This window comes from Gallinula chloropus (genome assembly GCF_964237585.1).
Source record: "Gallinula chloropus genome assembly, contig: HAP1_SCAFFOLD_78, whole genome shotgun sequence".
Lineage (NCBI taxonomy): Eukaryota > Metazoa > Chordata > Aves > Gruiformes > Rallidae > Gallinula > Gallinula chloropus.
In genome coordinates this window covers 17,877-162,055 of record NW_028168139.1, presented here as the reverse complement: position 1 = coordinate 162,055, position 144,179 = coordinate 17,877, and the positions used below count along the sequence as shown (strand labels likewise).

The 144,179-nt window shown below is 41.3% G+C and overlaps 2 protein-coding genes and 1 long non-coding RNA gene across 3 annotated transcripts; all 3 read right to left on the bottom strand.

The window, feature by feature from the left end:
- Window positions 1-80,117: 80,117 nt before the first annotated feature.
- On the bottom strand, window positions 80,118-130,788 carry LOC311204775 (DNA mismatch repair protein Msh3-like; the record flags this gene model as incomplete). The annotated part of the gene is made up of 13 exons (XM_084281135.1): window positions 80,118-80,226; window positions 83,281-83,455; window positions 85,610-85,739; window positions 85,943-86,129; window positions 105,224-105,381; window positions 108,689-108,803; window positions 112,305-112,412; window positions 114,079-114,195; window positions 115,447-115,511; window positions 118,833-119,001; window positions 121,035-121,222; window positions 127,092-127,267; window positions 130,707-130,788. The coding sequence occupies 13 exons, from the start codon at window positions 130,786-130,788 to the stop codon at window positions 80,118-80,120; spliced, it is 1,779 nt and encodes a 592-aa protein (XP_084137261.1).
- An 89-nt stretch (window positions 130,789-130,877) lies between these two features.
- On the bottom strand, window positions 130,878-132,085 carry LOC311204774 (ephrin-A4-like; the record flags this gene model as incomplete). Its single annotated transcript, XM_084281134.1, has 4 exons — window positions 130,878-130,966; window positions 131,051-131,110; window positions 131,303-131,371; window positions 131,755-132,085. 4 exons carry the CDS (start codon window positions 132,083-132,085, stop codon window positions 130,878-130,880), a joined length of 549 nt encoding a protein of 182 aa, XP_084137260.1.
- Window positions 132,086-135,398: 3,313 nt separating this feature from the next.
- LOC311204782 lies at window positions 135,399-136,936 on the bottom strand. Its single transcript, XR_014618114.1, has 4 exons — window positions 136,890-136,936; window positions 136,617-136,688; window positions 136,354-136,475; window positions 135,399-135,492 (listed from the first exon to the last, which is right to left on the bottom strand). It is a non-coding gene; the product is annotated as an uncharacterized lncRNA (long non-coding RNA).
- Between the last annotated feature and the right edge of the window lie 7,243 nt (window positions 136,937-144,179).

The following is a 144,179-nucleotide window of genomic DNA, read 5'->3' as shown; positions in this document are numbered from 1 at the left end:
CAAATACATTATTTGAGGTCAAAAGTAAGAAAGCCATTTTATGTATTAACAACTGTGAGAAGAAACTAAATAACATAATAAGTATCCTTTGGAAGTTAGGTAGGTGAGTGGGCTATTAATTGGTGCTCCTGTTTTTTCCCTAGGCTACTCTGCCAGCCAGCAACAGCACAACACCGCAAAAATCATAAAGCCAGTGTTCTCATGCCCACTCAGTATTATAACCTAGAAGCTGGCCCTAATAGTGACCTTCCTGGACTAACAGCAGAACTGGTGGAGATGAAGCACATCCTGCCAGAACTGTATTCCATACACAGGCTGCACAAATCAAAGGTGACCGGACACCTTGTTTCTCTATTTGACTTTTAAATACCCTGGATACCTTACATTGTGTCTTCAGGCACTCTCAAAAACAGCGAGATCTAAACAGCTTGTATGGAAGACTGATTAAAACCCAAGGACAAGGCAGAGGGAGTTCAGTACCTGCCCTTTGGGTATACAGCGTATTCTTAAAGGACAGTACCACCCTGTCCTGAGCTGGAGCCTGTCTGTCAGGAAGGCACAGATGAGAGACTGGCACTTACTAAGGGACAGAGCCACCAGCATGATGTATTTTCTCACTGTCCTGGGCCACGGTGCAAACAGTGTGGGTGCAGCCCCAAGTGAGGCTGGACACAGCCAGCAGAGACCTGACACCCACTTCAAGACCGATGCCTTCCTCTAGACCTGCATTACAGCACCCTCTCTCCACAGCAGCAGCTGCTCAAGAACCAAGCTGCACCTAGCACAGCCCTTCCCAAGGACTGCCTCACCCCATCAATGCACCCCCACATCCTTCCAAGACAACATGCAGCCACAGAAGGAATTTCCCTGTGCCTGGCTGGGGCAGTACAGGATGATGTGGTCAGGTATGGGAAAAGACTGGACCGTGCTGGCGAGTGCCAGAAGAGTTTGGTGATTACCAAAGGAAAAGCAAAGAACACATGCAAGCCAACTGAGAACCCCAGATGTATTTTCTCAGCTTTCCTACCTACTAGGCTACAGAACCTGGCTTCTTAAACTAGCGGCGTTACAGCAGATAGGTAGACAGACACATGTACCATCAAGATACAACATTTTAGAGTCACTACCAAGCTCAGCCAAGGACATGTGACAGTCATTCATTATTATGTAACCTTGCATATGATCACCACAGTCAAACAGCACTCTGCTTTCCCTGCGCCTCCCAAAGTTTTACCATTACTCCAGTCATTTCTGTTTACAGACTTTTTCCAATAAGTAGTTCATCTTTCTTCCACTTCATTGGTATGATTTCTGATTTACAAGTACATTTTGAGCCCTATCAATTACTATTTTCCATCCATTCAATATGCACAAGGCTGACTGTACATTTGCTTATTTTCCTAGCTAAAATACCAGATGGCAGCAACTCATCAAACACTCTAAATACTTCCACTGTATTAATAACACTGCAGTTACCAACCAAAAGTGTTATCTCATTAAAAGAGATAAAGTGAGTTTAAGAAAATCTATTGTCTATAAATGCACATCAACTGGCATCAATTATCTTATAACTTCTTTTAATTTTGTAATGAGTCTTGCATCAGGCTTCTCGTTATCCTGCCTAGATTAATATTGGTCTGACAAGCCTATAATTATCCTGGTCATTGAATTTACCTATACTAAATACAGCACAGTATTATCTTATTTGCAGTCCTCTGGAACCTACCTAATATTCTGAGATTATTTGAAAATGAAAATTCTATTCATTTCTTCCCACTATGTATTTGTCTGGGAAGTATTCATGTCTCAACTTGTAAGGATTGTTTTTTTTAACAGATACATATAAAACCCAATATACACCTTAATTATTTCTATTACAGAGATACTGCCATCCCATTTTAAGAGTTGCTACCTTCTTTTTCTCTTTTTTATTTGCTTTATTCTCACATAAATGTATAAGTAATTTCTTCGGTCACTTCTTTTCAATAAAGATCACATGCAATTTTCTATCTATTTTTACCCTAAATTAGCAAAACACTTGTGCTGATGCACCATTTCAATCACACAGTGCAAGAAATTAAGGTCATTAACTTTTCATTTGAAGAATTGCAAGTGGATTTAATGGTGTAAAAAAAAAAAATCAGTTCTTCACTTATAAACTTACTTCCTTAAAAATAAGCAGACATAACGGGGCTTTGATGTACCAAGAAGTCACAACCTTAAGTTGCTAAAGTTTCCCCTGCCATCTGCACAAAACCATAGCAAGAAAAAAACAAACCCTGAAACATTTTCTTTCAAATTCTCATAAGCTTGTTTTTCGCATTTCTTTTCACAAAGAGGTAAAGGTAATTAGCCAGATTAGACTAAGAACTGTTTTAATTTTTTTGTTGAAATTTTGATTAAAAAAACTGTGACCATGTATCCTAATTGCTTCGAGTGCAGGTGTTAACAAATGATCTTATTCTATTCTTAAGAAGATAAAAAAAAGAGAAGGCTTAAGAAACACTCAGGCATTACACTACCAGATTTCAAATAGGTATCAACTATGATTTTGGTCTAGTTTAATTTAGACCTTCCTAACTGAGCTTCTCAGGACAGTAACCTAAATACATCAGCAAGCACTTATTAAAAGGGACCTTTCTGACTTTACAGTCAAAGTTACAAATAATGAAATGAATTGGCTTTGTAAGAAAAGAACAGAAAAAAAAGGTTTTGGAGCTTTTCCAAATCAAAACAGTTAACTTTGCTGTCAAATACAACGAAGTCATGAACTTGAAACCAAAGGCTAGTATATATTTGACTACATGGTTTCCCATTTACCTAGTATAGACAATTCCATGCATCGCAGCTTTAGCCCGAGATCTCCGTTTCATGGCATTTTGTCTCACTTTCACTACTTTCTATTTAATATGACCGAGTTCAGTTAGATAAGCAGCAGTTCACAATTCTTCTGTATTTGCTTTATCTTTATAGGTTTGCTTCGAGACAGACTGTTGTCTAGCAATAACTGTTCTCAATATCCCCAAAGCCCAGGCTTTCCCCTGCAAAACACTGTTTAGAAAATATTTTTCGGCACTCTGAAAGAATTAGAGGTTCTCATTTAAGTTTTATGACACAGAGGCCAGAAGCAGCATTAAAAATTTTAGGTCTAGAAGGGACATCCAAATGCCATCACAAATTCTAATCATATGCTGCTGGGACACCTAGTCTTGTAAGCATAAGTGTCTTTTGGCAAGGAGAAAATCCTTTGGGTACACATCACAACCTTGTTCTCACATCTGGCATTTTCCAACTGGAGGGTCACTTTTCAGCTCCTGTGACTTCCTTGCTTACCTTTACCTAAGTGCTGTGAAAAATGTGGATACACCCTTGCCTCCTGATTGCACAAGAGAATGCAGAGAACACAAACATAGCCATACACAAAGATCAATCAGAGGCTACATCCAAATTTTTAATCAGCCTGGGAAAATTTTATTATAAAGTACACACCAGCTGGAACTTAAGAGTTGCCTCCGTGTCTTTGCGCAGGGAAGCACTTGCTTGAGTGCTTAACACCAGCCTCATCTCGAAACAGTTATTTCAGTATCTCCATAACCTCTACAGACTTCAAAGCAGCAAACCCCACCACAGACGCACCCCATTCCCCAGTCATCTGAAAAAACATTTTCATGTCAGCACATGGGCTAATACTTTCAATAAGATAAGTTACATGCACATACCCAAGCAATCAGCAGAACCTGCATCCTTAGGACCTCCTGGCTTAGGTCTGGGTTTTGGCTGGTTCATTTCTCATCTGTGTCAGCACTGGAGGACCAGGAGCAACATCCAAGAGGAGTACCACTCTTATCAGTGATTATCATCAAGGACCAGCAATTTTCTGTTACTGTTTTTAAGTTACTTCTGGATTTCCTCCCCTTGCACAGTGTTTTTCACTGCTAGAGAGCATCACCAATGTACCAGTATTTATTTTTTTTTCAAGTTATTTTAACTGAAATAGGCTTTTATTCTAAGTTCTTTTTTTCATTAGTCTTTAACTCATTTGGACAACATGGAAAGGATCAGTTGTGCCATATGAATTGAAGCTACCACTAACCATCATATTTTCCTTCAGTAACCTGAATTTTCCTTCTCAACAGAATTACAAGGTTGGAAGAGACCTTTGAAGATCATCATGTCCAACCATTCCCATCCTATGCTAAACCATATCCCTAAGGACCTCATCAACCCTTTTTTTGAACACATCCAGGGAAGGTGACTCAACCCCCTCCCTGGGCAGCCTGTGCCAGGCCCTGACAACTCTTTCAGTAAAAATTTTTTTTCTAATATCCAATCTAAACCTGCCCTGGCACAGCTTCATGCCATTTCCCCTTGTTCTATCTTCTGTCACCTGGCTGAAGAGACCATCACCCACCGCTCTACAACCTCCCTTCAAGTAGTTGTAAGTGGTGATAAGGTCTCCCCTCAACCTCCTCTTCTCCAGGCTAAACATCCCCTCCTGGATTTTAACTTAATATTTGCATGAAAAACTTCTACCAGTTTTCTCCTGATCAGTATTAAAATGACCACAGTATATTTTTTTTGTCAAGTAAGGCCAGACTTAAGCATGGATTTTGCCTATTTCTGTAATGCTTCTACAACAGTAACTACTTCAAGTACTCCCTGCAACACAACAAAAAAACCCCAACCCTAAATGAAGTGTTAACAACACTTTTTTTTCTCCTACACCTCTGTCTGCTGTGTTTTTCTCAAATCCTCAGGTCCTAACCTACGTGATTACGTAAGTTCAAGCAGACCTATTTTAGTTTGCCTTTTTTGAAATACATTTACAGTTCTGTGATTGCTGAAAAAAAAATTTTCAAAACTCAGTTCAAATATTCCCACTCATCTATACACATACAGTGTTTCAAATCATCTGTTAAATCACCTGAAAAACATTGGGGTTTTTTACCTGAAAAATTAATTTCATGACTGGGGAACCTCAAGTGGAAGAACGACACAGGTTTTGCCAGCTGTAATTCCTTAAGCACAGCAGACAGCCTCAAAGTTTGACTTCGTCTAGTCAAGGAGAATAGATACGCACAGAGTGGCTCAGTGTTGAAGAGGAGCATCTTGTAAACACTGAACTTAAATATTTTGGGTTTGCATGCCGGAAACTGGATGTTTGCCAGTTACACATGCTGCAGACTAGAAGTTATTATACAGCTACAGGCACATGACATATCTCTGCACACAGCACTGTGAAAGTTAGAAAGGATTTCACCTTTCCCCACCCAGTGCTTATGGTTTCTGAGAATAAATAAATACATAAAAAGTATTTTCTCCAGGAATCATACTATAATAAAATAACCAAATGCAAGAAAAAAAATCAAATTTTTGAAAATTTTGAACTCAAATTTATAAATGTATTTGTGTATTCAAATTTTATAAATCTTGTTTTGTATGTACTATGACTCCATTTCACAGAATATAATACAAAAACTGATTTTTTCTTTCTTGTGGTTGATCTAAGATTCATTGCGGCTAATTCTGTTACACATTCTAGTGATTAAAACTGGAGTCACAAGCTGCTTCTTCACTTTCATTAATGCCAAAGTACCTCAGGGTTTTATTCAGTACCAAGAATAGAAGATTTGCCAGGAACTTAATAGTCAAAAACATTTTCCAGGGTAGTCCAGGGACTTCATATCAAGAACACTCCATGAGGTGGACTCTGCCTGCTCCTCATTCAGGTCTAGTAGCAATTATAAAGCCATAACATTAGAATGGCCTTTTTATTTCCTCCTAATATTCATAATATTTAAGATACTGGGAAAAAAAAAAAGGAATGTAAATTCATGAAAGAAAACAAAATGCTTGTTTGATTTTCTTGTATCGCCTTTTCAGGTATACAAGCAAATCCTTCAGCGAGCATCCCTAAAAATACTAACTAAAGCTTCAAAAAAAAAAAAAAATACAGTTCCCCTGAACAGAATTTTGAAGGAAGAGGAAAGGTTAAGTTTCTTAAAGTCCACTTAGCTTATGTTTAGCTCACAGCACGGCAAGCATTCTACCTTAAAAACAAGCATGCAAGGAGAGAAGTAAAACAGCATGACCAAATGTGCATATTTTGTTGCCTGAATAATGATGAGGAGCTTTGTTATCGTGGGTTTCCCAGTCACCAGTCGGAAACCAGTTAATTCAGTTACAAACTTAATTTTATTAATTTGGCAGGCGGCAATTAAGCAAACAGCACTGGGCGGCCAGAGCGTCTCAGCTCTACCAACGGCACGCACCGTCCCTCTCCGAATTCAGGTTTTTATAGTCCTTTAGTTCCGGGTCCCGATTGTTTCACTGAGGCTTCTTCTGCACATGCGCCAGTTGTTGTTAGGGGGTCGTCTTCTACCTTCTAGTGGTCGATGGGATGAACTTGCTCCTCTTCCTCACTTGTCCCTTAGTTGACCCCTCTCCCATATTTGGTCATCTTTAACAGCAAGCTCATTCATTGGCTACTTAATTTCTATGGTTTCCACTTCTAAGTTACCTATAACTCAGTTCTATGCTTTGTTAGCAACTAACAATATACGTTACACAATCATTCTTACAAAATCAGAACGTTACGACCTGTTTCAAGGTACATGTGGTTTACTGAACAAAGGCTCATCTATCACAATCCCCCCTTTTTCTTTTTATCACCATTTTGTTCAGTAAACCATTGTAATTCTTGGTGGCTTAGTATAAGAGTTTAGTCAACCGGGGGAAGAGTAAAACCGTGATTCATACCAGCCTTGTTGAGATTCTCTTTCTCGTCATCTCTTTTCCAACCCTTCCCTAAGTTTAGCCACAGTATCTCTAACAATGCCGGTATGATCTGCATAAATACACCATTCTTCTCCTAAGGCTACACAAAATCCCCCTTGTTTTAAAAATAGGAGATCTAAACCTCTCCTGTTCTGTAACACCACCTCAGATCATGATCTTAGGGATTTTTCCGTTAACATTAACTTTAAGGACCTTTGAATCCTCCCACCTAACAAGGGTCCTTGACATGGTCTAATTAATTGCTCCCAGATACATACAATAATTAAAATAATCAGCCAGGATGGGTAGTGGTATTCTGATTTCCTACAAGGTTTTTCTTGATCCCATTTATTGCCCTCTAGCCCCCCTTTTTCTTTTCCTAGGTGCGTGTGTTCCTGAGGCAGTGTTAAGCCGGGATTTGCACTAGGGCAGCTCCTCTGAGGCTTGCGCATTACTCTGATCTCGGGGTTCCGTCCTCCACAGTTTTTACACCTCTGCCTCGCCCGTCGGCTCGGTTGCTTCGAGTCACGGGGTGTTCCATCTTCCCGGCAGCAGGGGTATTCTTCAGGAGGCTCTGAGATTTTTCTCTTAGCGCACCTTTGTTTGAATTTCTCCCAGTTATTCGTTTTACTCTGGGGAGCTGCACCATACTCCACTTAGGTCTCTCCGGCAACACACCTGGACAAGAGTTATTGAAAGAGGAACAGGCTCATTTGCGTGGAAACAATAATATTCTGGTAACCTATATATATTCCACCACTGTGGTGACCATTTTTCAATTTCCCCTTAAGCTATTTTATACTCAAATATTTCTTGTGTCAATTTCAATTTTTGTGTGTAATTATTCCCATAAATTCCCCTAGGAGGGGTTCCTTCATAACAATGAGACCACCACCGTCCTTGGCAGATTTTACAAATAAAACACACAAAAGGATAACAATTACAACGTTTGACTCCACACTTAACTGTAAAGTTTTTACACACTCAGAGTTACAAGTTTCTCCTTCATCACTTATCTGTATAAGAACATTGGTGTTCAAGATCTCTTTAGGGTCATTCTGAGACTTCCAGGAGAATTGGTGACATTCCAGGATGGCTCTTGCAATGTTGAATCCGAAATAGGTCCCTTCACTCGACTGGCATGTGTCCATCCACACTCAGCAGTCCTAATGGCTGTATCTGTTGTAAGACAAGAAAAGGTCCCTCCCTTCTGAGGTGTTAAAGAAGTTTCTTTCCAAGTCTTTATCAGGACTTTGTCACCGGGTTGGATCTTGTGTATCTCCATATCCAAGGGCGGGGGGCGTTGTGCCAATATTCCTTTTCTTATGAACTCCTTTCTTCTTGCCATTAGCTGTGTTATATAAGTTTCTACTAGGGAATCCTCCAATTACGGATGATTCCCCGGGTTACTCATGTCATATGACATCCCATATAACATTTCAAAAGGAGAAACACCCACATCAGTTCTCGGCTGTGTTTAGATATTTAATAGAGCCAATGGTAAACACCTAATCCAGGACATCCCTGTTTCCAATTTTAATTTTGTTAATTGTTTTTTAATTTCTCCATTCATTCTTTCAACTCTGCCAGAACTTTGTGGGTGCCATGGTGTGTGGTGTTGTCACTCAATTCCAAATCTACAGTTTCAACAATCCCACATCGGGGAGTAATTTTTTTTTTTTTTTTTTTTCTAATAATATTTTAACCTCCACCCAGGCCGTGGTTCGTGTTGTCGAATCGGTAAAATCAATTTGTGTATTAGAAAAGGGTCTATGGGCCAGGATTCTTCCTCCTGCTTTTTCCATGTGCATCTTGTGCTTCCCTCCAGCCAGTGCAAGCAGCTTCCATGCTTGCTTGGTGAACCAGCCAGGGGAAGCAGCTGAGCTGCCTGCTAAGTCAGCACACCACCACGCAGCTGTAACTCTGTGATCTCCCTGGCCGAGTCCACCCCGCAGATACACTGGCACCAGCAAGATGCCAGCACAGGGGAGGGGCACAGTGCCTGGGAGTAGGAAAACTCTTGTTGTAGGCAGCAGTACTGTTAAAAATACTAGTTAAAACATTTTGTGAAACTACAGGATTCAGCTGCTTTATTTTTCTTAGATATTGTCTATTGACCCTTTGACACGTTATACATCCCCTTAAAATTTGCTTAGCCAGATCATATAAACCAATGCACATATACTTAATTACAAATTGGTCAATTAAGGCTTGAGTGCCCCAGTGTGTACCGCTGTGTATTCTTTGTAAAATTTTGAGGGCCATTGTTTTAGGAAAAACCTCTCGGCTGTCAGGTAATTCTCAGGTTCCTGAACTATTCTTTTGTATTCCCATCTTTATTAGTTTTTCTTACTCCTCTGGTATGAATTTCGGTACCTGTGGATTTAGTTCTTTCTGCCTCTTATCCGATATATCTGTGTCCCTAGTCTCCAGAATTAGTAAAGCAGCTCTTTTAGCTTCTTGGTCAGCTAAATTATTTGCTCTTATTTGCGGGGTTAACGCTTTCTGGTGTCCCCTCAAGCGTACCACTGCAATTTTCTTAAGGCCCCTTATGGCTTGTAAGCTCTTGATGGATTAGTCTTTTCCTTGTAAATTTGTTAACCCTCTCTATTCCCAAACCTTCTATATGTATAAGCTATTCCAAAAGCATATTTTGAGTCTGTGAATAAGGTTCAAGATATAAAAGTTGGGCCGGATTCTGCAGAGAGGTAGTTTCTAGAGACAACTTTGGAGAAGCAATTAATATCCATTTGTCCACTTTTTTTGTTGTAATATTCTCCTGATTACTTTCAACTCTCCTCCAAAGGTAATTTTGAGAGCTTCCTCCACCAATAGTACCGTGTCTGCTATTATTTGCAGACAAGTGGGCCATCCCCTACTAATCGGGTCTAATAGTTTGATAGGCTATAGGTTTTTGCTTCCTGCCCACTCCTGAGCCAATACCCCGTATGCGACACCTCCCTCTGTATTAACAAATAAGAAAAAGGGTCTCCGCAAGTCGGGTAAACTGAGCATGGGGGCATTTGTCAATTCCCTCTTAAGTGTTTCCAATTTTTCTCCATCCTCTGGAGTCCACTTTAGCAACCCATCGTGAGCTAATTTAGCATATATAAATTTTGCTTTTCCACTAAAATTCTCAACCCATTGTCTACAATACCCAAAAAGTCCCAATAATTGTTACACTTGTCATTTATTTCTGGGCAGAGGCATAGAGAGTATTCCATTAACCCTTTCACGATCCAATTTCTTAGTTCCTTTACTGAGTCTGTGTCCTAGGTACTTTACTACTTCTTCTACAGACTGTAATTTTTGTTTAAACACCTTTAAACCCTGTAAACCTAAAAAGTTTGAAAGTTTAATACTCTCCCGTCTAATTGTTTCCTCATCTTCTCCGGCCAACAACAAGTCATCCACATACTGGACGAGGGTTACTCCTTGGCCCGGCTCATATTCCCATAAAAGTTGTTAGCCTTTTAATTTCTGGTTTCAATCCCTTCCTACCCTCCTCAGGTAGTGGGCATTGTTTAATTTGTACCGGGACCTCAGGGTCCTTAATCACAATCACAAAAGGTTTAATATTTAATCTTCCCGTGGTCTCTGGGGTATACCATACCTCAGGGTTAATTTGCTTTTCGTCTTCGACTTTAAGGGAGCGTAATTTAACTCGTAATTGTTTTTTTATTTATTTCTAAAGAAATTCCTAGTTTAACCATTAAGTCTCATCTCAGTAAATTATAGTCAGCTTCAGACACCAGCAACAATGATTCTAAGCCAATTTTGGAGTTGCTTTCAAATAATATTTCCTTGACCACGGGTACCGCAAAGGGTTCCCCTTTTGCGCCAATTACCTGTACTGTCTCCGAGGAAATTTTACATCCCCGGGGGTAAACTTTGGATGGTGGATCTTTCCGTCCCTGAGTCCACGAGGAACTCAATTTCTTACTGATGGGGACATACTTTCAGTTTTACCAGGGGCTCTGTCTTACTCCTTATCCCCAGCAAATAAAGTTCTTGACACCCCTAGTCTTCTTTAAACATTTTATCATCCCCCCATTACCACTTCTCGTAAGGGGTTCTCTTTCACTTAAAGTGTATAAATTTGCCCTTGTTTCAGAAATTATCCAACGGGCTGCATATTCACTTTCTTCTAAACTAAAGGGTTCCTTTTCATTTACACACAAATTTAGAGCTTGACATACCCAATCCTCAAAGGAACCAAACCTGGGCCAGCAAACAGATTCACCCCTTATGGGTTGTCCTGCCCAGACTTCCATACATTAATGTATCATCTTTACTCTTACCCCGCCTAGAAGGGTGAGCATCCCAGTACTTAATCATCAGTCCCAAAGGACTACTCGGGAGTACTGGGGAAAGATTCACAGGATCTCCCCCACCCATGGTGACAGTGGGCCTGCTTTTCCTCTGTCCCATCATCCGGGGTCTGTAATCTTACCCACCTCTCGGGGTTCATACCTCTCCCACCCCGGGAATCCTGGCCCCAACCGAACGGTAAACTGGCCTGTACTCACGCGTCCTGCGTCTTCGTCCGGGGCTTCGTGCACAAAGATTAAGGGGCTTTTCTTTGGTTATTGCCGAGAATTTCGGTTCGTGGGTGGAGAGCCGAGCGGATACTCTGGCAGGGCCGCTGATACAGCGGGGCGCCTCCCTGCTCAGAGGCTCGCGTCCGGTTGTTCTCCATCCGAGTCACGGCACCAAATTGTTATCGTGGGTTTCCCAGTCACCAGTCGGAAACCAGTTAATTCAGTTACAAACTTAATTTTATTAATTTAGCAGGCGGCAATTAAGCAAACAGCGCTGGGCGGCCAGAGCGTCTCAGCTCTACCTACGGCACGCACCGTCCCTCTCCGAATTCAGGTTTTTATAGTCCTTTAGTTCCGGGTCCCGATCGTTTCACTGAGGCTTCTTCTGCACATGCGCCAGTTGTTGTTAGGGGGTCGTCTTCTACCTTCTAGTGGTCGATGGGATGAACTTGCTCCTCTTCCTCACTTGTCCCTTAGTTGACCCCTCTCCCATATTTGGTCATCTTTAACAGCAAGCTCATTCATTGGCCACTTAATTTCTATGGTTTCCACTTCTAAGTTACCTATAACTCAGTTCTATGCTTCGTTAGCAACTAACAATATACGTTACACAATCATTCTTACAAAAATCAGAACGTTACAACCTGTTTCAAGGTACATGTGGTTTACTGAACAAAGGCTCATCTATCACAATGGACATATGTTTAAGTATGCATATATTATTGAATGATAATTGGTAAATAATCCTTATTAATGAGCATGTCAGGCTTCAGTCAGTGTTCAGCCATAGATGAGTCATTTTTCCCCATCTCTCCTTAAAACTCATTGATTGGTCTTTACTTTTAAGGTCTATGCTAGCTAATTAGGGAATTTCAGTAATCTATTTTTAATATGTACCATCTTCTGTTCTTTTTAGTGCAGCCTTAAGATAGACTTTTATCTTTACTGCTGTGCACAGATCATCTGAAAATATAAGTTCTCTACTACATGACAACTCATAATGAGCCTTAATGAAGCTTGGGAACAGCTGTTAAAAACTCCAGTTGAATAGGTTTGCCCAAGCAGCAGTAGCTTAGGATGCTTCTCTTATAGCACTGTTGAGTCATCTGTTCACCATACATATAATGAGAAAAATAAAAAATTAAATACTAAAGCAGCTTAATCCTTTTTCCTTAGATATTTTATTTTAATCAGAGTTTTAATAAGTGCATTATGAACCATCATCTCTTAAGCCTTTCACCTTTTTAATTATATTCCTGCTCCGAACATCGACAAAAGCAAATGTTATTATGCAAATTTTGCTCCAAATTTGTGTCCTTACCAAGAGCATAAGAAACAGAGTTCAAACTCCATTTTTAATTATACTACAGATAAATGAGCTCCAAATTGTTAGAAATTACAAAAAGCTCTCACGATTTTACATGTTACCTAATCTACAAGTCAGAAGATTATATATTTGGGGTAGGATAAAGGATTTTAAGAACTATGAAGGTTAAACATGATTGAAACAATTTCCATTACTTTATATTGTTTGTCTTCTCTTACTGAACCTTCATCACTTTGACAGTAAGTATACAACATACGGGACTTTCAATTTTTTTGTACTCATTCCTGATTACATGGATGTTTAGGTGCCCTCCAGCCCTCCAATTTATTTATTTTTTTAAACATAATTTACTCATCATTCAGTGTTCTGATTGAAGCAGAAGGGAGCAGTTCACTTTCATGTATCAACTGCAAAGAACTGTTTCATGAAACATCAGATTTTTTTTCCTCCAGTATCCTTGTTATCTGTTTTTTTTCCAGTAACACCTAAAGGCCTAATTCCCACTCTACTAGGAATGGTACAGCTGCAGAAAAGAGATAGTATAGCTCAAAGGCACATCGCTGAAGTCTAGAGCCAAGGGATGAATAAGAACTCAGATGACAGGAGATAGGAGGAGATAGATGATTACATTGAACCTGATAAGCAGAATCCACAGAACACCTGATAAACTCCTTCTTCTTCCTTCAATCAATGTTTCCCAATAAAAGTTTCAAAAAGTCAACACTGCCTGCCATTGCCAACATTTTAAATTATTTACATCAACCCAATAAAGCCAAAAACTACCCATAGGCAGTGGGCTTCAGATCTTTAGTTAATTTAATGGTTTAGTTGTTCTGTAGGGAAATGCCAAGAAATAAAAGATTCTTGATGGATCTGTATATGCTGAACAACAGGAAGTCTGCTGATGCCCTGGTCCAGCGAGTTTCACTGTTGACTGCAGTGGCACAAGAATTCATCATCTTCTTCACTGATTCCAAACTCTAGTATGATTTGACTGCCTTGTGCAGAGACTTGAAACTGTTCACTTGTGGAAGAACTGTTATTTGCTGAGTCTTTTCAGGGATCCAGTCTCATGGTTTGAAACGCTAGTGACACTGGCGGTTTATTTTTACGATTGTTTGCTTTGGTGGATACTACACAATTACCACAACTCCACTGACAAATAACAAATACGTAGCTGGAAAACAATGGATTTGCACAGCTTAGACCTGAAGTTGGCAGCTTATACACTGGCTTCCTTTCTAAATTGTGATCATCCTAACAACAGTGCTATTCAAAGCTCACTGCAAGCAAATAAAAATATTGCACTGTAACTCCCAAAAAGAAAAATGAAGACTGAGGCAATGATTCCTAGTTAAGAAGGACCTTATCTGAAGTAATTGCACTGCAAATAGTGTAAAGCATCCTAGTTAGAATCTGATGCAAGACAGTTGGAGATTTGCAAGTTTCTGTAACATAGCGTTACACACCAGAGTCTTCTGCATAAAGCAGTAATCAAAAGCTGCTTGAACACCTTCATTTTCAGAAGGGAAGGGTAAAAACAGAATAAGGTTGGGGATTTTGAGGCAGACACTTTCTCTCAAGTAGCCCTCATAGGTCACATTATCTGCATTTGGTCTGCGAATTCACTCCCAAGAGTCACATAATAAAGGGATAATGGTGGTAATGTTGTATAATGCAAAAGTTCTAAGTAAAACTAGCAAACCTTATTAGTAGCAATGGAAACCATACATGTGAAAAACAGCACAGTGACAGTGAAATTTTAGAGCAGCAAATAGAAGGGAAACAGTTCCAAAGTCATTCACAAATAGGCCTTTACATGCATGTGAAATGCCTATAAAAAGTACCCTGCACAACATGCAGAAAAGTCTTTACACACTACAACAGAACAGGAGTATAAATCAGCCTCTCAAAGATGGATTTAAAAGTTCAGAAGTTATTTCATGAGAAATAAAAAAGAAAAAACTAAACACTTGGGGAAATCCACCTAATATCTCTAGTCTCAAAGCACAGTGGCTTTATCAGGTCTATCAGGCCATTAATCTAAGATGACACTTCGTGCCTTCAAGCATTATTCCCAAACAAGATATTTAGTCTTTCGAAAGAAAATTCACATTTTTGCATCTTAAGAAAAAAAAACGCAGCAGGAGCCTACTGGCTCACAACCTATTTTACACTACTGCTCTTTTGTTTCTTGTCTTATATAGGAAAGAGTCTGGATATCCTGATATATGCACATCAGTTATTGCAGAAGGAGAGAAGGGAGGAAGTTTGGAAGAGAGGAAGAGAGCAAAGAAGGAATTTTTCTGTCACATTCGATACAGGATTAGCTGGAGGATAGTGGAGGGACCATCTTACAATACTTCAAGCCCAACTCTGTACACAAGACTGCACAAATTCTATTTTGGCAGACTCCCGGACAAACAGACGATTCAGCAGAGTCATTGCTCCTGGCTCAACAGGAAAAATCTTCTTAAGCAAGATGTTAAGCAAATCGCCTTCTCCCCTTTCTCTGAAAGGTTACTTATTTCAGAAGAGGGATTTTTTTTATATAGGATTATGTAAATAGCCTTCCAGAGCCAGTCTTCACATACACAGAGTATCACAGTTACAATGGAGGACAGGGTTTCTCCCACTCTTTTATCCAGGAATTCATCAATGAGTATTAATCGTGCATGTAAGCAGTTACTCCAGGGAAAATAGGAATACATTTCAGAAAAATATCTCATTTTTCTAGTCCTTAATAGGCAAGCCAGTGACAATAACTGCCTAAATCATACCTTAGATTTAAAAAAAAAAGAGAGAGAAACAATAGAAGTATAAATTAAAGCAGAGAGGAAAATTCATCACTTAAGTGGCAATTCTTTAGTACATCACCTGATCTAAGCCATAAGCAGCTTCACAGCTTGTGCCAGATTATGTTGGGCAAGAGTTACCTGTATTTGAAAATGCAATGATCACTGCCAAATGAAAATAGGCTGAAAGTATCAAGCGTTATGTCCTATGGAACCTGCTTTGGCAGGGCGGATGGACCCGATGATCTCTTGAGGTCCCTTCCAACCCCTACGATTCCATGATCTGATCTGGCACCAGGAAGTCTCCTCCATCCTCTGAAATATCACAGTCTCGCTTGAAAAAACTGTACACCTTGAGCTACTGCACTGAGGCATAATAAAAAAAATTTTTTTCATTATATATTTCAGTTTACTTTGAGGACAGAGGAAAGCAGTGTCAAGGCAAATACTGAGTCTACTCGGATTCCTGTTTCTTTGGCCTAAACTGTACCTAATGAAATCTAACTTTAGCACAGATATTCCATTACTTTGAGAAAAACATAGTTATTGCACTGGTAGGAATCATATAAAAGCAGAAATTGCTTGAATCTTAAGGAAGGTATAAAAGATTAAAAATAGAAATAAAAGACTCTTTAATAATAATAATTTCAAAATGTACTGGTAAGGCCATGAATTCAAGCCTTGATTAAGCTCTGTAATTATATATTAGGTAAAGACCAAAGCATCAAAACTAAACAGTACCAGTTTGTACAACACAGTGTGCTTTAATGAATCCCTGGAGCTACTGTTTCAAATATTAGCAGTGTTTAATTTTTATTTTTTTTTTTTTTTAGTATAACCACTCAAATGGTACTGTATTTCTAGGTAGGCTTTACAAAAATGTGCTAATCTTTGCTGAGCATATCCAATTCATTCCAGCACTCCACTGATGTTATATAAAAGACATAATATATTCAAGTAACATTAAAATTGGTGCAGAAAATGACTAGCAGCTTCTTCGTTCCCATTCAGGCTTTTTTCACTTCTACATGTATTTAAGACTTACATATTTTTACTTCTTTGCTGCTCCATCCCATTTCTCTCTGAAATTAAACCAAAAAATCCTGCTTTTTCAAAACCACCATCTTCATTTCATAAATTCCCCCATTACTATATATTTCCTAAATAATATTTTTCTAAGTGAAAATATTCATAAATAAATATTAACAGATAACAAAATTATGGCATTATTTCAACCAATTTTTTGGCGTTCTTGCTTTGTTTCCCCCTGATTTATTGACAGTTTCAGCTGGCTGCATAACAGGATACAGCAGGAGATCAGTGCATGTATTGACATTCTCCACAATGCCTACTTATAAACAAATTCATAAAGCTTATCTTGTTAAGTCAGATGAAGAAAACTTGATAAGCACACCTAGTATTGCTCACATCTAAACACTGGTTTCTACAATTATTTAATTTCTTCATGAGTCCTAGCATAATGGAGAGAGCTACAGCATCAAAATATGGAGGCCACAACCCCAACACCAGCCGCAGAGGGAAGCAGAGTACCACCAGACACACTAAACAGTGAAAAGCTAGGAGGATTGCCTTTATTCTGAGCTGGCATGCTTTTGTGCACCTGCAATCTAGTGCAAAAGGAGCAGCCAGCAAACCAAGCATTACTTCCAGACTGTGGCAGAAAGGTCTCCATAGTGACGACAACTACCAGAAACCCATGCCTAACAAGATACCCCTAGTTGATATCATGGTTAACTTTTCAGAGAGGGACCGCAAAAGTCTGAAAACACATTACTTCCACTTTTTCTACCAGTGCTTTCATTGGTGTTAGACAAGCCTACATCACAGCCCCACTATAAAACACACATCCTGACCAGCATTCTGAAGTAACGCTGAAAGGGTGAGCTCCTAGCGTGTTGTCAGCAAAATCAAGCACACTACTCTTCTCACATATGCAAGAACAATTAAAGTAAATGTATCTGAAACAGATGTGTGTGCATAAATATCTGGAAGCACTGCTGTTATCACCCACTACTTACCCAGAGATTGCCAGAACACATGTGCTAATTGTCCATGAAAATCAGAATATTTTGCCAGATCTGAATTTTCAGTTGATAGTCATATTGGCAAGAAAAGCATATTTTCAAGACCTCCTAACTATTCTTCCTAGTGGGAGATAAATAGTACTATGTGTTTTCACAGCCCATATTTTACATATGTTCATCACTCACAGACAGTGCAAGTATTTGATGCACATGCAGTACAAAGACAGGTAAAACAGTTAAAAACTTTTCAAATTTCTTTAATATCTCTGCTACCTATTTAGTGAGCCATTTCAGCATGCCTATAAACACTGTAGAATTCGCTTTGTGGCATAAATGCTTTTCAAACAAGGATAGTGTTACAGCAAACATTGCTGTTACTTATACTTCTACAAAAGTTATTCTATATCCTGTAGTCAGTGAAATCCTAGCACAAAGTGCTATAAGCCATGTAAATCTGCAAAATAGGTAGTTATAAAATAAGTCATTAATAGGGAAAATTTTCCAAATTTTTTTACTATTTATTTAGAAGAGGTACAGAAGAATATGCTTTCTAGTATAAATTATTCTTCAAAACTTAAACATCCTTTAATTTTGTGTCAATTACCTATTTTGTGTCCTGGCGAGGTTTTCTGTATTTGTTTGGGGTTTTTTTCCTTTCTTCTCTCAACAAGTCAACAGTGACTTGATTTGTTCAATAACATCTAACCAGGCATTAATGTGGAAAAATGCCTAATACTCATGTTTCATGCTGCAAAAAGTACCACACTTTCCTCTTCTGATGACTTTTCTTAGTTTTAAATAGTTTTATTTAGTTTTTAGTTTAAATAGTTTTAAATACAGTGGAAAAAAAAATCTTATCTTACTCAGTATGAACTATCTGAGTGATGCTACATGCGAATAAACAAGCCAAGGCTACCTTATCAACATACATCTAAAGATGCAAGTAAATACAAATAGCTAAGACTTCCAAATAAAAACACATTTGCAACATGTCTTCAGAGCAAGATATAGTTATGTCCCTAAAGAAACTGATATTCACTGTGTTTTTTTAATCTTCCCACATCCCAGAGTGGGGATACATTCATTCACCTTGAAGAGTCACTGACCAATGTTTTGTAGGTCTCACACACACTTAAAAATAATTGGATTATTTGTAGACATTAATGTCTTCAGCTACTTCTGACAGCTCTGTATGAGTACTGATATAAATTCAGAATGAAAGAAAAGCGGTCTCATATCAAAAGATCTTTAAGGATCAAGACTTTGGGGAAGGAAACAGAATTTACCAAAGAAGGAATCTTGTCTTCAGTTATCTATTAGAAGGATATGAAGAAGATGGCATCAGACTTTTCTCAGAGGTATGCAGTGAAAGCAAGAGACAATTGGAAAAGCTGCAACAAGAAAAACTCTGATAAAATATTACGAAAAGAACGCCCAGTAGAAGAGCAATGAAAAACTGGAGCAAGTTGCCAAGAGAGGCCATGGAGAGCTTTACAGACATTGAAAGCCAAGAACCAGACCCTGAGAAACCTCATCTCAATTGAGGTTTGAGGTGTATTTGCTCCTCTGTGTGTGCATTAGAGCTGAGGTTCCTTTAAATACAAGATACCAAGATTCAACTTTAATACAAGATTTCTGCATGTAGGTAAAACCATATACAGATTCACTATCCCTTCTTTCCCGACCTTCTCTTAGTTTTTCAGCAAGTATTGGCAAATATGCAAAGAATTTACCCCTTTGTAATGTGCCTACTGTTAAATCTGCTGTAGGATGGCACAATTTCAGGATTAGAAAAAATAAAACTGAAAAAAGGTGATTAAAAGTCTTATTACTCTACCTACATTTGAACAAAAATAGAAATAAAAATACTTCAGAGAAAAAAGGAATTGTTTTCCAGTGTGAAATGAAGCTTCTTCCCCTTTCCCCTAAATTAGCATCAGTGAGACTTGTTTTTAAACACATACAGCATACTTCTGTAAGCTCTGGGGTCCTACACAGTAAAGTAAATATTTGGTTGCAGTGAGTGCTCTGCCTTCAGTTTTACATTTTGAAGGGGAGGGGTTTGAACCCACTGTCCTGTGATTGCCAGCCAGTGAAATTTAACTCGAATAAATCTGTTGAAAATTAAAAGATACCTATATTTTTGTTATATTCATGGTGAAAGCCTGAAAAGTAGAATAGAGTCTGGAGTGTTCAAAGGATTCCTCTACAGGTGGGAGGATTTTAACCTTTGGATGTGCTTTTATTACTCCTAAGACTTGAGTGCACTCTATGTAAGCACCCTTGTCTTCAGATCATTGCAGTACCATTTAACATCAATACATCATTAATGTTTCTTTACTTTTTGGTTTTGTTCACATAAGACAAGGACCATTAGCCACAGACAGAACGTGTGTCAATAGAGGCATTAACACATGAAAGTCAGCACAATACTTGCACAGTGACTAGCAAGTGTTTTTCCTTACCTATCACCTCAGTAGTATACTAAAACTTTCAAGATATCATTATTTATTTCTGGATGGAATTTTAACCAATATCAAAACAATTAAAACACAAATAATTAAAATCTCATTATCAAACACTGTCTACCTACGGTATGATTTTGGTGGTCCTGATGAAAAGAATGGCAATGCTTTATACGATGGTTTTCTGAGGAACATGTTATTTAAAGCAACCAAGACAATCATATTGTCAATTACTGTAAAGCAATAGATAATTATTTAATCATACTGGGAATTAGCACCAAAGATATAATACAGTAACTGCATGAGCACATAATCCTTCTCGTCTTATATAATGATACCACTTACTTTTAACTTAAAACTATTTACCTGAAACTGATAGCAGCCACATATGAGTCAAAGGGTTTTAACACCATGCTCTCCATCACCTTGACAAGGAACAGTATAACACAGGCCATGGGCTTTTGCTTTCCAAACACATCCCTCCATATCTTTTCCCACAAAGGGCACGATTTAATTTTAGGGATGGTATCAAAGGCTGAGACAGCTCCTGAAACTGAAGGCATATTGATAAAACGCAATCTGAATGCTGTTGGGATGCCCAGGATTTCCTCAAATAAAACAGCTGGGCTTTAAACCTCTAACACATTGAGCAAATTTTCCCTAGGAGAAGAAAACAAAAAAAAGTCTTGGCAACTGAACCTGGCACTATGTCATTCATTAACTGTGTTACAGCGGTTACATGCCCCAAAACCCTAATGATGCCCTCAATGCAAATAATGCAGGTTTGCCTTAAAATAATGAGCCAACTTAAATCTGGGTGCACTTCCAGGGAATCAATTAGAGCTAAGCCAATGCTAAATATGACCCACTGTACACCACTGACTTAAAATGGGCTATTTTATGTGCAATAGCTGCTGATTTTATGCTGACACTTTGCCAAGCAACCAACTTGGCAAAAATTGAAGTGGTCTTTAATCACAGTTTCAGTTAAATTACATTCTTCAGCAAAACATGCTCATGACAAACAATAAACTGACAGACACTAGCCTCTCAAATTCAAGGTACAGCTACTCAAACAGAGCTGTTGCCAAATAAACAAACTCATTTGAATTAAAAAAAAAATATGGCCCAATAATGAACCTTTTCCTTTCCTGGAGGCATGCTGCCAAGTGCAGATATAAGACACAAAATTATGTACCTTTTCGAGAATAGGTCTTTTGTTTCAAACATAAACATCAGTAATTTCAATTTAACAGAACACATCTTTATAACTAAGTAACATAAAATTGTATCATGATGACAAACATACAAGTAAAACATATTAAAAAGTTATGGAAAAAAAGCAGATATTTTGGGGCTGTGTCACTAAAGGGTACTAAAAAGCACTTGCTTAATTATACCAGCAGAGATCAATAGGATTGCACACTTCCTTAAAGCTAAGCATCTAATGAGCTTCTTTGTGATTCCAGGTGTGGGTAGGCACATTGCAAAGTTCTTTTATATGATATAAACAGAAATAAAATTTAAGTCACACTACTCAGAATGGATATGCTAAGAACAGGAAATCAAATATTTTCACTTCTCCAATTTCTAAAAACTTTACAAATGAGAACTTTTCACTTGAATTTCACCTGTTAACATACCTGATAAAAGTATCTGCTCAAAGCAATCCTATTCAAGGCACAGAGAATCCTATCTTCCAGCAGCAACACAGAATTATTATTTTTTTTTTAAGAGAAAGTTCTGGCTTGCATCTGGACACTTCACTTTGTCAGCTTTCATTTCTCAGGCTACAGTTGCAGACATCCTTCTCTTCCTCAAATGCTTGAGGCTTTATGGGGTAAAGTATCCAAAATAAGAGGTACTGAAAAATGCCTTAAATTCTGGTAGCAGTAATGGGACTAAGGCAAGGCATTCCTTACTGTACTGCTGTGAAAGCGTGCTTTGGTAAGGTGCTACATGTTGTTATTAGAGCTCTCTTAATAAATATCATCAGTAGAGATACAGAAGCAATAAGTTACTCAATTTAAAATTCTATTTCAGGTCATATATTTTATTTGTTGTTACTGGCTTTTATCTGTAAGACTGACAGACAAAATAGTCATTTATGTGATTTAGACACCTAGCCATCTCATTTTTGCACTGTGTGCTCCAAGAAAAGGCTAAGAATTACATTCAATGTTGACAATTTATATTCAGCAGAGCCACTGTGTGACATCTCAATGTGTTGAGATATATCATACAGTTACCACTGTAGGCCACTTCAAAATTATCCTACTTTCCTTCATAACGCCATGTGGGGAGGGAGACATGCTGGCTTCTTTTTAAGTTCTTGAACCTTCTCATTCTAAAGCCCTCTGCTGAGTAAAAATATCTGACAGTCTGCAGATTTCATTGTCATCTACTTTCAACACATCAATTTCCCCAGAGACACAAGTGGATTGATTTTTAAAGTTGGGTTTTTTTGTTGGTTTTTTTTTTAAGCTACCTTATACTTCAATGGAGATGCTAAAGTAGCAGCAAAACCAGACACTTTCAAGCTACTATCACATGTAAAACTGTCTACAGGGTTCCATTTCCTTTATGCTTACTAAATAAGCTTCTCTCTTTTCCAAGAGTCTTAAAACACTAAAAAGACCTTTATTCTGAAAGTGCTATAGTAAGTAACCAACCAGAAACCAATGGATGACCTTAGGAAAACAGACTCATTACCCAGATTTGTAGTAGACTAGATGATTTTTTCCTAATATGACTGGCTGTGAATAGTCCTCAAATATTTCCTCAAAATTTCCCTCCCTGAGCATTCACTCAGAAATTAAGGGTCATCTTTCTCATTCTACCCTGGTAAGCTTATATTGTCTTAGCATACCCAGAATTACAGTAAGCACCCAACATACGGTTTCTGAAGTGAAAAAAATCTTGTAGAAAAGCTAAGTTTACTGAAATAACATACATCAACATATTACACCAATATATTAGCCTATTTCTCTCAAATAAACGCTGTGAAGTTTCATGAGCCAATCCAAAAGAACAGTCAGCAAAACTTTAAGGGGAAGCAAGTAGCTGAAAAGATCTATTTGATTTTAGCTTCCTTTCACTATCAAATTAATAAATGATTTCAGTTCAGGAAATATAAAGAAAAGGTAAATTGCATTTTAATAAATACATCTCTCCATGTATATTCTGAGTAAAATATCTTACCAAAAAATCTTTGACAGATCATGACATTGCCAGACCAGCACATTTTTCATTTGCATGACTTCGTTTGTGATCCTATCACCAGAAATGCATAAAAGATCACATGTAATTTTTGACAGCACCTTCCACAGCAAGACTTGTTAACCCATCTCTAGATTACAATTTTGCTAATAGGAGTTTTGAAAACACTATTTTGCAGTATTACACTTCCTTAAATGAAAGAAAGAGCTGATAGAAAGCAACACATGTATAACAACCATAGCCTAAGTACACAAAGGCTGTCTGATTTCTAATATTCCTGTAGGAATACAGCCAGGCACAAACAACCTCAATATGACTTGAGTGAAGTCTTCAAGAGCAGTCAGACTCCCCCCAAAAATATCATTTTAGGCAGCAGCTGCACATACTATCAACAACTACTTTCACACAACACAGTAAACCAAGGCCAAGCATAATTTTTTGCTTTGTTATTAACTGATTACTCCAGGGGACATATGAACGGGATCATTCCTCTATGAAAACTGGAGAGAAAAGTATGTAAATAACCAAAAGTAAAGGTAAGTGATCAACTTCCTGGTATTGAAAAGCAACCAGGCTGCCTAACAAATATTTAAAATCTGTTTTTTACATTGCAGGAAGAAAACACATTGTTAGTGTCATTTTACAATTGTTAGTTTTTACAAGATCAGTATGTACAGTTCAATTTACTATCATCATAACTGTTTATCTTTTCAGTCACAGAAGACTGATAGGTATTATTGAATCAAATATGCAATTTATAATTTAGCAGAAATCTATGGCAATACAAGTCCAGGACAATAGACTGTAGTGCCAAGAATTCGCTAACATCAACACTTCCTCAGTTACAGTTTGCATGATCTGGAAATCACAAAGTCTTAAAGACTCTTTTAACTAATGATCATCATGTTGGATATCCAGAAAATCGCTATGGCATGTGTAGAAATGAGATTCATAAGAATCTTTACCCTCTTGGCAAAGAAACTAATTTAGTGATTATACTGCATGGTTAAAAACAACTCAACAAACACACACAAAAGCATAGTTAAGACGTCAACAAAATAGATTGATCCAAGTAATCATCATCCATATTCAGAATAGCATCAAAGACTTTTTCCTGAAGATAAAAGAAAGTTCCATGAATTCATTTTCAGCCTGCCATACTTATTAATTTCAGCATATTGCACCATGAATTATTCTTTTATAATCTCTACTAAAACAGACTTGAGAAAGCCTTCTGAAAGCGACAGATCTTTTCTCCTACATCTCCGAGCTCTATTGAAGGTATTTTTAAAAACATTGCAGTACTAGTTAAGCTGTTTTATACCTACACCATAAAGCTTCACTAAGTAACTTTTTTCATTTGCGTTCACATTTCAAGTATTTCCCAGTCTTGGCTCAAAGACCTCATCTCCACTCAAAACATCATTAACTCTTAGAATCAGAGTCTGAAACTAGTCTTCCATAACATCATAAATGAACAGATATTTTCAAGTAGTTACACACAGACATCTCAGTTCAAAGGATCGGTTCATTCAAGTACAAAGCATGTTAAAGTTCTTCATTTATTTATCTATACAATAGCCTCAGTAAGCATCATGACTACCTCCTGATTTCACTTAAAGTCTTCACAGGTAACTGCACACATTAACCACATAGCAAGCTCAATGGAACACAGCACTGTGAGAGCGTATAGAGACAAACACTAGGAAGTTGAAGTCTAGTAAGTTCCAAGACTAACTTCTTAATTTTTACACAAGTTTACTTTACACATACTATCAAAGACACTAGATTCTCATTCAGCAAGGAATTTCTACCATACTAATATTGTTCTACTATAGAAAACCTTATAGCCATCACCACTAAAGTCTCCTTAGAGAAAGGAGGAAAAATAAAACCCAAAGGAGAAAAGGGCTAAAGTTGGTATGGGAAGCAGAACGGACTATTAGCATTTTACTAGAATAACCATTAGTACTTAATGCTTCAAAAAGTTTAAGTAATTACCTGTTGCATTACAGAGACTAAAAGGCTCTAAACTTTTTTTTAAAAAGGGTTTAGCATTTTTTCCTACTGAATCAAGTCCTACATAATGAAATCCAAAAACACTGGTTATTTTAAAGTAAGCACTGCACTCAACAATTCAAACAGAAGAGGCTAACATTTTCCAGTTACAAGATTTCTTAGAAAGCTGCTCATTTTTAAGGGAAAAAAAGTATTATGAGGATGTCTCCACTAGCAATACTCAGCTGCTCATCACAGTGTTAATTTGCCAAAGACTGAAAAAACAAGTTGCTCACTGCACCACTTCTTAGGCAAGACTGAGAAATCTCTATCTCTAGATCAACAGTAATAAGCAGAACCACCACAAATGTTTGTTGTACCATAGGCAGTTGCCCAACTCCACACCCAGAGAAAACATACCTTCACAATCAGATGGTCTGGAGATCAAGACCTGTCACAGTTTTTCCACTGTGAAAACTAAAAGAGCTCTGCTGAACAGGACGCCCTTCCACATCTACAAAACCAAACAAGCCTCCTTCCCCCAGAGACAAAAGCAAAACCTCCAGGCACAGAGGAAGAAAGGAAAAAAGGAAAGTAACTTCCAAGCCTTTCTTCCTCATATACAGTCACAAATGGTGCATGGCAGCCTCTCTTTGTCAGGAGCACTCAGTTTCACCTGAAGGCGATCCCACCAGAGCACTAAACTGATAATTGCTGGGTGAAACAAGTTATTTGCTTGAAATTAAGATGTAGACTATTACTTTCTAAGTTTAGCACATAGAACATGTTCTACCAAAGTCAGGTACTTGAAATCTTAGACTGAGTTTAGCTAATAAGATAATGTTCAAAGACCGGAAAAGAAAGGTAGTTTTCTGATTAATAAAATTGCCCTAGTTTCAGCTGGAATAGAGTTCATTTTCTGTCTAGCAGCTGGCATAGTGCTGTGGTTTGGATTTAGGGTGAAAATAATGCAGATAACATACTGATGTTTTTAGTTGTTGCCAAGCAGTCAAGAACTTTCCAGATTTTCAGACTGCTCTACCAGTGAGAAGTCTGGGGAAGCACAAGAAACGGAGAGGGGGATACAGCCAGGACAGCTGACCCAAGCTGGCCAAAGGGATATTCCATACATGGAGTCATGCTCCATATGTAACTGGGGAGGCTGGCCAGGAGGCAGAGCAGATCAGGACCTCATCATAGAATTATAGAATAGTTAGGTCTGGAAAGGACCTTAAGGATCATCAAGTTCCAACCGCCCTGTCACAAGCAGGGTCACCTCTCACTGGACCAGCTGCTCAAGGCCCTATCCAACATGGCCTTGAACACCTCCAGAGAAGGGGTATCCACCACCTCCCTGGGCAACCTGTTCCAGTGCCTCACCACCCTTGTAATGAAGAATTTCTTCCTAATGTCTGACTTCAATCTACCCCCTTCCAATTTAAAACCATTCCCCCATGTGCTATCACTACATGCCCTTCTAAAAAAAGTCCCTCCCCAGCTTTCTTGTAGGCCCCCTTCAGCCACTGGAAGGCTGCTATACCTTGATGAGCACTGGCTTCATTTGCTGAGAAACCGTGCTGTTCATCACTTGTTTTGTACATTATTAGAATGATTATATCTTCCTTTTCTGACCTATTAAATTGTCTTTATCTCAAACCATAAGTTTTCCTTTTTTTTTTTTTTACCTTTTCATTCCCCCTCCCCTTATTTCTTCCCCACTCCACTGGGCAGGGGGGAAGGTGGTGAGCAAATAGCTGTGTGGCTATTTTAGCTGCTAGCCAGGTTGAACCACAAGAAAAATAAAAACACCTTTAACTACATAACACAAGTTTTAAGGAAGCTCTTTCTGTTACTTATTTCTCTCTGTATCAGCCAAGCATATGTCAACTGGACAGTATTTAATGTTACTGAGCTATGTTGTTACCTGCTGTAGTCAATAGCTTTTCTTTCAATAACAGCCTTTTCATTCCACACAAAGTACACAAGCTCAGTCCCTCAATCTTCTTTTATCATTATTCAATTAGACCTAAATGAAAAATGCATACAATAGCCTCCAATATCTTCCAATTTTCATATTTGTGATGTTCTTGCCTTTTCAGGAGTTACAGTACCCAAGCATGTACCCCCCTTTTCCTGCTGACATTTTCATTAAATTTTATGTCTTGTCTCCTGAATAAACAAGTCTCTAAGCATGCCTGGCATTCATTTTGGCAGACAATGTAATCAATGAAGTATTATAGCATTGCTAACCAGTATACCCCAGAAGCCAGTATACTCCAAGGAAAAAAAAAGTTCACCCACAACTGACATGATTTCATCTGAAAGAAGCTACTTGGGACATTTTGTAAGATTTTAAACTTGAAACTTGTCTATTTGGTACATTCACTACAATGATGGCTATCGACAATATAGCAGCGTACCCAGCTAGCTTGTAAGTTGTTAAAATACATATGTCAACTAAGTCCTAACATTAATATTACCGTAATTTTAACTGTACAACACTAACACTGGGTTAAAAATTTATGGCAATAGCCTTTGCCTTTTCCCCCTTCTTAGGGCAAGCAACTCTGCACATTTCAGAGTCAAAGGCCCCACAGAAAAGCTGAATAAACCTTTTGAACAGACATACCCAGGGACTGTCATTTTTAACAACGTCCTTATGGGTTTCTACAGCTCAGCCAACACAAATAGGGGAACCTGAGATGGATGAGCCCCCGCTCCCCTAAGGAAACACTATCTCAGGAGTATAAGGGCAGCTCTTGTCTGTTTTGTAAGTATACAATACCCGGAGAACTGATAAACTCTGAACAGATTATTTAGTTGCACCCGACAGTGAAAACATTAGTACAGACCCTTTCTCTAGAGTAAGTGGACATTTGGGAACCCATTTTGCTGTTATCCTTAGCAACTTCTCCAAATTAAGCCATTAAAACAATCTGCGCTGGAAACAGTGAGTTGACATGGAAGAGTTCAAAGAAAGCTACCTTCTTTCTTGCAAGTCCCTAGAACCCTATTAAACAGGGCTCAATGGATTTAATCCATTACATATTGCTCAGGACTTCTTTCGCAGAGGTGAAGCCTGAAAATTGAGGCACTTACACCTAGTTTTACAAAGAGCTCCCTGCAGAGAGACTTCTGCAGTCACCCTGGAGCCCTTATAGAAGAAAACTCTAATTAAGGGCCTAAAAACATGGCTAGGTATCTAACCTGAGATATCTGCTTCAAAAAAAAAACCATTCCCCCTAAGAGCTTGGTTTGGAAACCTGCTCATAAATTTGCTTTAAAGCTGTCCTAAAAAATACCACTTAGCATCTTTTACAGTGAGAAAGAGGTCACTAAAAAGGATTGTTATTAATCTTTCTCTTCCATGAGATGCTGCCAACATCACTAATGCTATTCATTTGCTCACAAATTTCATACTCATTACAGAATTTTAGATTTTTATTCTTCAGTACAGCTAGGAAAGAGATTACTCTGCTCAAGATCAGTGTAATTACAAAGAACCTGGCACGTTTGGTATCCTTTTCTTTCCAGTTAAATCAGTCAATAGCCTCAAGTTGGACAATCGTTATTTGGCAGTGTAATATCAGCAAAATCCACCCTTGCGCAGGTCTGGTAGAGCTCCTACAACTGGGTACTTACCAGATTGCTGACTTTGGGCATTCCAAAAACCAGCTTAATTTCTGTATGCTCTAGTGCCAGTTCTTTCCTTGGTTTGCCCAGTACTACTCTTGTGCACAAGCCATCTCTGCCTGCCATCTGTTTGTGTAAATGAGATTTTGCAGCACAACTCCCCAGCGCTGCATGTTCAGACCTGATCTTCCAGACTCATCAACAAGGACATCCTCTTCTGGTGCTGTGCTTTGGGTTATCAATTAATCATTTCAAAGACATATGACAGCTGAATCAAACAGTACACAAACCTTGTAAAGGTTTCAAACAGACAAAAAAAAAATACTCTGCTACTGTGCTTTAAATAGTACAAGCAAGCAAAGCAATGAAACACTTCCACACATCTTATTTAGTATATGTTGGTAACTAACATGAAAAATCACATCCAGAAGGCAATTGGTTACCTAACTTCAAGGAAAATCAAGAAACTGTGATTTTTGATAAGGCAAACTTATAATAGGGCATCTATTTTTTGTTTCAAATTGGCCTTAAGTCACTTATAAAAACAGGATTTAGGTACATCATTATCACTGGATTCTACATGTAGTTCAGCCTGTAAGAGAAGTTAAGTCAAACCTTCGAAGGCATTTTAGGCATCTCCTTTCTATTCAGTCAGTGAGAGTAAGGAGCCTATGTTGTTCAGTGCATGAGAGCCTCAGCACATTTCAGACACATGGGTTTTTAGAAGTTATTAAATAGAGATTGGCCATTTTAGAATCTTAGGCAGAGTGCATTAGAATAAATTAGATGAGAGACTTCATGCAATGGGAAACGTCTCAATTTGTTTCATGGCAGTGCAGACCCATCATTGGGTGTTATAAAAAGAAGCAAGACTGTGAAGCATCTCATTAAATATCCTACACTATGTGTTTTTCCTGGAGCTTTCTCAGGTCAAGACACTATTGTATGGACAGTCTGAATGGGTAAAGCATTCCTGTTAGACTAATATCCAAGAAAACTGTTTTAAAAGGTGAGTTTTTAAGACCTTTGCCATTTTAGAAAAGTTGAAAGTCACAGGATTATCTACACTTTAGAAATTGTTTCAGTAATGCTTAAGGTTACTGAAAATGAGAATTTGGAAGGTATAAGAATTACGAAGCATTCTACAGAATACATGAGGATGAAAATTGTTGCAACATAGGGTAGCATTTTCATCGGGAAGCTGTGTTTGATGGACTCAAGTCTGAAATATTTAAATCATATGAGATATCCTACTTTCATATTATTTCATGGCATCAGACCTAATCACTTCCCTTAACTTGATGAGTCCTATAGAATTACTGTCAAGCTATATTTGGCTGAGAGATCTGTTTATATGAGGCTGATTCGTAGTTTTGCTGCTAAGTAAAAAGATAAATCCATCTGCTGTCTTTCATCTCACCTTTTTATGAAAGCCTGAAAGATGAAGCCTGTAGCATTTTTTTTTTTTTAATCTTTCTTTAGCTGCTCCATTTTCAAGTATCAAACGAGGGTATTTCAGCACAGCCCACTGAAGTTTCTCTCCACTGAGGTTATAAAACATCATTAATTCTTAGATCTAAAAACCTACACATGCAAGATGGTCACATATTCAAATGCTCATCTGACTCCTGCTACAAACAAAGGTTGTGGTGTGAGAAGCATCATGAGCAGGCTCTTACTGTACAGAGTGAGTTTAACTTCACTCCAAAGAGGACAAGTTCTTGGTGCAACTCAAGACCAGGCACACTGACACTGCTCAGAAGCAGCATAGCCACTCAACTCTACTAACCTATCAGTTGCTCCACCTTACAAGAGTCCTGGTAGCATTTACAAATCATCGTCATTGCTCACGGATGCTCCATCTTCCTATGCCTATCACCTTGTGCCCCCTGTTCAGACAAAGTTAACTAGAAATTCCACATTTGCTGTTCATTAAGAAGATACTAGCATTGACAGAGTGACAGGGGTTTTTGTCAAATTTGGGGCTACGTCACAGGATAAAATTTACAGTAACAGCTGGCAATAGGCTGCAGTTTAGAGTTCACATTTTATTCAGAGAAGTGCAGAAGGTTTGGGCATGAAGCAAGAAATTCACAGCAATCCTGAATAGTATCATTAAATACTAGATTCTGGAGTAAAAAATAAAACACATCTTGCATGATAAAGTGAAAGATTGCACCAGTGACTCATGAGTCATCACCTGTTGACATTTAATTTAACAGAACAGTGAGAACAAGAATGCTTATAGTGCTGGAAGCTGATACCAAAGAAACAGTGAATTTGAAAATTTATTCAAATAGTCAAACAAAAAAAATTATGGTGACTTCAGTGCAAAGTGACACAGTGTACTGCTATGATGGTATCCAATATTGTATATTAGAAGAATGGACCTACAGAGCTACACCACTAATTCACAACTTTGTGACCCTAGATACATGTTCTCTCTCTTATCTCCAGAAGAAAAAGAGGTAAAAGTCATTGTGCTGCCCAAAAATGCCTTGGACAGACAACATTCCAAGGTGGTTTTGACAGAACAGCTGACTTAAATCCGCTTGACTTCTGGAGGCAGTTTTAAGACATAGTACTGTTGCAGTAAAAAGACTAGTGCTTTGTGACAGCAACAAGACTGATCTCCTGTGACATACGAAACCTGAAGTCCCAGTGACCCTAGAAGGCACTTAAAATGAAATGACATGAGCTCGCTTCAGCCTACTTAAAACATACACATAACACTACACAATATACATCTTGGCTTTTTTTTTTTTGCTGTTTGTTAACATTAGCTTGGAAGGGAGGTGTAGAAAACATACCATGAAAAACCATGCTTTTTGTGACACTAAAGACTATTTTATAAATTGCACAACTTGGACAATGAATGAAACATACCTTTGTCAAGCATTTCATCTCAAGGAGATTCATTAAAATTGCAGAGGAGACTCAAAAGTCACAATTTATTCTCTCCCCTGAATGGGACAAGGGTTGATGCAGCAGTTCCTTCACTGATTAGTTCTCATGCATTTCTTTTTCTGTTTATCACTCATAAAATACTCAGCAAGAACACAGTGCCACCTGAGGAGAGGGGAACTGGGCTGGTTCTCATGGTTCTCCTTACTATAAAATTCAAGAAGCAGCAATTTTTCAACAGAAGGGAGGGGATACAGAGGGAATCTTTTGTGATGATCTTAAAATACTACAAAAGAATCTTTTAGAGGATCATGCATTCACAGACCATTCCTAAGATGTTCCTATAGCCTAGCTTCAAGCTTTGGACACGGGGCGTACACCACTTGGGAGCGGAACAGGAGACAAGACATATGTCCTTCAAGTAATTCTAAATGCAGCAACCAGACTGTTGACACAGAAGGATCCTAAGATATCATTTCAGTGTTCTTGTTGGTAGGCTGACTTGCAAACAAATAAAAGCTTCTATTGAAAATCTAAATGTTGAGCTTCATCATTATCAAGGACTCATAGCCTTGACTATTTTTAAGGCTTCTATCATGAGCAGTTTCCTCAGAGATAGATTTAATTTGTAAGAACTATGGGCCTGTCAGTGGACAAGTTATCATCACTAGTCTAGATGCTGCTGGTCCCTCACCTTAGGAAGTTGTTTTTTTTTTTCTCAAGCACAAAAAGAGGGTCAAAAACCTTTCAGATTTCAGAAAAGAAAGAAGTCATTCCTTCCACTCTTGTTAGAACATTCACAGAGCACAATTTTTAGACAAAAAAATAAATGTCTGTGTTGTTCTTCAGGATGTTAACACAGCCACATTATAACCAGATGGATGACTGATGCACTTAGGATAAAAAAAAGGTAACCAGAAAACTGTATTGGCTCTCTTTTTTGACCTCTACTATACTGAGCAGGGTCTCAACTGGATACAGCACCTCCAAAGATACGTGCTCCCATTACCCTCTGTTCTGCATTTCCAGTAGCAGCTAAAATAATCAGTTCTTGGCAAGGGTCACTGAAGTACAAGTTATAGCACTCAAAGACCATGGTGAATAGATCAAAGACTGAAATGACATCATCTGTGAATCCAGAACTGTACCACAACACACATATTTGCCCATGGGCTGCAAGAACTCTCTTTCTCATCTCATATTTCAATTGAAACTCATATTTCAATTGCTTTCCTAAAACAAAACAGGGCATCTTACACATTTTTTTTTTCTCACTCAGTTACTAGCTTAAAAGATTACGCTTTGCATGTGATGACCCCATTTGATCTTTCGCTTGTCTTTGTGCCATGCATCACACATAACCTAAATTAGGAACTATGTTTACTTGTGTTCATTCCTTGGTTTGCCAAGTGACAGGTTTATTGGCCATGTTAGTGATGTCACAGATTTTCTCTGTATTTCAGTCATCTGGAGTGACATTTGGAAAGGGCATTTTCTACCTAAAATCAATAGCTTCTCTAGCTGCTGTAATATTTCTTTTTGCTTAGAAATATTACTCAGAATATAAAAACCAATTGATTGTAGGCAGAAAATATACTTGCCAATTACTGATGGAGAGGGAAAGAAATAGAGTGCCCTCTATCTTAAGTAGTTTCAGCTGGTGACACACCATTGCTAATCAACACATATGTTTCAGAGGCACCAGAGCCTTCTCAAGCCAACACCCCTTTTTCCTTCTCCTAAATTCAAACCCAAACTGTGGCTTACACCATTGAAAAGGCCAGGCTGGATGGGGCTTTGGGCAGCCTAGTTCAGCAGAGGGTGCCCCTGCCTATGGTAGGGGAGTTGGGACTAGATGATCTTTAAGGTCCCTTTCTAGCCCAAATCATTCAATGATTCTATCAAAACATGGACCCAGATTTCTAATCCTGGATTTTTCAGAGACCTACTTGCACAATATCTGAATCAGAATATGTTGTTGTATTAAGGTGGTGAAAACACAAGTTAACATTGTGTGCTGGTTTTGGCTGGAACAGTTAATTTTCTATTTGTCCTTCCTTCTTCGGTTTGAAGTTAAAGTAAATAATATGTTGTGTACTGCACTTAAGAAGTTGTGATTATCTAAGAATGTGATACTAGTTACTATAAAGAATATCAGCATAGCTTTAGTTTGGTGCACTGCCAGAAAAATGTCTAGTTCTAAAGTCCAGTCTGACAGCCACAGCTTTTGAAGTGGAAGAAACACATATATCACATATATACTTTCTCATTTCATGCTTTATGTTATACACAATTGCACCCTGCAAATTGCTTCCAATACCACAACTCCTCCCTTTCGGTCCTCTTACCTCCAAACCTGCTGCAACCATTTCAGCACTGATTTCTTTTCTCCACTGTAATAGGTTTCAAGGAAGTCTCATAAATTTATGTAGTACCTCCGGTCATACAGTGCTCATTCTCATGTTCCCCAGCCATGCAGGGTGTGCATCAGACGATAACAGTAAAGCTAGAAGAAGAAAGGCCCAAAAAGGAGTTACATGGCTTCAACAAGCTTGATGTAATCAAAAGCCTAACAGCCAGATTCCTGAAGATGTTGGCATGAGCAACAGTTTTCTCAATGAAATTACATCTTCTCGCTTGTTTGTATACATACAAAAAAAGAAATCTTTGATAAGACTTATTTTGAGGTTCATACTTTAACATGTACCTCAGTGAGGTAGAAGTACAAATTCCAGTGACATTGGATTAGAGCAACTAACTCAAACTCTCTGAAATAACAGATGAGCACTTCTTGGTACAAAGATAGTATTGATGGTTGTTTTCCATGCAGTTTTCAGATCTTAAGACAAGCATGCTTTTCTGGGCAGGTGAGGGCATGTGATCCTGTTTTAGAGGGAATTCTGGATTCATCATTCAGAAACACTGCTTTTAATATATTTCTTCAAGACATGAAATCCAGAAACTAGTACAAAACTTAATTAAAAGGATCAATCTTTTGTTTCTTACATGTGTCTTATAAACCCTTTTGTTAGAAGGAAGCCCTTACTTTCGTAAGTGTCCCAACAGCATTTGTTTGTCAGAAATTATATCGTTCTATACTCAGTTTAGTTAATTAGAGATATATAGGTAATACTTTTGATAAATCTGAGTCATCCTCAATATATGTTGACACCTTGAACTTATTTCCAAGTCTCTTCTATGTGGGTTGTTTCCTTCTGAATTTCTGTATACTGATGTTTTATGTACATCTAGACATTTACTCAAATTGTGTGTCAAAAAGTGCTTTAGTGTGTTTTTAGTACCAGCAGAAATATTCTGAAAAAATATTTTAAACAGGAACTATTTTAAACCAGAGATAAAAGATGGCATGATTTGTTAAAGGAAAAAAATCCCTAAAACCAGAAAATGCTTTGGCCAGCTGCTTCTCGCAACTACTTCCCTCTTCCTTGCCCTGACATTACAGAGTTCTTAAAGCAGGTAGCACTTCCAGTTAGCACATTTAGTAGGTTATATAGATTTTAAAGGGATGGTTTGGAACATTCTAAATTCCAAGCCAGCATTACATAAAATTGGATGTTATACACTGGGCAATACTGAACTCCATTTGACATGCTACTTCAGCAAAGAATACACGTACAAATATGTCATCAAACAATATGTTAACACTGAGCCTATAGCTTTGTACTTCCACAGCATTTTCTTCTATCAGGAAAAGTTTTTCACCTTCCAGATGGGTTTCTAAGGTGATAAAGATACAAGGGCAAACAAACCCCCCCAAAACACAAAAAAGCCAACACAGTTGTGGTTGAACCATAAAGTTTTAGTTTCAAAGCTAAGTATATAAATTTAAGTGTTACTGGGACCATCAGAAAAAACTAATAGGCCTTTAAATAACACCTCTCCAGGACATGTTTTTGTTTCAGGATGACTTTTAGTATGATTAAACATGAAATATTGAGACTTGCCTTCCCTGGGAAACTTAATGGTGTTCATTCTGGCTATTAACAAATAAGTTAAATGATGTAATGTAGCTCACATCCAACTGACCAATGAAGATAGTGATGACTTGTGTTCAAAATTTACCATTCACTCAGGCATAAAAAAAATTATACAAGAGCACATTTAAGTAGGATGAAAGGAAATTATCCACTCTCCATATTAACTGATTTCTTGTAACTGTATTCAATTCTAAATATATCTAAATATTCAAATATGTCCTATTACATACTAGACTTCAACCATTTAAAATATTGTGCATAATAGGAGAAAAACTCTAGTAAGAACACTCAAATAGCTTAATTTGGACGAGTGGAAAAAAGAAAGAGAACATTGTCATAAAAAGGCTCAATCAGTCACTTTATGCTTCATCAACTTCTAGGTAGGTCTCCTTTACTAACATGGCAACCCACCAAAACTTGGTTTGCCCCAAATTAATTTTACATCCATTTGGTCTGTTGCCCAGCAAAGAACTTAATAAACCTTATCAAACTGAAGGATTAAATGGATTGCTATCTTAGGCACCCCCTGTATCTCCATCTCTTTTTCTTAGCCATCCCACTTATCGGCTCTGTAGTGCATAACCACTGTCCAACAAGGTAAGTGCAGTGATCAGTAGCTTTGCACTTGAGCCAGTTGGAATCTATCATACTATCACAGTTGAAGAGAAACAGGCATTCCTGCTTAGCCCACTATAAAAGATTTGTTGTTGCTTCTATTCTGATATGCTTTTGTTCTTCTAACTCCTAGCAAGACCCAGAAGTGTAAACAGAAAAATCAATTGTTACACAATTTTTTTTTCCTCTCGGTTACATGGAAACAGGAACTATCAGTAATCCTTGAATGATTCTTTCTTCCAAAATTACACCTTTATTTTAGCGAATCAAATGCTTTGAGAATTTGGGGTATTCACATAAACCTATCTGATTTTGCATAAAGCTCAGACTCTTCAAAAGGTGGGGATCATGCTCAGGAACAGCACTTGTGCTGCTAGCTAGGACTAACTTCGGACACACCACTTATTCAAAAGAATTTTCCATGCTGTCATTGCCCTAAAGATTCTTTTCACGGTTTCAGTAACAGTGGCATCTGCAGAGGGGAGCTCCAGCCACTTGAAACTCATTAAAACATACTTGAGATTGACAATGAGTTGAAAACATCTGTCAGACTTGGCCAAGATTTCAATCAAGTGTGATGTTGCTGTGTTACTCTGCTACATTGACTTAATAAATGACTTGGCTGCTGCCAGTGCAAGGAAAGTTGGGTTCTAATTACTAGCCTGATTTTTTTTTCTGTATCTTTCACGTAAAGATTCATACTCTACGTGACATGCACTAAAATTATCTTGCTGAATCCAGAAGCTGAGGTAAAGTAACACAGTCATACTTTTTACATGCTGTATCAGCTAGTTATAACATGACATACATATCAAGAGTCTCCAGTAGTGACATGCTTCTCCCAAACAGCCCAAGAGTAAACAAGTGAGTACAGGATGCTTTCAACCTCTGGGGTTTTTTTAGCCTCAAGTAATCCCAAACAACCCTGAGCAAAAATCTTCTAAGAACTTAGCGTATTTTTTTTAAATAATGTCCAGAAAAACCTCTGAAAAATAACTTGTGTAACTGAAGCTAAAAACAAGTACTCTTAACTCAAGTTATGCCAAAGTAAAATATAAAAACATTGTATTACTATTTCAAATGGAATGGGAAAGAAGTAGCACACAGAAAATTCTTACCTCCAGAAAGACAATGTTTTCTTTCAGATTTAAATGAAGAGAATTCCAGTCTGGGAATTAATGAGCTTCATTTTTTCTCTTTACTCTTTTAGTGTCCATTTCATCCACAGGTGTTACAAGGATTTCTTGAGCTCTCCTTTCTTGGGAACAGTCCCCATAAGCAGGATACTTGAAAAAAAATGAACAGTTTTACATCAAAGTAAGACCCTCAACAATATCAACACCTAAGAATCTAGAAAGATGTGATTTAGATGATATATAACTGTTATAAGTAATGAGTATGCTATACACTAAATCTGTAGGTACAGGAAGACCATATCAATGGAATGCTGATATTGCTAGCAAACTGCATCACATTCATTTTACCATTCTGATACATACAAAGTATTCTCGTAGCTATTTCACTAAAATGATTATTTTATGAAAATTCTCTTCCAATCAGAAAATTTTATTAATTTGGGCAGATTTCAGCTTTTTTGTTTTAATGTAAAAAAAAAAAAGATCAATTGTAAAAAGTAGTCAGACTTAGTAACTCCTCTGGGAAGTTCTCCTTTCACTATGTCCATTGCAAAGATTCAGCTGAACCCACGAGAACACAAGAAGCACAATGAGAAGAGCTTTTAAATATCCTGCCCAAGCTGCATGCAGATACAAAGGAGTTTTAATTCAAGGTTGCATATGTTGGCTAGAGAGAATGAAAAGTCAACGCACAGAACTTGTTCTGTAAGAGTCAATCTGTCTTTCTCTCTTGGAAGCACTGACGTGTTCAGATTGTGTGTACACCAAAACTGTCTCTGCAAAGAGTGCCCTGTCACATGCATGGTTCTTCTGTGAGAGGCAGGCAGACACTCTGCTGGCAGCTGCACTCTTATTTTTAAAAATAAAATTCTTTGTTAGGAACGGCATTTGCTGACTGCATATTTTTTTTCACTTCATAGGAGCACCTCCATTTACAGTAAGGTACTACAACATAAAATGACATAATACACTCACATATTCTTTACATGTGTATTGAACAGTTGAAATACACAGTATTATTGCAACTAATTTTCTTTTTCTTAATAACCACAATACAGGTGTTTACAACATGATACCCTGACAAAGCAAGTTGTTCTGCTCTAGAAATTTGTCCTGCTTTTTCTTTGTGATCTAAAGCTAGATGAAAAACTGCAGTTTCTTGGGTGGAGGGAAGGGGAGGATCAAGGGCCAAGTTCAGATGGTAGTAATAAGGTATGTTTAACCTAAGTGCTACTCATACTTCAGAGACTCTTACTCTGTGAGCAAACTAACAAATCAGAGGATTAGACACAGAGTAAGGTGAAAATTAGTTCAGGTAAAGATAACAAAAAAACCCTAATCTTTATAAAACTGCAACAAGGTTCTTTGAGGTTTTTTAGTCCCTAGGATTTAATAATAATATCCATTGACAGTTTAGTCATTGAAATCCTTGGTGGTATACCAGGCACTTTAACACTCATCCAGAGAATATGTCTGTTTCTGCCAATTCATAAATGCAAATTTATTTTAGACAAGGCATGAATAACCCACTCATTCATTTTCAAGTGCAATCAGATGAGAACACTTGTGTTAAGCAACTAGGCATATGTTATTATTTGTTACAGATCTCCTATAGCTACATTAATATCTATCCCTTCTTCGAAGAGGAACAGACAAGATGATTAAACAGGCGATGTAAATCTCAAGAGTACAGTCAGGAAACATATCTTCATTGCAAGAAATTCTCTAGAAGATCCTGTAAACTTGTATCATCTCATGGTCTCTAACAAGATGTTACTGATGATCACTTCTCAAAAACTGCCACTTGAAAAATACAGGTTAGGTTGCAAAGTCTCTCTCAAATATAGGAAAACCAAGTGGCTGAAACAGAACTGAAAGTCATTCATGCATCTCCAGCCTAGGGGAGACTAAATTGCTTAATATAGTTTCCCAATGAAATAGTATACTTGGCTCTGTTTTCTTAAGAACACCACATCAGTGCCTGCAAATGTATTTGCTCTATACTCTTGTGGACATCATACTGCAGATTATAGCTCTGCTGTAAACCTGTAGCCTCTCAAATTAAATGTGCTATACATTACTAGCTACCATATACCACGTGTCTTTAGCATCACTTTGAATAAAGTTAACATCAATATTTTTAATTGTGCATTATTTTTATCAAATATATAAAGCAAGAAAATTAGTCTATCATTTGTTTAGCAGCAACCTATCATGTACTAAAGCATAGAGTTGTAATAAAAATAAGTACATCTTCACAGGCAGCTGAAGAAAAATGTCACAAATTTTGTCTCTATTCAAAGCCAACTTCAGAAAAGCCAACTCAGTTCTGGTTTGGCCATATCAAAAGGACAATGTCCTTGAGCTAAAGCACCACCCTTTTTTTCAAATTCACATTATCTTCCTTATCATCTTGTATCATGCCTTGACTTTTATTGACAAAATGTTCAGCTCCTAGAAACTACACCATTTTTTATCACCTAGCAGTGATTACTCTGAAAAGAATGAAGTGATCCCAGCAAGTATGAAAGAAATCCAATCCTGTCCTTTAGAAATTAAAAGAAAAACCCAAAACCATCACACCCCAAACAAAACAGCACGATGTACAATTTTTATAAAGAAAAATATACAGGAACCTTGACCTCGAAAAAATGCAGAAAACACCCATTGTTTAGCAAAATAACTTATATTTTAATAAAGCTGAGTAATACACATTGCTGTATCACCTGAAAGAATGAGGTAAGATTCCCAAATTATGTCTATACAGGATGAAGCTCTCCTAAATACATCCAGACCTCCTAGTCTAAGGAGTATCAATTTTTAAATAAAGTTTATAGAGCATCTTGTGTCTGCTCTGGTATGAGTTTTACTCATCAAAAAGAAAACATCACAACCTATTTCAAAGTCATCCTTTGTACATGTTTTAATCTTAAAAGAAAAGCTTTTGCTTTTGGATATTGGAGACTTTCTGCACAGCCCCTTTGTGCTTCAACACCTCTTACTGCTGCTGTGTAAACTAGTACCTTTAGCCTCATGCAGAAGGAAATTTAGCATCCTACAGCATCCCTAGGAACGAAAGGAACATCACGGTATGAGCCAGTGAATCACTTTCAAGGCAAACACAAGCCCATTTTTCATGTCTTTGTATTGTGTTGAAGTTTTTCAATGTCAAGTCAACCCTCCCTAATGACAACACATCTTCAATTAGAGATGCAAAAGGAGTTTGTATGCAATTGAAATCCTGAAAACCAGTAATCTTCTCATGAAAACCACAAACAATTGTTTCCTTTCTCATGCACCAGTACTCCTGATTTACCATCATTTTTATGTTACATTAATTGATCCTTAATTTCCAAGACAGGGTAAAAGACTGAGCATTATTGGCAGGGTTTAATGATTTGCTATTTAGTCCACACACAGAGTCAAAGCTTACACTGCCAGCAGTTCAAACTACATGACCAAATAATACTTATCTCTGCTAAATTCTTAATTTCTCTCATGGATTCCCACTCCACCCTCCTCAAGAAAACTTGCTCCTTTCTCATCTTTCCCATAAAAACTACATAGAACTGGCTTATGAGCATCTGAAGCTTGCAAACTTATGGTGAACAAATGTGTTACCATGCAGCAATTACTGGAGATATATATTTAACTCCAGCAGAATACCAGAAGAGGCAGTGCACTTTGATTTAAATATATAAGGTTGTGCTCACATGAAGCCATCTCTTCAGTTGGTTATTTCACTACATCTCTTTTGCCTTCACAGAAGTTGTTCTGATTTATATCCCAAGCCTCCTCAGCACCATGCCACCAACAGTGGCCAGGTTGCATGTAAAGTTTAACAGCAGTGTAAGGACATTCATTGCTCACACCAACGGACTGGTGAATCACAAGTTTACTGTGATCAAGAACATGGACCTTGTCTTTTAGGTTACAGAGACAGTGCTTAGACACACACACAAAACTGAAAATGAATAAGGAAGTGTCACAATTCAAAAAAAGCTGACACCTGCCAATGTGCTTTTAAAAAGAAACATTCTATTTAGCAAAAATGGTAGAATACTCATCTGTTCTGATGAGTACTCATTCAAAATCAGGACTCTATTCATTAAAACATCTCTTGGCTTTTTTTTTTTTGTGGTAGAAAAATCAGAACTTCTGTTCCATTTTAAAATATAATTATTTTTAAACACTCCAAAAAGGTGGCATATTTAAATAATTTGCCATATCTTTGGTTTATATTCTCAGAATATTTTATGATTTTTCAGTGGTTTACTTTTTTTTAAGGACTCGGGGGGGTTTTAATTAACATAATTTCTCTCTCCTCCCCTATATCTGCAGGACTTCATCAGTCACTGAGCTTCCAGAAGCCCTGGAAGAATCCAAAGTCTGAGAAGATATTGAAAGTACTTTGTGGTTTGCAGTGTATGCCATGACTGACTGGCAGTGAAGAAAGCACATAAGGAACCATCTTCTATGACGGTATTACTGTACTCAACCCACCAGCTGGCCACAAAGTCTTGTGTGCCTGTTTCACATGCTCCTAGATGCTAAGTTGAATTTAATATGAAATCTGTAAGTAGCTTGCAATTTCAATTTGAGTGTTTACTTTTAGATTTTTTTTAATTCAAAACTGCAAATTTCTGGGAAACATTTTCATTTAGATGAAAGCGCAATTTGCAGAAGAAAACTGCCATAGTGAGCATTTTTGGATGTCTGCTTTAGAGAAAAAAAACACCGAAAAATTTCTTTATCATTTAAAAACAATCTTTCTTCTAGACTGAAATGCCAACTTACTTCAGAAGAAGCAAATTTCTTCATGGGAGGTCCTTCCAAAAGGAAACTTTTCAGACCATGACATATCCCCTCAACACCCTGCACTGCTCAGTGAGAAAGTAAAGGTGTAAAGATGAACTAGGAGCCAGTGAGCATCCACCAGAGCTCAAAGCCCCACCTGCCTCAAGATAACTGCAGGATTGGGACCATGAATTCCTCAAAAGAACCTGAAGCCAATATAACTGTTAAAAGCATATGATCCAAACCAAGAAAATCTTGGAAGGCTAAAGCCCACTTGGAAGTTGAGCTGGAAAGAGACATAAAGGATAACAAAAAGGGGTTTTTTAGATATGTGAATAGTAAGAGGATGACCAGGGATAATGTAGGGCCCCTGCTGAACGAGGCGGATGTCCTGGTAATGGGGGATGATGAGAAGGCGGAGATACTGAATGCCTTTTTCACTTTCGTCTTCACTTCAAAGGCCCCCCGGGACCCACAGACACTGGATGAAAGAAGTAATGTTTGGGAAATGAAGAGCTTCCCTCTGGTTGAGGTGGGGGTGTTCCAGGAGCATCTCAAAGGGATTAATGTACACAAATCCATGGGCCCTGATGGGTTTCATCCACGTGTGCTGAGGGAGCTGGCGGAAGTGATTGCTGAGCCGCTCTCTATCATCTTCAACAGGTCTTGGAGAACAGAAGTGCCTGAAGACTGGAGGAGACCCAATGTCACTCCGGTCTTTAAAAAGGGCAAGAAGGAGGATCCCAGCAACTATAGGCCAGTCAGCCTCACCTCTGCCCCAGAAAGGTTATGAAACAGCTTGTTTTGGATGCCATCTCCAAGCAATTGGATGAGAAGGAGGTCATGAGGAGTAGGCAGCATGGATTAACCAAGGGGAAATCGTGCTCAACCAATCTCATAGCCTTCTATGATGTCATCACCAGCTGGGTAGACGGAGGGAGAGCAGTGGATGTCATCTACCTTGACTTCAGCAAGGCTTTTGATACTGTCTCCCATGACATTCTGATAGCAAAGCTGAGAGAGCATGGGATAGATGAGTGGACAGTGAGGTGGGCTGAGAATTGGCTGTCGGACCGAGCCCAGAGGGTGGTGATCAGTGGAGCAAAGTCTGACTGGAGACCTGTGACTAGCAGTGTTCCCCAGGGATCGGTGTTGGGTCCAGTCCTGTTTAATATCTTCATTGACGACCTTGATGAGGGAATAGCATCCACCCTCAGCAAGTATGCCGATGATACGAAGCTGGGAGGAGTGGCTGACACGCAGGAACACTGCACTGCCATCCAGTGAGACCTGGACAGGCTGGAGAGCTGGGCAGGGAGAAACCAGATGAGGTTCAATAAAAGCAAGTGTAAAGTCTTGCATCTGGGAAGGAACAACCGTTCGTTTCGGTACAGACTGGGGGATGACCTACTGCAGAAGAGCTCTATGGAGAAGGACCTGGGGGTCCTGGTGGATGTCAGGTTAGCCATGAGCCAGCAGTGTGCCCTGGTGACTAAGAGAGCCAATGGGATCCTGGGGTGTATCAGGAGGAGTGTGGCCAGCAGGTCAAAGGAGGTGATCCTCCCCCTCTACTCTGCCCTGGTCAGGCCCCTGAACAGGACAGGTATCTCCTTGAGAGAGTCCAAAGAAGGGCTACAAAGATGATTAAGGGCCTGGAACATCTCCCCTATGAGGAGAGGCTGAATAAGCTGGGGCTGTTCAGTCTTGAGAAGACTAAGGGGGCATCTAATTAATGTTTATAAATATCTTAGGCATGGAATGCAGGGTGAATTAGGCAGCCCCTTTTCAGTGGTCTGTGGAGATAGGACAAGGGGCAATGGCTGCAAGTTGGAGCACAGGAAGTTCCACACCAACATGCGGAAGAACTTTTCCCCAGTGAGGGTGAGGGAGCCCTGGGACAGGCTGCCCAGGGAGGTGGTGGAGTCTCCATCTCTGGAGATATTCAAGACCCGCCTGGACGCCTATCTGAGTGATATGTCCTAGGGAGCTGCTTTGGCAGGGGGGTTGGACCCAATGATCTCTCGAGGTCCCTTCCAACCCCTACAATTCTGTGATTCTGTGATCTCTCCACAGCTAGCCTGCAACCCATTTAGCTACATGGTCATCAAAATGCTAGAGAAAAAACCTTGTTGCCAATATAGTCAGGGTTCTCTTAATTTCATGCACTGTGACTCCAACAATTTCTTCATTTCGCATTTTATTTTTCTAAAATTGGCTTCATTTAAAGGCAAGGAAACCACATTTCATGCTCTTCAGTTTCATTAAAGATATACAAAAGCCCTTACCAATAGACGACTAGTCTAATTAAACCATTGTAGCAGAAGAAAATATTGAAATGATGAATCTGAAAGGATTTTGACATGCTTATTCTCTTGCACATCATTCCTTATGGTATATTGAAAAAGAGCTCCTCCCTTTCAAAAAAAAAAAGGTTTAGAATCATGTGATGAAACATGTAACACTCAACAAATGGACTACCTCACAAATTCTCTGAAGTGTGTCAGGAAAGAAGGTCACCCATCGATCACTTCTTCAGCAGCGTGAAAACATAATGTTACACCCTCAGAAAATCAACCTGCATCTGCTTGAAGAGAAAGTTATGGTTAAATCTCCTGCTTAAAACTCAGTCCATAGGAAATGGTATAAATACCATATGAATGAGACAAGATAAATTCAGCATTATTCAATACGTGCTGCTTAATCGGCACTTGAATTAAAGCACTGCTGAAATTAAGCAAAAAAACCCCAAACCTGAGTATGATTCCTTTCCTCGGGAGCTGCAAAACAAGAAATTTCTTGAATCCTATCTTTGCAGAGGAACAAAAAGAAGGCTAATGACTGTTCTGAGTCTGACGCTGGGAACACAACAAGGCAGGGGTTTATTTCACTTTTGAAGCATATGAAACTAGGGCTATGCTAAAAAGTTGGCTCAGAGTGAACTCAATTTTGTGATTAATTGCTCCAAATTCCAACAATATTTTAGGGATCTCATGGTTACAGGACAAATACATATATGAAGAGTTCACTTCCACATGGGTTAGCTACCATTGCTGTGGCTGGTTTGGACCAAAGCAGCAGTTTATATTTATTCAAATCCTATTTCATAGTGGATAAGGACCTTTAGCAGCCCATTAGCATTCAAATCCAGTGCAGATAATCACAGTCTGTTGGCTGTTGGATCAGATGAGGCTGACAAAGTACTTCAGTTAAATTCCCCACTGGTGAAGATCTCTATCACAGCTTTTTCTCTTCTGCTTTTCAGGTTGATCTGCAAAACAGCTTAAAACCAAAAATGTAATAAATTTTTAAAAAGGAGATGCTCCTTTGTTACTTGTAGATCTGTCCAACAAAGTGAGACTACTATAAGCTGTCTATCAGGGAAACTCCTCCACCAAGAGACCTTCAACCTTCAGTTCATTACACTCTCTACCTCCTCCCTCAAAGCCGTAGTGCTTCAGGCTCCTATAGCTACAGCTTCCTGAAGAATCAGCCTTCAAGGGCCTTCTTACATGAAAAAAATAAAGACTGGGAATGCATATGAATATTCCCAGCCCTGACAAAGCCTGTGCAGCCCATAAGGTATCACGCTTACGTGTGGTTTCTGACACCCTAAGATTTCCTTCCAGCTCCAAGACAACAGAAAAACAGCATTGAGACAGGCCATTAGGCTTCCTTACCCTCATGCCATGTTTTGTTTTCATTCCAGAAAGAAACACCTTTACAGACCTTTTAAGTTATCTTCTTAGCTACACAAAAGATGAGCAAAATTTGATATTAATTCTGTATCTTTTTTTTAATTCCTATTGACCTTGTCACTTGAGGTTAATGTCTAATAAAAAACCCCAGAAAACAATTTCGGATAATCCAAACCTCATTTATGAGAGGCAAGAGGCACAAGAGACCAGATTCCCAGGAAGGCAGAAAAACAAAATGGTGTTACTTTCATAGCCTGAAATAAAGTGAGAAACCTAATCTTCTACTCAGAAGATGGATTAGCAAATCTTGTCGATCTCACAAATATGTATCTAGTAAATTAAGAGTCATGAAATATTTTGTTATTTTAAATTAACTTTCGTTACTACTCTCCATACAATCCACTGGAAATACTGAAATACTAGAAAAATCCAGTAAACATACATTTCATATCTCTGGCCTTACTATCAACAGCAATCAAAGCAGTGAAGACTGCAAATGCATTACTGACTGCTCTTGGGAGACTTGAATCTTTTCTCATAAATCACTTCTCTCCAGCTACCTGATCATTTGGATTTCAGAATAAAATGCATATTTTCAGAAAGGTTCTGCCTGACCTAAGTGGCTCACAAGTAAAACCATGAGAAGGCTTAAGCAGCAACTGCCACATGATGTCCTGGGTTTTATACATCTATTCAGGTGGATTGCCTGAAATGAACCATGACATCAGCTCATGAAGAAAGATTTTTAAGAAATTTACTCTTGCAGAGGGCTAACTATTTTTTCTGCCCCCAACCTCCCCTACCTACTTGTAAGTTCTAGATTAAGATGTATTCATAATATATTTTAAGAAAATATTTGTTAAATCCACACATTAAAACCAAATAAATTAAAAGCTCGCAGTATATGTATTTCTCACTTGCTTTCTCCATGTAAAACAATGGATTGCATACTATATACGCTGGGGGGAGAGTGGGTTCCCTAAAACATAACACACTGGGAAGCTGTGGTCTAACATACCTTGCCAATTTTGCCTGAAGCTGTTTCCATCAACAACAAAGAAAAGGAGCTATCATTGATTTCAACGGATGCTGGCTCAGATGCAAAGACAGGGACTGGTTTTGATCACCCAGGGTTTTTTTTATTGTTGCTCATCTCTGCATTTCCTGATTTTGCTGAAATAAAGAACAGCTGTTCTCACAAGCTTACCAATTCAAAGCTGTGAAGACAAAAGCTGCATCCAAATTTCCTTTTTCTTTAATAGCATAGTACAGATCTTATTTTTCTCTCCATCGAATAAGATAAGTCCAAAAAAAGGGAGAGAGGGGGGCCAGTCTTATGATTCTGCTAGTTTGGGGAAAATTAATCTCCCTGCATATGTGTCTCCAGACACACTGACAGAATTTCTTGCTCCCCAGAAGAACAGATACTGTGGTGAGATAGTTCATACCCCGAGGACCATTCCCCAAAATTGCTCTAGAGTAATCACAGCGACAAGCCTGAGACAACTTCAGCAGAGCTGGCATTTTTTCTGGATGAAAAGATACACGTGTATTCTTCGCCACACATGACCCTTGCACTGTGTTACAATACACATACAGGTCAGTTCGCAGGCACAGTACAACTGATGTGAATATCCTCTGTGGACATGTTCCGGTTTTCTGGATATTCAGCACTCCAAACAAATATCCCAGACCCTTTTTTTTCCTGCCTCAACAAAATCATTGGCAAAATAAGTGGATACAACTAGAAAAACATGAACAACAGAGTAAGGTGTAAGCTAAGCATGACCCCTCACCACTACGTAGGTTAGCATGTGCTATAAAACCTGTCCAGAAAGTTGGTCAAGTCTTTTGCTACGGCAACCACATCACTGGGACAGCCCTACATGCTACATTGCCCTGGAAACATACAGTAGCTACCCCAGTATTCGAACAGCTTGAATCAGACAAGGGCAAACACTGCACACACACACAGCTGCCATTTTTTCAAGTGAAACGCATCACTTTTGACTGTGCAACTGAAGAGTGTGCAGTGTATCTGCAGCCTCTGTACTCTCCAGTTAGCATGTCATCATACTATAGCCACTGCCATGACAAAAGTTACCGCATATCCTTAAAGTGGGATATAGTCTGCAGCTGAGGAACAGGAACTCCACATTTGATCCTTGCTCCCTTTGTAAACTGGAGAAAAGAAATTAGGCATTGTGCCTCAGTGCCTGTTGCTCAAGGGTTGGGATGCTGTGCTTTTCAAACCAAAAGGACAAAGATTGCCAGCTGCATGTAGGTAGGGGCAGACAATTAGCGCACTACACATGCACAATCGTGGCTAGAAAGAGGTTTGTCTTTCTGACACAGCAGCAAACAAGGAAGCATGACTTCCAGGTCCAGCACTTTTTTCTTCCCTTTCCTGCTGCCAGACAGTGAAATGAGGCAAGGATGACAGCCATCAGATAAGTTGCTACTTACCTGCAAGTCAAGTGCCACACACAACTAGTTGGCAGCACAATTTCCCACACACATTAAGGGCCCATTCATAATCCCAAATAATAATTTACCTCACAAGAGTTTGCTCATTATGTGCTTTGCCTGGCCCTTGTGCTCTTGTAAAACCTTCTTTGAGTAGGTAGGCATGAAATAATCTCCTGCTGTCTGTAGCACTGGCCTTTTTTTCTTTTCATGTGACTGCAAACAGAAACTCCTTATTCAAAAAGGAAAAGGTTATTAAACTCAGCAGAGTTATTTTTAAAAAGATAGAAATGAACTGTGACTGCAATCTTAAGTGTGAGTCTTGCCTTGAAAGCTGTTCAAAGCACAAAAGGCAAGCAGAAAGCACAGATTCAAGTCAGACCTGGCCATTTTCATGTACAGTCACCATTAAGCTGACAAGACAGTAATCTGCTACCTCATTTTGTTATGAATGGTCCTTTAATTTGGGGTTATTATTATTTTTATTAAAGCTTCCCTTAAAATGTATGCTTTCCTGAAATAAGTCTCCCGTTTTTCCAAACAAGGCACACAACTCAAAAAAGCATTTAACACGTTGCTTCTACTTTACATCAGTGAGTTGCCTCACTGGTGTCAGGTTGACTCACGTGAGTAACAGGAAGGTGGGTGAGTCTAAGCAGCACTGGAGCCCTATCTGATTAAATCTTCCTCTCCATAGCAGCACACCTGTAAAACAGCATCACAGTTACAGCATGAAAAGTCAGCAGCTAGTAAGACAATGAATCAACACCACAAACCTCCAAAGACTAAGTTTTCATTTAACTGCTTGTTTTAAATAGACTGATGAATGATGGTTAAAAACTGGCACTGGCATTCTTTCTCACGATCTCGTGCATGTAATGGCTGGACAGCCCAGCTACAATATTCCTTTTACACACAAAGGCTATTAAGTGCAGTCCAAACCTGAACTACTAATGCTATTCTCTATGCTAACATTTGCTTGGTGCATAAATTGCCACACCAATCTCCCGGCTACTGTGATGACAGTACAACGCCTTGAAACAACAGAGTCCCAGGCTGGTCAGAATGATTATTAGCACCAGTCACACTCAATTGAAAATAAAACATATAAACTGTATTGAACTATTTTATTGGTGACCATCAAGAAATGAAATGAGCTAATTACTATTTCCTTTCTTTTCCCAGTGATCTGCAATCCCTGGATGAATGCTGTGTAAACCAGAAAGGTTTTTGTGGCCATCCTTTAGTAATTGACCTTTAGCTCTCCCCATTTCATTTGCCCTAAGTGTTAATTGACTTTGAAAAAGCAGTATATTATCCTTTTAGAAAAAAAAATCTGTGCCCGCCAACATCTTACAGCATCAAAGCCCTGTTAAATCATAGTGCAGTACAGCTGGAAATGAGTCTCCAGAAGAAATGGAAAGGGGGTGGGGGAAGGAAGCAGATCCATCATTGAAAGGGTTGCACTGCCATCTAGAGAGAATTTACACCAGCCAATTTTCTGAAAGGGGCAATAAGGTTATTCGTCAAAATATTTCCACCCTGACTTTTTCCAGAGTGTGTGGGGGGAGGGGCGGGGGGTGAAAGTAGGGATTCCATTCAGGTTCACTGCATCTATACATTTTTAAAATAACTTTGTAGTAATTTGTACTAAAAAAATAGCATATCCTGAAATCTAACCTACCATAAATCCTATGGAAATTATGGGAGATATATTTAAAGGCTCACTTATAGGCTCTCCTACAACAAGGTATGATATCTGCACAGTTTTGTTTCCAAGAAGCTCCTTTGAAGAGGTAGGTGCTGTATCTTTGCAGAAGGGTGCTTCAGTCACAAACAATTTACATTTTGACAGACATGCTATGCTCCCAGCAGCTGCCTTTATGATATTGCTTGTCAGTTAGAAAGAAAGAATGTCCTGTTTCAGTCTATGACTTCTCTCTCTTTCAGAAATATAAAATTGTCTTTTCCCAAGTGTTTTATATGCAGCAGCCTCACAGAGATCAAGTCAGACACAAAGCAGGAGGTACCCATGAAATGTGTTACCAGTATCAGACTACTTTAATCTGACTAATTTAATTTACTCTGCCTCTGTCCAAAGAGCAACCGAAGTCCATTTAGCGTATGTGATGGGTCAGCTGCTATGAAAACTGGAGGTACATTCCTCACCATCAGCACCTAATTCAGTTACATTCTCAAGACAGCCGATGCATGGGTACGTGGCTAACTGTATCTGAAACAAAAGAAATTCATTTGTAGCTTAAGGTACAGTCAGCAAGTAAAGAAACCGTGTCACTAATGCACCTCAAAAGGGAGAGTTCATTATTGCTGTCTCACAGAAGCACTCGCTGTGAGTTGTGGTCCTCTTGGTCTCCATCACTGTTATTTACTTGGTAGTTGAAGAGCAGTGTGGGACTTGTAACAGTTAATGGGAACTCACAGGTTCCTCTGTCTTCTGACTCCCTGAAGATTTCAAAACCAAAACAAGCTTGAGGACTAAGGACTCCCAGTATGAATCTATTTGTAACTATTAAAATACTATCTGGATGTTTTTCATACCACACTGCAATTTTTATTTGACTCCTTTGTGAAATCCTATTGGGTTAAAATAACTCAAAATCAAGAAAATTAGTAAACTTGTTTGTGGCTGTCTCCTTTAGCTAGCCAGGGAGGTGCTCTGTGAAAGGGCAAGGTATTTCCCTGCTGTGGCAGCAGTGGTGAATTAGTACTACCCAGAAGAACACAGTAGTTACCCTCTGGCTAAGGATATGTAAAACAGGATGCATTATACAAATATGAAGGGCAATATCTGAATTATTTATACCCTTCATTTCTGACTGGAATGACAGATCAAAACAGAGTTATCAAGGAAATTAAGCCCAGAAAAAAATTCTTCATTTTCATTGATATACACTGAAATCAGAAACATTTGATTCACACTGCCCTGCACTCCTTGACATTTATCCTGACTGGGTGTTAAAACAGACCACTCTGAACACTCATTTTACATGGGCATGGGTCGCTACTCAGGGAGAATCAAGTCTACAGAATCTGTCGTGCAAACGACAGGATTCACTAAGACAAGAACTGGACTCAGCAAGGTAACTGGTCATCTTCTTATTTCTATTAATAGTAATACTGAAAATTTCAGGGTGAAAGAACATAGTAGCTTTGAGTGATGAGATTATGAGGACAGAGAATCCACCACTTCAATGGAGTATTAGGAAACACAGAATAAAAAAAGAATTAAAAGGATGACTGACTAGATACATCGCCCAGTCCAGATGTGTTGCAAAATGAGGGGGCATTGTTTCCATTCATTACTGTCAATGGACTTGCCAGGAGAAAAAACCCTGTTGCACCTGTAATACCTAATTTGCTCTTTTTGCTGACAAATGCAATTAAGCTGTGCAATTCAGGAACAGAACAGTAGGCATGAGAATAGTTACCGTGAAAAGACAAAGATTTAAACATGGCTAGACTGGACACTTTGCTGTTATCCCACTACTTATCTTGTCCACAGACCTTGAAGACAGACCTGAAATAATGACAAAGAGCTCATCTTATAACAATTAAGTGTTAAAACTGAATCAGGTAAATGTCAAAAGCCAGACAGCTGTAGACATAGGACTGCTTCTGATGAAGCAGAAACATAGGCTTTCTTCTTCTTTTTCTAAAAGCAAATAAATTCAGTCAATAATGCTTGCAACATGTAGATCAGCCCTTCATCCACTCTATTTTACCCCAGAAGTCGTTTTAGGTGTTATTGCCAACAGATAGTCCTGTTAATGTCAGGCACAAGTACATGAACTAGAAATAGAAGGGAAGATAACATTCATATTGTGAAAATGAAAGGATAGCATCTCTTTTGTGTCTGGAATTTATTGTGGAGTCAAAGGGCACTGAAGAAATTCCATTTGATTTGTACATGCCACTGGATATAATAGGATGGGCTTCATGAAGTTATGAATCTCAGCTTTTTTTGAAGGCTCGCTTAAAATGTATTATTTTTCAAGGGATATAAATAAAACTCCTTTAAAGCCACTTACTTACAGTGTGACTATAATCAATTTACTTCACATCTTGATGCTTCCAGACTTGGCTTTTTTTATTGAAACTCTATACTTCTAAGGGTTGACTGCCCCTCACTTTTTTTTTTGGTGAAATGACTGGTGCAATGAGACCAAGCACCCACACTAAAGGTAACTGTCATGTCAAGGTTCAGTCCATGTTCAAAATGGGATTCCCTAGAACACACTCATCTATACTAGCTGGTTTTGTGCACTTTAGCAAAAAGGCAGGGACACGTAGATCTCCCTCCTCCTTTCATAAACTTTCCTCATAGGTCCACTGACTAAAGGATCTCGTTCCAAATGGAGGTTCAAGTGTAGGTTTCTTGTTAAATAATAAGAAAACATGACAGATGCTATGCTGCAACATAATATTTTATAACTATTATATGTTTGGTTTTATATAAATTGTAAATATTTTGGCAAATAGGTTGGATCTGCTCTGGAGAATGCAAAGCCCGCAGTTTGATGTTGTTTGTCCAGTGACAAACAACACTGTTTGTCTTCAGTGACCAATACCAAGGGATTAAAACATTTGGAGTTAACAATTGCCCTTCTTGCACAAGTGTCAGTGATTTGCCTTCTTGGTATAGAGTATCTTGAGTTTGATCCTGAAGATCATCATGCTTGCATGCAACCATGATACTTGATACCAAAGTCACAAAATCACATTCAGGGATAGCAAATACCATTATGTCAGGGTACTCATGTGATTCATCACTTCAGCAGCCTGAGGCAGGTGTTAATCAAACATAAATCACCATAGCACTATTGAGACTAGTCAAGCTTCACCAATTTTCACCCACTAAAAACCTGTCCTGTCATATAATGATATACAGAAGAGCCTCATAACATGAGACAAGTGTGAGCAAAGAGGCAGTAGATACAAATGCTTCAGAGCTCTCCCGTTCTTTATGAATAACCTCTAGGGATCATCTCTCTGACTTTTTTTGGCTTTTTAAAGGAGCTTACACAACTTCTTGGTCAGCGTGTTTCAGGCTTGACTGGAAGCAGTTTTTGGCTTCTAATGAAGAATGCTCTAAGATGTTTTGCAAATTGTTGCATGCTCACTTTAGTGCCTGTGATATAAGAGACAAGCAGCTCGAGTGGATAAAAATTAGCTAGTATACTGGAGCCAAAGGTACTTATAGCATGAAGCAGTTCCAAGCGGAAGGAGTTGAATTGTGGAATACTGTAACATTAGTATTGATTTTGTTTACTTTCTAAACCTGAAAAGAGGAAAATGCAGTAAAAAGTGATGAAATGTGCTGCTGATGTGAATAGAGTGAATCAGCAAACACACAATAGGGAAGCAATAAAATTCACAGGGACTTGGCTTGCCTAGAATCATGGGCAGATAAGTGGCTTATGCAATTCAATTTAGAAAAAGGTAAGATAATGAATCTACAGACAAAATAACAAGAAAAGGGAACTCTATCTTCAATGGACAGAGGTGACTGCATTTTAACATTCTAGAGTAAAAAGTGGTATGCTATAAACTTAGGTTTTTCTAATAGAGCTGCCTTTCTGCCAGTCCTTTCCCCTCACGCCTCCCTCTCCTAGGTAGTTGTTTCTTTCTGGTAAAAGGCACTGGCCAGAAAAGTGAGTTGACAATAATGTGTGAAAATGATTCAACTTTTGGCCAATTGGCTCCTTTTTATATAAAAAAGAACAAGAAATAATACTTAAGAACATTGAAATTAAAGGAGATTATTCTAATACTGGGATAGATTAGGTATTATGAAAGTGACATTTATAATCGCTGATTAATAAAATGAAACAGAATTGGGAAAGTAGGATGTGAAGAAGATGACAAGAAGAAATATACAAAATACTTATTTAGTAAGCTTGAGAAACAGGGTATACATTTGGGAAGCGGTGAGGAAGATTAACCACATCACTCTTACCAGCTTTACGGAAGCACAAATCCCTGGATATTGTTGTGAAACCCATAAACATACTGTTAAGAGGAAAAAGGAAAAATAAAAACCAAACCATGACATCTGAGACAGGATTTACTAAGGAACACAAAATCCCAGAGCTGTCAGGATTATTCCTGTAACTTTTGTACTACTGAGAGCTCCCAAGCACCGGTAACACCACTTCAAGCCCAAACCTGTGCAATGCCAGTAATAGGAAGAAGCCATTACTGATGAATATTTTACTCATTGATAGTAGAGTTTTAGCTGCCAGAAGACTGATTTCCACTCAATTTAGCTTCCTGGTTTTGGGTGAAGAACTGTTCAAAGGAGATGATAGGGAAGATGGGGAAACAGAAGTAAGAAAATGTCACTAAGCCAAGGAAATAGAGAGTTAGCATGTTCCTTTCCTTCACAGTATCCCCTTGGGAGAAAAGCTTACCTGCCCCATCCAACTTAAATTGGGATCCCACTCCAAGCTTGACAGGGAAGTTTTGAGTCCTCCTCTCCCACTCTGCAGGAAGCCATCCTAAATGCCTTATTGCCCAGTAATCTCTGATGAATTTCTGGTGGCCTTTTCTGTGGGAACGTTTCCACTTTGCACATAATACCTGACTATTTGTCAGGGCAGAGACAAGTATTTTGTCTGTATCATTACACAGCTCAGAAGAAAAACAGTCGTTTCCATCCCAGTATATTGCAGCAGGCACTTCACAAGACTGAGATAAAAGCAAAAAAATGTAAGTCTGCCTCCTTATTCTTTCCCTCTTCCATTCAACTCAAATATTAAAAAGGCTGAAAAACTTCCTGGAATTCTCCAACAGCAAGAGAACCGATATTCCTACGGTCAACATACCTGGTCTCTACGCCACACAAACAGCTACAGCAGACAGCATCCAGAAACATCTAAGAAGTATCTGAGCAGGTTTCTTCTCTCATACATGCTCTTGTCACTGGAAGAGGCAGCATACAAAACCAGATGCTACAAGCTCTACAATGCAATGAAACCAACTTGTAATAAATTACTATCAACAAATTACTCCAGTAATGTTCTAGACAGGGAAATATTTGGAAAAGAAAGAGCTAATGAAGGCTTAAGTCTGTTCTGCAGTTATTTAGGGAATATTTTGTCCTTCAGTGACTCATTGGTCAAATATACACAACTTTGCATGTAAATGCAAACTCTGTTTTAACTTCCAACAGTGCAAAGTTTATCTGGACCAAAGAGACTGTACAAGGTATTTCCGTTATTAGCAGTAATGGTTTGTTGTTTTGCTTTCCCAAACAATTACAGTCAAACTGATCCTACAGTCCATGATGTTCTTGTAAAGACCTTCAGTATCACCTGACTGGCCATGAACCTGATCCAAACAGTGAAGCTTGGCCGGCAATGCTACTGAGAGAACAGGAAGAAGAAAATCCCACTCATTGGTAAACACTGTGCTTACAGCCAAATTGTTCAAATCAGAATGACTACTCATAAAGTAGTTATAATAATAATAATGATAATAAGTGAGAAAAGAGAGAGGAAAGTTCACAGGGCAGGAAAGTATTATCCTGCAGACAAGACACAAGCTCAGTTTCAAAGTGGCTCTCTTGTCCTTAGAAAAGCCACCCACTTGTCAACTAGTGCCTAACAAGAAAAGCCTCATTTAGCCACCTTCAGTTTAAAGATATTTGTTTTGACATGCAAAATCAAATCACAGCAGCAGACAATCAAAGGAACAGGAGAAAAAACACCAGCTAATCTAATTCCATGGTTTTCATTGTGACAGTTAAATAGGTTACCATCTTTTATGCTCCTTTTAACATGTTTGATCTACATCTAGGACATTCCAATCCTCTCATTTAATCTATCATGACAGCATCAAAACAGGTATTACACTCCTATGTTAAAGAGGCCAAGTGTGAAAAATACCCCAAGACGCACGCTTCAGGTGGCATGTAGAAGTTTCACATGTTGTAAAATATTTCTGCTGAAGAATTATGCAAATGACTTTTGTTTTGCACAGCCACAAGGATTAATAGGTAGGCATTATACACACACACAGAGTATCATAATTTATTTTTTTAATATTTTGTGGATAATTACACTACTGATCGAGGCTGCCTGAAATCAATGTAAGCTCAAAAGCAACCCTGTCAATCTGACAGCTGGACATTTCTTCAAACCTGAGAAAGAATCCCTAGGCCAAGTCAACTTTTGGAACTGCGTAAAGGCATGTTCCTGTAGGATGCAACACAGTGGCAGTGCTTAAAGGAGGGAACCTGATCAGTATTTAATAGACTGCCAACTGCAAGAGAGAACTCCAGCACATTTGCAAATGTGCCTGTAGCTAATGAGTGCATGTGCAGCTCAGAAGGGTTACAGATCTTCACATAAAACCCTGACCTAAAGCTAACATTCAATTTGAAATCAAATTACGGGGAGGGGGGGATATTGTGTAAATAATTCATAAGAATTTTAATTGACATTTCTTTTCTGTGGCAACAAGCCTATTAGCATTTTGGGTGATTACCTGTTTTTTAATTGCTCTTTGGGTTATGGTTGTGCATTATATAAACTACACAGTCCTGATACGCTAGAACAATCTAATGACTAATTCTGCAATTGTACTCACAGTGACATAAGCAGTCTGACTTTCTTCAGTGGAATTATACTAGCAAAGGCAACTTACCAGTGAGAATGTATCGCACCATACCTTTATTCTGAGCCAAATTACGCCAACATTTTATGCACTCTGCTGGTTTCCACACCACTAATTACAGGGTTAGATATTATTTAATTCAAGAGCAGCTGATCTCAGTACTTTTTCAGATAGAACTGGTGTCACAGCAAGAGTGAAGGAACAGTATAGCATAGTACATTTACACATATTCTCACCCACCCCAACTCCTTATAACAGTACTTTACTAGTATTATTAAGCCTATTCTCAAGCATCATCCTGTGGAGATATTATAACCTACCAATCTCTCTTTCTTAGCCTGTGTTTAGGTTTTTTTCGATTTTAGAAAACACAGCGGTGGTAACTCAATTCTATCTAAGGATTCATCGTCAAAGCAGCTTGGGGAGAGGGAAAGCGTCACAAGCAGTAAAACCTTGGCCTTTGGATCGGATCCTATCAGTTCATCAGGTAAGTCTATTAGCTAGCCACTGGTGTTGACCATCTCATTTCAGGAGAAGCATGTCTGTGTAAATAAAGTTATACTCAGAGCATATCCTTAATGCACATCACCTTCATCTCCATTATAAATTCGTGTCTAGACACAACAGGAAGCAATACTGGAAAAAGGTTTAAGGTGGGGTTTTTTGGGTGTTTGGTTTTGGTTTGAGATTTTTTTTGTGGAGGATGGTTTGGTTTTGGGGTTTTTTTTTCAAATGCAATCATGTGTGTTGACAGATTTCAAGCTCCTTCTGGAAACCTCTGCCAATGCTCTAGCACATTCCCTTCCGCTGCTCTGCACAAGTCTGCACTGGGAAAAGCTGGTGAAAATGACAGCCCAGGAGATATTGGGTAATTATTCTGCGCAGTCATAGCTTCCAGAATCCCTTGAGTTCCCAAACACTCTCTCTTGTCAGGAAAAGTCATACCCCTAAAAAGACAAGGTCTATGCTGCTGTATTGGAAGATGTTCTTGTATGCACCAAAAGAAACAGCATAAGAAGCATTTATGGGAACACATAAATAATAAACAAAGCAAAAATAAAATGACCTGTGGAAGCTTAGAGTGAAGAATTGTCTTTCTCTGAGGACTCATAGCTTGGTGGATACGATGAGTCAGAAAAGACATTTATTTTTTGGCAAAATAATATCAACTGGTATTGATGCAGCGCTCTGTATCCAAAGTGATTCAAGTAACCTGACCAGTTCTACCTGTAGATTTATACACAGTGCCCCAATCTGTTATCTACAGGTAACTAAATCTGTGAGCAGCTCTAATTGCTAACAGGAAAACTCACATGCCTCAAGTTGGGCATGTGCTTAAATGTTGTCAAGAGTTGGGCCTAAATTACAAATTACATTCCTTATGCCTCTGTGATCGAGCATGGCAGCTGTTTTAGCTTCATGCATCAACACACCACAACTACTGAGGCAAGAGAGCGCCTGACCTCATGATACTACAGGGAGAATTGCAGGTAGAGTGATTAAAATTACTCAGACGGAATGAGTCTTAAAATATAAACCCTATAAATTATATAGTCCTGTTAATGCCACAGGGACAGACTATACGGCAACTTCCATACACCTTCCCTCATTTTCACACCACCACTTGTTCAGAAATAAAGTTCAAACCCTGACGTCACACAGAAGAGAAAGCAAAGGGGCAAACTTCCCACCAGAGCCTTGGTAAAGAAGGGAGAAAAGGAAAACCATTGGAAAAAGCATTGGGAAAAGCATTGGGAAAAGCATTTCTTTTAGCAACAGTATTAATTGTAGTAAAAGTGTAATTTTCTAAGCCTACCACCTCTAGACTAAAGGAAAGTACGGGACTGCCATCTGCTGGCACTGCCTTATAATGAAAGATGGCAGCAGAATACTTTTTTGGGAAGTTCCTGGCCAAAATAACAGCACTGGCTTGAACCGCCAAGGCACGCCCTGCCTACAGCAACTGCATCAAACGCATCAGGAAATACAGAGATTATGATGTTTTCAGAGACGTACTGCAAGATGTAACAGGGACCAACACAATCTTATACAGAAAACCAAAAGCAAAGGGAAATTGCAGAAACACAGCAAATGTCTGCTTACATCTGCAGACCTGGAAGCAGGTTCTAGTCCAGCCAGTATACCAATTCAACACAAGATGAAACTCCAGCAACACAGAACAGCATTAATCAGCCTGAAGACTATTTTTGCCTTGTTTGTACATCTTTTGGTGCACACTTGTGCCGTGTAATCTCATGCCACACATCTCCACAGAAGTGAAGCCTTCCACTCTGATTTTTCCTGAAACTAAGGGTAACATCTCAGGAGTGTCAGCTTAAAGTTACTGTAAATTCATAAGGGTTTTTTGAATCAAAAAAGTTTCATACCAAGAAAATCAATACTGCATACATTTTATTGTAATATTCCCTAGGGTCTTCCCTTAACGATAAAACCATTTATGGCTAAAATTAAGTTGCCCAATTGTTCCATTACTTCCTCTTTCTCATTATGCTCTAAAACATCCATTCAGCATTTTTTTCCCCTCTACTAATGTATCAGAAACTCATCTGCTCAACGAGATTTACTGCTTGCTTTTTTTCCTGTGTTCACAAGAGATTGTTGTGCATTTTGCAGTAGGTCTTTATTATCTAGTAATGATGGCTTGCAAATTAAATTAGTTTTTAATGGCACAGTTAAATTCTAATTTATGTTTTGGAGCTTTGTTTAATTAATTTAGTTGTAATGTAATCGCTTTCTCGCTATTATCTCACATTACATAGGAAGAACAAAGGACTAGTGACTCCGCTCCTCATATTCAGTTGTTTTGGCTTTATTAAATCTCGTTACTAATTGCATTTCCCTGAGAAACTTTTTAAACTACCGTAGGCTTATCTGAAGGGAGGGGGCAGGTGGCAAACTGGTTGCTCGGGATCCAGAGCCTTGAAAGGGTCGAACAGAACACTTAGTGCAGCTCACTGACTGTACGCACTGCTCCTGGACGCATCCTCTTCAGAGGCATGACCAGTTGCTGCCCTACAGATTTTTGGTGAAAGCTGTGTGCGAGAACAGGGCAGTAAAGAAAAAGTAACAGCTCCGTATATTGACTTTTTCAGCTGCAAAGGTCTGGCCTCAAACCAGTCTGTTACTAACAACCTTCATAAGAGCAATTTTGGAGGACTGAAATGAGCCTTAAGGAGGGATTGTACCTCCAGGTCTGCCTCAGAGTGATTTTTCTCCCCTGTATTCCCATTAGATCACGTTCCACCCCTTAAATCTTTGCTTTTGCGACAACAGTTTCTCACAGGCATGCCACCTGCTAAAAGCAGGATGTTAAAAGGAAAGTATACAATATATATCTGGTAAGAAATAGATCCTATATATCCAACATATTAGTTTTGAATCAATAAGTTTGATTTTGTCCACAAAGCTTCATGAACTAGTTAACCTCGCAAACAATCACATGTATTCTTAAAGGTCTTCCTTGCTGCCTTTACTTGTCTAAATAAATAATGTTAACTTGTTTTAGTTTAGTAGTATAAAACAACACACACAAGTCTATGCAAAACCAAAAACTTTGTCTTCTCTCATCTGTGTGTCGCGGCACTGTAAGCTGTTCAGGCCCGAAGAGCAAACATGTTCCAGATGCTAGAAGAGATCACGGACAAAAGCTTTAGAGGTCTGTTTCCTGCTAAGGTGACAACTCCCTGAATAGCCAATGCAGATCCCTACAAAGCTGCTACTCCACTTTCTAGCCTGTAAGATGGTAACAGCAGCTTTAACTAGAAATAAGGAAAATAAAAGAAAAGAATAAGAAAAAGAGAGTAGAAACTTTCTGGATAGACATTTTGGTACAGTTTCAATTTCAGCTCCAATGTCTTCTGACACACCATTCCTAGAGGTGACCCAGGAGAGCCTATCAAACGGAATTTACCCTCTGCAGTCTGCAACTCATAAACCAATAAAAGCTGTTTCTGGATGTTAACAGCATAAGAGTAGGCGCTGAAATTAATTACAGGCCTATATTCAGTCCAGGGACAGCTGCATTATACAGGTGTACTGTTTTCTGATAATACAAACCTTCAGAGAATGGCTTTTGTGGTTTATTATGATAGGTGTAAATTCAGTTTTGCATGACCTTGCACGTTAAACGTGATTAATATGGCACCCAAAAAGAAAGTAATTTTTAGTACTGAGATGCAGTATAGAAAAAACTTAAGGGTTTTATCCTACTCTTGAATAATTACTACCAAAGCTATTCCTCATGGGAAGAATTTGCCTTTTTTTTAACTACATACCATATCTCTAAAAACCTATAGATCCCTATGTCACTGTTTGCCTTTAATGGCACTAGCAATAGATTAATAATTGTCCATAAACATTTAGTGACATTATTTTTAAACTTAAAATTCTCTCAGAAGCAAAAGAATATGAAACACTGCTAAGAACATATTTTTTAATTAAAGTTTCATAAGGGTAAAATACCTTTTCCTCAATGTATTCTTAACATCCAGAAGACAACATCCATTTAGTTGCTTTTGATACCTCTGGTTACATCTAATAGGCACTCATTTTCCAGTTCTAAACTGGTCTGAAAGTTTTTCACAATTAACAAAACTATCCAACAAGATGAATCTTCTGAAAAAGAGAATTTCTTTCTGCACAGAAGTTATAATTTATTCAAGCCCAAAATATTCCTCACCTGTTTGCTGCTGAATAAAAGATTGCCTGCTACAAGACAGTCATATAATCAGTATGACAGACCACTACAGATTTCAATTACTGGATCATGATCAGTGCCTAGAATAAAGAGGGAAATTTTGTAGAAGAAATCCATAGGAAATAAACTGGACTGACAACTGACTAGAATTCAGTTTTGCTGAAGTGATACTGAAATAGGGAGAAGTAGCAGTACATTGATTAAGTTTCAAACTGCTGCATTACTAATACTGTCTCATGAACCTGTATGCTCTGTTATCACCATGGCAACATGATCATCAGAGCAATCCAGAGAGCATGCAACACTACAGACTGTTCATTTACATTTGTGATAGACGCTGAAAAGACTTAGGATTTAATAAGCCCAAATTTCCTCTAGTGCACAGAGGAAAATGAAGCCCAGAACCATAATTGAAGTTCATACATAACAGTTATAGGAAAGCAAAGTGGAAGATATTCTCAGTATTTTAAATACATAGGTTTATCCTAGATTTTATAGTAAAAATTTCCACCCTCCAAAATTCTTATGACCCATTATTACTAGAAAAAGTACACTGCTAATCTCTCATGCTGTATCCAAACAGAAATGCTATTATTTTCATGTTAGTCACATCTATTCTGCAGCTAAAGTAGTCTTCAGATTCTGGACTTTAATCTTCACCTTTAAAATCTGAGTAGTTTGCTCAAAAATTCAGATTTCACTTCATACCAGACTTCAAATACTCCCTAATCTCTGGATATTTATATCTCAGTTATCATGATGCATACATAATAAAAGGCTACAAAGATCTTTAAAAGATCAAAATGTACGTCACCACGCTCATAACTCTGAGCGAAGTATAACACAGGTTTGCATCAATCCCCTGGTCACTACCTGCATTTTCTCTCCTAGCTTGAACAGAGCTGCAACAATCACCCTTTAGTGAAAGGAGGACACTCAGACGGTCATCCAGTTTACAGCATGGTTCCACATAGAGGTGCACCAGCACAAGCCACAGAGCTACAAATTAAAGTAGGAATAAGCAGCTAAGAAAAGGTATACAGGAATTACAGTATATAGTCTTCTTGGCATAGGCTATCAGACTTAGACATACAGTATTGTAATATGCAAAAAAACCTGTTATACTGGTGGCTCTTTAGGTTTGAGCAAGCAATATTTCACTCTGAATAATGATAGAGAAAGGATTCAGGCAGACACAAGTGAACTTATTTGCAAAACCACATTTTGGAAAAAAAAAACAACCCTAAGGAATTTATTTACAATTATGATTAAACCTGTTTTTTTCTAAAGAAAATCCAACCAGAGTAGGGCAGTGAGCTGGGATGAAGATGTTGACTGAATGACACAACTTCACAGGACATGATTATTTGAACACTACATTTTCACAGATCTTCCTGCAAGTCATCTCTTTTGAGAGATTTATAATCACGGTACTGTAAAAGCTGTCTGTGGAGAAAACTTGAGAAAAAACAGTAAATAACTTTTTGAGATTTCAGAAAAATATATTTTAATAACATAAATTGTGTCTGCTAACCTAGACTTGTGTACTTTATGAAACGAAAATTACAGAGACTTCTCCATCAGCCACTACACATAATGCTAACTAAATGCCTGCGTTCAATTCACAGCAACAGGGACGAGGATGTCTGGCAAAATATGAAGTTCTCTGTTAGGGCAGGAGTGGAGCTCCACATGGGGAGGAGGAGAGGAGGATCATAAGAGAAAATGGTTTGCTCTGAGGTGTTTTATTTTTTTAATGGCAGTTATTCGCAACGCCTCATGAAACTGAAATACCACCGTAAATCCCGGAGAAAGAGAGAGAAATTAAAAGGCATAGAAGCAAGTGAAGCAGTCAAGGGCACAAGACAAAGATATCAAATCAACTTCAGCACAACGTACATGGTATGTAAACAAAGATGGGCTTATATGGCATGTGTACATACATGGTAACACTGACAATTTAGCAGTTTATATATTAACTGGAATTCGAAGCCAGAGTAATCAGACATGCCAAGTTTATCAAATCCATCAAACTGAACCCAAGCAAACACTCAAAAATAATACAAGTAGTAAAACCAGATTAGGCAGTAGTAAGCAGCAAACACTTAAATGTAATTCAGAGCCATTACAATGTACTCTTGTCTACAGTCATCAGTTCTGAACAACGCGGAAAAGTAAAATGCCATCATTTTCCAAATGTATAATTACAGCAGTTGACAAAGCTAATTGCAAAAGAGTATCACCAGCTCCAGTTCCCTGCAAACTAGAAACTTCATGGATAAGAATGTAATTATTATAATTTGTCAAGTTCCTGTGCCATCAGCTGCACTACCAACACAACACGTGTTGCAGAATGCCTGCAGAAACAGACCTTGAACCCAACTACTACAGTAAGGGAGATCATTTCTAGTACAAGCTGAGAGTACATGTGACAAAAATATTTACTAGAGGAAATCCAGCATGTAAACATACAATCTGAAGAAACGAAATTCAAGTCAGCGCCAGACTGTACTTGTAATTTCTTTTTGAACCAGCATATTTCTTGGCTTTTATCAGAACATCATGAACAACACCTGTATTACTTCAACCAAAAGTCAGGGAAACATGAAAACAGAAAGCGATGCCATAAAATCAAATGCAAGATTGGCCACCTCACAGTTTTCTGGTTGGCCTAGAATGAATCAGAACCTTACGCCATAACTCTCGCTGCCATGACTCATGTTTACTGAAGTCTCCACTTCTTCCCACAAATGCTAAAATACAGGGAAAAAATCTACTTCCTTACTGAGATGCTCTAAGCACTAAATATTACATTTATACTACTATATGGTTTCAAATAACATTGAAGACTGTATCTAAGCCTCCCCATATAAGAAGAGATAAGAAATCACTGCCCTTTTATTCATTCACTTTCCCTGCTACAGCAAAACAGTGCCCCCTTTAAGAAAAGAGCCCAAAAAACATGCCATCAGATGCTCAAGGATTTTTAAAAAACTGAATTACCTCAGTAAAATCAAAAAATAATGAAGCATTTTTTATGATACTAATCTTGCAGAACACATTAACAACTTGTGTCAAGGGTCTGACGCAACTTAGTACCAAAAATGCATTAAACACAACTGCCTTTGACTAATAGATATTTTATGTTAAAGGATAACTTCTAATTCTGCCAGGTGCAACCAGGCTGGTAAAGGGGCAGGAGGGCAAATCCTATGAGGAGCGGCTGAGGGAGCTGGGGGTGTTTAGCCTGGAGAAGAGGAGGCTGAGGGGAGACCTTATCACCATCTACAACTACCTAAAGGGAGGTTGTAGAGCAGTGGGTGATGGTCTCTTCAGCCAGGTGACAGGAGATAGAAGAAGGGGAAATGGCATGAAGCTGTGCCAGGGCAGGTTTAGATTGGATATTAGAAAAAAACTTTTTTTAATGAAAGAGTTGTTGGGATGTGGAACAGGCTGCCCAGGGAGGGGGCTGAGTCACCGACCCTGTATGTGTTTTTAAAAAAGGGTAGATGAGGTACTTAGGGATATGGTTTAGCTTAGGACATGAATGGTTGGACTTCATGATCTTCAAAGTCTTTTCCAACCTTGTGATTCTGTGATTTTTCTAAGCAGAAGGCTGGTAAACACAACAGTTTCTTGAACAAGCCATTACTAGACTGATAAGAAAAGAACAAAGTAGTGTATGGAAAAGGTGTAGTTTGCTGCCTGTACAATGTGTACAAATGACAGGGGATATCACAAAGCCTGTACCAGCTTGAAGGTGCCAAAGCAACAGGTTTCTCTACTTTATATTCACAGACAACACCAAAAAGGGCAGGAAGTCATCTTTGCTGTAAATGCAGCAGTATTTTTATTTCTATTTGCAGTAATTGTACATCTAGGACATTTATGCAGTACCCAGTCATTTCATACATATCATTCTATTTATTTTTGGTAGCTGTACTGTGCATACACGAGTGTATGCGATAAAATGCAAGATGAATCCATGTTTTCATTTCTAGAGGAAGGTTTCACATGAGAAGCACTGTTGTTATTAAACTGTTACGTGAGTGTTCTTGTGCTTTCCAAGTGGCAAAAATTCCTATATTTGCCATTTTCTACAAAGATATGATGTTTGTTCTTAATTCTCAGTAGGCAGGTATCTCACCAACTTCAATGGGAACTTTGACATAGGATCACTCACAGTGATGTCATTATGACTCTGTCCTGAGATGTCAATTATTTCCTCAAGAAATAGATTCAGACATAGCACAGAGAAGAAAAATCTGTTAGAAAAGAAATAACTTGCATATACAACACTAAAATGGACCACAGTAAGAACTGAGAAAATAACCTTTCAAGGCAGAATGATATGTATTTTTGAAATAAAAGATGACCAGTACAAGTTCACTCAATAATCATCTGATGTTTAAAGGAGGAAGTGTAGTCCCTCTAAAGAAATCCCCCCCCCCTTCTTTCCAAAGCTTAAAGTGTTCAGTAAGATCCATTTTAGGAGAACAATAAATTACAGCAATTTGAGGGCAAAATATGGACAGGAAGGAGAAAAGAGTAGTCGCTCCTTTCCTACTTTCCTTCCATTTTCTGATATAGTAGTTAGTACACACTTTGGAGTAGTAAAGGGGACTCAAAGCAGGGATCACTTATTCTGAGTGCTCACCTAAAGGGGAAAAAAAATAGGAGAAAAAAAAAAAAGGACTTCCAGCTGAACACTCTAAAGGGCATTTACTAGCAACAATGATTTCAACTCTACCCCTTCAGGCTTCAGTGGAAAAAGGACCAAACAGCCCTGTAGTCACACTCTTCCTCTAGTATTGTTTCCCCTGCCTGCTTATGTCCCAAAATCCACATGGATCTCTATTTACTTGCACATTTTAAGTTGTAACAACTGTTTTATTTTGCCCTATACTACCAGTCTTCCCATAGAAATATTTACAAATGATAATTCAAAAGTTCTCAAGCAATACCCCATAAAATCTAACGTGTAACATCAGGTAACAATTTAAATACATGTTCTGTAATAGCTCCAAATTTTTATTTACACTACACATATTTTTCCCTACTGAGTTCTAATCCTCTAATGTTAATGTAAATTCAGACTTCTCATATAAGAAGTTGAAGGGTTTTCAAATATTTTACTAGTTCTTACATACTGATTTTAGTTTTTTCCACAATGTAACTATCCATTTAGAGTCTGGTCTGAATTTCAGGAGTCAGCAGGATGATTCTTGTTGATTTCAGCCATCATCTGAGCAAACCAAACCAAGGTAGCATTACTTAGAACCTGAAACACAAGTAGGGCATTGTCTAATGAAAATCATTTCTTCTGGTGGGTATTGAGCAGTGGGTGGTGAAGAATTTCAGTAGACACCAGTGATTACACTGCCATAAATACCCTATCATTAATCCTGTTCCTTCCTAATAGTAATTAACTAACTCTGACATCCTGCTTGTACTCAATTCTGTTCTACTTTACATTCCCTTCCTTAGGTTTTTATTGCATCCCTGCAATACGGCTTACTCCTATCTCCAAACCTTTCCTCTCCACTTGCTCCTTTCCTCTTTTCTTTCTTCAGAGTCACGAAGCTGAAATCTCAAAAGCAGCACAAAGTCTCACCTGACTATCAGTTTCTTAGTAAGGGTAACATGGACCATAGTTGACGTTAGTTACAGTACTTGTCTTGGGACAGTCAGAAGAGTTGTGCAAAAGGTACAGCACTCAGTTCTGTATAGAATACAGAATATTCTATAGAATATAGAATAGAGTCAGGCAAGAAAAAGTGCACTTTCCCATGAAGCTGATGTACACCAATAGCTTTGCAATGGCTTGTAAACCTCTAGTACTCACCAGTGCATACCTCATAAGCTGTGCCCAAATCGCTTGGACACTAGTGCTGAACCAGTATTTGTTCTTGCAAATAATTCATCTCCCCTACAGCCTGAGACATTATAAACTCTCCTGACGCTTCCGCCGCGTGCTGCCAGCAAAGAAGAGGTTGTATTGCCTTGGGTCCTTTAATGGGCAATCATTCCCTCACTTGCAAAACCAGTCCAAACACAAGGCGTAAATCTTTTGTCAGGGTTTGTGGACTTAACTGGGGAAAACCTATCATCTTCTCTGTGGAATGAATTACATGTAAAGCCACTGCAAATCTCCTCGGGGTTTTAGCAGCCTCAGGAATTTGCATTACACATCGCTGCCACAGGCACTTTCTCCTCTCCTCCGAGTGAAGAGCCCACCAGCTCAGTGCTTAACAGAAAGCTCTTGTAGGAGCAGCATCCCCCATTCACTAACACATGACATGGGTCTGCTCAGTCGCCTTCAGAGTTCCTCTGCTCCTTTCTCACAGCAACAGTGGGCCGATTCCCTCCTCAGTGCAGGGCAGTTACACTGGTATGTTAGCAGACAGTTTCACTGTGAGGTCTGTTAGGAAAGTGAGGAAGTGAGTGGGGTTTTAAACACAACAGTTAAAAAAAAAAAAAGAAAATCTACTTTCAGTAAGTGGAGCTGATGGAATACTATGTTTGGGAGTGAGTTAGGCTGAGAGCAGTGCTGGTCACACACTGATGTTCTAGCTGTTGCCAAGCAGTCAAGGACTTTTCAGTTGTTGATAGGTCACTGCTAGCGGGAAGGGAGGGGACACAGCCAGGACAGGTGACCCAAGCTGCCCAAAGGGGGTATTCCATACCAATGATGTCATGCTCAGCAAAAAAGAGGGGCAGGTGGGGGGAGGAGCAGGCAGCTCCAGGACACACATTTTTGGGGACCATCCAGTTTCAGTGCAGCTCTGAGCTGTGCGGCTGAGTTGTGCAGTTTGCTGAGACACTGCCTTGTGCACCACCAGTTTCATGTGTTTTGCTCTGAAGTCCTGTCATTATTATTATGTTTATCTTTCTGTTATGCCAGTAAACTATCCTTCTCCCAACCCACAAGGTTTTGGTTTCTTGGGTTTTGCTTCTCCCTCCCTTTCCCCCTCCCTGAATTCCCACTCCCCACACTCCCTCCTAACTAACAAGTGGCTGCGTGTTGCCCAGTTCTCAGCTGGGGCAAAACCACGACAGTCAATGAGAACACATTGTCCTTTTCAAAATCAAGTAAATGTGGTAAATGCTTTATTCCTTATGAGGTGAACAGAAAATGGAAACCAAAACAATAAAACAATAAAACAACAAACAAGTTCAAAGTATCAGGAAGGTGAAATGGGGATTCATAAAGAAATGAGACTTAACTACGGGGGCTCTATTCTTACAATAAAATAACTATCCTAAAGAGTATTTAGTAAACGAAAAGACTGAGAAAAAGAACAGGTGCTGTGGAGTGCCCGTGGGGGCTGGTGTTTGCCCCAGCTGCTGGTCCAGGCCCGGCTTCGATGGCTCCGGGGTCTCCCTAGTCTTGCCGGTGGTGTGGCCTCTTGGGGTCTGAAGCGTCGTCTGAGGACCCACTCGCTCTCCTCTTCGGGGGCCGCCGTGGTGAAGAGGTGGAACTCCTGCCGGGTGATGACTCCCTGCCCTGGGCAGCCATGGAGGAAGCTGCCACCTCCTGTCCCAACTCCTCCAAGGACTCCTCCTCTGCGCTGGTGTTGGAAGACGGAGTCACCACCGGCGAGGGGGCAGGAGTGGGCTGTGAGGAGGTGGTAGGAGTCTCCTGCGGTGAAGGAACAGGACTTCCCTCCGGTGATGATGTAGGAGTCCCCCCAGGGATGAGGGCAGGCACAGGGCTGGTGGCAGGGCTGTACTCCTGATCTTCAGCAGCCTCGTAGAATGGGAAGCCCATGTGCAGGAGCATCTGCTCCCTGCAGCTCTCTGCAGCGACCTCAATGAGTTCATTGACAAAGTTGGCTGTCCGGTCGTGCAGAAAGGGCTGCAGGGTACGGACCATGGACACCTCGTCCAGTCCTTGGCTGCACAGAACGAAGATGACGGTGTTCTTCAGAAGATCTGCGTCCCACCACTCAGCCCCAGATGGCAGATGCTGGTTCAGCCAGGGGAGCAGGGGCTCCAGTGTCTCCTCAGACTGGCGGAAATAGTCTGCCCAGTCCTCAGGTGTAAAGCCAGCCACATCTCTGCTGGGTGCCGGCTCCTCAATCTCCTGCTCTTCTTGGTCATCGTGGTCCTCCAGTGGATCTGATGGTGGTGGCAGATCCAACTCCAAGAAATCATCCTCAGACCGCAGGGAGAAGCGGACGGTGTTGACCTGCTGCCGGCACAGGGCGCACGATGATTTGTGTTTTGCCCACCGCAGGACGCAGCCCAGGCAGAACTTGTGGCCACAGGGTGTCACGTAAGCCATGTCACCTGGAGCACCCTGGCAGATGGGGCAGCTCCACTGTTCCTCCTCTGTTGCCATGTTGACTTGTTGCAGCGGGCTGGGGAGACCTGCACCGCAGAAGGGAGAGGGGCCACAGTCACTGGCTGTCCCGGGAAGGGGAGAGGAGGAAGCAGGTCCCTGGCCCCTGGCTCCAGAAGGACACCCTCCCAGCTCCCCAAGCCCCACAGCCCACCCCATGGCCACCCCATAGCCACGATTCCTCACACGGCTCACCTCCAATGCCAAAAGCACACCACACAGTGTCCAGCTGCCTCAGCCAGGCAGGGCTGGGGAAACACACCGCACGGCTCTTGAACGGGCACCAAAGCTGCCAATGGCAGACACCAAAACACCCAGAGAAGCCTGGCTCGAGCCTCCACACCTCGCAGGCACGCTCAGTGGGAGTCCAGGCACGAGCCAGACTGAGCCAGGCTCTGCCGGTGCCCCAAGAGAACCACCCAGCGACGTGACGTCACATCCCACTGCTTGCTGGCATCACAGTGGGCCTCCTGCTCCTGGCGATCTTGCACAGGGTGGCACTGGCCCCTGTGCGGATTGAAAATGTCATTTCCATGCTCCTGGAACTTGGAATATGGCAACACGTTTGATCAGAAGCACAAATAGTCCAGGGCTGACCTAGCTGAGGCCAGACAGATGAGAAGAAGCCATCAGCAATCTTTGCTGCCTAAGAAGCCGCGTTGGGGGGAAACTCAAACAGAAGGCAGACTGTGCACTGGAAAAAGTCTTGGGTTTGGCATTTTTCCCTGCCTGAAGCTGATGCTCATACTGGGTTGGAAGGGACCTTTAAAGGTCCTCTAGTCCACCCGCCCTGCAGGAAGCAGGGACATCTTGCCTAGATCAGGTTGCTCAGAGACCTTGAGTATCTCCTGGGACTGAGCCTTCACTACCTCCCTGGGCAACCTGATCCAGTGATGTAACACCCTCATTCTAAAGAACATTTTCCTAATTTCCAACTTGTATCTACCTTGTCCTGGTAGTGCCCACCACACTCCCTCCTAAAGAACAATCGTCTGCGTGGGGCTCAGCTCTCAGCTGGGGCAAAACCAAGACAGCACCTCTTAGTGATTTCTGGCCTGCTGCTGGCTTTCATGAGCACCACTGAGAAGCTGTACAAGCCTCTAAGGAGACAGGACCATGCAAGATAGTTAAGCTCTCCTGTACCTATCAGCCAAGACAATTCCTGCTCTGCTAAATGCATGGTAGGAGGCTGGAGGCGTGAAGGAAGGAGATGTTGCATGTTTCCTCTTCAAGCACAGCTCTGAGGGAACACAGTTTAGCGTTCACACTGAGATTGTCTCCTCGGGGTTTTAGCAGCCTCAGGAATTTGCATTACACATCGCTGCCACAGGCACTTTCTCCTCTCCTCCAAGACCGTGGCTGTGTCCAAGCCTAGAGAAGAGCCCACCTGCTCAGTGCTTAATAGAAAGCTCTTGTAGGAGCAGCACCCCCCATTCACTAACACATGACATGGGTCTGCTCAGTCGCCTTCAGAGTTCCTCTGCTCCTTTCTCACAGCAACAGTGGGCCGATTCCCTCCTCAGTGCAGGGCAGTTACACTGGTATGTTAGCAGACAGTTTCACTGTGAGGTCTGTTAGGAAAGTGAGGAAGTGAGTGGGGTTTAAAAAAAAAAAAAGAGAAAATGTACTTTCAGTAAGTGCTTGACAAAGCAGCTATCTGTGGTGCCAAAAGACAATGGACAGGAAATGGAAGGGAAATTTTTAAAATTATTAGTAGTGATCACAGAGATCTGTCAAACAAGCTAAGGGAAACTGATGTGCAGCACTGGGCCACTCACTATCAACGTGCCTCGAGGCTTAGTGGATATAAAACTGAAACACCAAGTGAAGTCGAGACTTGAAAAATCTAATTTCAGATATTCACAGAATCCTAGAAGAGTTCTGGTTGGAAGGACTCCAAAGCCTATCTAGTCCCAACCTCCTGTCACAGGCAGGGAGATCCTCCACTAGCCCAGGTTGCCCCAAAGCCCCATCCAACCTGGTCTTGAATACTGCCTGGGAGGAGACATCCATCCACAGCTTCTCTGGGCAGCCTGCGCCAGGGCCTCCCCTCACAGGGAGTTATTTCTGCCTCATATCTAATATAAATGCTCCCTCCTTCAGCTTAAGGCCGTTCTCCATTGTCCTCTCTACTACAGTCCCTCATAACCAGTCCCTCTCCAGCTTTCCTGTAGCCCATTCAGGTACTGGAAGGCTACAATTCCCTTGCTTTATCACCATGGTGTTGAAATGAAGTATTAAAGGATTACCATATAAAGGTGGAGGAGGAGTCAAAATGCCTCTCCCTATCATTCTCTTTCCTACATTCCAAAAATGCAGAAGGAAGAAATTATTAAATGTGTAAATTGAAAACAAAGCTATGCAGACAATGCTAGCTGGGATTTTGTAAAACACAGGGGAAATAAAACAATTCCTAACCTAGAATCTAAATCGACCCTCACTAGAGTGTCTGGGAACATTTTTAAAGGGCCCTGAAGATAAAGCTTTTAGAACTGAGGATGTGCTGAGAAACTGCAGGTAGCACTAAACCCACTCACCCTGGCAAGATGCAAGGAGATGTGTGGTCCAGCATTTCCCAGTCTGTAGGAAGAGATCCTTGCAGGCAAGCATCTTGTTTACTGTGTGCCTGGTCTCATCAAGCCTGCATCTGATTATGAGGCATGTGGACAGGTCTTCACAGAAATTGGGGTAGAGAGGAGAGACTGCAGGACACGCTGGCCTGAAGAACAGCACAATGAAGGAATGTATGGAAGCATTCTTACATTACAGCATTGGGAATATAAAATCCAGAGCAATGTCGTAGCCTCTGCTGAAATGCCTGGTTATCAGAGGGAGGAGGAATTAGCTGTAAGGTGCTGCTGTACAGAGGAAAGTTTAAATTCAGGGACAAGGGGCTATTTTATTTTTGTTGAACACCCTCTGTCTTCATCAGGAGGAAGGAAAATTATTGGCAATGATGGATGAGATCGTTGTAGCACATACCAGCTGAGAAACAACCGGTGAACATGAAGAACATACTGCAAAGCCTGTTAGAACTGTTACATGGAGTAAGACTGTGATTAAAGGAAATTGGGCAGCAATGGTGGTGAGGATGTTAGTATGCAAAGGTGCCTTGGAGAGACCCAAAGAGGAATTAAAACAGTCCTGTTTAGGATCATAGACTCACAGAATCATTTTGGCTGGAAAAGATCTTTGAGGTCAAGAATGAAAACTCCGTGGGAGTGGATAAAATGTGAGCATACCTGCTGCCTGTGTGCCACACATCACTTGGGAAACAGGTGGAGATTTTTTCCCAGCTGTTGGGTATAGATGGGAAGGAAAACTACAGCTGCTCATCCTGATGGCTTGTGGGACATAACACAGGCTCAAGCTGAACTTACCATTGGCCACAGGCTTGAACTTAATTGCTCCTGAAAACAGAGTGTCAAAGGCTTACACAGTTTTAGATTGCAAATTAATTAAAGGATTAGCAGGGCTTTATTTTTCTATGTGGAAGCTATTAAAAATATGAATTTGCATAGATGATCAGCTGGTTTAATATAGCTAATTATTGCATTAATGCAGTCTTTGCTTAAGTAAAGTACTGCAAATAGAGCGCAGTATACGGAGATGCCTTCAGTGAGCCAAAATTAAATGACATTAACTCAAAGTATGCACAAGACATAACTAAGGAGAACATAAACACCACAGATACCAACCAGCTGGGAAGAGGGGAAGTCTCCCTGGACACTATGCTTCTTGCAATGTGACAATCTTAATAGCTGGGAGCATTCCAGCTATTCCAGCTGGAAAAGCCAGCTCAACGTACCTTGGTGTTGTGTACTTGGCTTTCTTAAAACTTAGTTACTTTGGAGTTTTGAAAAAAAATCCCAAATTACAAGCCTTATCACTCCCTGGAGATATGCTTTTTGAATAGGCTGACTTAAACTCTGACAAAAACGCTGTTTCAAGGTCTTCTCCTTAAACATCCCCCCCACTTCCCTCTTTGCTTGCTCTCACTGAAGCACTTGTTTTTCCAGTGATTGCAATAGAGAAGTTTGAGGCACACAGGGGGGGCTGACAAGCTGCCTGTTAGCACATCCAAGTAGAGATCTAAGGAACGATCTTTAGCCTTTTCACTGCTAAATAAATATTTGCCCTGTGTGGTGTTGTCCCCTGTGGTGGATCAACTAGAGAACAGACCTTTTCCCTTCTCCTTTCCTCTACAGCAGTGGGAACCTCAGCTGACTAAACAACCCAGTCCTCCGAGGGCACAAGCCTGGTCCTCCTGTCCCGCTGGATCCCGCAGGGAAGGGACATTGGCATTCCCCCACCCACAGCCCCCCTACTCCCAGGTGATGTTGTCCAGCCAGAGGACCAGGGCCCTGGGGGAGGTTGAGCGTCCTACTCAGCCATGTAAAGGCAAACGCCAGTCCCCCACCCTGACAGACCTACCAGCAAAAGGAGGTCCCGTATGGCAAATTCAGTGGTACCTGCCTCTAGCCGTGAGCATCACGGTGCTGTCATTTCCCCTTCCCCAAACTGAGAACTAAAAACATGTGCTCACACAATACACGAGTCACTCTGAAATGCTCTAAGGTGACAGTCAATTTCTAATGCTTTACGCAGCGGGGAATATGCAAAGAGAAATATTTCAGTATGTAGGCAGAAGGAAAAGCTCAGCACTTGACTGAAACTTTTTATTTTTTGTTACGTAAGAGTGAGATAATTATATCTAGTAATCTTCCTGGTATTCAGGACACCGAGTTTTAAGTCACCCTGGATATTTGGATTATTGTAAGTAAAAAGCAATGTTGATTTCTACTTCTTCATTGCAGATTGTTTATTTAAATTTTGCTGTGTTTTCCAATCCCTTCTTTCCCAGGAATCACCGATTGCCACAAACAAAGACCCAAACATTAAAAATACCTTTAAATCAGAAGTATTTTTCAGTTTTGTTACTAGGGGCATCTACCAGTATTTTAAATAAAAATTACCTCATTTTATAATACCCCCCAAAATATTGTTACTTAGAAGGAAACATCTGGAAGGAAGGCAGTCAAAATTTTAAAAATTCCTTGCAAGTTCAAAAAATATATTTGAAAACTCTGCCTTTTAATGAACATTATATAAATATATATTTAAAAGACAGGCAAAGCCCTGTATTTCAGGGCTGAACTTTATTCTGTGATGAACCTGTGCAGGGCTGAGGATGGAATAAAAACGCCTTCTCCATCATGAGTGATGAGAACACCTCTGTGTGTGACCCACAGAGAGGAGAGGGGCCATCAAACTTATCTCCCTGCCCTCCCTTGATGGCTTAGTTCATCCTCCACAAGCTGCGATGTCAATGACATGAATCCTATGACCAGGCACCACCTCCATCTCCCTGTGACTACTTTGGGCAAGATGCTCTTGATCACACCTCTGAAGGAAAGATACTGCTTGTAGTCTGAGTGCTGGCCATCCACAGCAACAGCACAAGAGCTCACTGCAGCACTCAGCCTTGGGCAAGCTCTCTTCACCTTATGTCTTCTACCTATAGCCAAAGCATCAAACCAGTGCCTGCTCACTCCGTTTCCTATTGCTGTTCTTAGAACAGTGAATTATTCCTAGATTTCTGTATTTGTCTTTATCTTGCTCACCCTTTATTTCCCCTGAATAGTATCTTAGGCCTTGTCATCCTTTTCTTTACAGCTCATTTATGACTTAATCCAGTTTAGTCTCGGACAAATAGATTATTTCACAATTAATAGCATGACCTGCAAGGACTCACATCTTACAAAACAAGATGTTTCAGAAATTCTTCTTTTTTTTTAATTAAGAGAACATCCTTTGCTTCCTACTTGTCTTTACGGCTAGGCAAGGAGAAAAATCTATAATGTAATTAAGGAAGTCATCAAGCTTGTGCATCAGTAGCTGAGGAAGAAACTAATATACGGTTCAAGGGAAGGATTTCCACACCAAGTGTGCTTAGCCATGTACAGTGACAAATGAAGCATTGTCAAAGTGAGCAGAGTTCTATAATTTTGGTAAGAGAATTTTTAGTACAGGACTGTACCAAGCTGGGTAAATCCAGAGCTTCTCCTAAGCAGAGCTACAAAACAAGGACCGTCAACAGCACTGGACTGATGTGGTTCTAAGACCCAAATAAGTGGTCTCACAGCTGAATCTTATGCTTACCTACCAGCTGGACTGGTAGGTCCCCCAGAACTGAATTGGGATTTAACAAACATTTGATTTGGGTTCAAGTGTCAAGGATTTTGCAGGGAGGTGTGAGGGAGGCTTTGAAAACAGATGGGAAAATGATGCTGTGATGGTAAATTTCCGCTTGCTGTGGCCTTTGCGTTTAGGAACAATTAAAAGGTGATGAGAAGCATCCAGTCCATTCATGGGCTGTAAAACTGGAGAGGGGGAAGAGGCAGAGGGCTCAGACTTACATTTCAGATTGCTGTCCAAGACTGGCAGTGCTGGTGCTAAGATTTTGAAGGAGACTGCAGTGGCCACCTGGGGTGAGAGTGGGGAGGAGGCCCTCCAACAGCCATTCTAGCAGTGTGATCCAGATTCTGGAGCAGCGTCCTACTTCTCTCAGTGCAATGCAATCTACCAAACTCTTATCTCCCTATGAAACATGCACTTATGTCAGACCTGCAAGAAATTCAAATAACTGAGTTAAATTCTCACTGAATTTTACATATAGTAGAAATATTTGGATGCTTTGCTTTCCCACAGATTTGAATAAATAATACTTTCATTGCAGTGAACAGACTTAACTGCAATACCTGACTCAGATGACATTTCAGTGATCTTTAAATTCATTTATACGGGTTGTAAACTTATGTGGTAGGTAAATTAATGTAATTTCTATAAATGCTTCTGGAAAACTTTGTGATACATGGGAAAATCCTCTTGAGAGTTACTTCAGTGAAAGGCACTGTATGCCAGTAAGAAAGGTAATTGCTACTGGTAATGTGTTTTACTTTGGGTATTCTATAATTACGTTCTTACATAACCAAACACAAAAAGGCAGTGACAAGTGTACCCAGCCCTCTCTCGCCTTCTCTTCCATCAAAACCATCTACCAGTTTTTGTTGCTAACCTGTGGCACTGCGGTTTCTAAAGGCAATAACATTCCAGACAAGATGCACAAAGGCATTAAAATTTATATTTCAAGAGCAGGGGAGAGGAAACAGTGGGAAAGCCTAAGGGAGTGATAAATACTTCAGGAAACCAGGTAAAAGCCATCAAGTGCTAAAGTCTTTCAGGGAGACCATACCTTTATGTATAGTACAAATCTGTATTTTTCACATCAGTATTACATCTTACTATCGTCAGTAACATGCTGGCACAGGCAGGAGGAGCCAACACTGTGCAGGTTCCCAAAAATATTCATATTTTGACAAAGATATTTAGACATTCTTTTCTTGAAGGCGACCTCCAGAAGAGCACGAATTCCCACTACAACCAAGCATGTTCTGTGTATGGATCACTCTTCTTTAGTCTTGCAGCTGTCAGCATGAAAGATCCAAACTTGCTGACTCAGCACTGGGACAAAAGGTTTATTTCTCTGGTTTAAAAACTGGGCACATGTTTAGGATTGTACCACCTACCAAAAACCGTACTTCAAACTGTCTTTATGATGAAACTTAGTGCGCTGGAATTGAAAAGAAAAGAAGAAAGGAGAAAAAAAGGAAAACACAAAAGAGGCTTCTCATCTTTCCATCTCTTAGAACTCCTGCTATGACAGACACGCAAGTCCCAGCTTACAACAGCAAAAAAACATGGAAAAAAACCCCAAACCTCCTACAAAATTAATGCCTTTGCAGGTTTTCCAGCAAGCCTTTGTTTCTTTATATCCCTCTAGTGTTCTGTGCTAACAAAGGCCAAGGAATGTCTGTCTGGCTGCCTGTCTAGACTACACCTAATCTCATGCTCTGCAAATGTACCCAAGTGAGGTCTGAACTCGTCACATCCCAGAGTCATCACACTCACGTGGCACTCACCCTGCTAATGAGGGTGGCTGCTCCACGTCATCAGAAGAAGCTCTAGATGAAGTGGCACTGTACTGTGTGATTCATTACAGATGTATCCTAAAATCAGCAGCAAACACATGTAACAATAGTACGCCATCTCTTCATAGTGCATCCTCAAATGGTTGTAACTTTTTACCTATCTGCTAGGAATCAGCAGAGAATAAAACAGTGGCTTTAATAATTAGCCTGCACATCTAGAAATAAACCTTACTGGGATAGCAAGATAAACTCTGTTCTTGAACTGAGCAGGGCTAAATTCAGAAGTTATTTCTAATACGATCGCAGGCATTAAGAGAAAAGCCTGCTGTAATTGCTTTGCTCTTGATAGTATGAAGGGGCCAGTCCATTTCTCCATCCTTAATTGTATTTCTCAGTTCTTTTCAGACTTCATACAGGTGTAGTGGGTATTTTTTTCCTTGTCAGAGGCACAGTTTGAATGCTCCCCTGAGGGTAAAGAGAGTCTCACTAAAGGCACATTTAGCACATATGGGAATTCAGTAATGGCTTATTTATTCTCTTTGAAGACTGTGGTCACAAGTCCTGAGTTCCAATGCACCACAGCTGTGTGCATTAATAATGGAGTATTACACTCGTGCTTCACAACATGTGGCAAAGCTAAAAACACTTGGGCAGCAACACCTTAAAAAACTGCTTCCTTCTTCAGCTCTTCTGATTTACGTCAATACACCACACACAGCAGAAGCAGATGCTTGTATTAAATAGATGCTGCTATTTGAAGCAGACAAACTATATATTTTTTTTAATTATGCTTTGTCATCTGAACTATCAGGAAAAAATATTTGGTGCAGGTTAGCAATTGTTTTTCACAGGTAAAAAAAATTACAAGCTTTTCTGCATGAAGTTCTCTATATTGGAAAGGCTAATTCAATCCCATGTGATATCACTACTTCATCTTCATCTGACATGCATTATTCAGAAAAAAAAATATAAACTGAAAAAAATTAGAAAGGTTCAGCTGTCTCCAAGATTACAAAACCTCATTTCATCAAGACTATAAAAAAGACTAAAATAAAGACTATATTTTATTTAATTTCTTTCCACTTTTTTTTTTTTTTTTAAAACACAACAAAGTATTTACCAAGTTTTAAGTGTCTGGACATCACTGTCCACTTTCATAGCAAGTGGTTATGTTTATAAAGGAAAATCAATTGGATATCACACTCAAAATTTAAAAAACATCATTTCTGTTTTTAAACATGTTTCCCAGCTTTACTCTGCATTTGACAGAGCACAGGGGATGTCAGTTGCATAGTCTGAATTGCCTTTTTCATCTCATCTTATGGTACTCCAACATTATTTAGGGTATGTCAGTCTTCAGACCATGCCAATATCAGAAGCTGAAGCTGAAAAAGAAGCAGGTATGCATAAGAATGAAGAGGAAAACCAGTCAATGTGTGTTTTGTGCTGCTGCTTTGAGAACTACTAGTTGCACCATCTCTCCTATCCAGCCACACACTGTTCGTAATTCATGGTGCATGTTAGAGGGTGATCTACAAAACCAGTGATTTTTAAATGCATTAATACTAGAACAAACAAACCAGAAAAGTCTCTTTATGGCAGTCATTTACCAGTTGCACAGCAGTATAGCATAGTCAAGACTCAGCTACATTTTTGCAACACAGAGGGATTTTTATAGAAATTGAAATGTGATAAATTTAAAAGACATTTTATTTAAAAATATTTGCCAAATTATTTATCAACGTAATTTTTCTCTTGTTTTCTAAACATATTAGAAACCAAATCCAATGCCACTAGACATTTTGCATTAAAGGAAAAGGGTGAAAACACTTCAGGGAGGAAATGTGGAGTGAGAAAGATACAATCAGGAAGTGGGTGTGGAGCATCATATCACAATGCATCATCTCTTATCTCTCAAAAGGCAGAAAAGTCAGCTTAATGCACCTATAATCTGTTTGTCTTCAGATCTGTATTTTGCATCCCCAATATTTTCAATCTTTAAGCATGATTTGAAGACTTAAAAACTGTCCTTTCTTTCATCTTCAGGTTCACACATACTTTTCCATTTCTGTAGTTCCTGAGAATCATTTATCTGCCATACTTCAGCAAAGCACTTTAGCCTTTTTCTGGAAAAAAGGGGGGTGGGGGGCAAACAAATGTCAGTCAGAATGTGGAAGTATTTTTAAATTAAACACATCAAACCTTGAAAGCCCTATAGTCTTATGCAAAATTTTATACACAGTCAAAACCAGCAGTTTGCACAGTTTAAAATGTTATGTGATCTTTAAACAATTAGTTAACATTTCCAAACATATTTATTCCAGCTCTGTCAGTCAACAATTTAATTTTATAGCTAACTTCAGAGCACTAGAAACACTGATGAGATGAAATAGAACACCGAGCAAGAGCAAAGGCAACAAACAGCATTGTAGTTTGCACTGTTTAATTTTCAGCATTCAATTCCAACAAATGTGCATTAGTAGAACCATAAAGAGATATTTTCAATATAAATGAGTAGACACATCCTTCTGTGTTCTTTTTTTAATACTTTTTGATTTAAAAAGAGCTGACACAAATAACAACAGGATGTTTAAAATAGGTTAATACATTCCTGATGACAAAGATGTCAAGACTGGATGGAATTACACAGTGGATTTTCTTAAATAAAATGAATGTGTTTTAAAAACTAAGACAAGACAGCTAGCCTGTGGGTATTGTTACACCACAAGTATACTGCTACGAAGAGGTCTGAGTTTTATTCCCAAGTTCATGATAATTTTTATTTCCTACCACTGATATGTCATACCAAATTCTGAATCTTTTAATGCCTCTTTTGAGGAGAAGGTATAGGAAAATACTCTGGCATTTAGATGACATCATGGTAATAAGGGAAAATAAACAGGAATATACAAAAGCAAGTATTTCTATAATGACCTACACGGGAGAACTGGAAAAATTAATACAATCATTTATACTCTTTGAAGTCATTGGACATAATAGTTGTTTGTTGGGATTTTTTTTTACTTTGTCATTGACTTGAGCTCCAGGTTTATACAGCTGCATGAAGTTCCCTACAAAGTGTGTGCAAAAGGTCTCCAGGGAAGGAATAACCTGCTACAGGTCAAATCTGATGAATTACCAACTGATGTGCCTTGGATGTCCCTTGTCCCTCACCCCCTGTGTAGCTCACTGTCCTTAAAGGGAGAAGAGAAAGCGTCAAACATCACATGGTGTAAGCTAGTCTCAGAGGCAGCAGGTTACCCACATCTGATGGACTGACCCCAGCCCCCATCCTCTTGTGTTGCTGGGGGAAGAGGGAGAGAAATGGGGGGTGGAGTTGAGCCTGGGAAGATGGGAGGGGTGGGGTTTTAAGATTTGGTTTGATTTCTCATTACCCTGCCCTGTTTCAGTTGGGTAATAAATAGGTGCATTTTATTCCATGTTGAGTCTGTTGTGCCCTTGGTGCTGATTGTGGAATGGTCTCTCCCTGTCCTCATCTCACTTCTGAGACTCTCATTATATCTCCTCTCCCCTGCCTAGCTGAGAAGGGGAGTGACAGAGCGACTTTGGTGGGTGTCTGGCCTCCAGCCAGGGCCAAACCACCACAAGTACAGAAGCAAATTCTATACCAAAATCTAAAATAGAGACAATCGCTTACCTACCTATTCAAAAGCTGAACAACTGGGCACAATTAAGTCCCTTAATTAAAACTGGCTGGTCAGCCCTCATGCTACCCCTCCATGGGCACTGTAAATCAATCTTCTAATGACATCACTGGATAGTAGTTTTACTGCCCACAGGTTGGAGACACACTAGAACTCTGTGCCCTGTCCAAGTAATATGCTAGCATGATTTTCACAGAACAAAGTAATACAAGCTAAATGTACATATAGTATTATTTTGCATCTTAATTTTATTACACAGTAACACTACCCTTCCAGCTCATACTCTCACCTTTCTGGAAAACATTTTTTTTCCTTGATTTTAGAACCCCACATAACAACAGAGTCAAGTCACTGCTAGTAATTTGTTGTTTTACTTTTGTCAATTATGGGCTATTATTTCCAATTAACAGAAGCCACCACATTATTTTTCCCACAAACTGTCATGTATCATCAAAAGAATTATTTTGCTTTTTGAAAAAGGGATAAAAACTGGTGTTAAGCACTAAGCACTGTTCAGTTTCAAAAGAACTGCTTGCACCTACAAATAATTAGTACTCAAAATTTTCTCATACAAAATTATTCTGTCAGGATTAGTTACAACCACCAGGCAACAAGGATGTTAATTTATTATATTCCTGAAGGTTTACTGATAGGACTGCCACTGAAAACAACAATAACAAAAAATTCAGTGGAAATTAAAATGAATGCTCGCACATACTTATATCTAAACTATATATATAATGTTACAGGTTTTATAGAGGTGATACTATTTGACACACATAAGAATTTTCATAACTAGTCTCTATATAAAGTGCATAAGCTCCTAAATGAAAAGTGGTTAGCAGAAAGATATTAAAACGCCCAAACTTTCAGTAAATTTTTGTGTGTTGTGTCGGGGAGTGGGAGGAGGAGGTAAACAAAATAAATTATAAATTATTAATACTTTAATTAAATCATAAATACTTAATTTTTTAAGTTAAACTGAAGAATATTCATCTATATTGTATTATGCAAATACAAGTTCCACGGAGAATAATATCCTTTCCAAATTAAATATATTAATATTTTCACTATCGCTGGTAGAACAGAAGAGATACTAGATGTGAGTTATATTCTAAATATTAAATATATGTTTAAATATTTTCTCTGAAAACAGAGAAAATACATACATGAAAGCATACATTACGTATTTAGCATAAGAAAAAGACCCCCCACAGTTTATTCCTAATGTTAGCTCAACATGCATTTAGTTTTTTCCAATCCTGTTTCAGAGAGCAGCAATTAACCTCTGACATAGTATCTACCTTTTAAATCTAAAGCTTTGATTGAAAGAGATAGCACGATTTCCCTAAGATTTTTTTTTTTTGAGGTTTGTTTCACTGTCTTCCCTGAAAAGTAGAGGAGGGTAGCTGAAGTAGTTCTTACTGTACATTTTTTAATGCATACTGTGTGAAATGTTCTTAAATTCATAGCTGAATATTCATTGAGGAGAGGGGAAATCACAATTGTTCTGACCTTTTCATATTCACTATCCTCTCCAACTCCTTTGATTTGTGAGCTGCCTTCTTCAAGATTTCTTCAGGAAGATCTGCCAGTTTGGCAACATTTAGCCCATAACTCCTTGCAGAGACTCCTTTAGTGATTTGATAAAGGAAAGTGATAAATTCAGGATTCTCTTCGTGTTCAAATCCTAAAAAATAAAACCAAAATGAGAAACTATTATGTTAATAAAACACAGCAGACCAAAGACTGAAATGACAAAGACTGTGGTCTCATTGCCATTCATGCTTCAGGTATGATTTATTCTGTTTTACCTACCCATTGTGAGAATGAAAAAACTCTTAAATAGATGTTTACCTGGTGTCTTTTTTAGCAGACTTATCTCTGTGTGTCAAAAACTGTACGTCAAACTGATTAATTATGTTGCAACTGGGACACTCCATCTCATGACTGCTAAGCAATGACAGTGTCGGTAACCTATCAGTCAAGAAGTCCATAACCACACCACATTAAAAAGCTTCCTGCCTACCAGGAGGCTGAAAGCCACAAAAAATGCTTAGAAAAAAATACAAGTTGGGATGGTGGATCCTCTGCTAGGGGGTTTTCTACAGGATGAAAAGGTACAAATGTAAAAGACATCATTATAGGTCCTATGACTCCTTCCTTTTCCTCTTAAGACATCCTTGTTGCAACTCTGCACAAGCCAGGCCTTGTGTAAAGACCAGAAACTCTACAACATCATTCACTACCATTCACTTTTCTGTTTTAAGATTGCAAGATTTTGGAACAATGGACATTTCCATAACTGATAATGACTCAAGGTGAATTGAGTTATCTAAGTCAAAGATTGGGAAAAAACATGCCATAAAACTCACCTTAAATGAAACAATTAAAATGTTAAGACAACAGAAGCTAAAGTTATAGAGTAAGAAACACAGATGCATTTTTGCTCACAGGCTATTGTGTCTCTCTGTAGCAAAACTGTAAAGACTACATATAACCTGAAGGTTCAGGTAAAATAACATTTAAGGTAGAAATGCTGAAGCAGGACATAAACATGAAATAAGACAAAGTGAAACATAAATGATAGGGCTTTGTGGACACAGCTGTTAAGGACTAGTAAGTACTGAATGTTGGTAACATCTCAGTTGTATCATGGGATCAAAGATCAACACTCCAGTTAATGAACTTTGTGAGCAAAGGACATGCTGATGCTCATATCAATTCTTAAATATTCCTAAGAAGAATTCAGGCAAAGCAGGAAAACCAGAATACAAGCAGAATTGTCAAGCACCTGATTAAACCTGATACATCAAGAAAAAGAAAAAAAAGCAAAGGTATGGAGGGAATTCCTACATCACAAATCTGTTCTAAGTTTGGATGCCATGTGAGTAAGACACATGTAGTGGATAAACCCTGTGTGAATTTTCGAAAGGTATTTGACAAGAGCCCTGCATCAAGTGCTCCTCTGAAAACTAAGCAGCCATAATCTAAAAGGAATGCCTTTGCATTTGTATATAATTGGTTAAAAGATAGGAAACTTACAGTAACAGTCAGTTCTCACCATGAAGGGTGATCATCACTGCAGTTAGAGAGGCTCAAGGTACTTGTCAAACAAGGAAAAGGGCTAAGCAGAGAGCGGACAAACTTTACTGAAAATACTAATTCAGAGCAACAGTGACAAGCATAAATGCTGCAACTCTTCTGCCTGGCAAGAGCAGAACTGGATGCAATTATGATCAGCAATCTACAAAATTAGGCATGGCACAGACAGGAAGAACAAAGATTATTCCTCTGCCTCTTCCAATTCAAAGAACTGGGACCACCAGGTGAAGCTACATGTTGTTTCAAAAGAGTTTCAAAACAAACAAGAGGAAGTTGTTCTTCACACAATGCAGTGAAAACTGCTTACACAATAGGATGAAGATGCCAAAAGTACACATGCACACACAGAGAAACTAGACAACCTTGTTGAAAATAATAAAAATCAGAAAACCATCTAGCTCTTGAAGCCCCCAAAAGAGCAAATGTTTGCAGACAGTGAGATCTTCTAGAGAAAGAGTTAACACACATTTGATCCCTAATCCCTCCTCCCTAATCCTTTGTATTCATCTACTGTGAGTTACCAAGCTGTGTGACTCTTTTATCTGACCCAGGTTACTGATTCTTGTATTAAATGTGAAAGAGAAATGGTTGTACAGTTTTCAAGCCCTCCAAAATTTCTGTATAGGCTGATATTCTAGTGAATTTGAACATGTAACTTTCATGTTGAGGTTTAAATTACACTTCTACAGTTTCTGCCTACACCTGTTGTGTGAAAACCTCAGATGGATTTATACTGTACCTTTTTGTTCAGCACTTTCCTCCTCATTCACCAAGAAAGCCATGTGGTAATTACCAACTTTGTCTGGATACATCTTCTCTAGCTCACAAACCGAAGGATAGTGAGTGACAAACAGTGTCAGTGACTCCACCTACAACAATGAGGTAAGGCATGTAAGAAGGTTTGGCTTAAAACAGTTATAAAACACAACACTGGTATCCTCTATCCATGCCCCTTTGCTCTGAGTCTAGACATGCTACATTTCTACAAGGAAACAGGCATCATGTCCAGTTCAGCCTAACATGGTACAGGCTGAAAAAGCATTCACAACCACATGTCAGATCAAACACTTACAACTCTAATGAAATGTTCCAGTGTAGCATAAGCAATAGCAATTCCATCATGTGTGCTAGTTCCTCTTCCCAATTCATCCAAAATTACTAGTGATCTTGAAGTTGCTTTTCTTATTATCTCAGCAGTATCTGTCAGTTCTTCCATAAAAGTACTTCGACCTTTGTAAATGTTGTCTGCTGCACCCATTCTGCATTGAGATTCAAAACAGATCAATTTATTAACTTCAAATAAATGCCAGATAATGTTGGGGAAAAAAAAAAAAAAAAAACCTTCTTATAATGAAACCATTTTATTATAAATGTCATGTTGCTGATCCAAGCAGAGCAGTAAAACTAAGGCAGAACATTCACCTTCCAGAACAAGCTACTGCTTAGGAAAAAAAGCTGCAAGAGTACATGCTGCAGATGTGAGGTTACTCTAAAAGAGTGAAAGATCTATCCATGTACCATTAATAAAATATTCATGTACCATTAATAAAGGCTTGCCTGCATTCTCCAAGACTATACTGACCCTATGGGCCTCTGGGGAATGTCAGACTGTAGGAACAGCAGAGAATTTTTCTGGGCCATCAGTAATCTAAGTCCCAAGGTAAATCTGTAGACAGGAATCTCAGCATAACATGTCAACTATAGGAATTAGAGGAAAAAGATGAGGTAGACAAGGGGGTATTTCTTATCATGCAATTCTTCTACCTTCACAAACAGTAGCAGGCAGCCTGTTCTCCTAAAAAGGACCCTGGGAATTCATACCATTCAGCTCACTAGAACGGTAACAGCAAATGTAGCAGTGAAAACAAATTTTACTTCTTTGGTTTAGTGTGACCATGTAATTTGCATGTTTTATAAATGCCTACAAGACCTGAAAGTGTCAGATATTAGAATCTCCATGTAGTGATAAAGTGGACACTCAAGGTGACCGGGTATTTAAGCATCCAAACAGATACAGAAGCTAGTTTCTTCAGGCTGTAACAATATAACAATGATTTCCCCTACTTACACAGGTACACAATCTCACTATCATGTTTAAACATGTTTAAGAGAAACATTTCTCTCCTCATCCTTTTCCACAAATGTCCCTGAACTTAATGGTCTCCAAGCAGGTGAGCTTCTCTTACGCTCTGTACACATCCACATGCAAACTCAGACACACAAATTCCTTCACGTTTCATACAGGTCTTTTAGCACCATTTCAAGTCAGATTCTATCTCAAATCATGAAACAGTTTTCACCTCAGAAACCGACTGGTAATCCACCCTGTTCTTCTCTTCTGCAGCTTTCCTAACCTATTCAATTAATACGCTTTCTAACTGGCAGAAAGAATTTCCTTTTCCCACATATGCTTTTCAATTACATTAACCACATTACAATACCACTTCTGAGATAGGTTATCATTAGCAATCCACGGAGTACAGCTGCAAGAACGGATTTGTTCGCTCTCATCAGCCAACAGTATAGTTACATACAAACCTCATTGATTTAAGGAAAGCTGACTCTTGGGCTTAACATATCACATTTTCAAATATAACAGCTGGCCACAACAGTATTTAAAGCCAATCAAAACCTTTAAAGAGAATCCCAAGACAGCCTTTTTTTCTCAATCTTTTGCTGCATCTCTCTAATGTAATCGCTTCTGTTGCCTACAGAAGCACTAACAAGATACTCATAATTTTATGGGGATCTCTGATTGCCAAGAGTAACTGGCTACAAATAGGCTGGACACATTAAAATTATGATTTCTGTAGGTCCTCTGGTTCCTGCCCTGGAAATTTTGTATGGTGTCATGTGTAACTCCATGACATGTGAATCTTGTGACGAACTGATCTTGGTTGGAGATGGGCAGGGCATTACCATACAACAAGCAAACAGCACTTCACTGAGTATGCACTTAAGATTGCACGAGTAGTAGGTATACTCCAACATTACTATGCTTATCACTATTAACTACAAATAAATTTACCAGAACAGCAAATACTTTTCATGTCCAAACAGTCTCTGGCTCCATAATGGGCAACTTCAACTTCATTTACAACCCTAGCATTATTACAATGTAATTTTTATTTGGCTTTTCATTACAGAGAGAACATCTAACAGGCTGTCTTTTCTGAACTTAGCATGATTACACTCAGAGTTCTCATTTCTATTTTTCTCTTGGATTGCATCAGATCCATAGAGCCCTCAAAATCATTTAGCCATTTTGCATCTTATCTGCATTCAGGAAAATAATTTTCAGAACTTCCTCACTAAATGCTCAAGATACAAACAGAAATTAGTATTATCGTTCTCTTGTTCTTAACAACAGCTGCAAAAGAAGATTTCTTTTCAGCATCTTGAAACATTCAAATCCAACTCAGGCTCATCTACAGATTTAAAAAAAAAAACAAAACAGTATGTTTCTCAATGATATAAAACCTCTGAAATATCTTCCTTTGAAAATGGATAAAATTGTTCTTTCTGCCTGTGCCCTTGACACTAGAAGGAAGAATCACACTTGTTTTTCAAATGTATCTCGTCAATAATTTTATCCAAAAAAAGTAAGAATAAATATTTTAGTGTGGACGTCTGCATTTATCAAACTAACAGTTAATATGCAGCAAGGCATTGCTCCAACTGTGTGTTATTCCTGATCTAATGAAGTTTTTGATACAAAACACCTATTGCTTAAACATTTCTTCAGGTTTAAAACAGCCACTATAAATCCCACTACAGTGGGATTCAGTCGCTTTCAATTTACATTTAAATGTAGCTTGCCTCTTAAATGTTTTTATACGTCAAAACATTAAACTTTCTCCTGATGTTCAATAGAATGAAGATGATTTACCACTGTTAGCAGCTAATTTACAGTTAATACCTGGGTGCTATCCCAATGAACTTTTAGGGTAAAAATGCAAAGAGAAATGTTATAGATACTGAGCCTTAAAGCTGTCACCCCTTAAATCATCTTGTTTGTCTGCCTTTTTTCATTTGTTTTACATAGGGTCCTAAATGAAGTCTCCAAGCCTCACTTTTGCTGGCACCCTGCCTCCAATGGGGTCAGATATTTTTCTGACTTTTATATGTACACAAAAATAACTATTTGATTACATTTTAATACTGCATTCACCCTAACAATATGTCTGGTGACAATACAGTGGGATATGAGAAGAGGTATGAGTCATCCCTGAGTGATGCAGTCATGTTATGCACTGCATAATATTTATTTTCTTCCTTCTCTTAACTGAACACCCCCCCTCCACCCAAAAGAAAAACCAACAAACCAACAAAACACAAACATGTACAGGAAAATGAAGTTTACAAGAGAGTAAGGCAATCACAACAGCAAACCATCAGAGCAGGAACAATACCACCCAGCCCCACCACCTCTGCTCTATTTGTCAGCACACCAGCTGCTGGAAGCAGTGACAGTTAATACGAAAACTTCAATTTCTGCTATGGAATTTCTACTGTCTACGTTCAGAAAAATTACTGCATTCTGCCCATGACAAGTGTGCAGATATCCAATGTGGAGAGTGCCTCTTTAGTGCTGGCAAGAGATTCATCACTCCTCAGCAAATGCAATTTGGCTAGAAACCACTATTTATAATGTCTCTTTGACAGCCAACCAAATTTCATAAAATTAAAAGCTCTTCTTCTTACAATGTTCAACACATCTATTATGTAACAGGAAAAAAAAAGGGAGGAAGCATTATCTCTTTTCATTGCTAGGTTTCAAGTGGTAAAGATTCTTGTCTATAAACTCAGAGAAAACAACAGGGAAGCAATGTTTCCAAAAATTAATTTTGGTGGGATAAGTTAGATGATATGCAGCAGCACCAGCCAGCTTTATACAAACCAGCTAGTACAACATGCTTAACCTGCATGTGACCCCTTAGAGAGAAAGACACAGATTTCCACATCCTACACTTGCAGCATTCAAAGGGTGCTTTTTCTAATCTGCTCTCCTGAGTCAGTGCCTGCACATAGTACTGACCTTCTCCAATGCCAGTGTTCATCATTCTAGGAAGTTATCCAGTGATATTTTGTTCAAGGAGGCTCTGGAGATGTAAGGAATCTTTTTAATGATACAAGCTATGATGTCACTAGAATGAAATAGTAACTTTGTACCTTTTTTCCTTGCAGCTGAAGAATTTTTATGCAGTTAGTATCCATTTAGACCTGCACTCAACAGGCAGGAACTAATATCCCTGAACTGCGTGGCCCTGAAAGTCACCTCCAAGTCTGGTGCTCTCAAGCTTTTGATCAGCTAGAAATATCTGAGGGCTTTGAGAGTCACCCCTAAAGAGCTGTTTAGAAGGAGAAAATGTAAATTGAGGCCATGGAGGCCTTCCTGTAGCTCCTTCTCACAGCATCCTGCTCTTAAAAAACCAAAGTGTCCTGGAGACAGGGAAGACTTGCAGGCTTGATGACTACCAGTGGCACAAACCAACAGAATAACACAAAACCTTATTTTGGAGCAGAGCAGAGAAGGCTCCCAGAGAACTGCAGCTGCCCTGTGCAGCAGTCCAGGGGTGAACGTGATGACTTGTAGCTTCAAACTGAGACTGCCCCAGGGTGAGAGAAGGAGGGGGCTGGGGGGGGGATGTGAGGGGGTGGGGTGGGAGGAATTCCCTAGCAGAAAAATTAATCTGAAATGCAGACACTTCCAGTTAAGTTTTTTTTCCATGCTGCCTTTCAGAAGAAGTTATCTAACATGCTATTGGTGGGGTTGATTATAAAATTAAGAGCACTGCATGGACCTCAGGTATCATATTATTCGTTTCTGTTGGGACAAATCCCTCACAGTGCTTGTGAAAACGACCACACAGCCCAAGAGCTCCCAATGGTAACAAAAAGCAACTACATAGCACTGAATAAATCCCAGAAAACAAGACTGCAAACCCGTTCCTAAAGCCTTATTTACATACCATTGACAAAATCCTGATACTATTTATTAACTATAAAATACTTAAAGCTGAAAAATAAACTTAAATGAGATGTAGAAATATGCATTTGACTTCAAAAGTTTATCTAAAATACTTACTGGAGAAAAGAAACCTAGTGCCTATTGCAGAAGAATAAACCTGATTGGTATAGAATCTCTACACAGTGCCTCTGTCATTTTCAGGTGAAAGTATTCTGGTTTCCAGCTATGGTTTACCTTCCCTGGGATCAGAACTGAAGCCAGGCTTCATCTCAGGATGCACTCAAAGTTAAATTATTTATTCAACCAGAACAATTAACATTAAAATTACTCTTTTCTCTGAGAATATCTTAAATGTAAAGTGTAGAATAGCACTCTCTCAACACCAAGAGAGAAACTCCTGTGATTCAAGAACATTGAGAAAAACAAATAAAATAAATCCTTAAGACGAATTTACAAAAAAACCCCTTCAAAATATAATTTCAAAGTTGACTGTATTTGAACAGGAATTATTAAAATAAGTAGCTTGCAGAAGAAAGGACAACCTTGTGTAGCTCCAGGCCTGGAGGTTGGTGGCCCTGCCTGTGGCAGGGGGGTTGGAGCTCTATGATCCTTGGGGTCCCTTCCAACCCAGACCAGTCTATGATTCTAGGATTAGATGGGGTCTTGCCTTAGAGGTTATCCTATTCCTTCTCTAGTTCTCTACAACATTAACACCCTACAGTTACTACTTTTCATTTTTTTTTGAAGATCTCATGAACACTGCTTGTATCCTTTCATCTTTTGCAGAAGACACTCTAACCAGCTGAAGTGTCTGCAGAAAACAAATGCCTGTGAAAGTGGGAGCACTATCTGAAGATGATGTTCATGAGAACAGAAACACTTGTTACTGGTCCTGACATGAACAGAGGAACACAACGGTAAGATAAATCCTCTGCCACTGAACCAGGTTATTGACTTTCTGCTAGGCACCTAGCAAACAACACTTACTGAGACTTCACTGGTTAGAAATTAAAAGTAAGTTTGCAAACAGGTCTGCCAAGAAAATGAAAACAGGCATCCGAATCAGAGGATTGACAGGCTGACTACTCTGTGTCCTCTCCTACTGTGGTACCAAGAATCCCAAACACCTTTAACCAGAACAATTGTTCAGTTTTGCCCACAAAAGAAATTTGAAACCCTGAGTATTTTAGAAAGACTCCAACTGCTAACCAGAACTTAACAGTGTTTAGTATAAAAGTAGCCCAACTTGGATATCCTAACTTCTGGCTACTTGCCACATACAATGAAAATTTATCAAGTAATTCTTTAGAAGACAGCATCTGCAAATTTCTAACTGTTCACTGGCAAGAAACTAATGCTTCACACTCCCCCACAGGGTACTGGTAAATCATTCACTTCATTTCCATGAACCTCTTACTGATTCAAACTAAAACCTGACAATTAAGAACAGTAATTTACAGAGCTGTGATTACAGAATTTAAAATTATAAAAAAACCTCCTTATCCTAATCATTGTTATCAGGAGTTTTTATTTTTGTATTATTCATGGACAACTTCTAAGAAGCAAATGTGTGCAAAGTTGCGTGGATGGCAATGTAGGAAATCAGAAGATGTTACCTTATTTAGAACAGTTGTTGAAAAGCCTGACAGAACACATTATACATTTAATGTGAAATACATTTTTATTTTGTAAGTTATTGTAGACACATGGTATTCTCAGTCTCTGACAAATTAGTGAAAGCCTAAGATCACTAGGGATACACACTTTGTACTATCCTGGAAAGAAAAGTAAGTCCAAAGTCATTTTAATACTCAGTTTCATAGCATTTTGTAACCTTTTCCTCTGTCCCCCATATCACTAGCTAATTGAAACAGTCAACACAAGTAATCACTTAAATCCTCATTACCTTATAGACCTGGCCAACAGAGGCATGCTGCACAGGCAAGCACCCCAGAATGTTAAAAGAGATGTATCTAACAGGACTGGCTTTCAAGATGTGAACTGCATTGCTTTACTTGCTGAAAACCGGAGGACAGAAAAACATCCCTGGATTGCATTTAATAATTTGAAAGCTGAATTCACCTCAACAGACTGAATGGGACTCAGGTGGGACTGAGTTCAAAAGACACAATGCTGCTCTAGTCAGTACAGTCACTGAATGAGAAGAAGTTACTAATATCCTCTCATTTCTAATGCTTTACAAGGCAATAGAAATTCAGTTGTTCTTAGAATCACAGCATCAGACTGGTTTGGGTTGGAAGGGACACATTTATTTCTAATCCCCTGCTATGTGTAAGGACACCCTCCAGTAACCCAGGGTGCCCAAAGCCCCATCCAGCCTGGCCTTGAACCCTGCCAGGGATCCAGGGGCAGCCACAGCTTCTCTGGGCAGCCTGCGCCAGGCTCAGGCTCACAGGGAAGGATTTCTTACTTCTATCTAATCTAAATCTACTCTGTTTTAGTTTAAAACCATTACCCTTTGTGCTATCACTACTTGCCCTTGTAAGCTTCCTTCCAAAAGCTTACGTTACATTAATTAGTGAAGAACACCCAAGAAAGTTATTCTCCAAAATTCAGCAATGATACCCTCAATAATAAGAGAACTCCTTAAAAATACCTGTCACCTAAGGAACATAAATTACACACAGTTAATCTGGCAGATTTCTGCTTAATTCTAAATCTTTCCATTGTATTTTTAAAACTGGACTTGCTTGAGTGAGTTCACTTTGTCCATCCCACATTACACACAACCTTACAGGAGCTGGCTCTCAAGGCACAAGAGTCAAGCCCTCAGAGGAACAGGGAGTCTGGTAGCAGGAAGAGGATGCAATAGCTTAAATTCCACGCTCAAACATGCCAAACACATCAATGGACTGCTTTCCACAGGTCCATCAGCTTTTACATTTACTCAAACACAGAACTAAGCATTTCTTTTTCTTGCCCTGAGTGAGAAAGGTATGACTTGTTCCTGTACAGAGGCACCAAACTGAGGTTTCCCTACTGCAGTGTCTCCTGAGGGACAGATCTGCCAGCACTGACAGAGAGCACAGCAGAAGGCCAGTGCAAGGTGGAGAAGTTTATGAAAGCTGCATTAAGCAACTGAAGCTCCAAACAAGTTTACCCCAATTTTCCTACAGGAAACCATTAACACTGTATAAATGTTGTTGATGGTCACAAGGGAAAGAACAGATTAAGAGTACAATCATTTTGCTGAAGGTTAAATTACAAGCAGAGATATCCAAATTAGGGTGTTCACTTGTGAGCTGACAATATTAGCCCAAAGAAGCTGAAAAAATGGAGACAAAGAAAAACTCATCCCTAAAATATGCACAGGTTTACACTTGCTACTCTTGGATTCCAGGGAGGGAACTCGAGGTAATTAAGTTAATGTGCATATGTAGCTGAAGGATTGAGGCCAAGGGGGGATTAAAAGGCAGAAACTATAGTAACAGACTAGGGACAACAGCTGAAGTATTCAGTGCAAGTGAACTTTTCCCCTTTAAACCTGTGGACGCTATGGAAAATCCAATTCGCATTGTGACTAGGTTAAATCATATCAGGGGAGAGTTTTAGAAAGATAAATACCACTGTTCAGTGTCAGAGTTTCAACTTGACTGTTAAGAGAGCTGGTCAGCTTCACAGTCAAATTTTTGTTTGTCCCCCCTCCCCCTTGCCCACACAATACTATCACAGGGAAAGCCTTTCAATCCCTATCAGTAATACTGCAATAAGCAACAGAAGTTGTTTTATAAATCTCACTTTATGTTTAAATAACTGTCTTTTATTAACTTAAAAGGATTTTCAAGCCTGATTTAAAATGCTGCAAACAAAACAGGTGTTTTTATTAATAATTTTATCAAATGAAAGTTACATAAGCCAAAGACTGTTTTGTTAAATATTATTACATGTATACGAAATATAATCCTAACATTGGAGATTTATGTTACTATGAAATGACCAGACATGAAGCTAAATTATCTACAAATATATGTACAGCACAGCTTAATGTATTTCTACTGAGCTACTTAACACTGTCAGAAATACAGTTCAGATGTACTGTGATATGTCCAACACACATTTTTAGAAAAAAACACAGCAAATAATGTTCAACTTATTTGAACACTCACTACAACTTTTACATATTATTGTCTTTTTCAAAAAGAACATCTCCATGTGACAGAAAACAGGTTCAATGAATATTATTACACCACCTTTTTTTCCCCTTGAAAGGTGGGCATAATCTACCCCAGAGGCATCGTTACAACACTGTAAATATAAATGAAAGGCCTAAGTAATTTTTGTTATCCTGGCAATAAACACAAACACAATTAAGCAAGAAACAAACAAAATAAATTACTCTGCCACAAAGCAGTAACATTTCTGGAAGTTACTTCTGGGTTCTTGACAACTAACAAGTTCTGTTTGTCTGACTGTCATTGTTGCTTTCCAGAGCAATAGCAACAATGCTTGTTTAGCATATAATTACACGTATGCAACTGCATTGTAATAACAGTTCCCTGCTTCCTGCACAATAGATAAATTAGTGTGTATGACAAAACCAGTAAGCACTGCTATACATATACAGATACACACATATGTAATAAACATGAAAAGGTACCTTTACTTTTTAATTTTCTAGCCTTTAAGAATCTAACTACACAGGCAAATTGAGAGAATCTAGTTTTTGCATGACTTTAAATTTAAATGTTTATTTTCAGGCATAAAAAAAACTAAAAATAAACTAAAAAAAAAAAAAAGCCAACACAACCACCACCACAGTTCTAGAGAAAACCCGGCAAGACACAGACAAGTTACTCTGCTGAGATAAACCCCTCCACAGTTTCTATTCAGCACTCAGTCTCACGGTGATTTCTGCATTACATAGGATGCCCAACACTGCTGTCACCTCAAGACTTGAATTTCATAGCCTAGATTTTTATGGTAAAGGTATGAAGAAACTGACTAGCTGAATTTCAATGCCAAGTTTTGTGATTTAACTGATATTTCTAGGACAGACAGGAAGACTAATCTTCGTAATCCCACCCTATAAGCCTCAAGTAAATCAATAAAGCAATATATGGAAGCAAGGAATTTTTTAGTTTAGAAACTAGTCTTTTGGGTTAAGAACAATAAAGACTGCATGTGATATGCCAGACACTATAAGCTATTCTGGCAAATTACTGAGGAGTTTACCAGAAAGGACAAGAATTTATTATGCTAAATATGTGAATGCTCAAAACCTGTCTCAGTCCAGCCCAATGATTCTGACTGATTCTGGAGGCTGTGGGCAGCACAACAATTCTGAGAAAGACGCAGAAACCTGTAAATGGTAGTGATGTAGTGATTTCGGGAAAAGGCTTTTCCATAGATTTAAAAAAAAAAGTCATGATTATGTAATCTCTAGTGCATAATAGAATATACTATAGGATATGTTGGTTAAGATTTCTTACAAAACAGAATTAATGCAGACCCCCTCAAGGGGTGAAAAACAGTACCATCATACTCCATCCAGAGAATAAAAGACTAACAAGAAGATAGGAAAGGCACATGTAAGACATAAAAGCCCCCCAAATCTCCTGTGGTCTGCTAACCATTTTAAAATGTCATCAGTGTGCTGCTCCCTCAGCAATCAAGATGAAACACACAGAGCAGCTTTGGGTGGATGATGTCCATTTCTTTATCGTGTTTAGTGAAATCACTCTGTAGGAAGAGATTTCTAATGAAGAACACTTCTAACCCACTTTCAAGCAAGCGTGTTCCTGGACAATCTCTATCCAAATACAGCTCATCTGTGAACCAAGCAATGCATAAAAATCTAACAAGCTGCATCCTGGTTACAAACTGTTCTTTTTGCCTACTGCTGTCCGAATAGCACCATCTCTGCAGTGGAGCTCTGAAAAAATGGAGCTTGTTACTTATTATTTTAAATACAAAAATCTTCCCTCTGCTCCTGTGCACCTCCCTCCAACTGACCAACTGGTAAAACTGGAATGAAATTAAGGGCAACATTATTTGTGTAGTTCGAAAAAGCTGGGAAGAATTTTTGCCACCAGCAGCTACATCAATGGAACATTCATTTCCATTAATATTTACAAGCACTACTTTGTTTTTATTCTTAAGTGATTTACCTCAGATTTCAATTTATTGTGAAAGGCACCTGGGAAACATCTTCCACTCAATTTCCACTCAAACAGAAACGTTCTCTTTTTCCTGCTTCACATACCACTCCATCCTGTGCTTTCTGATTTTTTTCAAGATTTCTTATAAAAGGTAATCTTAAGCCTTGAAACATTTTAACCTGTGTAAAAGTAAATCATCCCCATTTAAATATCTGTAAAATTATTGAGACAGTGACAGTCCAGTGAAGCAAAGAAAAAAACAAATGCAAACATCTAAAACTGACTGCCCAAATGTTTGCTGGTTTTATGCACAGTATTTGCTTTGCATCACAGTTTTTAATTGTAATTAGATCTGTAATGATGCCATAAATATGTACATTTTATAGATTTTTTTAAAAGCTTGTCTAGAGTGAAAATAGTGAGGTTTGTCTAATAGTTTCTTTCAGCTCCACACACTCATGACAAAACTGTAGAATGAGTTTGTCAAGTTGTCAGAATTAAATAGCTGTTAAAGTACTTAGGGAGGTAACATACAAAATTTATCTATTGTGAGACCCAACCTTTTTGAAAGTCCAAAACTTAGAGAACAGACAGAATAAAACACAGAGAAGAAAGCATTATGGCATGTTTGATGGACAGCCTTTTAAGAAATGTGGATTTATAAGGGCTGAATTTTCCTGGGTTTTTTAGCTTACTTTGAAGAAATCCTTCATATCTACACCATCTTCTCAGCTTTAACAGCATTTCTTTCCAGAGTATCATCTCATCTTCTAGACAAGGTAAGGATTAAGGGCTTCAAAACAAATTCAGTTGTTTCTAAAGGTCCTTTGTATCATATGTAAGAAATTACTACAACTAGTCACAGTTCTGTCTTGTAATATACAACTATAGGTGGAATAAACATACTTCTCCTACATGGGAGAACAATGTGTCAGTCAGAAGCTGATCCCAGTTTGTTTTCTCACCTTGGCAGAGAATAGCCACACTCTGCTGTGCACAGTAGAAGACCTGACAGAAAGAATACATTATCTACACTCCCCTGAGTCTTATGCATCTCATGTTTGTGTGCTTCAGCTGATGATCATGCCACTGACAATACGTGAGATTTTTCTGGCACAAGGAAAACAACCCTCTCATCCCCAAAAGCTGGGCACACCAATGGGAAAAGATTTCTCTTCACACACCTTGCAGAAGCAGAGATACCTGCAGTCCTTGGAGGGATTATGTGAACAAGCCAACAGCTCCACACATTCTGCATTTGTGCTTGAGCCTACAGAGGTGCAGCCAGAAGCTTTCCCTTACTCTCTGGCCAGTAAATTCTCATTGTGCCACCAACTACCAAGGCTGAGAAATAAAATGGGTGAAGAGTCCATGACGGCTGTAGCACCTCATAGAAGAAATGTCACTTCAGGATGACATAAGTGCTCTTTCTTCCATCTTCATGAATCCCATTGCACGTGACTGACAAAGGTCTTTCTGCTCACAGGATGATGGAAATAAGTCACATCAGCAAGCATTGAGATGTTGCTTTTTTAGATCTAACATCAGCTCTCACTACCCATGCAAGCATGCAGTGTTCACAGGTAAAGTGTAATGGCCCACATGTCAGCTTTGTGCATTTCAGGACCAGTTAAAGGTGCTACCAGAGCAGTAGCAGAGCAAGCAATGACAAGCAGTAAGGGAAGTACAGCCACCAGCTGGCAGAACAGCACGATGCATTGAGGAACTTGGTGATGAAATGTCTTGGCCTCTAAAGCAGCTTCCTACTAACAAAGAGAGACTTAATCTCATCAGCGTCACCATGTGAAGCCAGGCATACATACAAATAATGCCATTTCTTCTTTACTCTGGAACACACAATGGAAGCTGACTGACTGACTTGTGAAGAGGACTGAAAACATGCACGGTCACTTTGTTCAAAGAGCTGAGAACACAAAAAGAGCTTTGTTTCCTTACACCTATTCTCTTTCATAGATGAGAAAGAAGGTGGGAACTACTAGGATGCCTCTAAAACAGAGTGCCACTCTGCCACAAGAAGGCTCAACTGGAATAAAAAATCCAGGCTGGAGTGATGTGCTGGTCTGTGACTGACTGGCTGTGTCTTGCTCAATGACACTGCAATGGCAAACCAAGCAATGCAGCCACCTGGGATGTCTTTTCAAGGGTAAAGCCTGCCTGTTCAGAGATGATTTCTTAGACTCGAAAAAGATCAATGAGGTGAGAGAGGCCCCTGAACTCTGTCACCACATCTAACAGCTGTGAGGACATAGCTGATGCTTACCATGGGTTGGGCCTGAAATGCAGTTTTCAATAGCAGGAGTTGATCTTCAGTTGGCAAATCTCAATAGCACTGTTGTTCCTTGTAGCAATCAAAACTCCTTCCCTTTACCAACCCCCTGATCAACTCAGAACCACCACTCCTGGCCGAGGTATGTGGCTGGAACTGGATCTTGGATGCTGGACTTGAAATAAACGACCCAACTAAGGCCAGCAGCCAGGAGGATGAATTTGCCTCATTATTTCAGTATTAAATGAGGCTGGCAGTTCTCAACCAATATAGAAAAACATCCTTTCCTTTCCTCTGCCTCCCCTCTCTCCTTATGAAAGCAAAGACCACAAATGTGTCCTGTGTGTGAAGGACAATGAGGTAGGTCTCTGAGCAGAGGTTTGAAGACTGCCTTCAAAGTCACCTTTCAGAAGCTCAGCCTGAACCTGATGCTTTCCCTTGGTTTCCATATCTGCAAACACAAGTAGGCTGTGTGCAAGCCAGGGACACACACAAGTACCTCAGCAGGAAACAGCTTCTGCTGCATCGATCAGAAGCATCAAGTTACTGTATGATGGCAACAGCTCAAAGTCAGAGGGCCTAATTTATATGGCTCTGCAACTTTGTTATGCCAAACAGACGTGTTAAAGATCAGCTGCCTGAAGATCTTTGCACTCCAGTTTTAGTTGAATGAGCAACTATTACACATGTTCAAAATCATTATACGAAGACAGACAGACAAGCCAGTGACACAGCTATGTCACTTAAGCCCAAGAACGGATTCAGGATTCCACTGTGGCCTTGTCTATAAGAAAGACCCTGTATACAGACACTCAATACAAGCCAGAAGAACAAAACCATTCCTCCCCAGCTGAGGTGAACAACTACCATCTGTTTTCACAGCATTTTCAGATACACAGGGGAATTTGAGCTGAGTATCTCCTAGCTATAGATTTAGCAATAAGGAGTGCCCTCCATGTTAAAAATACATTTAAATCATCTGTTACAAGGATAAAATGTAGGACAAAGTTCTGTAAACCTTCATACAGATCACGCAATGCACAGAGCCTCTACCAAGACAACTGCCTGGAAGTGCAGGCAACTGCGTGTCTTACATGAAGCAAAAGCATTAAACTGCTGCTTACCCAGGCAACCCACCACTATCACTCACTAACCTGTACTGCCAACCTCCACCACCTCTCTCTCTTCTTAATACACCTCCATAGACAACTCAAACTCTATATTTCTTTGCTATCATGAAGATTAAAGACATGCTGAGAATCAGTAGACAGCAGGATAACTTTCAGAAGAGACAAAGTGCACAAAAGGATAATCTACATGGATCTTACTGATGCTTCTATTTATTCCTGCAACGTTTAAGCATGTGGCACGTAACCTGCAAGAGGCAATTTCCAAACTGAAGCACAACGCAATGTATTAGCTCAGTCAACTGAAGCTGCACCTTCAACAGTAAGCCCAATTTGACTGATGGTGTTAAATGTCCTTGGAAGATGCATGTCACCAAAGTGTGACTGTGCATCTGATCACTGAATATAAGTGAAACTGCTTTTAATTCAGCACACAGGGAGAGCCAGGCAGGTAGGCGCTCTAGGAAGGAAATTCTTCTTTGTCCCTTCACCATCATCTAGAGTTGGTAGGAGTTGGCCTCTTTCACAGTATTCTTTCTAATGGCAGCTTGTGATTTAATAAATTGAGTCAGAATCTTGAATACAAGGCACTCAGTAATTTGAATTATTAATTACCTTGTTTATTTGAACACATTTTACCTTGAAGTTGTTCTAGCATTCTTATTCTCGATTTTGAAAATTGACCCTCATGAAAAGCTACTGGTGACTTACAGGTACTTTTCTAGCTCTAAGAAACTGCATTAGTAATTAAGTGAGACCTCTTTTAAAGGTCAGATGTCTTCAGCAGCTAAACATCATCTCTTCTGACCACATGATTAGGTCAACAGAATTTCTCTCATTAGTTCCTCCATATGTACATCTCCACACTTGCTTTGTCTTTCTACACAAACACAAACATGTTAATTTCCATGTTTGAATAACTGTAGTAGAAGAACAAATTGAATGTTCAAATTTGAAGCAGAAATTCAACCCATTTACTGAACGGAGAAACTTGATTAGGAATTTTCAAACATCAGAGAACTAAGTACTCAAATCACACTGAAAGTCAATATAAATTGAGCACTGATCTTTCCAAAACTACGCTAAACACAGCTTTAAATACAGCAATATGAAGAATATTTCAGTGGTTTTTTTAGTCTGATGTTATGAAGCTCGGACCACCAAACAGTAATGCAAACTTTTTGCTTACTAACAACCACTATCACCCTCTTCTCAGGTTTAGGAACAAAATCCTATCAATGGAAACACTTAAGGCTATTTTTAAGCATAAAACATGGTGAGATTTGGGAGAGTCCATCAGAGCACTCAAGATACTTACGTGAATAACACGAGCTGAATACTTTTCACCCCCACCCCTCCAAATTTTCAATTCACAGACTTGTAACAGCATATCATCTGGGCTTAGGGACATTTTGCAGGAGAAGATTTTCTCCTATTATACCTCTTTAGGATGGAATGCTCAACACTACTGTGAAATGTTCAGAGTAGCCTTAGCACTCTACTGTGTGTACACACCCAGTAATGAAGATTAATCACTTTTATTTTCACCGTACCTGTAACCAATATAATTCCTTTTGCATCTTTAAAAATGTTTAATATAATGCTGTATTTAAAGCCAGTTTAGAGAAGCTATCATACATAAATACTAGGCAGATCCAAAGGAATAACCATAGTAGCAACCTCTCCATTTCCATGGAAACCCTACTTACAACACATGATCAAATCTTACATGAATGTTAATCTCTTAAATCTATATAAATTCACACTTCAAAGATGCAGTCTACAAACAAAAGAGTCTGCAATATAAAGCACCAGTATCTCAAAAAATTTAGCAAGCAGCAGAACTGTTGGTGCTCCTTATGCACAGAACTCCTCAGAGTCAGCCTGTAAAGCATCCCTCACAGCAGGGGTGCTAGAAAACAACACACCATGGCAGTGATGAAAATAACTTGGAAACTGACATCTTCCCATGCAATGTTTTTTAAAGATTAAAAAGATACCAAAATCATCAACAACAACAAAAAAAAATCTCATTCTCCAGAAAGACATGTATGTGGTCTGGTGTGGCAGTGCAAAAAGGAGGTCAGCATAGATGTGCCCTTCTGACAACAAAACACAGAAGAAGAAAACAACTAAAAAAGCCAAACCAAAACTGGGGGCAAGTCAAGAGAAAAATCTAATAATTTCAAGCTCATTCCCTACTAGAGCAGAGTTCTTGGCAAAAGCAGAGAACTTTTTCTAAGGCTTTATACATGTCTGTTCAGTGAGAGCACTAAAGAAACAATGTAAGACATTTTGCATGGTAGCTGAATTTATTGGTTTTCTCTTCCAACCAGGCATTAAAAACTACTCATCAATTACTTCCTAGGGCTAAGAAATACTATGAGTGTAACACCACGTTAACCTAGACTTACATACTTTAAGGCCTTCCCAGAACACTGAAAAAAAACCCCAAAAAACCCTACCCCAAACTCTCAAACTAACCAAAACAGAGGTACCAACTTTCTGCACAGTCTCTGTACACGTTTTCCCTCTGAGTTGCAGAATCTGCTAAGTTTCTCCTTTTCTCATGGCAGAGAGCAAAGTTCACGATTTGGAGAAGATGTGGACAAAGCAGGAAGTAGGCATGCCCAGACTGGGGACAAAAGACCACTCTGTGGCTACTGACAATCCAACACAGCAGAACAGAAAAGAGCACTGACAACTGACCTACAATCATCAGCATGGATGATGATCACTTGGATATGTACAGCAAGGAAGGGCTATACTCCATAGGCTGAAGCAAAATGATCCAAGTATTTTAAGCATTTTTACTGAAAGAAAAGCTACAACTGGGTCAAGATCCTGTAAGAACACCACAGTTAATGCCTGTCCCACCAGTACAATCAATTCCCTCAAAATACACTATACAGAAGAGAGAAGTTTAAAGAGATGCAGACAAGCAGATCCACTTACAGTCTTTTACAAACTGAAGTGACCACCCTGGATTTCTGAAGGAATGCATTACATAAGCTCAGCTTCTTTTCTATTTTTTTATCCTTCCTGTTAACCTTTTAACTAATGCATGACTCTTCCTATCTCAATGTATGTTCAATTTCTTCTTGATTAATATTGAGCCAATTAGCTTACTCTTAATTGCCAGCACAATGACAAGATTTTAAGTAATTCTTTACTATATTCATCTGGTGTTTGACACATTTCACATTAAATGAAGAATGGCATATCTAGCTGAGCTTCCAAAGCTAATTTAGACAAGGGAAAAAAATAAATCAGTCAATCCCCTGTGTTAGAATTTGTCTGGGCTCCAAATTAATGGTCTGAAACCTCAGTCAGTAAGTAACATGCTCTGTGTCTGCTTGGCTTGAAACCTGAAAGAACAAATTCTATCTTCAACCACACTACATTATCAGAACAGATCTGAACAATATCAATAATGTAGAGAAAAGCCAAGTAGAATCAGAGAAATGCAGTGCAGAACAGGTGGAACTCAGATACATAAATTTCAAGGTACTGTAGAGGATAAGAACCGATTTATTCTCTTTCTAGAAGGTACAAAATGAAATGGCATGCCCAGTGACTCTGTCACATTTCTTAATTTTTCTGCAAAAATAAGCAATTACAGCCAAATAAAAATAGAGAAAAGGGGAGATTAAGCTTAAGAGTAACAGACCTTTGCAAGTATGGTTAGAAATTGTCAGTGTGAACACAAGATAAGTACTCTGTTCACTTACAAAGGAAAACAAAAATAATGTTCAAATTGTTAATAATGTTGTAATTTTTTTCTGTAAAGTAATTCAGATCTTGTGTGTCCTATATTCCCTTGAGAAAAGCTCATCCAATCAACCAGTCAATTACTTTCAACGCAGGACAGGGAAAAAGGTAATCATTTTGAATTTTCAGCTCCAATTAATTTTATAAAGATAACAGAAATTGTTTTCTAATTTATTCACCTGCTTAGCACCAAAGTGCATCAAAGCACAACTGCATTCATTTTTGTCATGACACAGTGAGGCCTAAGAACATATCATCATTATATGATGAAGCAATCCCAAATGACCAGTATTTAGATTCCTTGTAAAATTAAGAAATGCACTCTGCCATCACAGAACTAGAATTTCAGAAAAAATAATCCTACTACAGATATATAATTGTTGTGAAAATTAAAACCACAAATAAGTTTCCATCTCCAGTACCACCAGTAACACAGAACTTCTGCTGATTACAAAAACAGACTAAAAAAAGGGGGGGAAAACCAGCTGGATGATCCTTGGCAAACATTAGACAGTAAAATAGGGAAGTTTTGACTTCAAAAATTACTCAGCACTGTCCTGAAAATGAGACATGTTAAGTGAAATGAACTGCCATTATTAATTTTTTTAAAATACCTGAAGTGTGTTCAAGACTGATAGTACAGAAAGGACAAAACCCCAAAATTCTCAGTGTCAAATACTGTATGTACAACTGTGCTGCCCTGCAGAAACCGATCTGATTTTTAGAGGTGACAGTATTCATTTTAGGGGAAACATCATTTGGCTATCACCTGGCAGAATAAATTTGGCTGAGGTGTCCATTCAGACACATGATGTTCAATACCTGCATCTTAATCAAGAGAGACACATTAACATTTTTATCCTTTAGAGATTCAAAGACTCCAAAACAAGTACCATAGCTTAGCAGGAAATCAGAACCAAAACCCAACAACCAATGCACGTATTTAAAATGAAAAAGGGAAACATCAAATATAAATTCTAAAGCTCTAAGTGAAACATTAAATTATACTTGGATGTGCACACACATGCCCCACCACAGTAATATTTTCATAAACATACAGCAAAGTTTGAAAGATTACCTGGTAAAAATACCATCCACAATACCAATCGTCGACTCCTCTGCGGGAACATAAGAACCAATCTGTGCCATGACTGTGATCAATGCAACTTGCTTTATATATGAACTCTTTCCTCCCATGTTGGGTCCAGTTATTATCATGACCCTTTCACCATCTCCCTGGAAACATAAAACATTGGTGAAACATATTGTCCTGCACATGGTGCTGTTCTAAGAAAGGCTGCTGAGTGTATGTGCCTACAGGGATAAAGGACAAGCCCTCAGGACACAGTCTGTAGTTGAAAAAGCTTCCTTCACAGCATTCAGTTTTCAAGAGTTTATGATGCCACGTATCAAAAATCTTCCTAAGTCCTCTCCAGGCTCATAAGAGAGGAGCATCACTATCATCTTTCATTATTCTTGAGCAAAACAAAGTGAGGAGAACCTTCTTGGTCCATCAAGGAACCAAGAGAATCCATGAAGCATCTGTACAATTTCATTTGAAGGGGGAACTTCACCAGCTTTCAGCACAGCCAGTGCTGTCCTAATTTGGATTCTGCTCCAGTTAAGGAGTTCTCATTGCCAAATGGGGGGGAAATCTGTCAGCCAAAGATCAGACCTAGACCCCTTCATAACTGCTTGCCTTGGTACAACACACACACATTCAAACAGAAGGGCTACAAGAAGAAATCAAGACATTTTTGAGTTTGGCAATACTTGACTGCAACACAGATATTGTGAGCAGATTGTATCCAATCTCTGATTGACTGGTGCATCCAACCACTGAAATCTTACAGAAAAATGAATCAGATGCAAGAGCTTGTCTCAGCTGTAAAAGTCCCTACAGTACTGCTGTAGGTCTATGGCTCCAGAGTAAAACTGTCATCTTCTGGTGGAAGACAGTTGCTAATACAAAATTAAAACTCATCAATGAGTCTATAAAGCCTTATCACAGCCTGCATCAAAACTAGGAAATTAGATTATGCAAGGATGTTGAATAACTAGAGTTTTTACTTTCTACTACATACATACAATGAAATCCAACAACTGATGAACTAACCAAAAGTCAGCATATTTCACTGCTCCACAGGCGGGGCATGTCAGACAGGACAAGCATAATGAACATTAGACACACTACTTAGGGAAGTTGGAACTGACCAGGCACTGTGATGACAACAACATATCTCTGAGGAATAAACATGATTATCTTTACAGGGATTTCATTTTGTTAAGAGGGAGGCAAATAAGATTTATATGTCACATGTCATAATCCACATCATAGAAAAGATGGATGGAATCAGTCTTAGGTCAATGCAGAAAACTGTTTAGCTTTTGCTGGAAAAAAAAAAAAAAACCCTGTCCATAAGGAAGTCACAATAAAGTCAAAACCCAAAAAATGTCATTATCAGGAATAAAGAATGGAAGTAATAACATGCATATGACTACATGAGAACAAAACTCACAACATTCTAGTCTCTGAGGTGTAGTTTCAATACAGCAACTGAAACTTCATCAGGACCACCATTTGGCTCAACACAACAGAATTACAGATACTTAAATCCAGGATGAGTTAATCTGTTAGAACCCACAAACTTCTTCCATGTGTTTGGTATCCCTCTGGGGTCCCTCCAGCCATGTTCTGACACTGGTGGCTGGCTTGCAAAGCCAGCTTTCAGAAAGAACATATGCTGTAACATCAGACCAGAGAGCCCATCTGCCCTTATAATTGCACAGAACCATAAGCTAACATCTTAGTGGAATTTATGGATGAAGTTAGAATTTCCATGAATATTTGGATGAGAGAGGGAGAACTGAAAAATAAGATGTTTATTTCAGGGCACTGCAAGAAAGCTTTTCCTAAAGTTAGTTATTTGACAACATTTCAGCTGAAAACATGACAGCAATTGCATTTTACTGTTGATTCAAATACATCAGCTTAAAACCAGACACGTTTTAATAAACTGGGTTCCCACCTACCTCTCTCAAAAAAGACAGAACTCTAACAGTAGAGGCAAAAATGATTCCACCACGATCAGCTGATTTTGTAATATTCAGTATTTAGAAAGCCAACATAAGAATGGGGCTAACAGGGGAAAGTGCATGATGATTACTGAATGAAATGATGAGTTTTCTGTAAATGCCATCTGTCGTTTGTTTGGAGTTGACAAATAATTTTGAAAACATTCCCTGATGTATTGCACAATATCTGTATCATTGTTCAGTATATAACATGGTTTAAAAATATCTCCAGAGAAATACATACACATTTGAATGGTATTTATCACAGCCCATGCTCCACACTGACATACCTTTTATATATCAACTGTATGAAAAAGCAGTTACGTGTACACAGTTCAGTGCATTTTTTGTATTAAGAACAAAAACACAGTATTTAAAAAAAGGTTCAGAAAGGTAAATATTTAATAAAAAACGCCAAAAGGGCATGCCACTTAAAAAAACAAATTTAGGTTTTGATGAAAAAAAAAGGAGGAAACAAAATAAAAGATGTTTATCAGAAACAGATTAAGTGAAGTAAAATATGACAATATTTCCTACCTGTGGTAATTGTGTATTTATAGCAATTTTAGGTAATGTAGGTCATGCAATTTAGGTAATGTTGCATAGAAAATGTCAGGAAATAACCTACCCACTTTCTTTGACGACTTGGCAACAATAACAAGCAAGAGTCTTACTACTTCTCAACATCACTCTCTATTGCAGAAAACAACAGCCAGAAGGAGACTTAGGGGCAACACACTGCCTGCAAGCTAAGCATGGGGGATCTTTAGCATATGTTAATATGAAAGGCTTCTTCCAACCAGTGTGCAATCTACAAAGAATGGACTTGCCACTACACAGTCAAGAGTCAGAGCTCCAAATCTGCTCTGTCAGATTAAAAAAGGCTGCATGAAATCAATACCTCCAGAAAGAAAGGAAAACACATAGTAAAGTAATACCACCAAAAATGATCTGAGCTATCTTAGAACTGTCTTGGAAAGTGAGCCTGTAAGACATGGAAACATTTGTTGTGCATTTGAACATTAAAAAGTTCCACTAATCTCACATAAAGTTATGACAAAATGTAGACTTCTTCTGATAACACTGGTAAAACCCCTGGAATTATTAATTTGTTTTTCAAAAAGAGCCACTTTAAACTTTTATTTTCCTAGTTTTGAGATCATCTGTTTTAGCTTAGGAAGGGATTGGTTGGACTTGATGATCTTCAAAGGTCTTTTGCAACCCTGTGATCCTGTGATCTTTCTTAATGCCGTGAAAAGCGAACAATGTTGTAAAGAGAGTGTCTGGCTGCTAGATAGCAGAAAAAGGACACAACAGATGTGATCACATCTAGCCATATCTCTCTGAAATGTAACCAAGCAGAAAGCTGTATGATTAAATTATTTATTTTAACTTCGTGGCCAGGATGCAGATGCCAAATTCCCCCCCTTGGATGATGCTGAAGCTCAAACCATTTCTCAGTACTTACTGAAAGGTTAGTGGTATTTGGAACATACTGATCCTGTTCTCCCAGTAGCACATCAATCACAGGGTGCCTCCCATTTTTTATAATTATTTCTCGACGATTATCTTGCACAGTTGGTCTGCAGAAAGGAAGAGACATTAATTTCAACATTCATTGTAACTGATTACTTAGAAGTACTGCAGCTAAAGCCTGAAGAAGGGTAGGAAAAAAATAGAAATGACAAAAATTAATTAATGCTGTCAAATATTTCTAAGGACTTCCCTGGTTTCATTCAGTGATAAAAAAGTATTAGCAGATTGGGTAACAAAATTTTAGAATTCTTCATTTTTCCACTCCCTAGGGAATGTTTTTGTTTGTTTAGTTGTATTCTAAAGGAATACTAGGAACTACAAAATGAACAAGCAGTAGCAAAAATACGCAAACTGGAGGGGACTGCTTTCTTCCCACCACTACAGTGGCTTCTGCAAGTGCCACCTTTTGCAGACACATTTCATACTCTCAGAATGATCTTGCTGAACTAGTCCAACCTGCTACTGCATTAAACCCTAACTAGTGTGGGGAGTGGAAAAATAATTGTCCAACTTTGTATATTATGACTGATAACACATTAAATGATATAAATCAAAGAGTACAGTATGACAGAGCTGTAACTCTCCTATAAACATTAGCAGCTCTCATAATGTGACAGCAACTCCCAAACATATGAGTCATCAAACCATAACAGTCTATAGAAAGAGCTTACTATTTAAGTTGACATACTGAAATGACAGTACCTTTTCAGAGATTAGTATGCAAACCAGATCAATACTACTTACTTTCTTCTCTCATCTCCAAACCATGTAAAAAGTTTTGCCTTTAATGCTTCCACCTTAGCTACAAATTTATCTATGTGTCTAGTCATACATGTGTAATTCCACGTTATACATCTTCACATCAACAAAGTTCTACCTCCAAGAGCTGTGTGCTCTTCACAGAGAGAAAAATGCAAAAGAAGCATGTTCCACTAAATTATGACTGTGATTTCCTTTTGTTCTCTTGCAACTTAAATTTACTTTTTCATTGCAAACTGAAGTGCAGCATTCAATGGAGAGGTAAATGTGGTGTCATGTCTCAGCAACATTTTGTTACACAAGAAGTATAATCACTCTGAAATAAGAGCAGTAATTTAGGAAAGTGACGACAGCTGAGTAAAAGAGTAATACTGGAATAAAGACACATATTTTTTTTACTGGAAATTAACTAACACTTTGGATGGACTTTAGAGGGGAGGGAAGAAAAGACGCGAGGAGCGTGATTTTTCCTGAGTGGAAGAATGATGATGCAATTTGAAAAGAACATGGAGATAAAATAAATGACATATTAGGAGCACAATGCACTGGAGAAAGAGGTGCAAGTTAAGAATGGTGTGGGTTGGTTTCTTTTTAGCACGAAGATATTTCCAGCAGTTGAATAGCTGAGATTAAACCAATATGGACAGAGTCTTAGGCCTTTGGGATAAAGAAAGGAAATGTCACCCTCCATTTGATGAACTGGTAAGCTGTTTGGAGCTGTAATATGATAGTCCTAAAAGGGAGAACATCCCTAGAAGCACTTCCTTCTGGATTTCTCCACTTTGCATTCAGAAGAGAGGCATAACAGCTGAATGATCCATTTGCCATTTTATAATTCTGCCCTCTACTTTGGGCATAATTGTCTTTATCCTAACTGCTCAAGCCTCCATACACGTAACTGTGAAATATGATGTGAGTTTCAGATGCCATGAGCCTTGCTGACTCTGCCTATTCTGGTTTCACACAATGGGGCTTGCAGAGGCAGGCCCTCAGCCACAGTCATTTAAAAGTTCTTCCCTGTCCCAGTTAGACAATCACATGTCATGCAGTAAGAGAGAACTGGGGGACGGGGGTGGAAATTGCTCTGGAATGTATAACGTCCTTTATTCATGCATCTTTTCAATGGTGCTCCTTAAACAAACTCACTGCTTGCAGAATGGATACTCAAACTTCAGATGATGATCTCTGGGCTACCTACACCAGTTAGGCATCTAACTTTGTGTCCTGGGAGCCCAATGCCTTACATTGTCCATGTCAGGGTTGAGTCTCCCAAAGCAGGGTTCCAGAGACAGGTTGAAACTCCAAGATATGCTTACTACTCTCCAACAACCATGTGGAGCACCAGTGCTCCCAACCTCACAACTTGTTTACCTGCCTCAGGTAGGATGATATGAAACAATCCTCAATCAAAAAAACATTCTCCCGAAATACTCGAGTTGGTTAATATGGATGTCCCGTCTTTCCTTCAGTAGTCCTCCAAAATTAATTATTGACACCTTCCCTGCAGCTGAAGTTTCACTGAGAAGTCTCCTTCCTGCCAGTTTATAAGCTCTAAGCCACTCTTTAAAATTCAGTGAATTATTTAAACACTGCACAGTGAATTAATAAAATTTCAGTTTGTTTTCTCATCTCAGTATACAGAATAAACGAGCAATTACTTTTAAAGAGATTTTGATTAGCAGCAGGCATGATCAAGAATCCAGAAGTGATCAATACTGTCTTTAATGCTGTATAAATGCAGAAGGATATCTAAGTGGATTTCCCTTTATCCACACACATTTAATACATGATTTGCTGTTATTTCCACGGGTCACAAATGTTACCAATTCATATGGTTATACATAAGCAATTGCCCAATTACTTGCAATGTAGCCCCACAATGACATTTAAAAACCACACAGCACTTTTCAAAAAAAGAGTATGTGGACTGTATGGAAGAAGGAATGGCTGAGGACTGGAAACAGATAGCCCTCACAAGGGTGTTCACAGTAAGCCTCAGAAACAGTAAATGCCAATCTCTAGGACAGCACTCAGCAAGCTGAAGCAGTGGTTCAGCGAGCGTCGAGTCTCTCTGGGGACACAGACCTCGTGATATAGAAGAAAACACACCAATAAGACTGACTATCTCTGTGTAGGTGCAAGGGATGTGGGTTTGCGAGGGGGAGGAAGACCCAAGTTGCAGATTGTACACACTCAGGAGCCAGCTCTGGACCAATCTCTGAGGCAGAAAGCCTTAAGGGTTCATGCTTCCTCATGGCAGAATGCAGCAGGCTGTGGTGCCTGGTGTGCACGTGTGGGTCTTGCACAGAGGGAAGGGCACAGCTCATCAGATTTAACACACATTCCTAGGTAAGGCACCATCCCTGCTCTGGAAGCTGGCTCTAATTACCTATTATTTACCTGAAATACATCTTTGAAACATACCTCATACACCTTAAAATCTTAGGTATTATACACTATAAAGTCAGACTTTGATGAGGAGAAAAGAAATAGGAGGAAAAAAATTTCCATGCAAAGTCCAACATATATTTATGTTTGTGAGATATCATCTACCAACCACACACAGTTTGAAAACCAGACAAACATGAGATGTCAAATTTAAACCGCAATGTTTACAGACTTGAATTAAGCCCAGAAGTGCCGCTTTGCAAAATCAGATTAAGTCGAAACTACTGCAAACAATTTCAATAATGCATTTTATCACGGTACACATATTAAAATCAAATTTATTTAAAAAGCTCTCTCATAATTCCCTATAAAATCTTACATAAAAATTAAACATTTATTACCTGCAGTAGTCTCCTTGTTTAGCCACCTGAGCCAATGAGAACAGACAGTCGATAGTTGCTAGGTGACCAATTGCTTTAGACACGGGGTGATAATGTTCACTGAAATGGCTACACCAAAACAGGGGAAAATAACAGGAGGAAGAAAAGAGGAAAAAAAAAAATCATTTCATACAGATAGGAATGTACTGTCAAAATACACCTCGTGCATGCTTCTCACAGAGCTCTCTACAGTCTCTAAATTACTCTGAATTCAAATCTCCCAGCAGTGTATTAACTTACAGTGTGAGGACACAATCTTGCTCACAGCAGACTTCGTGCTTCCCTTGTAACAGGGCATTATTTTTAAGCACAAAAAGGTGGCAAAATGAAACTCATTTAATAGCATATAAAGGGTCCACAGTTGATCCCTGCTGCCTAAATAAGGTCTCTGAAAATGCCACTGTTTATCACAGTGGCAGCTGAATCGCAACTGCCAATTCACTTCAGCTGTAAGTTACAGTCAAATAACCCCCCCCTCCAAACAATAAAAAAAAACCCTCAAACCCTGAAGTGCCTGAATACAGGATTTGTCTACAATATCAATAAAATATGGTAAGTACAATAGAAAATTCAAGAATTCACCTTCCATTTATGGTACCGATGCCCCTAGTACAACAATAACATTACCAGGAGAAAGCAGAGTTCATTCTTTTAGTACTGTAGAATTTATTTCTCTCCACTCCTAGCCTCAAAGATACAATTGGGGAATATAAAGCAAGTAAGGGAGCAAAAATGAATAAATAAATAAATGGAGGGCTGGGGAAGATCACTCTCTACACATCTTTCCTTGCTGTACGCTGCTATCATATGACACTATTGAAATCATCAAAGTGAACATGAAAAGCAGCAGATCTAAGTAAAGAAAGGTCTACTAAAACTTATATGGCTAATATAGTAACAAAAAAAATAATGTAACTATTTTTATGGTATTGCAAAGGCAATACATCTGGAAGAGTGAATTGGAATTTCAGTTTCTAATAAAGTTTACAGAACCTCTGGGTTCCTACCAAGAGGCAAAACTTGGCATCAGTTACATCCAGTGAGGCAATTTCAGAAGGAAGTTTTTGTGGTATGGAAAAAAGCACAAGTGAGTTAATTATTATTGCAAGAATTGAGGGATAATTTCAGTGTGCTAGTAATTCCTGGAAGTAAAGCAGTGATTTATAACCTGACACCTGAAAATTAAAGGTGTTCAGAAGTTTGAGAAATATATTTTAAACTTAACATACACAGGTCTATGGGGCCAGATGGGATCCATCCCACGGTGCTGAAGGAGCTAGCAGAAGTGCTCACCAGGCCGCTTTCCATACAGGGGTAGGGAGAATCACACTCACACAAGCAACTGCCCAAACACCCTGAACATTCCTAACTGAAAAACTGTAACACTGCAATTGTTGTATAATAAATTCTATTCTCATCTCAGTTACACTGTACTAGATTCCGTTTCACTCAATTTTCAAATTTTGAGAGCCACTGTATATATTTAATAGTGTGCTGTCATCAGAATTTTAAAATCTAGAGACATCACTGCTGCCTTCAGGACTTAGTGTGTAAAGGTCTCGCTTTCAAATGCTTTATGTTGAAGAACAGTATTTTACCATGGGCAGCATAACTGAGTTATCAACTGCGTTTTTTCCTTTGGTTGTTTTTTTTTTGTTAAGATAAAACTCTTTCTTCTTCTGTTCTTACAGCAATAAATAAAATAATAAAAAATGAGTCTATTTTGTCAACTCACTCTAAAAAGTTTAGCCATTCAGCGTTGCAGTCAAGGACTAGCTGCTCCCGGAGCTGATTCAGATGTTTGTCATTTTCTATAACAAACGGCGAGTGGAAACGGCTGACAGCTTTTGTGCTGGAAAACAGAGAGAAGCCAAATAGGAAATCAAGGTTACTAAGCAATCAGTTACACCATCTACATGCAAAATTGGACTAGTTTTCTAACTCACTCTGAGCCTTGAAAATGCACGGTAAAAAAGCCAGTTCTTTTATTGTGGTACCAAACTCTATTGATACCAGTGATCTTCACTGTGAATAAAGTGATTGGCTACTGTACTGCTGCCCATTCTGAAGGCTGCATTTTTCACAATGTATTATGTATCACTGAAGCTTATATATCTCACAAAATTCTCTTCAGCAACAGGCTTCACAAAGATGATTTTTCTTTGACTGGCTGCATATACAACAACCTCCAACAAAAAAATTTCTACTTTAAAGCTGAAACTTCACAATAAACCTGGAATAAACTTAGTAAATACAGACTGTATTGCATGGATACTAGTTTCCATTTAAGGCACTTGCTCTTTATTTATGTATTTCCATTAAGGACTCATGTTGGCATTCCCAGGCATTCTTTTACAATATCCAGAATAGCTGTATTTTTCCTTCATCGCCTTAATTCTGTCTACTCTGTGCACTTCAATATCGAATTCTTGCATAAGTGAATAGAACATCGCTTCAGAGTTCACCTTTATTATGCCTACTTCTGATGAGACATGGCTCTGTGTACACATCATAACATAAGGTATTCTACCTGTTTAAATAATAAATGATCTTCCAGTTCACCTCTGTTTCATGTACTGGAAAAAGTATCTAAACTATCTAAAATCATGCTTACACAACACTAAGTAACAAAGCAAGCAAAGCTTGTTTGTATGAACAAATAAAATTAAAACATTTTTAATACACTAAGTCTTAGATACTGAGATATTTTGCACAGCTACTTTTACCTTTCTGAATAAAGTAAGAACAACTAAAATTTTATGAAAAATGTATATCTACAATCTACAGGCACAACTGAATCAAAACCGTAATTTTCATGCCAATACATCTGCTTTGAAACATTAAGTACTATTTAAAAATAAACACTTTTAAAAGTTCCGGTTTTTCAGCTTGGTCTTGTTTGGTTTTAAGCAAAACTTACTATGGCAATAAATCAATGTAACCATTTTCATTGGTTGCTTTTAGTTTAAAGAAACCCCAAACCACAAACACACATGGAGCTGTGACAATGTGTATCTAATTAACTGTAAAACCAAAATGGCCCATACTATATTTTTTTCCTTATATATTAAAATACAGCAAACTTTAAAGACATTTTACATACCTACTAACCATAACCCAGTCAGATGGAACGGATGATTTATTGGAATTCTTGACTTCTATCATAAACTAAACAAACAGAAATATAATATTACACATCATGGGAAGTTAAGAAGACTACAGAAGCATAACCATAATGAAATCAAGAAATCTGCAAGCATCAGACGAAACCCATACTCATCCTGAAGAGACTGAGCAGACCAGAAGCTAATGTTCTTTCTTCCCTAAAAATGAGGGTAATCACGTACATTTGCTGCCAATAGAGCAACTTCTACCCTGAGCTGTTCTTTTGCTCTGCCATGTTCCTGCCTCATCTTTGCCCTTTTGCTCCTCCATCTACTAAAATGTTCTGCTCACCTCCCTCTTACCAAGCCAAACCCAGACTAAAGCTAGTTAAGACTTACCTGATCCTGACTGGGCCTCGCAGAGAATTCAGCATTTACACAGACTCTACACTATACACAAGCTGTACTCAGGCTGTTTCACAGAATCACATAATGATCAGGGTTGGAAGGGGCCTTTGAAGATCATCTAGTCCAACCCCCCTGCCAGAGCAGGGTCACCTTGAGCAGGTTGCACAGGACACAGTCCAGGCAGGTTTTGAATGTCTCCAGAGATGGAGACTCCACAACCTCTCTAGGCAGCCCTGGCCCTGAGCTCTGCCACCCCCACAGTAAAGAAGTTCCTCCTCATGTTTAGCTGAAACTTCCTATATTTCACTTTGTACCCATTGCCTCTGTCCTGTTGCAGGGCATCACTGTCAAAAGACTGACCCTGTTCTCCTGACACCCAGCCTACAAGTATTTAAAAGGACTGGTAAGATCCTCCCTCAGTCTCACCTAGGCTAAAGAGTCCCAAGTCCCTCAGCCTTACGAGTAAGATGTGCTTTCCTGCCCAGGGATCAGTGATTCCTATTGAGCCATATTTACCTACAGTATTTCACAGACAAGAGCTCAAAACCTCAAATGCTAGCACTGCATGTACAGTACCTTCCTTCACGTTTGGATCAATTGGAGTTCAGAAATGGAAAGAACAGAGGAAACCAGCAGTAATGGCAAGAAGCTTAGTACAGTGAAATTTACATTACGTCTTTCCTGCAGTATTTTATACAATTCATGTCAGTTATTTTTATAACACCAGCCTGAGGTTCTAGACGTCAAAGAATAAAAAACACAGATGGAAAATTAATTTCCAGCAGAGATTAGATTAGCCCAGTATCTGATCACCTTTACAGAAATGCCCAAGACTCATCTGACAAAGCTCTTACATTACAGTTAGTATGATTTAGATAAAACCTTCCACACCTCACCAGAATACCCAGCAATCACCTTAGACTACAAACAAGAAGAATAACCCTAACATGAGCACACTCCAGAATGGACAGACTACACTAGTTCTTAATTTACCTAAAACACCTTGAAAATAATCGGTACCTCTGAAACCCTGAAGTTGCATAATACACAAGACAAAGATTTGAAAATGAATCAACTGCTGCTGCTACTAGTAGTGTTGCTGATGTGCTAGTATTGCATTTTTTTCTTGAATTTTAGCTCAAAACAATTAAGCAAGCTGTGTTCATGAAGAGTAGTCAGAAAACAAGACCATATTTGTGTCTATGCTAGACGACTAACTGAACTCAGAACAGTTACACAGCCAGTTCAATTGCCTGGTGTGTTTGTGTGGCTAGCAAGAAATAAGTAGAGAGGTTGCAATCTTCTTCAAAACAACAAAAACATTTCCTTTTTTACCCTTTAATTCTTAGGCCTATTATATAAATATGTGCAGTATTAAATAAACTGGGCCTGAAGCACTGCTTATCAGGAAGCAAACTTTTCCCAAATGTAGCAATTTCTCTCTAAATCCTGCCTGAAAAGAATAGCAATGCTATCACTATCTGGACAGCTTTCTGTCCTGTTTAGTGATGCTATTAGTTACATCAGAGGTCTGGAAATGAAAGATAAGATAGATATGGATGTAACCTCATATTTTTGAAAAGGTGTATGTCAAGTGGATCTTCACAAATTTAAGTTAATAAACTGTGGGCTGACTGCATTCATAAGAGTGTGTTTGGAGGGCACACATGCAGGAGCAAAGAATCTGAGTGCCTCCCTGACAGAACGTCTGTTCTCTGAATGTGTTCAGAGTGGGAAGATAAAGAGAACAGATTTCCTGGCAGCTTCTTTTTCTTCCAGAACCAGCAAACCATAAACCTACTTCTGACCAGTCCTGTTGCAAAGAAGTGCTTGAACACAACATCTATCAGAGTGCTAGAGTGCTACAACAGCACAAGTTCTGAGGAAGGCTGAGCTTAACTCAGACTCGTGTCTATGCTTTGCTCCTCCCCTTCAATTCCCTTTCCTCACTGACCCTCTTCTCTAACCCTTCCTCTTTTGTGTCTTTTGATGTCTGCAATACACTCATACCAGATGTAATTAAATGACAGATAGCTTTAACTTGTGCAGCTCCATTAATGAATTTCCCAAGATAGAGCTCTTTGCCTGCAATGGTTTCTGAGCTGTCTGCTGCTACAAGGGGCCCCTCTAAAACAGGCATAGTTAACTGGTGGTTTCTGAAACTCTCCAGTTCAGACCTGGCTACTTTCTTGATACTCTCCTCTTTCATCAACTCTTCCCTCTTTCACACACATGTCATCATCCAACTCTTAAGCCAGTATTTCAGAGAAATCCTTCAAATCCTGGCTCTTTCCTTCCTCATGCAATACCGAAATGCACTCTTCCACATTTCCTCTTGGACTTAGCATCTTAGCTGACATCCTCCCCGACTCTCCTGCCACATGTTTGTTCTTCTGAACCTCAGTAGCAAAAGAAATATCCACCCAAGGTCTTTATCAAGTGATACTCTAACTCATCCCTTCTCCCATCCCCTCTCAGCATTGTCTATTTGCTCCCTGCTGCATCTCTTGGGTCTTTCTCAGCGTCCCAGGTCCTCAGTGGGACGGTGATCTGCTTCCAGCTTCATACCACACTGTCCTCACTGATTCATCTCTTTTACTCTCAACCCTCATTCAGTTGCCAAGCTAATTTCTTTTCCCAACTTTCTGTGGAGTTTTCCCCAGGTCTCCCACTCTCAGTTCCAGCGCAATGCTGAACAGTGGTATCTCACTGATACTTTCAATTCAATACACAAAAAAGCAAAGCATTACTGAAACAAATTTGACTGCAGTAATGTGGTTTTATTATTTAAATCACCAAAGAAATTGACTTAAATAAAGTGACACTGTCAAAAACCTGTTTTTTGAAGTTGTGCAAATATAGGCAAATGACCTGATCAAGTACCATACTAAATGAAGAGAGTTCTAGTTAAGCCTAGCTTTTAAGCTATTTTCTAGACAAGCAAGGGAACAGCCATCCATAATAGACACCATATTACCTCTTGACCAGAAACTGTAACATACTCGGCAGAAGGATTCTTGATCTGTTTACGAATGTCTACCAGATGCAACTGGATTTTAGAAAGCACATCCGAGATCTCCTCTTTTTTCTTTCTGATGACAGGGAAGTCCGTAAGGTCCCTGAACAATTGGGTTTTATCTCCAGTCCTATCCATAAGAAGCAAAAGATATAGTAATGGTAAAACCAAAAGACACACTCCCCAATTCTACTGGCTGTGTCCATATTTTTATTTGTTATTCTCACTTAATACTAGCTTCATTCCTCTCTCAGTAAGTTTTTTCTGTTATTTGTTCATAGTACAGCACATTTACCAAAAGCTGCTATGCACAGTATATAAACACAAAGGCATTTAAACACTGATAGTCCTTTCCCCATTGTATTAAAAAACCCATCTATTGCTATTGCTTTCTACTCGTCTACATTATATTTGCCCTTCTATGCCAAACCCTGCTGACTTGGATTTCTGTCATCTCTCAGTGTGCATCCTGCGGCTTTATGCTTGTTTTCCCTTAGTCAAGTAAAGCAAGAAAAGGAATCACAAGACAGATCATTCCCTTCTGGCTCAATCCAGAATTTCAGAATACAACTGTTGTCCCAACATGGAGGATCCCAAGTACAGACAACCCCTTTTACCATGATCAAAAGTGAAGCTCTAGATAATTTCTGCATAACAGGAACACAGATTTTTTGCATATTTAGAATTTGTCCAAATTTGGACAGATTTTAATGAGGATTACAAAGAAAAAAAACATCCTATAAAGTTCTCATCAAAGCAGAATATCACCAGGAGTTTTTCAGAGTACCTTGCTTCTTTTCTAAAGAAATGATTAACCAGAGCAGTTTTTAATACATGCAAAAAATCTGCTCTTTTCTAGTCTTAATGTCAGAAAATGACAAAATAGTTTTGGCTGCAATATCTCAGCTCAGGATTGAAACCTGAAATAACATCATTCAAATATTTAAAACTGGAAGCTGAACAAACTATTAAAAATATTGTTGTCATCAAAAGTAACAAAAATTTAAGTTGTCCTAATAACTATCAGGCAAACAACAAAAAGTAGTACAAACAGGCCTAAATGAACTGAAGTATACATTTCTACTTTAGAGCAAATACAAAACTGTACCATTTAATTAGATAATTACCTTGAAATCTAATATTTGGAGAACAAATAGTTAGCAAACTGAAAGTACTAAAACACAAAAATAATAGAAAGTCTCATTTTCTACTTATATCAATACCCCTTTTGCTTGAGAATGAAACTACAGATGGAGCCAGTGACCATACAGGTAACGCAAAGCTGGACTTTGATTTTGCATTACACAGGATTATTATATAAGTGACAGTAAAGATGCCATTTGTAAATACAGTACTAATTTTTAGAAATGATTTTGTGCTAATTAGACTTGTTTCCATGGGAATGGAAAGGATAAAATGATCGGTAGTAGCCAGCAGCTGATTGTGAAGACTGTCACTATGTGATGTACACCAAAAATTCAAAACCTGACAGTTTAAAAACCCCAACATAAAACCCAACATCTCAAACTCCCCTTAACCCTTAATCTCAAACTCCTCCCTGGAGCAAAGGGCCACTTTTGAAAACTATTACAGGATTTACCTGCACTATACAACTAACACAATGCAATATACACATGCACGTGCAAGCATGCATGTAGCTGTCAACTGCATATTCTCTGTTGTTAGTGAGCATATAAATGTATTTTTAAGAAGGATGGTGGGACATGCAAAGCTTTGAAAAATTTTCACAAACAATAGTAGAAGCCACATTCCTGACTGCAAAGCAGCCACTTTGCTAAAGGTCAAGTCTCACTTCAAAAGGAATAGCTTAAAAACAAAGTATTTCATACATTGTTAAACAATTTAACATGAGCAAAACACATTTTGCTATAAATTCATTCCCCCAAAGAGCCAAGAAACTAAAAAACTCTTCAACCTGAGGCAGATATCCACTAGGCAAAATATTTGCTTGCCTGGTTTAGGGGAAGGGTATGAGCTGTAGAAAAGCACAATCTCTGCTTAACTATAAGCAACCTGTACATATATAAAATCAAAAATATAAACCTAGGGTATATTAAAATAAGATGTGTAATTCACATAACTGAATACATGTAGTCAGCAAGCCCACAAGGCACAGAAGACTAATCTATTTTCTCTACTTACTTGGCTGCTTCTTCATTAAGGATCTTTAAATAATGTTTTACTGGGGAGAGAAGTTCTGGGATTTCCAAAAGCACATTTTGTAATAGTGGAGTTTTCACTTGAGAATGTATGACTGGAACAAGAGCTTGAATTTCCAAATCCAGACGGGACAGGGTGCTGAGTATCAAGAAAAACTCTTGGGTTGAGCACTGAGAAAGAAGGCAATATGTAAACCATTACAGTGTATTTTCATTTAATCCTACATAGTTGGGGTTTTTTTGCATTCGGAAAATGACATAAAATACAGTTTAAATGAATTAACTGTAACACAGTTGCATAATCATCACATTCAAAAGGTTAATAAAGCATACTAATTGTTTTAACCATTGTTGTCAACAAACAGTTGAGAGCTGATGTACATTACACTTTTTGCTGGATGGTGGTCTGTAGCACATATGCAGTACACAAATAGCTGAAAAATGGACTAATTATGTCCAAGAATCAAAAACGCAGGCTGAGAAACTTTATGAGTACCACAACTTCTCCATATGGATTTCTGCATCTATGTGCTGTTATCTGAATCCCCAGGCTGCTGTTTTGGCAAGAGGGGGTTTGGAAAGACAAGGTCAGGCACTAAGAGGCAGAGTCTTGGAATAAGAACACAGAAAATAAAAGAAAAAAAAACCCACAGAAAGAGAAAACCAGCAGTCATTGCTTAAAGTGCTTGTAGCTATTGCCAGTTTCAGCCTCTGTCAGGTCACTCCTAGGTCTATGTAATAAGAACACACTAACCTGGACTTTGCCTTTCATCCTCTCCTCAATTGGTAGAAAGAGATTGTTCTACCTATGTTAGCCAGGTACCACAGAAGAGGAATCTTCCAGATTTCAGCCAATACCACACAGCACTTTCAGAGCTTGCTTCATGATATCCACAGAGCAGGAGCATATTGGTTCCCTGTCCTGGTTTTGGTCAGGATGGAGTTCATTTCATTTGTAACAGCAGATGAATGCTGTGTTTGAGAGTAAGATGGGAGTAGTGCTGATAACACCCTGATGTTTCTAGTTGCTGTCAGACAGTCAAGGACTTTCTCAGCTCTTCATGAGAAAGGAGGGGCGAAGCCAGGACAGGTGACCCAACTGGCCAAAGAGAGTATTCCACGCCAGTTACGTCCTGCCCAGGATATCGGGGGCTGACGGGAGGAAGAACGGGGGTGGCTCCGGGATGCGCGGTTCTTGGGGGACGGTCGGGTTCTGGGACGGCTCTGGGTGGCACGGCCTGAGCTGTGGGTTCGGTGAGAAACTGCATTGTGTATCAACAGCTTCATATATTTTGCTTTGAAGTCCTGTTAGTATTGTTACATTGTATCTTTCTGTTATCTTAGTAAACTATCCTTATCCCAACCCACGGGCCTCTTAATTTCTTGATCTTGGGGTTATTTGCCCCTTCCTCTTCCTTTTCCCTTCCCTTACTTCTCACCCCCCCCCCTCCCCTTCCCTTTCACCTGCTCTTTTCCTTTAAGGAGCAGGCAGCTGCGTGGATCTTGGCCCTCAGCCGGGTGAAACCACGACACAGGTCTATTAATTGGAAAAATTCACTCTGGGATTCGCTTGTGTTCTTTGTTTTGATGGGTAAACACCCAGTTCCACTGCCTTTTTTTGTGCTCCCATGAAACACAGGCACTGCTTTCACAAGACCTATCAAAAATAAGGTATTGTTTTCATGCAGGTTTTTCAATAGTCCTCTTTAGAATAAAGATAAATGGGTAGATTAGGCAGATTGAAGAAGATGACAAAAGACCAAGGCATCAGTCTGGTGCAGTATATATGCTACAGCTTGATATGGACTGATTCTGAAGTGGTGTTCATCACAAAGCTCTTCAAGTCTGCTCAAGTTGTGGATGCTTAATCAATCCTTTTGATTAAGCCTACAAATAGCTCCCAACTTACATTTTGCCTTATTTTCCAAAGCACTTGATATTTCCCTATTGCTCTGATGTCACGGAGTGGAACAGCAGTCTCTGGTTGCTCTGTTGACGTAAAAGGAGGGATCAACAACACTTGAGAAAGTGTCTTGGAAGTCAAAATCCTGAACATTACAAATTCTTCTTTAGAGCGCCAGACCTTACCTCTTCAGTTAGGACTCCTCTAGGACTGTTTGAGCCCTGTTTCTCTCTTCCTTAGTTCTCCAAGGAAATTTCCTGCCCAACCAGAAAACCTAATCTTAATATTCCCAGGATTGACAGGGGTGGAAGAGAAATGTAGGGGGGGGGGGGGGGGGGGGGCAACCTGCAGAGGTGGCTTCTGCAAGAAGCTGCTAGAAGCTTCCCCTAGGCCCAAGAGTGTCAACACCAGCTGGGCTCAAGGACAGACCCACCACTGAACAAGGGAGAGCTTTCCCTGCAGTCCATGCTGGACCATGGTGAGACAGGCTGCCCCCCCCTGCAGCCCGTGGAAGATGATGGGGAGTAAAGATTCCACCTCAAGCCTGTGGAGGACCCTATGCGGAGACATATGAAGGAGGCTGTGACCCCATGAGAAGCCCGTGCTGGAGCAAGATCCTGGCAGGACCTGCAGCCCACGGAGAGAGGCGACCACACTGGACCAGGTTTTCTGGCAGGACTTGTGACCCTGTTGGGGTCTGACCCTGGAGCAGTCTGGTGCTGAAGGTCTGTACCCCATGACAACCATGCTGAAGCAATTTGTGAAGAACTGTAGCCCATGGGAAGGGCTCACATTAAAGAAGTTCATGGAGGACTGTCTCCTGCGAGAGGGATCCCTTGCTAGAGCCAGGGAAGACCGTGAGGAGTCCTCCCCTTGAGGAGGAAGGAGCAACTGAGACAAGGTGTGATGAACTGACTGAACCCCCATTCCTCGCCTCCATGCCACTCAGGGGGAGGAGAGAAAAGAAATGAGGAATAAAGTTGAGCCCGGCAAGAAGGGAGGCATGGGAGGAGGTGTTTGGAATTATTTCTCCTTATCCTACTCTGTTTTCATTGGATAATAATTTTTTCCTAGTTGTCTCTGTTTTGCCTGTGACTGTAACTGCCCAACGATCTCTCCCTGTCCCTATGGTGACCCACAAGCCTTTCGTCATCTGTTCTCTCTCCTGTCCAGCTAAGGAGAGGGAGTGATAGAGCAGCTTTGGTGGGTACCTGGTCTTCAGCCAGCATCAGGCCACCACAGACAGACAGAAGGATGTCAGTGACCCCCCTTATAAGAGATTTGTCTGCTGACCTGCTTAGAGCAGCACACTGTGCCTGCATAGAGCTGGTCCCACTGACGTGTTAACAGCTACAAAGGTTGATGGGGTTGAGATGAAGGAAGAAAGGAATACATGTTTTCTGGGATGTATCTCTACAGTGGGGTCGTGGTTTAAAGAATACTACGGTAAACAGAAGCCAAACACTAACCCTCTTATTTCTCATCTCTGTAACATGAGAAGCTGGCTCCATGCAGCAGAAGTGTTCACTTGTGAGAAGCAGGCAACAGGGCTGAGAGCCCTCAGCTGTATTTGTGCATCCCAGGCAGGGAGCCAGGGCACTCACACCGAGTCAAGGTGGCAACTAACAGATCTACTGCTCTAGGCTGGAAAGACCTAGTCCTCTTCTGCAGAAACCTCACTTGCAGCTGCTATGGCAACAGGATAAGAAAGGCTGTGGAAGGGGACATATTTTTTTCCACCTGTACCGAGTCACCTGCTCCGCCACGACAAGAAAGTGAGATTGTTTCATCCTGAAGCGGGTGGGTTGTTTCTGTAGTTCGAAACAAAGCATCACAAAGCAGTTGGTGCCTATTCCAGCTGGAATCCCAGTACTCGATTTGAAATAGGGTCTGCTCACCACACCCACCGCTGCAGCACAGCCACAGCACAGAGGAACAGCGCTGCAGAAGATGATAACCGGTAATCAAGAAGCATTGCAGGCAGGCAGAGCACAGTCCACACTATTACAGTTACAGGGCTCACAGGCTTTGCGTTAGAAAGCCTGACACTTCCTAATTAACTCCTACAAACAATCAGGCTTCATCTTGTGCTCAAGCTAAATGGCAGTTATTAAGGAGGCATCGTGCATCCTGACATCAGTGTGTACTTTTGGCGAGGCCAGTGAGAGAAATCTCCAGTTCGGTGGCCTACAGCATCCTGGGCTTCCCTTGCAGCCTTCATCTCCAAGTTCTGGCCAGCTTCTGAAGAGTGATGAGCTCAGCATCCCTGGAGTGTTGGCGCCCTGGGTGCATGCTGATATAATCACAGACACTGGGTTCCACCCTCAGCTGACTCCATCAGCTGTCACAGGAGGAAGCATGGCTGTGCCATACTATACAGGGAAGGCCTGACTATCGCTGCCTAGCTCCTGAGAAGATCAACACTGTTATTTTGGGAGGAGCTTTTGCTAATTACTGTAGCAGCCCAAAGAACTCAGCCATCCTCACTGAGCAAAGCACGCTCCAGAAAGCATACTGCCCCAAGGAACCAGCTCCCACAAAAGCCAAGACGAAGAGCAAGACATACAGTCACTTCGCTTTCACTGCTAAAAGTCCTATTTCTTTACCCCTCTGAGATGCCGTGGCAATTAACATGGGTAACACTTTCTAGGAAGCTACAGAAATGGAAGGCACTGTAGAAGTTCAAAGCAATATTACTATATGGCTCAGAAAATAGTGCAGTATGCTGACAGAAATTACGCAGTGTAGTGCTTAATAAACTTACAGCCAGCATCATAAAAATTCTGCCAGTCATGAACTCCTTTCACACTTGCAGACTTGTGTTGCCAAAAATTATCACCCCCCCTTGCAGATCTTACAGTACTCTACCTTCACACTCTGTAAAATGGCACCTCAGTGACATTTGGAGCCATTTTATTTATTATCTACAGTAATGAAAAACACAAATAATTGACCTTAGAATTCTTGAACTTAGTCCTGAATTAACACATTAGAAAAGCAGTAAGACGTTATGCACACTCAGGTGAACGTGCTGACATCCAAGTGAGTAAGCCATCCATCAGTGGACTTCCCTGGCTCTAATATGTTAGAGGCAGCCTTTATTCCCCTGTACAGTTCTCTCCCTTGCTGCCTGACATCTCGCTTACACGCTGTCTTCTTGCAGAACCTGCTCTGGCAGGGGGGTTGGACACAATGATCTCTCGAGGTCCCTTCTAATCCCTACAATTCTGTGATGATCATCTGGACAATCCATCCTTACATCCCTTGTCTGGAGTGCAAAGCAACCAACACATGCCCAGGAGCTTTAAAAATAATACAGAACAGCACTAAAGCATTAGTGGACATTTGTTCCCTTGTAGCGTGGTATCAGCTCTTCCTGTTTAACAAGTAACAAGTGATGGATTTGTGCACACAACTGACTGTGGAGAATAAACATGCCACCATAACTGCCAATGGCCAGTAACGTCCAGTGGACCATTCTGAGTGGGTTGTGATTTACTTCTTGTTAGGCATAAACGATCTGTCATTGATTATCTGACCGAAACCAACATCTTGTCCACTCTGCTGTCAGCACTTTCCAAAACGAGAGCAACAGGGTCAGAAAATGATTTGTAAATAACAGAGCGAAAGCTGTTTATGTCAACAGGTCGATGGACAAATGCATAGAGACAACAGGGCCTATTGACAGATGAGTCCTAAAGAGAAGTGATTAGAATTCGTTACATGAGAGTTCCTAGTTTACTGGCTTTAACTATCTGAGACACCAGATCTCAGAAGACATTCCTCAGTAGTGTGAGCAGCACAATGTGTTTGAAGTATTGGAATGCCCATGAGCTACTGGTTTGAATCCAGGCATCAGCAAAACCTGTTGTCCCTGTACGGATGACAGGCCACATGTCAGGATGTTTACTGAACACAGAGAAGACTTGGAAAGCAGCCTCCCCTGCCAGGATGAGAACAATCTCATCTTAGCTTTTAATTTCAGGAAAAGAATTAGTCAGCAGTATGCTTAGCCAAACATCATCGTCTCAAGTCCAAACCTACCCGGATGCAATCCTGTGCAACCTGCTCTAGGAGAGCCTGCTTTGGCAGAGGGGTTAGACCAGATGATCTGCAGAGATCCCTTCCAACGCCTACCATTATGTGATGCTGTGTGTTGCCAAGCTGTGGACAAGGGTTTTTCATCCTGTGCACACCACAGATCTCTGTTCCCGTGCAATCCTTTGCCTTGCCACACCAATCTGAAAGATTGGTGCAGGCCACAAAAGCGACAGGTTCTGTCTTTCCAATTCCTTTCCCAGGCAATACCACCACTGAGAAGATCAACAGAGAGAGTGTTAGTTTTTAGTTCCCGATTCAATTGGAATACGGAGCCATAAGGCAAATTCAGCTAAGCTGTGAAATACAGGCCATGGTCAAAACAAGGGGAATAGGGGTGGGGGAGCCCCTGGTACTGCCTGACACCAAGATTGGGTTCTCTAGTCTCTACAGGTAATTTCTAATCCAAAGGCTGTTGAAACTGTGTGGCTTTCAGAGAGACCACAGTGTGTCTTCAGAGTGTGATCACAGTGTGGCTTCAGAGAGGTCACTGTGTGGCTTTCAGAGAGATCACAGCAGGGCATGGCAAGAGAGTGCTTGGCATATCCACGGGTGGGACACCCAGATTGAAAAGAGAGCTGTTGTCTGCACTGTCTTATTCAAACACCATGGGTAGATGGTGCTGACCCTACCTGAAACTAGCCAGAAGTTGAGTGACAGAGTATGAATGGTCAAACAGCATCAGTGGGGAGTACAATTCATTAGAGAGCACTAATGATGCAATTAGAGAGACACAGTAGCTATCATGATACAGACATAAAGCTTTACCTGAATCCTACTGAAGGACTTAAGCATCATCCTGATGGGATTCTTCTCTTTGTGTGTGTTATAACAGAGCACTCAAGCCTTGGAACTGACTCAGAGAAAAATCATCGTGTGAAATCCACAAAGTCTAAGACCAGCCTCGTTCTTTCTTGCACTAAACATCCTTGCTTAAGGATCCTTTAAAAACACACACACAGGCACAAAGAGCTGAAAAAGTAATTTGGCAAAGGAAAGGATGAAAAGTGCTTTTTCTACACAATAATGTCTCAAGAACAAGACAGATTGATCATAATATGGGAAACATCAAAATTCTTTTGATCTATGTACAGTGCTCTTAGTCTGTGTTATGTCTTCTAAAGATGTACTGACCAAATGCCACAAGGCCTTCTCAGAAACACAGCATAGACCTAACAAATACATAAATAATCCAACATTTCTTTGACATTTATGGACTTCCCAGGGGCTCATGGAATAGGAAAGACAGGCCTCTGGAATTTTAAGCAGTGTTGCCTCGCATCCTTGAAAGTCAAAAGATGGAAGAACTTTCCGTACCCATAGTCTGAGATGTGAAAAGAATACAAGAAGCTGAAGGTGGGAAGAGAGGAAGTAGTTACTGAGCACATTCTGAAGCCAGAGATCATACAGGTACCAATCTCTCATCCAGAGAGCCCATCAGATAAACCTCATCTGCCAGAGCGGACAGGGAGTGGTGTTCCACACAAGAAAACAGAAATTAGGGTTGGACACAATTCAAGATGCCTTCTCATGTCCCAGTGCCTTTGCTGGGGTTTCTCCCTTGTCCACACCACTGGGATGTGGCTGCTGCTGGAATCCTTCAGTGCAGCACCAAGAAAAGGAATTTTTCCCCCTACTTCTTCCCCCCCCTCAGACAGTGGTACCGGGAAACCGATTTTGTCATGATTCGGGTATTTCCTCTTCCTGTGAGATACTTCAAAATGCGGTTTGTGAAGATCCTCAGTTTGGACAGGAAGGAATGAACCCAGGAGGATTCCAGGAGGCAAACCCGGCGTTACCGGGGATACCTGGTTCAGTGTTGTGAAGAGCCCAAAATCTGTGCTGTCTTCTTAAAAAACGTCTTGTAGCTGTAAGAAACACATGGAATGGCAAAGCTGTAAATGCAAATAGTTTCTATGTCTGTGTGTGTACATATCAGGGAAGAAGCAGAATATAAAGACAATGGAATAGCTCAGACTCCAATTCAGCTGCCATGCTTGCATAGCCTGATGTACTGTTTTTAATAGGGTGTCATCTTGATGTTGGAGCTGTCTTAAGCATCATGAAATGACTAAAATTTGTTGCAAGCCGAGAACATACATGTGGTTTTACAATGGCTCAGCTCAAAGACCATAAGTCATCTGACAGCAATTGCAAACCACCACAAGGTGAGGCTGAGTCCAGAGTGAACCCTCTTGTACCCCCCAAAATCGCAAACAAGATCAACATGGGGGAAAAACGAACTGCCAGTTTAATTTCCAGGGCCAAGTCAGAGAGAACGAGGGTCTGAGTCTTTTTGTCCCAAATACAGACCCGCCAACCTGGCTGCCAGGCTGTGTGTTGGTCTGAATTGTGAACTCTTTTCTCCACTATCTGAAAAATCCTAATCTGTTCTGGAATGGGAGGAAACCCTTTTAAATCAGCTGTCCATATCAACTATAAGCCATGTCATCTGCATAGGAAGCACTAAAAATCAAGCCTGAAATCATTTTTTTGGTACTCTTGGTTAAATCAAGGAGGAGACAGATGCATCGAGTAGATTCACAAAAGGACCATCCTGGGAAAGACATCTCTTTTGCAATGCTCATGCTCCTCAAGCAATAAATCCAGGGAAGTTACCAGACCTCTTAACTTACTCTTGCCAAATGTTCAAGAGGATGCTGCAGTCATGAGATGGCTTTGAGCGTTGGCCCTTGGCGGGTCTTTCTCTGCTCTTGCAGAAGTCATTTTGAAAAGAGGACACGTTTTGAACACACAGAACACGTTGCTACCCCTTCCCATCTCACGTCAAGAGGATGTGTCTGATGTGTGCCCGACAGAGGCCATCGTGCTGAGCCACAAGGTTCAGAAAGGACCCCCTTGCTTTCCAAACTCCTCCGGAGAGAGGAGCCAAGGTGCAGCTAGGTCCAGTCTTAGTTCCAGACTTGGTCAACAATTTATGTCTGAAGGATTAGATATAAAACTACATGTCAGAGTCAATGTTTGCCAGCCAGAGCCCCCAGAGGACTTTCACTGAAACAGCTTCACAGAGCGGAAACCAGTAGAAAGTTTATTAAAGGGACAGATATAAAAGTTCCCGATTGCTGTTGATAAATGCACTTACTGATATAGGACTAGAATGCCAATGACAATGCTATGATTCTAACAAAATGCTGAGACTATAACCAAATGTTAGCGAAATACCACCCTGGGTATTCTCACCACAAAAACAAAGGGGTGAAATCGCAACCGCGCGGCGTAACTGTGTCTTGGGTGGAGGAGAAGCAGCACAGCCCAGCAACTGCCTCTTCAGGGGTCTTCAGTTTCTTCTCTCCCCCCTCCAGGTGGTCGCTTTCTCAATACCCTTAATACCCTCAATACCCTCATCTTGAAGACGCTTTCCTGGTGGTGATGCTCAACGTGACTTGGGTGGAGATTCAAGTCCTATAGTCACCCACGTTTAGCACGCACAGCTTTCTGCTCATTGGCATATTGAGGGCTGCCAACTTTCATGTTTATTTTGATTAATTTAATTAATTAGTTTATTAACTGACTAATGCGCTTAACGAAGCAAAAGGTCTCATTCTAGGCCCATCAGGGGATGCTGTGGCAAGGGGGGGCGAAGCCCCCAGGGACACCCGCTGCCTGGGAGCCCACTGCATCCCCCCCCCTCACCTTCCAGCCTGCAGCTCCTGGCCCCAGCTCGGCTCCTTGAGGAGGGGGTCCGGTGGGTGAGGGGTGGCCCGGGCTGCCCCATGGGCTCGGGGGTTGAAGGCAGCAGAGGAAGAGTCCAGAAGGGGCAGTGGGGCAGCAGGACCTGTGTCCCCTCCGTGGGCGATGCCGGGGTCAGATCCGGAGCAGGGTGAGGAGCGCGAGCACCAGGCATGGGGCGCGGGGCTGCAGCGGGGCCGCCCTGTCCCGGGCGGGCACCGGCTCTGCCAGGACAGGGTGAGAGGTGAGGGCAAACCTCGCAGCCCCCCAGTGCCCCCCTCACCCCCCACCCCCACCCCAACACTCACCCTCTGGCCCCCCACGCCCGTGGGGCTGCGAATTGGGAACCTCTGTCACCGGCTCCGGCGCTGGAACAAACCCACCCGAGTCAGGATGGGTGGAATGGGGGGGTCTGTGCCCCCCCCCCCCAGTGCTCCAGAGCAAACCAGGGTCCCCAGCAAGGACCAGGCTGCCCCAGATTCAGGAGAAGGGGGAACCCCTAGACTTTTTGGGGGTGCAGACCACCCCACCCCACCCACCCCACCCCGGACTGGACTCACTGGTGTGTCTGCAGCAGACGGAGACTTGCAGCTTCAGGCAGCGCCCGGCGCTCCCGGGGTTGGGGACAGCTGGGAGTGGGGACAGATCAGCGTGGGGGGGGGGGGGTGTCCCCCCCAGAGCTCCAGCCCGAGACGGGACCCCCCCCCCCACCGCCACGGGCCAGAACCGGGCCTGGGGCTCCCCCTCCCGGCCAACAGCGGCCGCACCCCGGGCCACGCAGACCCCCGACCCACCCCCCCTCCATCACCCCCCCTCCATGTGCAACCGGACACCCCCCTCCCCACATACACCCCCTCCCTGTGCACACCCCCACCGCCCACCTCCTCCCTCAAAGACCCCTCCCCCTCCTTTTTCAGGACACAACCCAACCCCGCTGAGACCCATCCCCAGGTAACCCCATCCCTCAGGACCACCCCCTTTGCCCGCCCCCCCCCCCCCCTCCCCATCTCACAGATGTAGTAATAGGTCTCCCCAGGCTGGAACTCGACGCCCAGAGGAAAGGGGGTGAAGCGCTGGATCTTCTCCGGAAAGCGGACGGGGCCGAAGGGCGCCCGGGGCCGGTTGCACTCCCAGCGCTTGAAGGCGCCGGGGGTCTTGTTGCAGCCGCGGTGACCCTCCAGATCCACCATGAAGAGCGTGAAGGTCTCTGCCCGCCCGCCGGGCGCGGCCCCCTCGTAGTGCGGGCAGTAGATGTCCAGGTAGTCATTGATGGCCACCTGGATGGTGTAGTCGTCCCGTAGGAACCTGATGGAGGGGGAGAGACGGCGGGTCCTGTGGGCCATGGGGTGGGATGCCCCACAGGGGGGGTCCTGTGGGCCATGGGGTGGGATGCCCTGCTGGGGGGTCCTGTGGGCCATGGGGTGGGATGCCCCACAGGGCGGGTCCTGTGGGCCATGGGGTGGGATGCCCTGCTGGGGGGGGGGGTCCTGTGGGCCATGGGGTGGGATGCCCCACTGGGGGGGGAGGTCCTGTGAACCATGGGGTGGGATGCCCTGCTGGGGGGGGGGCCTGTGGGCTATGGGGTGGGATGCCCCATTGGGGGGGGGGGGTCCTGTGGGCCATGGGGTGGGATGCCCCATTGGGGGGGGGGGTCCTGTGGGCCATGGGGTGGGATGCCCCACTGGGGGGGGGAGTCCTGTGGGCCATGGGGTGGGATGCCCCACTGGGGGGGGGGTCCTGTGGGCCATGGGGTGGGATGCCCCACTGGGGGGGGGGTCCTGTGGGCCATGGGGTGGGATGCCCCACTGGGGGGGGGGGGGTCCTGTGGGCCATGGGGTGGGATGTCCCACTGGGGGGGGGGGTCCTGTGGGCCATGGGGTGGGATGCCCTGCTGGGGGGTCCTGTGGGCCATGGGGTAGGATGCCCCACAGGGGGGGTCCTGTGGGCCATGGGGTGGGATGCCCCACTGGGGGGGTCCTGTGGGCCATGGGGTGGGATGCCCCACGGGGGGGGTCCTGTGGGCCATGGGGTGGGATGCCCTGCTGGGGGGGGGGCCTGTGGGCTATGGGGTGGGATGCCCTGCTGGGGGGTCCTGTGGGCCATGGGGTGGGATGCCCCACAGGGGGGGTGCTGTGGGCCATGGGGTGGGATGCCCTGCTGGGGGGGGGGGGGCCTGTGGGCCATGGGGTGGGATGCCCCACTGGGGGGGTCCTGTGGGCCATGGGGTGGGATGCCCTGCTGGGGGGGGGGTCCTGTGGGCCATGGGGTGGGATGCCCTGCTGGGGGGGGGGGTCCTGTGAACCATGGGGTGGGATGCCCTGCTGGGGGAGGGGGCCTGTGGGCCATGGGGTGGGATGCCCTGCTGGGGGGGGGGGTCCTGTGGGCCATGGGGTGGGATGCCCTGCTGGGGGGGGGGTCCTGTGAACCATGGGGTGGGATGCCCTGCTGGGGGAGGGGGCCTGTGGGCTATGGGGTGGGATGCCCTGCTGGGGGGGGGGTCCTGTGGGCCATGGGGTGGGATGTCCCACTGGGGGGGGGGTCCTGTGGGCCATGGGGTGGGATGCCCCACTGCGCCCCTGTCCCATGGAGCAGGTGGATGGGGGGGTTGAGTTGGAACCACTGCATCATCAGCAACCAGCTGTGGTTGCTGGAGCTGAATGGGTTTGGCTGGGGGGTTGGAGGGGGGGGAAGGCGACGAAGCCCCCTGCCCCAGGCACCCACCTCATGGCCATCACCCCCAACCTGACTGGGGGCTGCCCCCTGTGACACCCCTGCGCTGGCTGGCGTGGGGGGCACGGGGGCTCCGAGGGTGGGGTGGTGAGCAGGGGAGGGGGCCCAGCCGGGTAGTGGGGGGTGGGTGAGCAGGGGAGGGGGCCCAGCCGGGTAGGGGGGGGTGGGTGAGCAGGGGGGGGGCCCCAGCCCCGGTCCGGGCGCTGCCATGGCGTGAGCTCACTCCCGCCTGTGCAAACAGAGCAGCCAGCCAGGCCGGGGTGGAGCAGCCGCTGCCACGGGCACCCACACGCGTGTGCTCCCGTGCACATGTGTGTGCACACGCCTGGGCCCTGCCTGCCCGGGGGGGCGGGGGGGGACGGAGCAGCAGCCCCCCAGCCCCCTGCCCAGGCTGCGGCCTGCGCCCGCCTCTCCCAGCCGGGCCCGTCCTCGGCACTGCTGCACCCCCCCCGCCTCACCCAGCTGCTGCGGGGCCCGCAGGGTCACCCCGTCCCACGGGCTGGGGCGGGGGGACACCCCAACACTGGCTGCAGCCCCCTCGTGCCCCCAGCACGGGCACCGGCAGCGCTGACACCAGCGCCGGTTCCGGCGGCCTGGGCGGAGGCCGCAGCGTCGCTCCCCAGGCTGGCGGTGCTGGGAGGTTTGGGGGTCCCCCCCTTGCCCCCCCCCACCCCCACCCCCCAAAGCCGGGGGCTCTCAGCGGCCAGGACGGGGCGCAGGCTCCCTGCTGACTCACAGCATCCCCACGCCGGCCGGGACGGGCCCGGGCACGGCCAAGAGCTGCCGGGGGGCTGGGGCGCTGCCCTGACCCCGTGAAGGGCCAAAAGCCCCCCCCACACCCCCCCCACACCTCCCCATCCCCAGGGCACCCATGGGTGGTGGGTTCCCACAGCTCCCATCCCTGTCACCCCACCCCAGCGTCGCTGCCCGGGGAGCACCTGCCCACCCCAGCCGGGTTTGGTGGGGTGATGAGACCCCTTCTGTGTGTGGGGGGGTGCAGCCCCCTCACTCCCACCCCCAAACCCACCCCCCTGGTCCCACCCAGCCCGGAGCTCGGGAGTGCCTGAAGAGGAGAGGGCAGGAGGAGGGATGGGGCTGGACCCCAGCCCGGACACCACGGCACAGCCCGTGGGCAGCCCCCCCAATCCGGGGCGGGGGGGCAGTTTGGGGGGCTGCGGTGCCCGGTACCACCCCCCCCCCGCAGCAGCCCCACCTGACCCCAGGCTCGGTGCTGTGCCGGGTGCCACCGGCCCCACACCGCCGGTACCGGGGCCAGGTGCAGGTTGGTACCAGGGACTCGAACCCCCCCCCACACCCCACCCAAAACACCCACCGGCCTGGGTGCCCCCCCCAACCCCCGGGTGCTTCACCTGCCGGTGCCGCCCGGTGCCGCCCCGGGGCTCGGGCTCACGGGGGGATGCCCGGTGCTGCTACGGGCTCGGTACCGCCCCGGGGGTACCCACCGGCTCGGTAACGCCCAGAAGCGCTCGGTGGCTCGGTACCCCCCCCCCCGGGATGCGGTGTCGCTCGGTGATGTTGGTTGGGTACCAGCCCCGGTACCAACCCACCGGGCATCACCGAGCGACACCGCATCCCGGAGGGGGGGGGGGGGGGTACCACCCCACCTCGGTCTCACCTGGGGGGCACCCGGTAACCCGCTGCTCCCCCCGGGGGGGGCACCACCCCCTCCTCCCCTCAACCTCCTGCCTTCCCGACCCTCCCGGTAGCGCGGGGCCCCCCGGATAGGGGGGAGAGGGGGGGGGGGCTGCCTCGGCGGGGCCCGGGGGGCTCACCAAGGGGGCGGGGAGGGCTACCTGGGGTTGCTGCGCCCAGGGCGGTACTTCCGGTGGGCGCCGCGGGGGCTGCTGGGAGATGTAGTCCCGGCCCCTGTGTGGTGGTTCCCCCCCCCCCAACTCCTCCCCGTTACCCCCCGGCGCGGCCCTTCCCTCCCCACCCCCCGGAGTCCGGCGCTGCGACGGTCCCGGGCCGCGCTCAGGCCTCAGGCGGGGGGGGCGCGGGCCTGGGGAGAGAAGGGGAGGGGGAGAGAGGGGGGAGAAGGGGGGGCCATGGGGCGCAGCCCGGCTCTCCCGCCCCGCCCCCCCTCGCTGCAGCCCTCTGCCCCCATCCCTCCCGCCTCCCTGTCCGACCCCCCAGCCCCCCATCCCTCCTGCCTGCCCCCCCGAGCACCCCACAACCCCTTCTGCCCCCCCATAGCCCCCCCCAACCCCTTCAGCCCCACATCCCTCCTGTCTGTCCCCCCATAGCCCCCCCAACCCCTTCTGCCCCCCCATAGCCCCCACAACCCCTTCTGCCCCCCCATAGCCCCCCCCAACCCCTTCAGCCCCACATCCCTCCTGTCTGTCCCCCCATAGCCCCCCCAACCCCTTCTGCCCCCCCATAGCCCCCCCCCAACCCCTTCAGCCCCACATCCCTCCTGCCTGCCCCCTCACAGCCCCCCCACAACCCCTTCTGCCCCCCCCATAGCCCCCCCAACCCCTTCTGCCCCCCCATAGCCCCCCCCAACCCCTTCAGCCCCACATCCCTCCTGTCTGTCCCCCCATAGCCCCCCCAACCCCTTCTGCCCCCCCATAGTCCCCCCCAACCCCTTCTGTCCCCCCCATAGTCCCCCCCAACCCCTTCTGCCCCCCCATAGCCCCCCCCCAACCCCTTCAGCCCCACATCCCTCCTGTCTGTCCCCCCATAGCCCCCCCAACCCCTTCTGCCCCCCCCATAGTCCCCCCCAACCCCTTCTGCCCCCATCCCTCCTGTCTCCCCCGCAGAGACCCCTCTGCTCCTCCTTCCCCCCCATATCTCGTGTCTGCCCCCCCATCCCTCCTCTGCCCCCCCCCCATCCCAGCCGTGCCTGTGTCCCCCCCCTCACCTGGAGGGAATCACCGTGACATAGGGGTGATCCGGGGGGGTCTCGCTGGGGGGCAGCGAAGGCACAGGGGGCCCTGAAGGCAGCGGGCGCTGGGGCGGGGGCGGCTTGCTGGGCCCTGGGGGCTGTGTGGAAAGCGGGGGGGTCAGAGCTCCAATGGGGGGGAGGGGGGGGGGTCCCCTAACCCCCATCCCTTGCCCGGGGGGGCCCAGCCCGGGCAGACGCCGTCCTGCCCCACACGCCGGCGCCGCCGGTGCCGCCGTTACCTGAGCGCCGGGTGCCGCGGGGTCTGCGGGCAGCGGGCGTGTGGGGGGGGGCGGCCTGTCCGAAGGGGGGGCCTGGGGCGGACAGAGCGGGGACACTGAGGCAGCTCCGGGCACGGAGGGGGAGGAGGAGGAGGAGGAGGAAGAGGAGGAGGAGTGGGGGTGGGGGGGTGCCCCCAGGGGCTGCAGCCCGGACCCCCCCGCATGCAGAGCCAGCCATGCAGCAGCGGCTGGGCCGGGGCAGCCAGGACCGCCCCCCCCCAGCCCGGGCTTTACCTTGGGAGGAGGGTCCGGCGGGAGGGGCCGGGAGGGCGGGTCGGGCCGTGCCGAGCCGGGGGCAGCCGGCTGCAGAGAGAGGGAGAGGGGGGTGTGGAGGAGTGGCTCCGTGAGATGCCAGGCCATGGCTCTATGGAGCCATTGTTCGAGCAGTCTCCTGTGTAACTTACTAGTAGGAGTAGGCGTTGCCCCATCCCGACGCAAACGATGGAGAGGAAGGTCGGTGTTTTTGAGAGCGAATGTTACACAGGGACAAGAAGGAGAAGCAAGAGGTTTGTTTCAAGGATCTGCTGTTCCTGAGAAAGGGAAAGAAACGCTGTTCCCAGGGTTACCGACAAGCGAGACGCTCACGCGGGGAGTGTGCTTAGCAGCAGTTTATTCAGAGAGAAAGACACAGCGCTGGGCGGGAGGAGACCTGAGTCTCACCACTCCGCGCTGTGGAGAGGTAGGATACAAGGATTTATACTCTTTAATAAACAAAGCAATCTATTTTCCAGTTATTCATTCATTTTTGTGATTAGCCAAGCAAAGTTCATATATTCGTTTTTCTTCGTCTTCTTGTCCAATCATTAAACAGACTTTTTCATTCCTCCTTATCGATGACCCTGGTGTCAGATGTATTTCGCACATGGTTTCCTTTCACACTAGTGTGGTCACAGACTCTTTTTATAGGATGTTTTCCAAATCCGCTTCGTCTTCTTTCTCTTCCTCTGATCGCTCGTTCCATTCCATAAGCAAAGCATAATACAAAATAAGCTTAATATTAACTTCAAAATACTTTACCTTTGTTTTAACTCGTACAAGCATAAAAAGAATCATTCCCTCCTCCTGCAGTTTATTTTGATCGAGTCTAGGCAAGCAGAAAAGCTTCTAAAGCATTTCGTTGATGATCATTCATCCAAACCTCGTACTATTTCAACTATTATCGGAGGAATCAGCAAACGTTCACTTGTCCCTTAGTTGGCCCCTCTCCCATATTTGCTCATCTTTAACAGCAAGCTCATCCATTGGCTACTTAATTTCTGTGGTTTCCACTTCTAAGTGACCTATAACTCAATTCCATGTCTCGTTAGCGACTCACAATGTACGTTACACAATCATTCTTACAAAATCAGAACGTTACAACCTGTTTCAAGGTACATGTGGTTTACTGAACCAAAGGCTCATCTATCACACCCAGATTGCAAGGTGAGGGATGTAACCTTTAACCAAGAACCAATCAAGTGGTGACAATTCTAATAGGCATGAGTAACAGTTATAATATGCATTAAGGATAGGATAAAAGAAAGCCGTTGGCCATCATCAACCCATCACTTTGCTTACATGAAGCGGTGTCCCGTCTCTCAGCTGCGGCAGAAACTATGTCCTCAGGTAGTGGGAAAACTCTGAAATCGTGGGGGAGAGGCGTGCAGGCCCTCCGGAAGGTGACCCAAGAGCAGGACACTTGGAGGGTGGTGAAAGAATGTTTGTGGGTCACCCCACAACTGGGAATCGGGGCGGCCACACAAACTTTGCAGCCCCCAGACGGTGACGAGCCTGCTGAGCCCAAAGATCGAGAGGGCGATACGCCTCGTAAAAGTTCGTGTAAAGTATCATTGGTTGGTTTTCCCCCAGCCCCTGAGCTACAAGGGGCAGCAATAGGACGTGATTGGGATTTTTGCAATGGGACAAATTCAAATCGTTAATTAATGTCTGTCGAATGTTCACAGTTCTTACTGACTATTGCAAATGCAATTGGAAAACTGTTTATTGTTTGAATGTTTTGATTGTCGCTGTTGAGCTGTTGTGCACACATTTTACTTTTCCTTCCTCCTTACTTTATCTCCATCCTCTATCCATCACGGAGTAGGTACCATCAATAAGATGGCAATGTTGAGCCACGGGGTGGTGTGACATACCATGTCCCTCAACGAATGCCTGTACCAGAGGACTTATGTCTCAACATTGCTGAAATATTACATTAAGATGCTTGTAAAGGGTTAAGGAAGACTTGCTACCAGGATGGCTTGAAGTGCCCTAGCAGTGACCTCCCATGAACAATGCCTGGCTTGAACGACTCTGCCTCACTGATAAAGAAGAAACATCAAAAGGGATGTAAGTTTGGGTCTAACACCATGTCTTAAGTAAATTGCACACTCAAGGACTATGTGCTCTGTGGAAATAAAATGACTTCTTTAATGAGTTCCAGTACCCCCCTCCTCCTTATTTGTTCATGAATTCCTTGCTTGTCTCTAATTGGTCACAAATGCAGGCAAAGCATCTCACTTTAACTAGTTCAAGCTCCCCTTGTCCTTCAAGGTACACAAAACCTGCTAAATCCAACTTGTAGTTGGGATCAGAGTCAAGGGGTAACTGAGTCTGCGCAAGACAGAAGGTTACTTGCGGTGAGGAAGAGGAGCCATCCGACTTCATCCCCACGACCCTCCACGACCACCCCCAAACAGCAGTGCGCAGGCACAATGGGGAGGAGTTGATGGAAATCACTTCTTGGGGCACATTTTAATATGAAGCGGGACGAGTTAGGAATATGTACAGGGGTATGAGGTCACCTAATGAGTAAGTATCATTGTTAGTGTGCGCATGTTGCAGGCTGAATAAAGTAACTTAAACCTTGACTCAGTTTTGAGTCTTAATTCTGTTCCCGAGAATTGTGGAGACCTCCTCACGATAAAGCACCTCATTGGACATCACTCAGGGGTTCAGCCCAGCCGCCCCCAGCCCCCCAGAGCAACCTGAGGTCGGTTGGAATGCGAGGGGGTTTAACCTCTGCCAAAGCCGCTGATCTGGGTGTGGATCGTGACATTTTAATAGTGTAGGTTGGCAGGATTCTCGGAGAACAGAAAGGTGTGAGGTCCTGAGAGTGAATAGGGGAACTTTGATGCTTAAGTTGGACCCTCTCAGGATGTATTGCCCCTTTGAGTTGTATAGGATGGCTGCCCCTATGGCAGTCGGTAGAAGTGAACCAACAGTTGCTGCTAAGAGAGAGAACTCCTGCCTGTCACGCAGGAGACCGGGGTTCCATTCCCCAACAGGGAGTCCTTTCCTGGTGACATTGATTTATTGGTATCGACTTCAGATATTGCCAAAAGGAACTGAGTTTTGGAAATCGATTTAAATGTGATGAACTCTTTGTGTGAGTGAAACGAGTTGACTCTGGTGTGAGTGGTGAGTGACTGAGCTGCAGCGTATCTGTGAGAGAGAGAAAAACCTTTTCATACCCATTGTCGTGCTTTGCACATGCAAGAAATCCTTGTACCTGGTACCGTGTGTTGTTTGAATGATTTAAGTGTTTGACTGAGATGCAGTCTGACTGTGAAGCGAGTGTGAGTGCTGATCGGTGGTTCTGTGTCTCCGCAAGGAGAGCAGCTGGAGACAGACAAAGCAAGTGGCAAATTTAAGCTGTTTGTGTGGACAGGAGTCAGACTATGTGTTGAGAGTGTCCCTGTCAGTAGGAGATGGAATTTTGTTATCAGAAAGAGAAGAAAAAGGGAAATAATTACGGAAGCAATGGGATGGCAAAAAGGCATTCCCTGAGAACTCATGATGGGGTGCCGACAGATAAATTGGTAAAGTTAGTACTAAGACAACCCAAAAATCCACAAATCAAGGTCGAAAATCCTGTTCCTAGTGCTCTTTTATTGCATTTAACCGTGTCCCCCAAGCTGCCGGGAGGCTAGCTCCTTCGTCCCCTTGTAAGTGAGTGGGGGGCAAAGGGTGTATATATATATCAGAAAACTCACTGAAAAACCACTGAGGTGATTTACTGATTACTTGTTTTGTAGAACCTAAGTTAATACCTGTAACATTTTTGGTAGACACTACAGTTTATCTCCACACTTAGAAAAGAAGATGCTATCTGCATAGTTTTATAAGAAATTGCCTTGTTGCTGCCTTTAACATTAAGGGCTCACTTTCCCCTTTTCCCCCCTTGCTGTTTTTTCCTCTTCTCACCAAGAAGCGAATTTGTTTATTTTTCCAGGGAGAAGAAAGAAGTCACAGTGAGGATGCCTGCCTTATCAGCTGTGTTTATCCCTGCCCTCATTTATGGGGGTAGAGGGAAGCCAATGGAATGTAGCAACTTGCATCTTGCAATGTTGCTTATGTGGTGGGTCGGTTTGCAGCGTTCACGAATTAGCTAACTGAGAGCAAGGCTGGTTACGTAGCAAAGAAAATGGAAAATAACAGGAACTGGTATTAGAGGAAATACAAGCCTCAACTCAGCAGCTGGAGTTACAAGGCAGTTGTAAAAGATCTGTCGAGATTGAAATAGGTGGAACACAAAATTAGGGGGAAAAATGAGTGGCCTCCCAAAAGAACAAAGCATTACAGGCTGGCCACGTGGAAGCCTAATGAATTGATAACAGGGGCATGGGAACCAATTTACAACCTGAACTGCATAATTCGCTTGCAAGCAGTTTTGGAAATAATTTCCAACAAAACTGCCAATGCTACAGACCTCCTGAATCAACAATCTCGAGAGAGTATATGGCAAATTCAGTATTTCTACCGTGTCTGATCCTATGGATCCAACACGTGGTGAACCGCATGCAAGCGGTTACCGTGACAGAATAAAATATCAGGTTTCTAAAACCCACAAAACAAGTAACTGTTAGGATCATATAACCCTATCCCTTCTATGCTTGCTATAAACTTATTAGTCACGTGGTGTAGCAACTTTCTCCCCCTGAGGTCTAATAGAGACACAGATGGAAACTCTTGATTAACTGAACAAAGCTAAACTTTATTGGTGCACATAACTGAACAAAAACTAAACTTTATTGCTGTGCACAACTATAACAACAATAGAACCAGCCGCAACAAGAAAAAGAATCAAAATAATAATAAGTCCTGACAATATATAACATTCAATTTTAAAGCGTCGCTCCCACATCTCCAGATCATTTTCATGAGAAGCCTGGGTCATCTGCCTAGAATTAAAACAATTAACAGAAAAGGAAAATCTTGATTCTTTCTAAATTATCTGAGCTTGAAGAGACCTTTTAGTCTCAGTAACACCCACCTGTCCGGTTGCTCCGGTGGGTAAAGCCGCACTCGTTCGGAAGGCGACAACCTGAAAGTCTAAGGGCAAGGGAACAATATACCACTAGAGCCATAGCAAGGACATTGTCCCTACTGCCTGGCTATAGTGCTGTAGAAAGGAACATTTACCACTCGTGGAGTTGCATACGAATCCTGCGATTCAGGCGGGGGAATTGGGGTCTCGTCTTCTCTAACGCCGGCCATTTTGTACGGCTCTGCTGCTCAGCTGCGTGTTCAGCTACCCGTGTGCTTTCGGAAACGCGCATGCGCAGTTTTCCCTCACCACCTCCCCACAGAAAGTACTGGAAAAGGAATGTTTGTTTGTTATAGGAAGGTTATAGGAATGTTTGTTATAGGAGTAAATGGTTGAGGGTCTGGCAAGTAGAAATGTCATAGGGATGTTTGCTATAGGATTAAATGGTTGAGGGTCTGGCCAGTAGGAGTGTCACACTCTTTATTCCATGGATGGCCTGCTTAAGATATGTAAACGACCAGAGAGATATGGACTAGATAACGGGAAGCTCCCGAGGACTGGTGGTGCCTGGTGTTACCCCTTGCTCAGATAAGAGCCCAGCTTGCCTAGTACGCATGCGTCAAGGAGAAAGGTGAAAAGTTTATTTCTGAGGAAGACTTTGAGCCTTCATCTTGGGACCCCCGACGACCACCCTCAAAAGACACTGCACCTGCGCCACTAGGAGGAGACTATGGAAATGCTCATTTTAATACGAAGCGGGACAGGCCATGCATATGTATAGGCGGGTGGGGCGACCTTATGAATTTTGTAACAATTTGCGGTATAAATATGAGTGCGTTACTGTACTGGGCACGCACGTCTTTGGAGGAGCTATCCCCCGTGCGTCCGCCGGCGATTAAACATACCTTCTTTATAACTTTCTAAGTTGTAAAGTGTGTTTTCCGCGTGTCAGTTTTGGCGACCCAGATGGGACCTCCTCTGCCTGGCTGCAGGACCGCCTGAGGCGCGGACGCCCTAGCTGCAGCCCGAGACACTTTTTTCGGAGGGACTCCGCTCTCAGCTGGTCACTACAGGGGTAGACAAGGACCATCTTCTTTGCGGACAAGGTATGTGAAATAATATTTCTGGGATCGTGCACCCGTATCGTGCACCCGTATCGTGCACCCGTATCATGCACCCGTATCGTGCACCTGTATTAACTGAGTGTGATCGCGATCGGGGCGGTCTATAAGTCGCGGAGAGACGTCTCGCGCACGACGGAGTCCCCTTGTCCTGGACCTGGAAGTGCTAGAGTAGTGGGGGGGTCACTGAACTGTGACTTATGGCCCATGCGTCTAGTACCTGGTAACTGGTTGACTCGAGTCATCTGTGTACTGTTTTGTCTTGTTCTATTGCACGTGCGTCCTTTTGCTATAACTGAGTGTAACTGTTTATCGTGTGAGTGACCTGAGTGAATGAATGAATGAATGAATGAGAAGTGGTCTGACTGTGAAGTTTGTAACGTAACTGTGTAACTACAGTGTGACCTCCTGAGAGTGAATAGGGGAAATTTGGATACTAAGGTGTGGCCCTCTCAGGATGTATTGCCCCTGTGAAGTTTGTAACATAACTGTGTAGCTACAGTGTGACCTCCTGAGAGTGAATAGGGGAAATTTGGATACTAAGGTGTGGCCCTCTCAGGATGTATTGCCCCTGTGAAGTTTGTACCTAATTATAGGATGGCCGCCCCTAAGGCAGTCAATATCTAATGATGTCTCTTCCCTGGCCCAGGGGATAGATAAGACAATCTTGAGATGCACTGATCTCGTCCCTTACACCAGGGACAGGATTGGGTGAACAACTGCTAGCTCCTTTAAATCATCTGGGCTGGCTGAATCAGTGCCAAAAGGCTGTGTGTATACAAGCCATGTATGAGCGTGGGAGACAGGGTGTTCCCCTTGCTGCTCCAATTGACCCCACCCGCCTTAAACCATTGATTAGGGGTCTCCCGCATGCCTTGAAAATCTATATGCAAACCCTAAAGGAAAAGATTGCACAGACAATTGACTGTAATGCTCACAACCCAAACCAGCTACAGCCTGTTTTAACGTGGGGGGAGCTATTACAAGAAATGGTGATTTATGGCAGAGAGATAGGCTGGTTAGAAGAGGGTCCAAATTTGCAGCGCCGGGTCCGCCAAGCACGGTTTTTCGAGAGAAATAATCCCCACCCTCCTCGACAAACCAATCTCCATTTCAAATCTCAGCGCAATGAGCTGTGAAAAAAAGGCGCTAGCA